The sequence below is a fragment of the Cryptomeria japonica genome, chromosome 11 (assembly GCF_030272615.1).
Source record: "Cryptomeria japonica chromosome 11, Sugi_1.0, whole genome shotgun sequence".
In the NCBI taxonomy this organism is placed as follows: Eukaryota; Viridiplantae; Streptophyta; class Pinopsida; order Cupressales; family Cupressaceae; genus Cryptomeria; species Cryptomeria japonica.
The window spans coordinates 551,732,853-551,877,031 of record NC_081415.1 but is presented as its reverse complement, the minus strand read 5'-3'; the positions used below and the strand labels follow the sequence as shown (position 1 = coordinate 551,877,031).

The window sequence follows — 144,179 nt, the reverse complement described above, 5'->3', positions numbered from 1 at the left end:
ATCATTTCAATATTGAATCTTCATAATGCATCCATAGTACAAAAAGCTGCTGAGAGCTACACTAATTTGGAACTTGGAGAGGAGAGGAACAAGGGAGAAGGAGCTAAGAGCATGGTAGAAGGCATTTGGAGATGCCTTGTTGTATTTTCTTCCATAGTTAAATATTTCATCATGTTTTTAGTGTCTCTTTTGGTATGCTTGCTTAGACTAGTTTTTGGTTGATTAACTCTAACATTTATCTTTGTTTGAATATAACAAAACAAAAATTAATAACTTTTTGATTGTTTAGCTTGACACATAGGTCGTTCTTCGACGCTTTTGTTCGCACTTTAGCGCTATTGCCATTTAGTGGTCTAGCGCTTTTGTTTCTACAACAGCGCTATTGTCCAGAGTTTAGCACTTATGTCTATAGTCTAGCGCTTTTGTCTTTTTATTAGAACTTTTGTTTCTATATTAGCGTGTTTGTCCTTATGCATTAATATCCTTCTTTAGCGCTTTTGTCTATATTTTAGCGCATTTGTGTTAAGTAGCACTTCTATTTTTATACAAAGTAGCGCTATTGTAACAGAACATTGTAAAAAAGCCCTTGTAACCGATAAAATCATTTTTCTTAGGCTTGTGGAAGCCCACCATATATTCGTATTTTACTAACTTTTCATTTCGTGTGCAGGTTTTAAACTAACTCTTTTTGTTGCTTAAGATCAAAATTTTCATTTGGTGCTTTAAAACTTACAAAACAAATTTTTGTTTTTCATGCAAGATAGGCAACTGGAAAAAAATTTATTTGGTGCTTAAAAATAAAAAACACTTCATTTTGGTGCTCTAAAACTCACAAACAAATTTGCTTTCATTGCAAGTTAGGATTCACTTATATTTGGTGCTTAAAACAAAACAAAACAAATCTCATTTCTTGCATCAAACTTAAGGAAAAACTCACAATCAACACTTCAATTTTTGGGCAAATAAAACGAACAATCAACTTGTCTCATTTTGCAAAACGATTTATTTTAAGCAAACATTCTTTTCATTAAGTTGACCAGGATTTCATTTGTTTTCCTAGTTTACTCAACACATTGCATTTGAAGTTAAAAAGAACACCATGGTTGTTGGAGCAACATCTCCAAATAGATAGATCATCATTGCAATGACAAGTTAAAAAGAACAAGTGTATTTTGTGTTTGGCAAACTTGTGCAAAAGAGTTTGTCGAGTGGTCCTACTTCTAACACATACTATCCTCTCCCTTGGCTTTCATGGTCCTAGGTGCAAGGGAAAAGTGTTAGTAACACTCAAGTTTCATCTTTTTTAGAGAGGCCTACCAAGAGATCGATCACTCTTGGGAATGACCTCGCACGGTAAATCCTTTGAGCTGCTATAGAAATCAGGTGAGAGTGAAAGTTGTAGCCTTGGGTATAGTTGTTCCTATAGTGTAACTTGCTGAAAGGACAAATGGGCCCCACCACAAGTTACAAGGCTCTTAAGTGAGTCACTGCAGAATGAACTTATGTCCAAAAACATCAAAAATTACTAAACACCTTTATGTAGTAGCCCACCCATTCTATTGATTGAGGATATTTGTGATAAATTCAGTGCAAGAGCATAGAAGATTTTTCTCCCAAGATACTCACCATACATATTTCCTTGAGTATAAACATAGCTTTTTGAAAGGTTACTTGTAACCTGATAAAAGTGGTGACTCCCCCATCATAGGGATTATCTATTTGTTATGCTCGTGCAAGACTTAGTATATCACATCCTTACCTACCACAGTGGAATTCATAAGGTATGTAGTACCAAAGTTGAAGAAATATCAAGATGTGGGCTGAAATTATCGCAACTAGCCATTTGACTTTAGGGATAAAGTGTGTTTGAAGTGTTTTTCATTTTGAGTCAAGACCAGTGCAAATTGAGCCGACTTCAGGCTTTGGAAACACCTAAAATACATTTGAAGGGAAGGTTCATAAAAAGTTCAAAAGATTGGGTTGATCTAGACCCATACTTACTCGTGCCTTTTGAGGCAACATTCTTGTGTTTGTGTGCTTCCTTTGTTTTCTTGTCAAAGAAACATCATAAATCCTATTCCAAAACAAGTATTAATCCAACACAAACATTTTAAAAAACAAGAGATCAAAAACAAGTGCAAATAACAAAAGTATCAAACTATATGACCATTCTTCACATCTTAAGAAAGAAGAATCTTCATCAACATATCAACTTGAAAAGAAGACCATTGAGCTCAAAGGCTTTTATCAAAAGGAGGAAATTATTCTATCTTAATAGACAAATCTTTGTCTCTCATAGAGATTTCTTACGTCACATGCATTTATATCTTCAAGGAAAATCAAATGAATTTGATCAAGAGTCTCTAAACCGCAGAGCTTTTACTCAATATAGAGCTTTGAGTTATCACAAGAACAAAGGAGGCAAAATCAATCATGACTTCTTTCCAGACAATTGCATCACATATAACGTAGCTCGAGAAGAACCACCAACTCCCAAAAGAGAAGAGGAAGACTTTGTCTCCTATGTAACACAAAGTTTTTATTGAAGTTAGCATCTCATCCATTCCCACATTCACACATCATCAATCCATTCCAACTCTCAAAACATTAAGAGGTTCTTGTCCTAAGTTTTATTTTGATATTGCTTGAACCAAACACAAACACATCACTTTTAGAGTGTCTCTACATCTAGGATAAACTCATCCTAAGAGGCATTTCTACGCAGGTTAAAACTGGTCTATGAGTGAATCCTCTCATTACTAGGTAGTTGGGTCTGTAACACATCTCAGATCTCTCTAAACCTTGTCATATCAAACTTTGTCAATCAAACAGAACAAGCAATTCAAGAAAGAACTTTGGTAACATCTATCTTTAGTGCTAGAGATCCGTATGCAAAACACTCCACCAAACATCAATCTTTCATTCCATCACCAACTCATTATCATTTTCATCAAACTTCAACAAAAACTTGTAAACAAAATGGCTCATACCAGATCATGGTCTAGACAACAAGAAATTAAGGAAGAAGAGGAGGAAAATATCAATGACTTCCAAGAAGCCCTTGGAAGAAATGCAAATGACAAAAATCCAAGTACTCCCACTTCGGTAGCAATAGAAAGGGCACAAAACAACCCTCTCTTTAATAGAATTTTTGATGAAATAATCAGGAGCAATGCTGATGCTCACTTTTTAAGACTTGCTCAAGAGGGAGCCAAACTACCCTCTGACTTTGATGTTGCACAACTAAGGCAAGCATCCGAATGAAAAAGTCGTAATGATGATGAAAGAGGTCGAGATCACATTAGATGCAACCTTCATCAAGGTAATCCCCCACCTCCTCCTCCTCCTCCTCCAAATGACATAGACATGTTGCGGCAACAAGTCAAGGATCTCGCGCAACAGCTTCCTAGTGGTTTGAAAACTAACCTGTTTTCACTTAATAATATTTGTCCCTATCCCTTTGATAGGAATCTACATATGCCACCTTTTCCACGAGGGTTTGAAACACCCAAGTTCAAAAAGTATAGAGGAAAAGGAGATCCTCATGATCATGTTAGAGAATTCCATTCAACTTGCCTCAAAGTGGCATACAAGGATACATACCTAATGCGACTTTTTCCCCAAAGCTTGGGAGGAACAACCACATCATGGTTTTCCCGATTACCAGGTGGCATTACGACATTTGAAGAACTTGTCCAGAATTTCCTGGCACACTACTCACACAATATTGAATGTGATATCACAATGGCTGATCTATGTAACACTAAACAAAAACTAGGTGAGCTATTTTCAGTCTTTCTGCAATGATGGCATCAAATGTCTAGCAGATGTTCTCTTCAGTTACCTAGATGTAAAAGACATAGACTCTTTCAATGACATGATCACCAAAGGCTTAAAATGTGAGTTGGCTCTGATAAAAAAAGGGCTTATCAAGATATATAATGAGCCAAAAGATGGCCCTCGCCCACGCTTCAATAGTGACAAGCCTAACTTCTGGAACAAAAACAAAAATTTTGTCAACAACGGGGTTGTGGATGCAAGAAATATCAAAAGTGCACAACCTGTGGTCCGATTTGCAGGACAAAGCCCCCCACCCAAGAATAACATAGTTGCTCCTCCAAATCAAGGATGCAATGTCCCTCAAGAGGAACCCAAACATCGTCAACAAAATTTTAAACCAAAATGAACATACACTCCCTTAGGGGAACCTATTGAAATGGTGTTACGTCAGTTGGTTTCTCAAAATCTGGTGACCTTACCCAAAACATCAAATTATGAACCTCAAGTCAAACCTTCATGGTGGAGGGATACCAAACATTGCGATTTCCATCAAGGGAAAGGGCATAAGACAAGCAATTGTCACAAATTGAAAGATCTTATTCAAGATCTTATTGACCGAGGTGAAATCGAAATTGAAGGACATGACCCAAAGACAACAAACAATGATCATCTCATGTTTAAAAATCTACTTCCATCACAAGATCAATGGGGTTCTTCCACTTCAAGGAGAAACATAGACACCACTGATTATGCGCAAGCCACATATAATTACACTGTGAATCACCTATATGATGCCAGTGAAAAAACTGCAACTATTACCATCAAAAATCCCAGTTCCAACTATAATATTGTTACACGTCGTGGCAAGATTACCATAAAAGTAGCTTCACAAGGCACCACATCTAGCCCAAAGCAATATAACCTTGTGGACCAATTAGATTAAATGCTCGCACTGATATCTATCTTAGAGCTATTGCGCCTATCTCCACCTCATAAAACAATCCTAGATCAAGCTCTCCAAGAGGCATTAGTCCCTGCAAACCTAAATACAGATTAGTTCCAAGCCATGGTTGGAAATCTAAGGTCATCACCTTGTCTCACTTTCTCTGAAAGTGACAACACATCCTTCCATCAACCTCATAATGTCTCACTCCACATTGAAGGGATTATCAATGAACATAGGATCAAGCGAGTATTGATCAACAACGGAGCAGGATGAATATTTGTACACTACAATTGGTCACAACATTGGGATATGCAATTGAATCAGTGGATCCCCGTAAGAAGATAACAATAAAAGCCTATGATGATGCAGAGCGTTCATCCAAAGGAGCTAGTTTGCTACCAATCCGAGTAGGCCCAGTGGTGAAACACATCATCTATCAAGTTCTAGACCTTCCTCTACCATACAATTTATTGTTAGGAAGATCTTGGATACATGCCATGCAAGACGTTCCATCTACTTACCATCAGTGTATCAAGTTCCCGCATAATAGTGTAGAAATCACAATCCTAGGTGATGCAAACCCCTTTGCATATTGTCACAATATCAATCATCAACCAGAGATTAATGTTCCCAACAACAAAGAAGCCATATCATCCACATCATACGTAAGTCCAGCCTCTCTTTCCAGTTCAAACACCACTATACCCAAGCAAGAGAAGATCAAGATGAAAATAGCAGAGGAAGGTCCTGGGGAGTACAATTTGAGTCAACTCTTTTGTGTTGGACAAATGTCTACTTCTACTAGAACTCATGGTAAACCTCAACGGTTACTTCAAAAACTAGTGATCAAGCCAGCATATACTTTGACGTCGTTCATCCTTGGAAAGAGTCAAGAGGAAGAGACCAGAGATGAGGACTTAGCAGAATGGATCTATAAAGATCCTATCACCACGGAAATCCCACAAGTTAAGCTTCCCACAGATCACTATGGAAAAGGCCTTCTCATTATGCAAAGAATGGGATATGATGGTCAAAGTGCTTTGGGACCTTGTAAGCAAGGACGACATGAACCACTATAGCCAGAATTAAAACCTAAGGATAATACATGATTAGGCTTTCAAAAGGAGATTCTTCCCAAGCTCAGATTCAAAGGGAAACCCAACAAACCTCTATATCAACCTACTACAAAGAGGCCACCTTTGATTATAAAAGCAACATCAAAAATCATAGCAACTACCCCATTGAGGCTAAAAATCCCAGTAAAACCATCTGCAACACCAGTCATCCCACCAATCAAACCAGCAACCCTATCTGCAACAACAATAACATCAATAGCACCCTTAGCAGTAGCAACTATATCAGAATTCCCAACAGTATTGACAACACTGACAATTCCAACAAAAGCAGCAGATTCAACACTACCGATACTCCTTGTATCAGATTCATTGATCCCCATAATTCTTCCTGCAACACCATTCATTTCATCTACAAAGGTACATCGACTGATCACACCTGCAGTGTTTAACTCAAAGGATATCCCAGTATGGTATAATAATCAGATACTAGAAAGTGACTTAGAGACTGACTCGCATGAGTGGGAATTTGATTCAGTACATCTCAATACTTCAAATGAGGAAAACACATCACCCCCTCCACCTCACAAAGAAATCCCTATTTACAGAGAAGCATAGATAAAGACCTCTTGGGTTCCTAAACTGGACACATTTTCCATAGACCCTACGTCACATCCTACGCCTAATTCTGACAAGGAGAGTACCATCAACGACCTTCACCACAATGTCTTAACCCTCACTGACACATATAATGAACTTAACCTAATTGATGAGGTAATGCCCATTATCCATCCTGAACTCATCAAATGGAACCAACCTAATCCCCCATGCCTTGACCACTTCCAAAATGATGAGGTGATCATTGAATGTTTGGAACTACGGGATAAAATACCAAGTAGGGATCACAAAGCTAGATTCACTATTAAACTCAATAGCGTAGCATACTTCGGGGCTGATGCCAAACCTTTTAGTTGCAAAAATATAACAATAAAACATAGATCTTCCAGTGAAAAACACACTATGGCACTGTTTGCTCCCACATAAGTAAAAAGAAAGAATGTATCCAATGGTGAGAACCTCTTTGAGGTGCCTGAGGATGAAAGGTTTGACATTCTCCCTTCTAGTACACAACAGGAATGGTCAACAATCCTTATTGAAGAAACACAATAATACAACGTGGGGACTCCTAAAAATCCTCACCACATACATCTAGTATCCCTTTTAAATCCAGAGGAACAACCTAAGTTTATTGAATTCTTCCAGAAGCACCAGATTAACTTTGCATGGTCATATGTAGACATGTCTGGTCTTGATCTGGATTTATTTATGCATCACCTCACCATCACAGAAGGAGCCAAACCTGTCAAGAAAAAACTTCGCAAGATGCATCCCCAGATTGCGATACTAGTAAAAGCCGAACTTAAGAAACTCCTGGATGTTGGTTTCATTAGACCAATTGATTATGCAGATTGGATATCTAATATTGTGTCTGTCAGCAAACCCAATGGGGGCATTCATATCTGCACTGATTTCAGAGATCTAAACAAGGCATGTCCTAAAGATGATTCTCCCTACCCAACATCGACATAATAGTGGACCTAACAGCAGGACATGCCATGCTTTCACTAGTGGATGGCTTTTCAGGATACAACAGATAAAGATCACACTAGAGGATCAACATACGACAACCTTCACATGTCCATGGGGCACATACTATTGGAATGTAATGCCTTTTGGTCCAAAGAATGCAAGAGCGACCTACCAACGAGCAATGACCACCATCTTCCATGACATGATGCATACCATAATGGAAGATTATGTCGATGACTTATTGGCAAAATCACTAACAAGAAAAGGTCATTGGGAAATATTAGATAAAATCTTTGATAGACTGGAACAATATCATGTTCGACTCAACCCAAAGAAATGTGTCTTTGGAGTAACCTCAGGGAAGCTTCTAGGATACATTGTCTCAAGCAAAGGCATTGAGGTCGATCCAGCAAAGGTCAAAGCAATCATGGACATGCCACCTCTGAAGAACATCAGTCAGCTAAGGACATTACAAGGGCGGCTACAATCCATCCAAAGATTCAATGCACAACTAGCAGATAAGTGTCACCCCTTTACACACCTGCTACACAAAAATATCCACTTTCAATGGGATACCAGATGCCAGCAAGTATTCCAGATGCTTAAAGACTATCTCATGAATACACCATTGTTGATCCCACCAGATCCAAGTAGATCTCTATTACTCTATATTTTAGCAACAAGTACAACATTGGGTGTAATATTGGCACAACACAATGCAAAAGGGAAAGAGTGTGTTGTTTACTACATCTCTTGTAAATTGGTTGGCTATGAACTCAATTACACACCTATTAAGTGAGCTTGCCTAGCAGTAATCTTGGCAGCCACTAAACTGAGGCACTATCTGTTAACACACAAAGTACAAATCATTGCCAAAATCGATCCACTAAAGTACTTACTCAGCAAAGCAGCATTTGCATGCCGCTTGGCCAAATGGGTGATGATTCTTAGTGAATTTGACATCAAGTATGTGGACCGTAAGTCTATCAAGGGGCAAGTTATTGCAGATCAGTTGGTCGATGCACCACTCATAGGCGATCATCCTCTTATTTCTAATTTTCCAGATGAAGAGATATTCATGATCATAGCAGCACAACACTGGAAACTATACTTTGATGGTTCATACACTAGGCATGGCTCAGGGGTAGACATTCTATTCATCACACCTCAAGGTGACATCATCCCAAAGTCTTACAGGCTCACATTTCCATGCACAAACAACATAGCTGAGTATGAGGCCATGATCATAGGACTCTGACTAGCCATCCAATGGAAATTAAAATAACTAGAGATATATGGCGACTCCCAATTGGTCATCCAACAAGTAACAAATGAATATCAAACCAAGGATGACAAACTCATGCTGTATAAGAAAATGGTAGACAATCTAAAGGTATCATTTATTACTATCACCTTTGAGCAGATACCCAGAGATCATAATCAAGCTGCTGACGCTATGGCTACCATTGCATCTCTCCTAGATCTTCCACAGAATTCAACACGCTATGAGTTCTTGGTAGAACAACTTTGGATTCCCGCTTATGATCTCCTCAAATCTGAGATGCTATGTTGCCTTGTTGGTTTTGAATCCTCATGGTATGGTGAGTTCTACACCTACCTCCACAATCATACACTTCCTCCTAACCAATTGAATAACCAACATAAAACCTTCATTCGCCAAACCGCTTGATATACCATTATTGCTGAAACCCTATACCGACGCAATCTTGATGGTACTCTCCTTCGATGTCTGGAACATGATGAGATAACAAAGGCCTTGGAAGAGGTACATGAAGGAATTTGTGGAACTCATGCAAGTGGTCCGTCACTAGCCAAGAAACTCATGCGCACTGGATACTATTGGCCATCCATGGAAAAAGACTCCTACTACTTTGTCAGAAAATGCAAGAAATGCCAAGTTCATGGAGACCTGATACATGCACCAGCACAGGAATTACAACCAATCACAACACCATGGCCCTTTTGTCAATGGGGACTTGACCTTGTGGGTAAAATTCATCCATCTTCATCCAACGGCCACAAGTTCATCATTACCGCCACCGAATACTTCACAAAGTGGATCGAAGCTATTCCACTTACCCAAGTCATCGGCAAGCAGATCACCTCATTCATCCTCAATTACATCATCTGTCGGTATGATGTACCCATGTCCATCATCATAGATAACAAGCTTCCTTTCAAAAATTAGGATGTTCGTGAGCTTTGTGAGAAGTTTTACATCCAACATTGCTTTTCCACTCCCTATTACCCACAAGGAAATGGTTAGGTTGAAGCATCAAACAAGAACATATTAAAAATCCTCAAGAAAATAGTCAATGATGTCGACCGTGATTGGCATGTTCAACTAAATCCAGCACTATGGGCATACCAAACTAGTATTCAAACCCCTACAGGCACAACTCCCTAGTCACCGGTCTATGGTGCAGAAGCTGTCTTACCTATTGAGGTTGAGATACCATCACTATGGGTTTCCCTGCATAATCTCATTGATGGTGAAGCATGCAAAGTATCACATCTTCAAGACTTGGAACTACTGGACAAGAAAAGACAAGCTGCATACAATCACCTCAAAGCCTATCAGTACTGCATGAGCAGAAGCTATAATCATCGAGTTAACCTCGCACATTTGAGGTAGGTGATCTTGTTCTTTGAGATAATCCTCATAACCAACCAAACATAGAACATCAAGGAAAGTTTGAATTAAACTGGCTGAGTCCATATGTTATCACTGCTGTATTTGGGTCCGGGGCATATCAGTTGGCTACTTCAGAAGGAGAACTGCTAGCAGATCCGATCAACAACATGCACCTCAAAAGGTTTTATACATAAGCTGCACAGAGCATTAGTCTCCCATACATACCATAAAAACACCAAAAACATTCAGATAAAATGTCCCAAAGAAATACAAAAAAAATAAAAAATAGTAAAGAAAAATCATGCATCCAAACGGTGAACAACCACTTCGATGGCACCTTGGGTAAGTGCGATGGTGAAAACCTGGCAAACAAGCACCATTCGTAAAGGCTATGGCTCTATTGTCTTTCAGACTTGTTGTGATCACATTCATTTGCATCCAGTCATCCATCAATCCAAAACCATGGCTTGTTATTGATCTGCAATCAAGGATAGTACTTCACGCATCTTGCATCCCACTTTTTCATAGTCATATCTAAACTGGGGGCAATGCCCTTAATCTAGTTGATGGAAGTGGATTCTACATTATTTTATGATTCATTGAGTTCTTCATTCAAAACTATCTCACAAAATCCAAAAACATTCAGAAAATTGTCTCACAAAAACTCCAAAAACATTCAAAACAATCATCAAAATACCAAAAACATTGGAAAACTATCTCACAAAATCCACAAACATCAAAAAACATCAAAAATAAATCAAAAACAGGGCAACACCTTGTACATACGAATCCAAGCAGACACCAAACAAACATTGTGAAATACTCAAATGATGACCACTTATCACATCAACCAAACAATCAACGTCAAACATGCAAACTGAATAAAACAAGGATGCATCCTTCCTTACCAAAACAAAGATAAGATGACATTTTCTTTGACAAGAAAATTATGTTTAAAGCTAACAAGTACTTGGTTGGTTTGTAGGTTATTTATTCATTTATATCAGGTTCCTACGCTACTCCGGGATATCCACAAGTGATTAGAGTGGCCAGGATGGTTCCTAAGCATTGTTTGTATGTCTTCTGTGAATTATTCTGATGAAATTCTAGGGCATGTACTAATGGTGTCTACATGGGAAGTTCACTAAAGCTACATGATCATATGCAAAATACAGTCATGGATCACTATGGCTTGCTGACTACATCGTATACCTCGACCATATGAGCATGAACCATTATTGAGGGTCCATATTCTGTATTCTTTATTTATGTTGCTTGTTTGCAGGTACAATGTTCCATCCTTGGTTCCTACTACCTCATCCAAGATTGATACTACCAATGCTCAATGATGAAAATAAAAGCACTATGGATCATCATTCCATATCATCTGTTTATATTGCATTCCACCCATCCATACATTCATAAATAGCTACATATCATGCATACATAGTCATAACAATGCATACTCTATTTCGCTCTTCTTCCATAGGAATAGGTCCTCCATTTTCTTCTATCTAACATCGAATCCCCACCTCACCCTCCCTATCTTGATCATCAACATCATCATAATCCCTTCATCATGTCCCAATCAACTCAATCAAGCCACGTTCATCACCATCCATCTCTAAATAGGAGAGATCATGTTTCCCATCCTAAGTCATCCTCTAAATCAAGCAAGTTACTCTATCTGCATAGGTACATCAACTCACACACACCTAGACTATCAACAGATACTCTGATCAAGTATCTTCGAGTCTCAACAGGTAATCGATCATGGCAATCCTAGACTACAATAGACATTTATCATAATGACCTAGTCTCAACAAGGCTACTACAATTAACCACAACCATCCATCACACACACACACTATCAATTGATCAACCAATTAAACACAATCTAATAGACAATTACATCAATTTTCTAAGTCTCAACGAGTATTTTGCTTCCTATACCTTGACTTCATTGATGTGGTGTTGTTTCATGCTTTAACTGATAATTATCAGATATGATTTGTGGTTTCAGTTGAGTGTGTTTTTGTGCAAACTAATTCACCCCCACCCTCCCCCTCAATTTTTTGCATTGTTGCCAATTTTTGGAATCAAGAGAACACTGAGAGTGATCTTTCAACCACTTAATGCAAATGAAGAAAAGTAAAGTGCAGAAACACAAAGCCAAGATCAACAACACCATAACACCAAGTCTTTTATGTGGAAACTCAGTTAAGGGAAAAATGATGGTGGAATTAAAACCCACAATATTAATATACTCCGGGTTAGAAGTATAAAAATATTACATAAGGGGAATGCACATGCGTTCAGGCACACTGCCTAGAGCTCACTGCTCAGTTACAAGTAAGGGCTACAACTTGGAAGGCTCGCTACCTTAAAAAATGTTTACAAATGATTACAAGAAGGTTTGAAATATTTAATAGCATCAACAAATTCCTAAGTATAGTTTTGGTTAAGCACAGAACATATGATCGCACTCTGCTCTGCTATTGTGCTCTATTCTGATATTCTGCATTATACTAGAGCACCAATCTTTCGACCATGTATGTGAAACTATGCACAATCATTAATAAACACTTCACACATAACCATAGATCTCCCAAATGATCAAATCAATCAGTCTAATATATCTGTAACATCAAATTAGATCAATTCCATGTCAGCCCAAAAACTGCATAGTATACAAATGAAACGTGTTACCCAAGTTGGCTCAAACCAATCCAAAAACAACTAAGCAAACCAAAACAAGATGTCCACAAACTTCCCATATGTCATCTTAACAACCTTGAACATGCAAACAACTGCCAAAATTACTTTGCATGATCCGCACAATGAATCTTCACATGTTACTGCCAGAGAACACTATTCTACCAGAAAATTGTCTACCGATCTTCCAACTTACTCAATTCACAGCACCGGAGACCATAAACCTGAAATAAGTCATATTACACAACCATAATGCATCTCTAAGATTTGTGACACCAAATACTCAACACAACTAATCTACCAACCAAAACATTGTACACTCTATCGGATAACATGTTCTTCTCACTGGACCTCACCGAACCTCAATCAATCTTCCACTATGAATGAATCATGAACTGCGGATTGGATATCTGAAACAAGTTGCCATCAATGACAATATCTTATCATCAATATAGTGTCTCTTTCCAACAATCTCCCCCTTTGGCATTGATGGAAATACTTAGTGAAGAATTACTAAGTGTCGAACCAAAAGCAAAATATATACACTACAACCAAAAATATAACTACCAGACTCCAAAGAATCAAAGAATCAAATATCTCCCCCTAAGATAAACATTTTTCACTCATCTATCCTCCCCCTTTGACATTAATGACAAAGGTAGAATTCTAGAAATCAAAACTTGAAGCCAAAAATGCTATTTACATATGTACACACTGACTTAACTCACAAAAATTTGAAGATATCAGCATAAGAATTCTTCAATGAGTCAAACTGGTTGTCCCAGCTTTTTTTCAGATTTTCCAACATGGTTATGAACCCACTAAGAAAATTTCTTGTGCCTCTATTGTCTTTACATCTTCCAGATCATGGCTAGCTAGATCATCTTGAGTATCTTTGAGAGCACTCAACATAGTGTTCATCTTAGGAGTAATGAGACTCTTAACTTCACCAACTCTCCTAATTATTCTCTCTTGGTCATGGTTCAAGACTCTAATTTTCTCAAGTAGAGATATTACCTGATTCTCATGACTACTCAATGATACTGATAGGGGATTAACTGATTGAGATATACACTCCAACTCATCCTCATGTGCCTTGGACTTCTTCTCAATGTTCTGGGGAACTTAGACTAAGATAAGCATGATTTGTACAAGTTTCGACCTTGGGACAATGCAACTTACATGTTCTTCACACAAACATCTAAAGTGACTCTATCTTTGGCAATCATCCTTTTCATATTTCGAAGTCTCTTTGCATTAAATTCATTTTGGACTTTTTCTTCAGCAGACTTTTCAAAAGAACCAAAATGTTTATTGACAGAAGTAATCAAACTCCTTAATTGCTCAGATGGAGTATCTGAAGTATCCTTTTAAAATGAGGGCATCAACTTTTCAAAAAAACTGGTTGCTAGGGTTAGCAACATACTATCCTCAGTATGAGATTTCAAAAGATCCTCACTAGCCTTGGATTATGCAAATGATGCAAGTTGAAGCTTTTGAATTGGGGACAAAGAAGCAAGGTTAATCATACCTTGAATGAATTGCAGACCATCAATGATTTTCTTTCCCTTTACTATCTCTGCCTCATACTTGACTTCAACCTTGACCTCCACTTTTTCTCTTTTTGCATTCTTCTCAGGAATTGGAGGGTCCACATCAACAACCAAAGGATTATCAACCTTTTCATTTCCATCATTTGTTTTCCATGTATCCTCTTCTCTAACTTCTTTCACACTGACCTCTACCTGTTCATCAATCTAGACTTCTGGAATAGAAGTATCATCCACTGTCTACTCGGCTTTCAGATTGACTTGTGATGTCTTTTCCTATTCTTCTGGATGAGGTTCTTCTTGCCCTTTAGCCTCATTTACCTCTTACTGATTATCTAACAAAACTTTTGTCAAAATATTTTTATTCTCCTTTGGAACCTCATCTATCTTTCCTAACATGATTTTATTTACCCTATGCTTACTCCTGAATTCATTCTTTGTTAATTTGAGAAATCTATCTATCTCTTCTATAGAAATAACTAAACATAAGCTGACTAATACATACTCCTTCAGTATCTCATCTTCCTTATTTGTCATCTACCTTCTAGCATCCAAAATTTCATACAAGCTCTTGGGTATTACTGTTATTAGTTTGATTAGAGCTTTACTGTACACATTTAGGTATTGTACACTAGCCTCTTCTAGTCTTCTCTTCCCAAATTCATAAAAATTGGCATACCACTCAAATAGTGGCTTCAAGTTACAGTTATTAACTACTTCATTGACAATCTCATCTAATGTTACATACCACAAATTCTATAAATCAATCTTGAAATAAATTGAGCTCCTCCTAAATCTCCACAAAAATGATTATGAATACTAGGGCATAAATTTATAAATAAATGGGTGAAGAAACCCGATTAAAAACAAACTCTATAAATCAATAAATGCAAACTCGAGTTTCATAATGGTGTAAATCAGACCTAATGACAAAAATGGTGTAAATCAGACTTATAGGTCTAACTGACACCAAAGTTGATCAACATGGTGTAGAGTCGGATTTAAAACCCAACTTGACACCAAAATAGGGGACTTAACTTTAAAGTTAAACTATTGAAATTTTAACAAATTGGATGGAATTCCAACCTCAAATACCAAGTATTCAAAGACAAATGAGATGATAAAAATGCCTCATTACTCATCTTAAGAGAAAAGAGTATGAATTCGAGAAAAAATCGTAGGGGTTATCCTATTTTCACAAAAAATGAAAACAACGATAATATATATAACTACACACACACACACACACACACACACACACACACACACACACACACACACATCTATATATGTATTAGAGAAACTGAAATCCAAGTGAAATATATTTGATAAATTTAAATCCAAGGTTTCACTTGTTTGTAGTTCTCTCGCTCGCATAGTCTCTGACCTTTTCTCCAAGGTTCGTAAGCACTAGCTTCCTCTGATTTTAAAATATATGTTGTCGAATACAAATATTACAATTGAATACTAATAATATTTAAATGGACATAAAAAATACTATCAAATATGCATTAGAAAATAAGAGGAACCATTAAAGATATAGACAACTCAAGATGAGGTAGATATAGGCCTTAGGGCTTTTCATATTGCAACCTCAAAATAAAAGGATGATACTCACAATTACCAACTTAGTAGGCTAGAAATAAAAGTGAACACCAAAAAATAAAAAATATTTTTAAATTAAAGAGAAAAGGAAGAGGAATTGGAAAGTATCAAAATCAAATGAAGAGTTAATGCAATCCACAAGCTCTAATGAAATCGGTAAGGCCCTATAACGACATCATTGGAAATTCATGTATGGAAGAATATAATTTTTCTTTCCTATCCTAAAGTTCATCAAGATGACTTGATGCTTGAAACCATGTTACAAAAAGAAATAGACATGGGTGAATCTTCCCTCTGACTAAAGTTACAATTTAAAACTAAAAATACTGAAAAAAAAAAAAAAAAAAAAAAAAATTTAATATTACATATACATTTAAAGATTTGTTTCAATTTCCTATTATGATTTGAATAAATTATTTGTAATATTCATATCAACTATATGCATATCGACATGAAAATATTCATACATTTTCATTCGTACAAAACAATCATTTTTTATTTGCAATATACACCCTATGTTGAAATACAATAAACCCTATCTTTACATAAAGTTATACAGATTATTTGAAAATAAACTACTAGAAGAAAGAAGATTGCTCATTACAATGTAGCTTTAAATAGCATCTATATGCATGAAGGCATAAATAGTATAACTTGAAACCTCAAAAACAATATAACCTAGCTCCATAACCATATACCTTAAAACCCCATTAAAAATAACTACAATAGACATACATGAAGGCATAAACTATTGGCAATTGACACTCATCTAGTTTAGTTGTGTTGTCATTGATGGAAACACACATCATTTTGGTTTGGACACTTAACCGGTACTCACTGGTATTCATGATTCAGCAACCGGCATTCAAGTCATCCAGCAGACAAGGGAAACTACCAAACTAGGAACCGATATATGAGGCCGACATAGGAGATTGATCTGACAGGTTTACATGGCAACAATCAGCAGCATCGGTTGTTGGCATTGCACGAAGATTGCATTGAAGAAGATATTAGGAAGTATTGTCATTGATGTCAATAGCAATCGGTAATGAAGCAGTATAGCAACTGGTAATGAAGTAGTAAAGTAATCAGTAATGAAGCAATGAAGATCAACTGGTAACCCTATCCAGTTGAGAAGAAGAACCCTAACCGATAAAGCTTGAAGATCAGTTGTGATGATCTATGACCGAGTGATGATCGATGATAAAGATTCCATGTAAGCATGTTGCACGTGATGAGTTTCAAAATGGTTTTGGTGCGTAAAGATAACAGATTATCTTGGGAATGATCAAATGCATAGTATGAAGTGACAAACACGTGATGTGTTACTGGATTCAAAGTGCAATGATGCAGGAGTTGTTTTAGATGCCTAGAAGAATGTAAAGTTGATTGCATGTAATCTAACGGGCAAGATTGAGCCGATGTGTTTGTAATCTCTATGAGAATTTTAGGGTTTGTGTTTTGTTACCGGCCTAATGTATTTGTTTATAAGGTCGATGAATTGTTTGAATGAGTCATTGGCAAATTTGATTAAGTGTAAAAGTGATTGTTGTTGAACTAGGAGGTGTGTCTGCAAAATGATGTGAAGGGAGATAGGTGTGGTAAAAGGAACTGATTCAACAAGGAAGTGTTATTACCAGATCGGTCAAGAACCTATTGTTCTCTAACCATTACAGCAGTTTGAAATCCCCTAACGAGGTAAGCTCTAACAGGCTTGTTGTTGAAATCTTCTAACTAGGTGATCCATTAGCTTTGATTTGAAATCCTCCACCGAGGTTACCTTTAACAAGGTATTTGTAGTCAATCCCTTAACCAGGTGGTCCTTAACCAGATTTGTTCCTAACAGTTAATTCTTGTATAAGCTTCTAACAAGGCTTGGCTCCTAACAGGGTAAACTTCAGAAGAGTTAAAAATACGTGTGGGTATTCATCCCCATCATGGTTTTTCCCATTTGGGTTTTCACGTGAAAAATCATTGTGTCCAGTGGTTAATGATTTTGTGGATGTGTTTTTGGTATGGTTGATATGAATGATTGGTAAGTATGCATAGATATATCTAAATGATTGGAAATGATCTGAAATATGTTATTATTGGTATTAGTGAAGTGGTTTAAGGTTTTGGTCAAGGGATATTTAAGTTTTAGATCTATTGCATTATATCACTGAAGTATTAGAGCAACCAATAAGGTTTAACAGTGCAGCTACAGATTTGTTAAAGTGACTAAACCGGTAAACTTTGTGAGTTGATTTTAAGTTGAGAATAAGTTTGGAGAAAAGTTAGTTTACTCTTCAACTACTGATTCACCCCCCCCCCTCTAAGTAGTTGAACGGATCTTTAGAGTTTCATCATATTATTACTTGGTATCAAAGCATTTCAGGTCCTCTTGAGTATAAGCCTAATAGCTTTGAGGAAAAGATCCAGGAGAAAATGATGAAGAGAGAGGGTCTGAAGTTCAATAGAGATAACTATAGAATTTGGAATGATAGGATGAATATTTACATCAAGAGCTTGGGAAGTCAATATTGGGATCATGTTGTTACTAAGTATAACGTGCCTAGTGGAATTCTAACAGATGATCAAAAGAAGCAGCAATAGGAGAACAATCAAGCATTGGAAGCCATCATCAGGACCTTGTCAGATTTAGAATATGTTGATGTTCATGGATTGGAGATTGCATATGAAGTGTGGAATAAACTGGAAGATATCTATGGCGATGATCAGCATGTAAAGATACCCAAGGGAGAGAGTCTTAGAGGAAAATTTGATGATATGAGAATGGTTGAAGGTGAGAACATTCAATAGTATGGTTAGAGAATCAATGAGATAGTTGGAGAAATCAAAAGTGCTAGAGGTATAGTGGAGGATGCCATTGTGGTTAGCAAGGTATTCAGAACCCTTCTACCAATCTACGCTATCAAAGTTGCAACCATTCAAGAACTCAAATCTATTGACAAGATAAAGGTAACTCTTGACTCCTTCATTGGTAAATTGACTGCATTCGAATTAAATGGTTTTGATGGAAGTGTTCAAAGGTCAGAATCTACATTTAAAGCCTCAGTCTCAACCCCACTAGTAAGGAAAAGCATAGAAGTAAGTTACAGTCATGGATCTGGATCCAGCAGAGAGGTAGATGATGATGATAGCTTGATGGAACTCAAAGCATTATTGTCCAAGCAGTTACCCAGAGGTACCAGTAAGTATAGAGGTAAATTACCACTAAAATGTTTTGCATGTAACCAGATAGGACATATTGCTGCTAACTGTCCTAATGGAGATAATGAGGAAAAATGAGAGAAATATAGGAAGTTTAAAGGTAAAGGAAAAATAAATTGTCTCATTGAAGTGGATGAAGGTATTACAGATGAAGAATCCAAGGAAGATACAAATGGGGACTGTTGGCATTATAACAAACAAAGGGAGATTGTTGGTATTCCAATTATAATGAGAGATTGTTGGCATTTCAATAAGGATATTGAGAAGGTTGTTGATGACTATGGATATAACTGATTAAGGATGTTCACTGTCTTAATATTATTATTTTGTCATTGATGTCAAGAAATTGATTTTCTGATTCAGCATGATGTTACCATATCTTAAGAAGTATGTTTTGAAAAGAGTTAAGATGTCGGTAAAAGACACAGAAAGAATGTAACGAATAAGGGGAGGAATAATTTATTCAATGGGCAACTATTACCGAGTTAGACAATGATGAGATCATGATGTTTAGATTGTTTTGATATCCTACATATGCTATTGTTTGTAAGGTTAATACTATACTATGTTACCGAGCAAAGAACCTAGTTGGTAAACCCTAAGGAACCTAGTCGGTAAACCCTAAGGTTATCACTATCGGTTAATGAAGGCAGAATGTCTACCGAGTGAAGTTTAGTATTTACCGAGTTGTAACCGAGTAATAACAGAATGCATTGAATGTATAAAAGCATTATTTAATGAAGGAAGCTGATGAGTTGGAGTTGATTAAATGATTGGTAAGTCGTGCATGAAGTTTGTTAAGAATCTATGGCAATGGAAGATCGGCAAGAAGATCTACAGCTCAGATTGAACCGCAATACCTTAGCACAAGTTCCATGAAATGTATACAAGTTCCAAGGCGAGGTAAAACATTTTTAGATCAAAGGATACATTGAACCTAGTCAAGTTTGAAGATCTGATGGCTATGATTGATCATGGGAAATGTGATCAAGGAGATTAAGCAGTTGGCAAAATTGTTTATAAATAAGGAACTGTTGATAAACAATGTATGCGGGCAAGTGTAAGCACAGGAATGCTACATAGTGATTACCGAGCACGGAAGCTTGAAGATCTGTTTTGATAACATAGTATAGAGCTCAGCAGAGGGACAAGATAAGTCCTATGACTAGATTGTATTGAGAAAATAAGAATCTGCTTTAGCATTTGTAGATGTGAAGTTGCAGATATATTTTATTACTATTATTTTATGAAGTGGCAAAAAATCTCTTAACCGAGTGGACTTAACAGTCTTATTTGTAAAACCCTCTAGCAAGGTGACATTCAGATTGAGTGTTTGAAATCCTTTAACAAGGTCACCTCTAACAAGGTGAAGATCCTAAAAAATCTGAGGTAAATCCCTTAACTGGGTCACATCTAGCAATGTGTTTGTAATCTTTAACAGGATTTTCTTTTAACCTAGCATACTGTAGAAGAGTATATTTCTTAGTGGGTCTGAAATCCCATAGTGGTTTTTCCCTATTTGGGTTTCCACATTAAATCTGGTGTTATATGTTTTGTGATCTTATCTATTTATGAGTCTGCGTGCTTTACAGTTTTTCTGATAAGTTTACCGAGGTTGAATCTATTGTTTTTATGGAAGATTAAGTTTGTATGATTCACCCCCCCTCTCATCTTGTTAGCTTGGAATCTGTACTAAACATTTAGTATCATAACTATCAGGGACATTGTCTTTGTTGCTATCAAAGAAGACATATCAGATCAAAAAGCATTGGTCTCTCACTTGGATAATTCAAATGACTAGATTATTGACAATGTTTGTTCGCACCACATGACTAGTGACCGGAGCAAGTTCCTAGCATTGAACGAATTTGATGGAGGTGTTGTCATATTTGGGAACAACTCTCCCTACATGATGAAAGGCAAAGGATCCATTTCCCTAAATGGTAAGAGTAGTGTTGATGATGTCTACTGGGTTGAAGGTCTGAAACACAATCTTTTGAGTGTTGCTCAACTCAATGACAAAGGTTACCCATTAGAATTCAAGAATGGTGTTTGCAAGATCTTTGGAAGTAAAGGTGAACTAATTGCAATTGGAAAACAAACCAAAGGTAACCTATTTCACTTAAACTCTAAAGTTAATAGTTGTTTGATTGCAAAAGTAGAAGATAGTTGGCTTTGGCATTGGAGGTTTTGTCATGTGAATTTTGATAACATTGTAAGGGTCGGCAAGTCAAAATCAGTAAGAGGATTGCCACAATTGGAAAAACTAGTGAATGCTTTGTGCAAGGAATGTCAGTTAGGGAAAATGACAACCTCAACCTTCAAGAGAAAATCTTTCTCAGTTGAACATTTTTTAGATTTGGTTCATACTGACCTATGTGGGCCAATGAGGACTAGGAGTATTCAAGGTGATCGGTACTTCATGATATTTACCGATGACTGCTCATGAATAATGTGGGTCACATTCTTGAAAGACAAGACAGAAGCATTTAGCAAATTTAAAGCATTCAGAGCCTTGGTTAAAAATGAAAGTGGAAGGAAGCTGAAATATTTAAGGACTGGTCAAGGTGGTGAATTTACTTCAGAGGAATTCACTATATACTATGAAGTCAATGGGATCAAGAGGCATCTATCTGCACTAAGGATACCACAATAGAATGGTATTACAAAAAGGAACAACTGGTCATTGGTTGAAGCTCCTAAGACTATGTTAATTCAAGGAGGTGTGGCTAAGACATTTTGGAGAGAAGCTATCAACACATTTGTTTATACAATGAACTGGATACTGGTCAAAAGAGGAAAATACAAAACACGCTATGAATACTAGTATGGTAGATCACTGAATGTCAGTTACTTCAAAAAATTTGGTAGCAGATGTTTTATTAAAAGAAATGACTATATTGGAAAGTTTGATGCCAAAAGTGATGAAGGCATATTTCTTGGTTACTCCACCAAGAGAAAATCTTACAAGTGCTACAACAACCGAACTAAGAAGATCATTGAAAGTGTCAATGTCTAAGTAGATGAATTCCTTGAAAAATCTAAAGAAACTAGTAAGGAGAAGGAAGAAGAAGAACCAAAAACACTATTTTTGGAACTGGAACCGATGAAGCCAAAAGTTGGAGAACTGAACATAGAAACCCCAGTTCAACCAGAACAGAAAGGTCCAGCTGAAGATGAAGAAAGTGAAGAAGGAAAAGAATCTAAAAACCTAGATCATGTTAGTCCAAGGTATGTCAGACTCAATCACAGCCCCAATCAGATTATTGGAGACAAGAATGCAGGTGTGTTAACTAGAAGAAGGTTAAGAGAAAACTCTTGTATGATCTCCACCATTGAGCCTAGAATAGAAAAAGAAGCCTTTACAGATGAAGACTAGATCAAGGCAATGGAAGAAGAACTTGATCAGATAGAGAAGAATAATACATGGTCATTGGTACCCAAACCAGAAAATAAAAATGTAATAGGTATAAATTGGGTATTCAAAAACAAATTGAATGAAGATGGAGCAATGGTCAAGAATAAAGCCAGACTGGTATGCAAAGGATATGCACAAGAGGAAGGTGAAGATTATGGTGAGACATTTGCACTAGTAGCAAGATTGGAAGGAGCAAGGACTCTACTTGCATTTTTTGCATACAGAGGATTTAAGGTATATCGGATGGATGTTAAATCATCATTCTTAAATGGAATATTAGAAAAACAAGTCTACATAGAACAGCCAAATGGTTATGCATTAACTGAAGAAAAGGATATGGTGTGCAAGCTACATAAGGCACTATATGGATTGAAACAAGCACCAAGAGCATGGTATGAAAAATTGCACTCTCACTTAGTAAAGATAGGTTTTCAAAGAACTAGTGAAGATAGTGTAGTGTCATAAAATTGTGACCCTATCAATTTTCAACTACATTAGGGTCCTCACCAATGCAAACTTGAATCCTCTAGCCGGATTGGAGAATGGAGAGTGCTCGGCTTGCGAAAACACTTTCTTCCTTGGCCTTCGCATCACTTTGTCCACACTCTGCCCTGGAGACAAGGGTAGGATAGGGGGATGGTGTCCTTGTTCTCCCAGGATAGGGGTGTGGCACCTCTGTCCCTGCCCTATTTTGGGGCAGGACCTTTCTAGTGCAAGCATTGTGGGTTGTGCAGTGAATGGGAAATCTCCCCAATGTCGGCCCGTGATGAAATTCAAATCCTTCGAACATGTATTTAAGGGGCATTCGTCCTCTCATTTGCATAAGTTGAATTTGGATAAGATTGGGGAAATTCACAAGCGATCAAGCATTCAAGAGCATTCAAGCATTCTTTTCTAGCATTGAGCATTCTCATGTCTCCCTTCAAGACTACATGTTGCATTCAAGTCAAGGATTCAACCATTGAAGAGGAGATTGATTTCAACATAGAATTCCATATAAACATTTCTATCAACATTGCTACTACAACCTCCCTTGAGGTGATTTACAATTTAGTCTTTCATTTACATCTACTTGCAAGTACTTTCTTTCATTGCTTGGTTAATTCCAAAACTAGGGTTTGACCTAAATGCAAACTCCTAATCCCAACAAATTTCCCTCTCTTTTATGTGTGTAGGTTGCAAGTGCGCAGCTATACTTTTGGATTCAGGCTTCATTTACAGAGGCGAAAAAACCCTTTTCATTTCATAGATTGTTTGGAGGACAGTGTACATTTTCGCCACGGTCCGAACAACTTTTCGTCAAATTTGCAGGGTGACTTCATCTCGACATTTCACTGCCAGATCCAGGTGCACAGCTTCATCCCATATTCAGATCTCAAGTTATAATCAATCCTTTGTCAATTTTGCACTACATAATTCAATCAATTTCCTTTCTATTTCAAACAAAGGAATAAGGGGATCATCATAGCCTCCTTAATTCATTCAGAATTCAATCAATCATCTTTGTGTGGAGATTGGATCTAGTGAATCACCCCTTATCTTCCTAATGTAATGGTGAAAAGTGCTTGAAGGATAATCAATAGTGAAACTCTCATCTCTCAATGAGGGAAAGGGTTATTTTTCCTCTTGATCTATCACTCATCATTTTTCCACCAATACATTTTGGTGAACCCGATGTCTTCCATGCTATCCTTTGAACAACATTGCATAATTTTCATTTACATGTTTCAATTTTCTGCAAACTTAGTGGTTAAATCATTAAAAATCCTAGTTTTTAAATTTAAAATTGAACTTTTGATATGTAAAAATTGCTTGTAGTTGTCTTAGATATGAAAATTTATTTGTTTATCAAATTCAATTTCCTCATTGTCTTGTTCAATTTGCAATTAAAATTTACGAAATTGAGAGGTTACTTGTTAAAAACCTAATTTTCAAAAATTATATTGAACTTGTGCAAATAATTGGATTTCCATTTAATTTTCAAATAACTTATTGTTTCCATATTTGTTTTCAGTTCTACGATTCAAATTTTCAATTTCCCTCCTTTTTCCCAAAATTTAAATTTCAAAATTAAGTGGTTAGGTCATAAAAACCTAATTTTTACAATTAATTGGATTTTGTGTTAATTTCAAATCAATTTCAGTTAGCTTCAGATTTCTAAACATTTTCCAAAGTGTCCCTATCCATTAGATTTGACCCTTTTCAAAATTGCAATTCAATTCCTCTTTTTTCTTCAAAACCCTAATAGGGTCCTATTTTCACCTTTGTGTCTTTATTTCACCCATCTAGAAATTGTAAAATTCACCATTTTGGGGGACTTAACTTTAAAATCATCGTAATATTCATCCTTGAAAATTTCAAAAAAAGTTGGTCAGACCATGTCCGTTCCCACCACGATCCTCGTCTTTTTTTCCTGAAATTTTGACAAACTATTATGATTGTATTTATTAACCTAAATTCAGAAGATTGGTTGATTTTATCAATCTTTGAACCCTCTAGAATTGGAAATACCTTCAAATTTCAACATTTCAACTTTCAAGAAAAATTTTAAAATTAAGGGGTTAATTATAGTCTGCCCTGATTTTAAAAATTTTGATTTTAAAATTAAGTGGTCTTCACTTGGCCCTAATTTTAAAATTCCACTTTCTTTTCATTTTTGGAAATTGTGTCATCCTCTTCCCCCAATAAAGTTCAAATTGTGTAATCATAATCCTCTTAAATTTTGCATTACTCAATTTTGTAAGCTTTATTTGACAATTCAAAATTCAAATTTTCCCTCTAGTGCATGAGTTTTACCACTATTAGTCCTACCTATCCTATCCCCATTAGACGAAGCATTAGAATTAAGGTTTCCCAAGGTTTAATTACCGAGGAGATGGAGCCTAATTTGGGTCTTATTTAATGAGGATCATGCTAATTCTTCTCATCCTAATCATGAGCCTATTGATGGATCTCGTGATGAAGAAGAAGCTTTAACTAGGGTTTATTTAGATCAACTTTCTACATTGGACAATCAATTTGATAGCTTTTAACATTGGATGTCCCAAGAATACCCTAATAGTGAAGATCTTCCATTAATTGAAGGTCTTAAGAACATGCTTAAAAGTAATAATATTGGAATTGATATATTGTGTGGCATTGCACATATTGTTGATTCTAATGTCATGCCTATCAAGAGTTATGTCGAAACCCTAGGTTACTCACAACCTTCAACACAAGTCAATTCCTCTATTCCTTTGACCAATCCTATGACTAGTATTCCTACTTTCACATCCAACATCATGGCTACTTCAACTCAAAATGTCATTCCTAAAACCATAGGTCATGGGGGCAATCCCTCTTCTTCATTTAATCCTCCATCGTTACCTATGTCTTCCATGATTATTGTGACACAAGGGGGTAATTCCTTCAGCAACTTTATTCCTCCTTTAAGTGTCCCTTTTCCTACCCAATGATCACCAATGCCTACTTATAATAGTGTCCCACCACATTATTCTCAGTCTATGCCTTCTTTCAACAACATCACACCACCATCTCAATCACCTATGTCTAACATAAATTCTTCCATTGAAATGACAATCAACAATCTTGCCCAAACTGTGTCTTCGTTACAACAACAAATTTCTTCCATGAGTAAATCCAAGTTTAGTGTGCCCACCTTTGATGTTGTGATCCCACTTTCTCTTTATATTGTTAAAGTCGTGCCACCTAAACATGTTGAGATCCCTCAATTGGAACTCTATAATGGAAAAGGTGATCCTCTTACGCCTGTCAAAACATTTCAAACCTTGTGTACTGATTTCGCTTATGATCAATGATTGCTTGCAAAATTGTTTACAATAACACTAAGAGATAAGGCCTTACAATGGTATTTCTCTCTTCCTTCTTATTCTATCACTTCCTTTCAACAACTAGCAAATGGTTTCATCCAGCAATTTCAAAACAACATTGGTCCTAAAATCATGTTGACTAATTTAATGCATTGTAAACAGGGTGTTAAAGAAAAAGTGACTGATTTCCTTGATAGATATAAGAATTTGTGTGCTCAAATTTCTTTTCATGCGCTTGATAATGATATTCAAAGAATTTTCATTTCTAATTTGCAAAAGATATCAGGGAAAAGCTTCTTTTGTCTGAGTTTACTTCCTTTCTGCAATTGTGCGCAATACTCCACAATTATCAACTGGAGCAATCCACTCCTATGGCTCCGAGTGATAAGGGGGAGAGTGTTCAAAAACTATTTGCAAAGTTCAAACCAACAAAAAGCTTCATCAAGTTCAGTGATCCAATCAACAATAACCATGTGAATGCTACAACAGGTGTGCCTCCTATTTCTAAATTTTTCCAAAGAGAAAGAGATATTACTCCTTTGAATGAATCTCTGCATAGTATTATGTTTCAGTTATTGCATAGAAATATTATCAAACTTCCTCGTATAAAAAAAGTTGATCCTTCCTATAGCATCGGAATTAGGAATCATCAAAGCAAGTATAAAAACATAATAGCTCAATCACAAATACACACATTGTAGTGATCTAATCCTAAGCACACTCAATAGAGACATAAAGACAAAACATGTAAAAATATTATGCAAACCAGATGTTCCCTTTATGCGGCTCCATTGTTCTTCTTTCCTCTTCAATGGATTTGTGGATCTCACCTACAAGTGCACATACAATTGAAAGCAAGATTGACTTTGATGAAAAGCTCAAGAGTACTAGAAGCATAAATTCGATATTCTGATAGGGATTCGGGATTTGATTCAAGAAAATCATCCAATTTATAGAGAAATTGGAGAAATGAACAAATTAGCATGATAGTGATTCGAATGGAAATTCAAATCAAGAATAGCAAAATTATGACATATCTATGACAAATTGCTATGCAAGGATTATGACAATTCATGACAAATTTCTATGTCAAGAATTTATGACATTTTATGACATTTTATGACAAATTTCTATGTCAAGAATTTATGACAATTTATGACAAATTCTATGACAAATTTCTATGTCATTGCCATAAATTTAGGAGAGAAATAGGAGGAAATTGAATTTAAGAATTAAGAAATTAGGAAATTAGAAATTAGTGAATTAATCAATAATTTTTCATTTATTAATTAATTCACTCACAAAGAGGAATAATTAGCCAATTAAATGAATATTTAATTGTAATGAGAAAACTTTGGATAAATAAGTAATTTATTAATCCTAAAGGAAGAAAATGATAAGCAAGGTTAAATGACTAAATCATGAAACCCTAGAAGGTGAATTAGCAATGCGAGGATGACAATTAGGTCCTGATTGAAGATAATTAATGTCGATCATGATTTTGAATTGATAAATGACCAATGTGATAAAATGATTTGATTGAGAAATGCACCAATTGACAAGGAACAATGACAAATTGATCCAAATTGACATAATTGAGACAAACAATGATCGATAGCGAAATGATCGCAAAATGACAAAATTGACAAAAGGACAAGAATCGATGATAAAATAGATTGCAAGATGACAAGATTGGAAATGACTACGATCAATGACAAATCGATCGCAAAATGACTAGATCGAACATGACAACGATCGATGACAAATCGATCGCGTGATGACAAGATTGAAAAGAGGACAAAACCCTAATTAGGATTGACGATGTCCTAAATGATAAGATTGATGATACGATTGATAAGAGAGCCACGATTGATGACAAATCGATCGCCAGATTGACAGGAGGACAAAACCCTAATCAGGATTGACGATGTCCAAAATGATGACAAATTAGTACGCACATTGATGCAACAAGATAAAATCGATCAAAATCATGATTGGATAATGTTATCGACAAGACCAAATTTGAAGGAGAGATGAATGAAGAATGCAAAAGAATGACTTGATGTTCGCAAATGATAAAGATCAAGTGCGAATCATAGGAGAAATGTTAATGCGATGCAAAAACCTAAAATGAGGCAATGCGTAAATGTTAAAGTATGACCTCGCAAGCGTTGACCATTTTTGGGTGTCTACATAGTATTATGTTTCAGTTATTGCATAGAAATATTATCAAACTTCCTCGTATAAAAAAAGTTGATCCTTCCAAACTTGCATCTCCTCATTTGGATAACAATTCCTTTTGCCAATTTCATCGTCAACCTGGTCATGATACTGAGAAATGTTTTGTATTTAAACATAATGTTCAAGACTCGATTGATAATAATACTATATGTGTGGCAGGTGTGAATGATAAAGGGAATAAACCAAATTCTCCTCCTAAACAAAATCTTAAGTTTTTCATTGATCCCTTACCATCTCTTACCTCTAACGTTATTGAGATTGTGCCTAATTCTCTCTCTTTTGAAACACTCATTTGTCTGGCTCCAAACTTGGTTAATATGGTAGAAAAACAAGATATGCCTAAGCATCCCTGTATTACATTTGACCCTAGTAAGACCATTAGAGAACCTGATGGCCCTTTATTCATAGTTCCAAAGGTTAAGGAAATCCCTTGTCGTGGTGCCCTGATTGATCCCTCTTCTATGGTTAATGTTATAACTGAAGAGTATCTTTTCACTTTACGATTGCATAAACCATTATATGATGCTTCTAATGTAGTTGTGAAGTTATTTGATTGTTTCTCTTGTCCTACCATTGGTTCTATAACCCTTCCTATTGAGGTTCATGCTAAATTCATGGATGTTGGCTTTGTTATCATACCTTCTTCTAAGAAATTTTGTGTGAAGTTGGGTTATCCTTGGCTATCTTCCATGAAGGCTATTGCCTCATAATAGAGAAATCATGACCGTAAACCATAGCTTATTTCATCCATCTGAAAGAAGCCCCAGTGTTCCTATTGATCTATTTTGGCCTAAATAATATCAATATCTTCCATCAAGGAGAGATGCTCTTTTTCAATCTTATCAAAAATGGAAGAACGATATGATCTTATCCTTAAGTCAACCTAGATCGCCAACACTTGGCATTCCTATTATTCTTCAAGATGAGGTTCTTCCCCTCTTGGATAGAACTAATCTCCCTCCTAAGGAAAACTTTCCACCTACTCCTATGGATGTGACTTTACCTTCTCTTAAGGAGAACACCAATATTCTTTCTAAGGCTAGACCTATACCTCCTCCTCGTGATGGACTTGGTCTTCTTCCTTCACCTAATATTCCTTCTTTCTATAGTGCAGTTCCACCTCCTTCCTCTTATTGACAGAAGAGGCCTGCTCCTCCCATTGTTCAACCAAAAAGACCTCAACCTAAACCTTCCATTATAAAGGAGACAACCATTCCTCCTTCAAATGTTCCTCATTCTCATCCTTCCACTAAGACTCAACGAAATCATTATGTAAGAGAACGTCGATGAAGATGATGTGTTCAAGCTCATAAAGTTATCACCCAAACTACTCAGTCTCCTCAGACTCTAACATTTGACATGATTCCCTTTTCTCCTAGGCAAGATGTTCAACCTACATCTCCAAATCAAGTTGCATAAAACATGTGATGGTTTTACTCCTATTCATGTTCTTTCTCCTCTTGCTTTAAACTTTGATGAAGAAATGGGTGAAAATTTTATTCATAATGGCAATACAACTCCTAATGGTTTTGACAGTGAGCATGAATATATTGATGTGGACAAACATTTATCGGATGAGTTTTCACAAACCCTAATCCTAGCTCCTAGAATCAAACAAAGTGACTTACAACATGAGCATAGTCCTTGTTTGGATCTTGTGATATCTCCATTTGTTGTGCTCGATATCGTTCCTTTGGCGTGTTGCTCGCCTTCCCAAAATAATGATCAGCAAGATCGAGAGGCGGATGTCTTGCTATATTAGCAATATTAGTACTGCAGATCTTTCTCTCTCCTTTCTTTATCTTGTGTCGCCATTCTTCTATATGCATCCCTATTCTTCTATTGTTCCCTTAATGTCTACATGGGTTCGATGCAAAGCATTGAGATCTTTTTTTGGTCTCTTTCATGTTGACTCAAAAGACATCCTCTCTTCCCTTTCTTCCAAGGTAGTGTCTGATGGACTTGAAAAGCACTGAGAGGGGGGGGTGAATTAGTGACACCAAAAATGATACTACTTCAGCTAGTAACCGGTAGATGAACTTAACAATTTTATTGAACATAATGCATGCAATCCAAAATGATATAACAACATTCACAATAAGTAAAACATCCACCATAACACAAATATTTATACGTGGAAAACCCAAATAGGTAAAAACCACGGTGAGATGGAACTCACAAGTTAACTATCTGAAGTAATAGATAATTGACCGGTTAGGGTCTACAAAGTGCTATGCTAGGAGCGAATCTTGTTAGAGATCCCAAAGCTTGATTAGAAGCTTATACCCTATAAAAGGTAGTACCCTGTTAGGAGTAACCTTGGTGGAGGATTTCTGAATCCAAACTAATGAATCACCCTGTTAGAGGATTTGTACATTGAATCTTGTTATAGCTTACCCAGTTAGGGGATTTGAATTATGTTGTGATTGTTAGAAAACAACAGGATTGGTTTGATCTGTCTGAATAGCCCAATACTTGCTTGATCAGATCCTTCTAAACATATTCAACACTTCTCTTTTGCATACTCTGCAACTTAACTCTTTGTCTTCGTGCACAACATATCACTTTCGCTCATATAAAATAATTCATTGTGATGTCAATATATAGACATTTAGATTTCATGTCAGCCTTAAGAAATCATAACACAATTTCCTAGGTGTAGTGTATATGGTCAAGTGATCATAACTCATCACAAAAATACCGGCAAAAATTGTCAGTGGGATAACTTATCACAATTTGTGATAACTCATCACACAATCAACGAATAGTGGTTGGAACAATCAATACCACTGGTTGGAGTTAAATATATAAACCGTTATCCTTGAATCTCTTGACATAATCTCCGCTTGATCTTCATCTTGATGCCAACTAAGTATATCCACTAGTTGTCTCATGCATATACTGGTTGTCACAAAGTACCGGTTATAAATAAACCTCTTAGTATAACGGTTGTAGTGTAAACAACTTGAAGTTACACCGGTAGAAATTATAAACATATGTGTGTGTATGTGTTTCATCAATGACAACATATGATGAATATATTACAATCATCATCAAGCCAACAATGTCCTTCTTTGGGGAATGAAGATTATTATATGCACATACATATATGATATACATGAGTTATCATACAACATACTGACCTTGAGGGAAGTGACACTAACTCATCTTTTGTCTTCATTATCCTTGGGTTTATACCTCGATTGGGGGGATAAATCCTTGCAATAACATGCTCCCTCCCTTCTCTTTCTTTTGGGTGTATCGTATCTTAAAGAAATCACTCCCAACAAGGCACGTGTGATCGCTTTAACGTGGGGGCATACACCCCGCTCATACTTTCCTTATTGTGATACTTAGAATCACTTAGTGAAATTTGCTTTTCTTTGTAATCTTTTGTATCCTTGCTTTCATTACTCATAGTGAAGGGAACTTTTCTACTTGCAATCATGGTTTTCCCCTTCTCAATATTCTCTTTTCCATTGTCAATCGAAGTCGTAAGATCCTAAGTCCACTGGGGGCTTGGTGCATCTTGCCTCCTTGACATGGTGAAAGTCTTTCGATCTTGTTTCCTTGTACTTTACCGGCAATATCGGCATAGGCTCATACTCCTCCTAAAGTGGGGGCTAAATGTAGTGTCATAAAATTGTGACCCTAGCAAATTTTTACTACATTAGGGTCCTTACGCATGCGAACTCGAATCCTCTAGCCTGATTGGAGACCAGAGAGTGCTCATCTTGCGAAAACACCTTCTTCCTTGGCCTCTGCATCACTCTATCCACACTCTGCCCTAGAGAACAAGGATAGGACAGGAGTGTGGCACCCCTTTCCTAGCCCTATTTTGGGGCAATTCCTTTCTAGTGCAAGCATTGTGGGTTGTGCAATGACAGGAAATCTCCCCGATGTCATCCCGTGACAAAATTCAAGTTTCATGGGGAAATTCACAAGCGATCAAGCATTCAAGCATTCTTTTCCAACATTGAGCATTCTCAAGTCTCCCTTTAAGGCTAGGTGTTGCATTCAAGTCAATGATTCAACCATTGAAGAGGAGATCAATTTCAACATACAATTTCATACAAACATTTCTATCAACATTGCTACTACAACAACCTCCCTTGAGGTGATTTACAATTCAGTCTTTCATTTACATCTGCTTGCAAGTACTTTCTTTCATTACTTGGTTAATTCCAAAAGTGGGGTTTGACCTAAAGACAAACCCCCAATCCCAACACATTTCCCTCTCTTTTCTGTGTGTAGGTTGTAGGTGTGCAGTTGTACTTTTGGATTCGGACTTCATTTACAGAGGCAGAAAACCCTTTTCGTTTCACAGATTTTTTGGAGGACCGTGTACATTCTTGCCATGGTCCGGACAAATTTTCATCAAATTTGCAGGGCGACTTCATCTTGACATTTCACTGTCAGATCCAGGTGCACAACTTCATCCCATATTCAGATTTGAAGTTATAATCGATTCTTTGTCACTTTTTCACTACATAATTCAATCAATTTCCGTTCTTTTTCAAACAAAGGAAAAAGGTGATCATCATAACCTCCTTAATTCATTCATAATTCAATCTATCATCTTTGTGTGGAGTTTGGATCTAGTGAATTACCCCTTATCTTCCTAATGTAATGGTGAAAAGTGCTTGAAGGATAATCAATAGTGAAACTCTCATCTCTCTTTGAGGGAAAGGGTTAGTTTTCCTCTTGATATATCACTCATCATTTTCCCACCAATATAGATTGTAATGTATATCTCAAGATAGAAGGTGATAAAATACTGGTAAGTGAGGTATTTGTTGATGATATCATTTTTGGAGGTAATGATGATATGTGTCATGATTTTGCTAATGAAACGAAGAATGAATTTCAGATGTCACTAGTAGGTGAGATAAAAAAAAATTCATAGGTTTTCAAATCCAACAAATGAAGGAATTTTTATCACACAATCCAAGTATGTGAAGGAAGTGTTGAAAACTTTTGGAATGGGAGATTGTAAACTAGTTGGAACACCAATGGTTACAAGCTCTAAATTGTCAAAGGAAGATGATTATGTACCAGTTGATGAAAAGGAATACAGATCCATGATAGTTAAGCTACATTATATTGTCCACAGCAGACCGGACATTGCTCATGCAGTAGGATTGGTTGTTAGATTTCAGAAAAATCCCCAAGAGTCACACATGATTCCAACCAAGAGAATTTTTAGATACTTGAAAGGCACAATAGATTATGGATTATGGTATCCATATGCAGGAAACTTTGACTTAAAGGTCTATACTAATGCAAATTGGGCAGGAAATGTTGATGACAAGAAAAGTATAACCAGAGGAGCATTTTTTATTGGAGGCAGACTAGTGTCTTGGAGCAGCAAGAAACAGAGTTGTATCTCTCAATCAATAGCAAAAGTTGAGTATGTTGTAGCTTACATGAATTGTACACAAGCAATTTGGATGAAACACATATTGGAAGGTTTCAAGCTGAAGATATCAAAACCGGTAAAAATTTTATGTGATAACACTAGTGCTATAAACATTTCTAAGAACCCAGTGTTGCATGCTAGGACTAAACATATAGAGTTTAAGTATCATTTCCTGAGAGAGAAATTTCAAAGAAAAGATGTATCACTGGAGTATGTTTCCACTAAAGAATAGCTAGCAGATATTTTAACTAAACCTCTACCTAAGGCTACATTTGAATATCTTAGAGGTAAGTTAGGGGTTGTACCCCTACATGAAGTCAATTAAGAAGATATGGAAGACATTAATCCTGGAGCCTATTGAAAATCTTGAAGAAGGATTGGTGAAGAATGCAGCTACTCCATAGGGGAGTAGCTAATTGCAAATCGGTGAAGCATGGATAAGAAACAAAATAGTTTCCCTTCACTTTGGCATTGATGTCAAAGGGGGAGAAAAGTATATGATTGAGGGAAAAAAAGAAAAGGGGGAGAAAAGTATATGATTGATATCCTTATATGTTAAGGAGAGGAGACAAATTGCATACCAGTTACCAGCTGAAGATATGAAGATGCAGTTGAAGGATAGTTTATGTTAAAAATGTAAACCATGATTCCTATACAAAATGTAAACTAGAATGCCTATACAAAATGTAAACCAGGATTCATATACCTGAATCATTTGAAGGATAGTATATGCTTTACTCTCAATCATGACAATCAATTGGTATTGATATTTGTATTGTCATCAATGCCAAAGGGGGAGAATGTTGGCATTGCACGAAGATTGCATTGAAGAAGATATTAGGAAGTGTTGTCATTGATGTCATTAGCAATCAATAATGAAGCAGTATAGCAACTGGTAATGAAGTTGTAAAGCAATCGGTAATGAAGCAATGAAGATCAACTGGTAACCCTATCTAGTTAAGAAGCAAAACCCAAACCGATGAAGGTTAGAGATCGATTGTGATGATCTATGACCGAATGATGATCGGTGATGAAGATGCCACGTAAGCATGTTGTACGTGATGATTTTCAAAATGGTTTTGGTGCATAAAGATAACCGTTTATCTTGGGAATGATCAAATGCATGATGTGTTACAGGATTCAAAGTGCGATGATCCAGGAGCGGTTGTCGATGCCTAGAAGAATGTAAATTTGATTGCATGTAATCTAATGGTCAAGATTGAGCCAATGTGTTTGTAATCTCTATGAGAATTTTAGGGTTTGTGTTTTGTTACCGACCTAATGTATTTGTTTATAAGGTCGATGAATTGATTGAATGTGTCATTGTAAATTTTGATTAAGTGTGAATGTGATTGTTGCTAAACTAGGAGGCATGTTTGTAAAATGATGTGAAGGCAGATAGGAGTGGTAAAGGATTTGATTCAGCAAGGAAGTGTTATTTCTAGATTGGTCAAGAACTTGTTGTTCTCTAACCATTACAGTAGTTTGAAATCCCTTAACAAGGTAAGCTCTAGCAGGTTTCTTGTTGAAATCCTCTAACCAAGTGATCCATTAGCTTGGATTTGAAATCCTCCACCGGGGTTACCTTAAACAGGGTATTACCTTTAGCGGGGTATTTGTAGTCAATCCCTTAATCGGGTGGTCCTTAACCGAATCTGTTGCTAATGGAACATTCTTGTATAAGCTTCTAACAAGGCTTGGCTCCTAACAGGGCTAACTTTAGAAGTTTTCAAAATACTTGTGGGTATTCATCCCCACCGTGGTTTTTCTCATTTGGGTTTCCACGTGAAAAAACATTGTGTCAAGTCATGAATGATTTTATGGATGTGTTTTTGGTATGGTTGATATGAATGATTGGTAAATCTACATAGATATATCTAAATGATTGGAAATGATTTTAAATATTTTATTATTGGTATTAATGAAGTGGTTTAAGGTTTTGGTCAAAGGATATTTAAGTTTTAGATCTGTTGTATTATATCACTGCAGTATTAGGTCAACCGGTAAGGTTTAACAGTGCAGCTGCAAATTTGTTAAAGTGACTAAATCGGTAAACTTTGTGAGTTGATTCTAAGTTTACTCTTCAACTACAGATTTAGAAAAGTTAGTTTACTCTTCAACTATTGATTCACCCCCCCCCCCCCCTCTCTAATTAGTTGACTGGATCTTTATAGTTTTATCATATTATCATCGGTCACGAAGTTTAATGTATTTATTTTTGTCTAGGTCGACATGTAAATAAATTGTAATATCATTGTAAGCCGACATAAGGCATTCATGTTTATATTTGGGAAGGGTATTTAATTCAGTCTAGTTAGGTTATTTTGGATATACATATAGAGAGAATGAATATATAGTGGTGTGATATTGTGCGAGCAATTTTGATCAACTAAATGCAAATATAATATTTTGTAGTTGGTCTTGGTTATTGGTTTAGAGGTTTGGGATGCGAAGTAAGTTACAGGTAAAGGAGGACATGGTGAAAACTAGTACATATGGTACTTAAATCAGAACTCATCTAGCATAGCAGATGCATTCTCTGAGTTCATAATTTTGTTTGTAAACCAGTATTTAGTGTTTGTAGTCAGTGAGGCTCCTTTTGTGATGAGAAGTGCGTTCTAGGTTGTTGGCCTTCCTGCATGTGTAGGCCCCTATTGTAATATTTATTCATTTGGCCAGTGGATGGATATTGTGGGTCACCAATCCCACCATGGTTTTTCCTCTTTGAGGTTTTCCACGTATAAATCTTTGGGTTATGGTGTATGTTCTTGTGGTGGCATCATTTCTACTTACTGTTATATTATTTTATGGTTACCGATTACTGAATTACTTTATTAATAAGGATAAAATTGATATCACCAGTAGAGATCTGATTCACCTCCTCCCTCCCAGTATTCTGGGATTCCAACAATTGGTATTAGAGCCCGGTACCTTAGAGTAAGTCTAACAGTTTAAGAAAGATCATGAATTTAAAATCCATGGAGATTATGGAGAAACAACTTGAAGTAGCACTTGAAGATTATGATGTTAAAAGGATGAAGAACTTGAAGTTGCAACATGAGTTGAACTCTGCAAATGAATTCATTCTTATCCTACAGGAGAAGTTGTCATTTGCTCAAGTTAGAAGGAAGGAACTTTTACAAAATCAGGACGACGAAGAAAGGAATTCCCTTAATGAACAATGTCAAAAGCTGAGTTAGGAGAATATTGTCATGAAGAATGAAATGCAAGCCCTAACTATGAGGATGTCCAAGGAGATTGAAGATCAGAATAAGAATGCAGAAAATATTGGCAAATCTCTGAAAGACAGATCTGAGGAATGCATTAGGCTAGCACATGAGAATGATATTTTGAGAACTGAGCTAGGGCAAACCCAAAATAATGAGCAGGAGTTGGAAAGATTGATAACAATCTTAAGGGGAGATCTGGATATTGCAAATGAATACAATGAAAAGTTTAAGGATAGTTCTTCAAATCTTGATGAGTTATTGAAGGATCAAAGGTGCAAGGGAGACACTAGAGGTCTTGGATTTGAGCATGGAGAAAGCTTTGGTACTGCAAATGAAGTTGAAGCAACTGATCAAAAGGAGAACCCACCTGTCAATCAAAACTAGAAATCATCAGTAAGACAACCCAATGCACATAAATTCAATGGTAGATGTTTTGTTCACAATAAATTTGGTCATATGGCAAGATATTGCAGATATAGAGCAAATTACGACAATAATGCAATTCCCGGTCAGTGTTCAAATTATAAGAAGTATGGTCATAGGATAAAAGAATGTAGAATGAATGTGAAATGTCATGCATGTGGAAAGTTTGGACATTTGGCTAATCAATGTAGGTCAAGGAATGATCAAGGATACAGTAAAGCAATTCAGAAAAAATAATGTCACTTATTATGCATGCAACAAAATAGGACATATTGCTAAATTTTGCAGAACCAAGAACAATCTGGTAGGAAATGATGAGAAAGGAAAACAAAAGGTTGATGATATCTAGAAGGAGCATGAGAGGAAATGGGTTAGGAAATTTGAAGATCAACCGGTAGAGACAAACAACCCAATTACTCAACCAGCAAAGCAGCATGTTCCTGCACCGGCAGGAAACTCATCTAGTAACTAAGGCATTAGGCTTAGGGGGAGGCAAATAATGATAGATCTTGCATTACCCCTGGTAGTGGTCTGAAAACTTGTTTTAGATCTTGGAGAAGTTAGTCTAAAGGTTTTTCGGTACTGAGATTATGGATTTTGAATCTGGTATGATAAGTCGGTACGCATTTATGTTAATGTGAAATTAGGGTTTTCACAAAATAAGAGGGAAAGGTTGGTTCATTTCTGATCACACAGCATTCAAAGCGAAGAAGAGAAAAGAGAGCAAGTTTAAGGCAATTCAAGGCGATCAAGAGCATTTTCAAGCAAATTTAAGTGCATTTAGAGAAGATTTTCAAGAGCTTTCACCGACGAAGGTTGTGAGGTATTTTATCAATTTTCGTGTTATCTTTTATTTGCAATGGCTTCTAGATCATCTCCCCCTCTGATAAGTTTGGATACTCCTATTGTTGTTGACATCAAAGATCGTCCATGCCCAATTTTCAAGCAATGCCCTCAAATTGCAAAGGTCGATGATTCAGTCGGCGTGTTTTCTAGGGTTCCAGATGGATTTCTGTCTATTGAAGATGTTCGTGCATATATCCACTGCACTTCGAAGGATCTAGGTTCTACTAAAATCAAAACAATGTACATGACAAATCTTCTAGATAGGAAGGGATCGATGAAACTGAAATTCCAAATTCTGAAGGATCAAGGTTTCATAGACATTTTGGAGATGCCAAAATTTGAAGATGAAATGGTCTAGTATGTGCTGAGTCATGTCCACGGGGAATTCATGTGGCTAGACCAACCTTACAAAATCACCAAGGAGGCTATTCGTGCAACCACTAGTTTTCCCCAGACTGGTCAGACTCCCGGAAAGAAGAAAATATGTAACAATGAGGTGGAGAAGTTAACTGGTGTAAATTTTGACAATGGGTCAATGAGGATAAGCACTATCAGAGACAAAGTTGTTCAATTTGCAAGTATGATCATCAGTTACAAGGTAACCCAATCAAACTAATTGAACTCTATTTCCAGTACATGCATTTACTATGCTCATAAGATGGTCAAATAAGATGATAGGTATGATCTCTATTAATGGATGTGTGAAGAACTTATTTTAAACCTAGGGAAGATTAAGGGTAAGAAGAAAGGTGTTTTCCGGTATGGCAACCTTGTTGTTTGCTTGATGCTTTTCTTTCTGAATGAGTTACCAGGATCTGGTAAAACACAATGGGAATTTGATATTCTGGTAGGGAAACAAATAAAAGATTCTATAAGAGGCTTGGGATAGAACAAAGAAAGAGACTCCATTTTATGGGGTTATTTCAAATCTTTTAAGAAGATAATGAAGAAAAGAGAGAGAGTGCCTAAGCATATTGTTGAAAATTACTCTACATAAATCTACTTTATGGTTAAGAGGGATGAAACATTGATGGAGGCAGAGAAACCACAAAAGATTTGGATCACTGAGATGGGCTATGAGGTTGATGTTGAGATCTTATACTTATACGCCAAGACTCTTATTGATGCCCCGGTTGATGAAGCTGAGAAAACCTTTAGGATGGCAAAGCAAAAGGAATCTGAAGTTCAGATAGGTTTTAGCAAGAATAAGAGGGAAGGAAAAATCGAGAAGGTTGGGGAAGTTGTGGAGAAAATGTTCTCTGAAATCAAACAGATCATTAGACTAGCAAAAGGGTCATCTTCGGCAACAGTTCAAACTCCACCGATAGCAATAGCCAGCAAGAGTGTATTAAAGAGGAAGAAACTGGAAACTTATATTGCCCCTGTTGAATCCGGTTCTGATACTAAAGTTGTGCCCTCAAAGATTCTCAAAACTTACATCATGATACAGAGGAATAAGCCTGAGGAAGGAAAGAAATAGAAAGTAAAGGTCACTCCTTCAGCAGCCGAAAGAAAATTTTGAAGGAGAGGAAACCCACAGAGAAGAGGAAACTGGTTAAAGAGTCTACTTCTACCCCTAGCAAGAAGAAGAAATCAGATATAGATATGGCTCTCAAATCCGGTAAGAGTATTGAAGTCATTCCTCCTCTCTCAGATACTAAATTGATCAAATAACTAAAGATGGAATTTCCAGTAATATCCAGCATTACTATATACATATGGATGATAAGGAACAAATGGAGATTAAGGAAGCAATTTTGTTATACTTAGATATATATAAGAAAGTATTACTTGAGATTGAATATAAAAAACCGGGAGATTTGTACAATAAGATAGATGCTAGGAGATTGTCTGCAGTTGAAGAGGATAAATATATTAAGATGCAGGAGTTATTGACTATTTGTGGTGCAATAACTAATGAATATTTGCAGCAGTGTCTGGAATATGCAAATAAAATAATTTTCCAGAGGAGACATCGACATGTGAGTCCAATGGTAGGTAGAGTAAATGAAATAGTTAAGGAGACCCATGAGGCATGGGTAAAATTCTTTGTAGATAAGCTTGATTTCTTTACTCCACCAGTATTCCCTCCTAAGTCTAGTATTCAAGATATCTCAATTTATGGTAAGGGAAAAGGCATATTAGGTTTGGATTCACCATTTTTGGAACAAAAACTAACAAAGGATATTCCTCTGGTAGTATCACCTATACATAATGTAAAAAACTAGTAGATAACATTGAAGTTGTGCAAGATAAGCATGATACACCGAAACAGAACATTCCAGATGTAGAGGTCATTGATGTAGTTATAGAAAATAAACAGCTTGAGGATATTGAACCTCCGGCAAAAAATGTACATATAGAAGAGGTTAAGGTTGAGCTGGTTACTGCACCAAGTGGAAAAGCCATTGGTGCCATTCAGCAGGTTGGAGAGTCTAGTAATTCATTGTTGGCACTTGGCTCATCTGGTCAAGTTGATTTTGGATAGAGGAATATTCAGAAATTGGGTAGTTTTGAATTGATGTATGTTGCAGCTCAGAAGTTAAGGAAGGAATAGAAGACAAGCAAGTCATTGAGCAGACCATTCTAGTTCTGCAACAGCTAGTTCCAGGATACACTAGTCTCGTAGCTAGCGCCTCTGGTAAGCTTAAGATTTTGACTGAACACATTGCAAAAGAGTTTCAAACTCTTCAACAGATATCAAACTGGCAGTTAATAGAGAGATACAATGTAGCTAGGAAGGTCACCTGTGACAATATGATCATATCAGACATGGTGAAGATGACAAAGAAACTAACAAAGATTGATGAGGCTCTTAATCAGTGCAGATGTATATAAAGGTCTTGTACTAACACCGGCAAACTTATAGCTGGCCTGGAGGTAAAACTAAAAGCGAAAAAGGCTCAGTTGGAACATCTAGCTAATAATTTTGATGGTACTCAATCATTGACCAGCGCTATTGATGGTCCAATTTTAGTTACAAAATCAGAGATATCAGCCTTGAAGAAAGATATGGACAAGTTAATTTGGCAATCTAGGGAATTGAGAGGATTGGTAAGTCCCCGGTTGAACACTTTGTTACTTCATAAGCGGGAAAGCTTAGAATTGATGAATAAACCCACACTGGAAAACCTGACTGAAGAAGAACTTCATGTATACATTATTAATGGGTTTGTATCTATTTTTGGAACATTGAAAACCGGTTGGGATACTTAGGATTTTTGAAGGATGCTTACTCGGATATATTCAAGTACACCTAGATCCAGTAAACACATTTTTTATTTCATTCTTTCATTCATTTGCCCAAACTTTGTCATTGATGTCAAAGGGGGAGTGGTTGTTGTGAAAAATGTTAAGGGACATAAGAAGTAATGTATAGCTCAGGGGGAGCAAGGTCAGTTTTGAGAGGAACCAGGACAGCACTTCAGCGATCCATTTTTTTACATGAATATTGCCATCAATGCCAAAGGGGGAGATTGTTGGAAATTGACACTCATCTAGTTTAGTTGTGTTTTCATTGATGGCAACACACATCATTTTTGGGTTGGACACTTAACCGGTACTCACCGGTATTCATGATTCAGCAACCGGCATTCAGGTCATCCAGTAGACAAGGGAAACTGGCAAACTAGGAACCGGTATATGAGGTCGACATAGGAGATTGATCCAACAGGTTTACATGGCAACAATCAGCGACATCAGTCATGAAGTTTAATGTATTTATTTTTGTCTAGGATGACATGTAAATAAATTGTAATATCATTGTAAGCCGACATAAGGCATTCATGTTTATGTTTGTGAAGGGTATTTAACACAGTCCGGATAGGTTATTTTGGATATACATACAAAGAGAAGGAATATATAGTGGTGTGATATTGTGAAAGAAATGTTGATCGAGTAAATGTGAATATAATATTTTGTAGTCGGTCTTGGTTATTGGTTTAGAGGTTTGGGATGCGAAGTAAGTTACCAGTAAAGGAGGACGCACTGAAAACCAGTACAGACAGTGCTTAACCCAGAAATCATCCAGCATAGTAGATGCATTCTCTGAGTTCAAAATTGTGTTTGTAAACCAGTATTTGGTGTTCGTAATCAGTGAGGCTCCTTTTGTGATGAGTAGTGCACTCTAGGTTGTTGGCCTTCCTGCATGTGCAGGCCCCTATTGTAATATTTATTCATTTGGCCAGTGGATAGATATTGTGGGCCACCAATCCCACCATTGTTTTTCCTCTTTGAGGTTTTCCACATATAAATCTTTGTGTTATGGTGTATGTTCTTGTGGTGGCATCATTTTTACTTACTGTTATATTCTTTTATGGTTACCGGTTACTAAATTACTAATAAGGTTAAATTTGGTATCACTAGTAGAATATTGATTCACACCCCCCCCCCCTCTCAGTGTTCTTGGATTCCAATATAAACAGTATAACTCAAAACCCCAAAAACTCAAAAACCTAGCCCCATAACCATATAACTGAAAACCCCATAAAACATAACAACCTTGACCACCTAGACACAAACACAAACACACACACACACACACACACACACACGTACATATGTATATGTATATGTATATGTATATGTATATGTATATGTATATGTATATGTATATGTATATGTATATGTATATATATATATATGTATATGTATGTGTATGTGTATGTGTATGTGTATGTGTATGTGTATGTGTATGTGTATGTGTATGTGTATGTGTATGTGTATGTATATGTATATGTATATATACACATAAACCTACATACACACACACACACACATATATATATGTATGTATGTATTGTTGGACATTGTTACTGCTAGGACATGTTTTTGTCATTGATGTCAACATATTCCTATGATCTATTGTTCCGGTGGTTTCAGATTGGTTTATTGGGATCATGGTTCACTATATGGAGTATTTCTAGTATCATTATATCTCTTTGTATTGGTTTCGGGGATCTGGGACCTTAATTGGTCATGTCATATGGTCCAGTTTACAATTTGGTTCTTCTTCAATATTTTGCAGAGTTCGATATTTTCTCCAGTATATTCTAGTGACATCAGATCTGGAGTTGAGATTTTGGGAAATTGTTTGGGATGTTCATGTGTATCTAAATTTCATATGGATCATGATTTGGTGCTCTGCAAGTTATCCTTCCTCGTGACAATTGATGTTGTTTGAGTGTTCTTGATTTTCAGATGTTGTTAGATGAAGATTTGATAAGTAGTCTTGGTGCAGTTGTTATAGATGATTCTAACATGCTTGTTGGTGTTTTCTAATTCTGTCCTATTTGTTTTGATGATCTATAAAGAACTAGGAACTTCAATATGCTTAGCTACACTTATCTCATATCAGGAATAAATGTCTGATGGCCAAGTTATAATTAAATTTGATGTTTTGTTTATCTGATGGTGTTCTTCATGATATGAGACCTATTTGGTGGTGTAGCATGTTGTGGTTGATCTTGGAGTTGATTCTGATGGTGTTGCGTGTTTGAGAATTTGGTTTAGGTCCATGTTATGTCATGTATATCATTATATTGGTCTTGTGGTCGATCTTTGTATTGTGTGATGTAATTTTGTAATTGAGAGTTGAGGGTTTGGCCGACCTTGTTGTCAAGGTTGATGATCGGTATATATAGGTGGTATAGTCATGTAAATTAGGTATCAATGAAGTGTCTGCATTATCAAGGAATGGTAAAGGTGTGAACAAATGAATACATCCTTTAGCATTGTGATTGAGCAGAGATTGAAGTGTTGTAGAGTAGACAAATGTGCTTAACCAAAAATGTCATCAGGCATTTGTAGATGCTATTCTTTTAGTTCATTTAATTTCAAATTGTTATCTAAATATTTTGTAGGTCAGTGAGACTTCCTTGTAAGGTAGTGAACCTTCCCTGAGGTTTGTAGCCTTCCATTTTATTATACTTTGAACAATGAGCTCTAAGCATTGAGCCTGAATGCAAGTGCATTCCCCATTGTAATTATTGTCACATACTACTATAGAGGATCATCTAATTATGGGTAGGTTCCCACCATTTTTTTTTTTCCTTAACTGATTTTTCCATGTCAAAATATTGGTGTTGTGTGTTGTGCTATCAATTTACTTATCTTTGTCATAGCTGCAATTAATCAGATTTGCATTTGAGGTTAAGTTTGCTAATCTGGTGAAAACTAATTCACCCCCCCTCCCTCTCTCATTTTTCCATCATTATTTTTTCCAACAATTGGTATCAAAGCTACATCCTCCGGAAGAAGCTTGACCACTTGAGGAGATCCGAGATGGCAACTGGAGGTGTTATTTTTAAGAAGGAAAGTTCAAGATTCAATGGAAGTAATTATTTTATATGAAAGAACTGGATAGAGGTGCATTTGATATGTCTTCGAGAGGATTACTGGAAGATTACAAAGGATGCCTATTATGTTCCTCATAATGGACCAGTTATTGTTGCTGAGATCAAGGATGCTGAAAATAAAATTAGAGCTAAGGAAGCATTGCTGAGTTCCCTAATTGATTCAGAGATGACTAATATGGTGGGACTTTAGACTGCACATGATATCTGGGAGAAGCTTGAGACCTTATATGAAGGAGATAAATAATTAAAAGTTGCAGAGTTGCAGAGTTTGAAAGGGAAGTATGAGATGTTGAAGATGGGAGATGATGAGAACATATCAACCTTCATGTCTAGGGTGAATGACCTTGTCCTAGGTATCAGATTTGTCGGTGGAACCATTGAAGAAGATGAAATTGTTGCTAAGGTGTTGAGATTATCGCCTCCTACTTACAAACATAAGGTGGTTGCTATTGATGAGATCAGGAGTGTGACTATTGTGACGAGATATGTTGGTTGGAAAGATTGTTGCATTTGAACTGAGCAAGTTTGGTGAATCACATGGAAAGTTTGAGACAGCATTTAGAGCATTTGTATATGGAAAGCAGAAGTACGATTCTGAAGAATGTAAAATATCCAGATATGATAGAGAGAGAAGAGAGACGGAAGAGAAAGAAATAGAATTGGATGAGCTTGAAGCATTGATTTCTTGGAGATTGCCTAAAGGAGCTAGTAAGTATGATGGAAAATTGCCTCTTAAATGTTTCTCTTGCAATAAGATAGGACATTTTACTTCTAGGTGCCCAGAGAGAATGTCTAAATATGAGAGGCATGATAAATTTTATAAGCATGATAGGAATGATAGATATGAGAAGAATGAGAAGTATGATAAACCTTACAAGCCTAACCGAAACTATAAACATTAGAAGAACTGTTATTATGTTGTTGATGAAGGTGTTATAGATGAAGAATCAGAAGGAGATGAAATTGTGTTTATTGTTATTAAAGAAGATGGACCGGTGCCTTTTGATTCCACAACCTGCAGTATTGAGGAGAAAGCTTTAGCTGCTAAAGTTGAAGAGAAAGATGAATGGGAGATTGACAGTGGTTGTTCACATCATATGATCGGTGATAAAAGAAAATTTGTGAATATGGAGAAGTATGATGGTGGAATAGTAAGATTTGGAGATGACAAAGCCTGTGTGGTCCATGGTAGAGGTTCTATTTCCTTTGATGGTAAGCATAACACTGATGATGTCTTGTATGTTGAAGGTTTGAAGCATAATCTTTTAAGTGTTGGACAGATGGTTGAAAAAAGTTATGATTTGCAATTCAAGAATGGAAAATGCAAGATCCTAAATGCCTTTGGTATAGAGATTGCATTAGGAACTAAGACTGAAGGTGTTATCTTTCATTTGAATGTCGGTGAGAAAAGTTGCTTGATTTCTCAGATTGATGAAAGTTGGTTATGGCATAGGAGAATGTGTCATGTTAATTTTGACTCAATGATTAAGATCAGTTCCACTCAAGTTGTTAGAGATTTGCCTAAAATTGTTAAGCCTGTTAATCCGGTATGCAAGGAATGTCAAATGGGAAAGCAAACAAGAATTTCTTTCAAGAGTAAGCAATATACATCTAATGGATTGTTGGATCTTGTGCATACTGACCTATGTAGACCTACAAGTGTAAGAAGTGTGCAGGGTGACAGATATTTCATGTTACTGATTGATGATTATTCCAGGATGATGTGGGTTGCCTTTTTGAGGGAAAAGTCAAAAGCATTGGAAAAATTCAAGATATTCAAAGCAAAGGTTCAGACTGAGACGGGATTGAAGCTAAAATGTTTAAGATCTGACAGAGGAGGAGAATTTTTCTCCGGTGAGTTTGACTCATTCTGTGAGAAGCATGGAATTTTAAGACAATTATCTACTCCTAGAACCCCACAGCACAATGGAGTTGTTGAAAGGAAGAATAGAACTATCTTGGATGCTACAAGGACTATGTTGATTGAAGGGAATGTTCTGAAGATCTATTGGAGAGAAGTTGTTAGCACTGTTGTTTACACATTCAACCGAGTGCATATAAAAGGTGATTCTGGTAAGACTCCTTATGAGATATGGTTTGGTCATGTTCCTACTGTGAGATATTTCAGAATTTTTGGAAGCAAGTGTTATATCTAGAGGGATGAGGATATAGGAAAGTTTGATGCAAGAAGTGATGAAGAAAATTTCTTGGGATATTCTACAAAGAGCAAAGCCTACCGATGCTACAATAAGAGACTGACAAAGATAGTAGAAAGTGCAAATGTGAAGGTTGATGAGAACTGTGGAAAAGAAATCAAAGCATGCAGATATGATGATCAGAATGTTATTTTAGTGCAAACTCAGACAGAAGAAATGAAACAGAATGATCCGGTAGAGATAGTTAATCCAGATATTGTTGTCATCGATGAAGAGGTGCAGGAACCTAAAAAATCATAATAATCAAAAGACTCTGAGGTATGTAAGATTGAATCATTCTGAAAATCAAATCATTGGTGATAAAAATAAAGGTGTGATGACTACAAGAAGGCTAGTTGCTGAAGAGGTATGTTTAATTTCTAAAATTGAACCTAAAGATGTTGTTGAAGCCTATAAAGATGAAAATTGGATGAAGGCTATGGAAGAAGAATTGAATCAGATTGAAAAGAATAACACATGGGAACTTGTGCCTAGACCTATAGACAAGAATGTGATTGGTACTAAATGGGTATTCAGGAACAAATTGAATGAAGTCGATGAAGTTGTCAGAAATAAAGCAAGGTTGGTATGTAAAGGATATTCACAAAAGGAAGGGATTGATTATGAGGAGACTTTTTCTCTGGTAGTTGGACTTGAAGTTGTTAGACTACTGTTTGCATATGTTGCTTATAAGGATTTCAAGGTATATCAAATGGATGTCAAGTCGGCCTTTTTGAATGGTGATCTTGAGGAAGAAGTCTACATTGAACAACCTGATGGATTTTCATTATCAGATGCTGGAGACATGGTATGCAAACTGAAAAAATCCCTTTATGGATTGAAACAAGCCCCTAGAGCCTGGTATGCTAGATTGGATAACTATTTGCTAAAATTAGGATTTAATAAAGGTATTGTTGATAGTAATCTATATTTCAAAATTGAGAATGATAATATTTTGATTGTTTAAGTTTTTGTTGATGACATTATCCTTAGAGGAGATGATGACTTGAGTATGAAGTTTGTCGGTGATATGCAAAAAGAATTTGAGATGTCTATGATAGGAGAAATGAAATTTTTCTTAGGTTTGCAGATTTCACAGATTGGAAAAGGTATTTTTATATCTCAAGCTAAACATGTGAAATAATTACAAAACAAGTTTGGGTTAGAATATTCTAAACTAGTTGGAACTCCTATGGTGACTAGCTGCAAATTGTCTAAGAATGATGAATCTCTGAAAGCTAATAGACCTTCTACAGATCTATGCTTTATGGACTATTATACCTGACTCAGACTAGACCTGACATTATGCATGTCATATGCATGGCTTCTAGATATCAAGCTGATCCGAAAGAGAGTCATATCACTGTTGTAAAGAGGATATTCAAATACTTGAAAGGGACTATGGATTATGGTTTATGGTATCCAAGGAATGAAGATTTCATGTTATGTGCTTACACTGATGCTCACTGGGTTGGTGATGTCGATGACCAGAAGAGTACCTTCGATGGTGCATTTTTTTTGGGTAAGAAATTGTTTTCATGGGCAAGTAAGAAACAAGACTCAGTTTCCTATCTATTGTTGAAGTTGAATGCATTGTTGCTACTAGTAATTGCACTCAGGTAGTTTGGATGAAACAAATGTTGAAGGATATCAAAGTTATCATTGATGAGCCTAGTATTATCATATATTATGATAATTCCAGTGCTATTAATATGTCAAAGAACCTGATGCAACATTCAAAGACTAAACATGTATCAATCAAGTATCATTTCTTGAGAGAAAAAGTCAGTGAAGAGGAAGTGAAGCTAGAATATGTGTCTACAAAGGAACAAATTGTTGATATTTTCACCAAGTATTTGCCTGCATATACATTTGGATATTTGAGAGACAGGTTAGGGGTATATATCCCTTCTGATGGGATCTAGATGCATTGAGTTGCATCAATCCGGTGGACTTCACAATCTTATCCTTTTTTACCAAATTGATGAGTTTATGTTGCTCCTTTGATGGAGTAGTCTATAATCATGATTTATTTATCTAAGGGGGAGAGTCTGGTTTTCTATTTTGAGAACCTTTGTCATTAATGTCAAAGGGGGAGAGAAACCATGTGAAAAATTATCTTATCTATTGTTGGTGAGCTTAATCTTAGGGGGAGTTTGTTGGAGATGTTTTATTTCTTTGCATTGATTGTTTTTCACATCCATATGTTGTCATCAATGCCAAAGGGGGAAATTGTTGGACATCGTTGCTGCTAGGACATGTTGTTGTCATTGATGTCAACATATTCCTGTGATTTATTGCTCTGCTTGTTGCAGATTGGTTTATTGGGAGCATGGTTTGGTATATGGAGTATTTCTAGTATCATTATATCCCTTTGCATTGGTTTCATTGATCTAGGAGCTTAATTGGTCATATCATATGATCTAATTTATAGTTTGGTTCTTCTTATCAATATTTTACAGAGTTCAGTATTTCCTCTAGTATATTCTAATGAGATCAGATCTAGAGTTGAGATTTTGGAAAATTGTTTGGGATGTTCATGTGTATCTTCATTTTATATGGATCGTGATTTGGTGCTCCGCAAGTTATCTTTCCTCGTGACAATTGTTGTTGTTTGAGTGTTCTTGAGTTTCAGATGTTGATCGATGAATATTTGATAAGTGGTGTTGGTGCAGTTGTTATAGATGATTCTAAGGTGCAGTTGTTATAGATGATTCTAACGTGCTTGTTTCATGATATGAGACCTATTTGGTGGTGTAGCATGTTGCGGTTGATCTTGGAGTTGATTCTGGTGGTTTTGCGTGTTTGAGCATTTGGTTTAGGTCCATGTTATGTCATGTATATCATTATATTGGTCTGGTGGCCGATCTTTGTATCGTGTGATATAATTTTGTAATTGAGAGTTTAGGGTTTGGTCGACCTTGTTGTCAAGGTTGATGGTCGGTATATATATAGGTGGTATAGTCATGTAAATTAGGTATCAATGAAGTGTCTGTATTATCAGGGAATGGTAAAGTTGCAAACAAGTGAATACATCCTTCGGCATTGTGATTGAGAAGAGATTGAAGTGTTGTAGAGTAGACAAATGTGCTTAACTGGAACTTTCATCAAGCATTAGCAGATGCTATTCTTTCAATTCATTTGATTCTAGATTGTTGTCCGAATATTTTGTAAGTCAGTGAGACTTCCTTGTAAGGTAGTGAACCTTCCCTGAGGGTTGTAGCCTTTTGGGTTATTATAGTTTGAGTAGTGAGCTCTAGGCAGTGAGCCTAAATGCATGTGCATTCCCCATTGTAAATATTTTCACATACTACTACAGAGTATCATCCAATTGTGGGTAGGTTCCCACCGTGGTTTTTCCCTTAACCGGGTTTTCCACATCAAAATCTTGGTGTTGTGTGTTGTGCTATCAATTTTCTTATCTTTGTCATAGCTACAATTAATTAGATTTGCATTTGAGGTTAAGTTTGTTAATCTAGTGAAAACTGATACACCCCCCCCCCCTCTCAGTGTCCATCATTATTGTTGCCAACATGTATGCATGTATGTATGTATGTATGTATGTATGTATGTATGTATGTATGTATGTATGTATGTATGTGTATATGTGTGTGTATACACACATATACATATACATATTTTGATATAACAACATGATAAGACATAGACCATACAAAATTGAACGCTTGCCTTAAAACATAATGAAAACTGGAAACCCATTTGATAATATAACAACCATAACCATGTAGACCTTACAAACTGGATGCCTACCTTTAAAAGTCACAAAAAATAGAAACCCATTTGACAACACCCCAACGCACATTGTTTCCCTTAATTTTGGTGTGTTTACGAACACATTCTTTATCAATGATCATAAACACCATGGATGCAAATAAGAGAACTGGCAAATGAAGGAAACCAAAGTCGAAGCACCTTTGCGAAAAAGTTAGAGACTACAAAACGAAATGAACAAACCAAAAAAAATACAGATGCAAATTTCAACGATAGCCTTAGTGAGGAGTAATTACTCACCTAGGTCAAATGGCACCAAAACCTACAAGCAACCCCCCTGTTAGATGCAAAAAATTGCAAACAACCACCAAATGGAAGTAACCTACATCAAGCATGAAATAGAAAAATGGAGAAATGTCAAACAAAACAACCTACCATCAGTTACCTTAAATGACTACTATAAAACAAGATCATCGATAACAATGGCATGGTGAAAAGGTGTCACAAAATACATTAAGGTCTCCATGTGCGCGAGCACCTTGGCACATAAAAATGATGGTTTTCAATCCTCAAGAAAAACACTTTTGGTTGCTAAAGTGATGAACAATCTAGAACAAGTGTGAAAGGAGGGAAAGTGGATGTGTTTAACAATGAAATAAACCATTTAGTGGTTCTTGCATTGGATATTAGGTGGTAAATGGGTCTGTGAAATACAAGGTGATATGTAGTAAATGCCCCTTGCTAGATGGAATTTAGAAGATGGTGTGGTATTAATATTGTTGGTATTTTGGATATGTTGATATGGTTTTGTCATTGATGTCAACACTTGTCAACACTTATCAGCACTTGGAGATTTGGTTATGTTCACCGGCAAGTTAGTGACTTATGCACAATCACCGGTATTTGGTTCACCGGCAGGTTATATTGTTCACCGGCACTTGGAAAGACTTGGAGACTACTTGGTTATGTCAAAGACATTGTTTGGACACTTTGTTTTGGTGTTTTGTTCATTAGTTTGATCGGGTTTGCATATTTGTTGTTACCGGCAAATAGGTCTAGGTTATGCACCGGCAGGCATATCTATTCCAGATCAGCACGGCACATCAAGAAGATAATTGGTTATTATTGTAAATGCATTGAGCCGACATCATGCATCGGATATTGTTTCATTTGTAATTGATTTTATTGTAATATCTTTTAGTAAGCCGGCCTACTCAATTGGTCTTAGGTTATGATATAAATGTAAGATCTCATTTGTGAGACTGATATAGGTTTTGGGAAAAAGGATTGTAATTCAGTATATGTGATTATAAGCAGAGCTATACACGCAGACATCATTCAAGATTGAAGGAAGGTTTGAAGAAGGCATATCAAAGCTAAACCGGTACTGAATCCAGCATATGAAGATGTTATTTTGAGCAGTACATTATCATTGGATTTAATCATCCAATTGTAGTCAGTGTGACTCCCATTTTGTGATTGAGCAGTGAGCTCTAGGCAGTTGGTCTTTCTGCATGTGCAGACTCCATATTGTACACACATAATATCTGTAGTAGTATCATATGATTGTGGGTAAGGTTTCCCACCGTGGTTTTTCCCTTACAGGGTTTCCACGTACAAATATTTGTGTTATGTGTTGTGGACGTTATTGCCTTTTTGTTTCATGCATTAATCTTTACCGGTACTGCAATTAACTAATAAACTATCTACTGGCATAAAGTTTGGTCTACCAGTATTAAGCATTAAGTTTTGGTTAAGTTGTTTTTGGTTTAAATTTATTGGACAATTGATTCACCCCCCCCCCCCCCTCTCAGTTGTCTCTGGGACCTAACAAATGCAACTCGTCCTTTGCAAAGAGTGGTGGACTGCTTGCATGCCACATAGACAATACAACTTAGATGCATGCCTTGACATGCCACTTCTCTCGATTGATGTGCACATGTCATGTTGACTCAAAATTGGGTCCCTTTTGACACCTTGAACCAATCACACTATTACATGTGGCAAATCCTATTTAAGCTAGCTAGAAAGTATTTTTCCAAGTTTGCAACTAGTTTGACTATGTGAGAGAGTAGCTGGATGCCAACATATGCATATGTGATAGTCTACGTAGTGACCCGAACATATATAGGATACCCGCTTTTTTCCCTCTCCCCTATTATTGTAATTCATGCTTAAGATTGAAACAATACCAAAAAATATGGAAGGGACGTGAAACAACAATCTTCTCCTTGTTGTGTGACCAATGAATGAGAAGGTTTGGCAGGCAGAACTCATAATTAATTGTCATGTTTGGTCTGTCATATTCCATTCTTGGTATAGATAAGGTTCTATGTAGAACACTCATGAACGACTTTCTACTTAAAATTTAGGCACGACTAAAACAAAATGGTGATACTTATTCAATTTCACTATGATATTAAAATATTTAAAAAGAATAGATCACAAATTCCAGATGAAATATACATTACATAAAATGGGCACCCACTTAACTACTATTATTTTTGCAAGATGTATAGAGCCAGTCAAAATAAGATGAATTAATAGTCTCTCCAAAGCGCACATGAGCCCAATGCAAGATGAAACTTGCCTTGTCATTTCCCTATTCGTTCACCTACTCTATCTAGACATTTATCAAGGTGATAACTTCTCTCAAGCATGCAACAAAAGGAAGAACAACATTGACGCAATATGGTTCACAAGTGTTGTAAAATTGTTTGTCCAACTTAAAGCTAGATGGGTAACCATTGAAACCTGCAAGAGAGAAATCAAGCATGAGATAATAATAATTATATTGGATGCTATATAAGAACCAAAGAAAAATGAATAAATAAATAACACATTTGCAACTTAGCTGTAATATCTTCTCTCTCGAGGTCTCTAAGGTCGACTCTTCTCGCCTAGAACAATTTGAACTTTTTGCCCATTGTGCCCTCTGTTGTTCTGGTGGGTGTGGGTTTGTCTTCTTCCGTCATGCCCCCATCCTCTCCTATGTAAGTGGATGCCCCCTTTGTGTCTGTTGTGGGGGTCAATGATGGTTGTCCTCCACTGGGTGATGTTGGTACTATGGTTGCCTTGTCTGGTGATGTTGTTGTTGCTCCCTTTAGTGATGGTGGCCCTGTTTGAGTTACTATAGGTGCTAAGGTCCCTCCTAGACCTGCTAGTGGGTGAAGTTTTGCATGTGTGGTAAGATCTTTTGCTCCTCCCAAAGAGAAATTTTGACCTCTTTCTTGTGCCAAAACCTCCCTAGCGGTGGTTTGTGGCCAAGATGTGGTTGAAAATGTTGGCTTTTATGAACGTTGTGGATTAGTGTGCAGATTTGTTGGTTTTTGGCATTCTCTTCCTGACCTTCATTGTTGGGTAAGTGATTCCTAGAAGCCTTTAGTTGCTGGTAGCATTGAGCTTTACCCTTGTGCTAAAGGTTTTTTCATTGCTTCATTTGCTTCTTCTCATGATGGTGACTTAATAATTGGCAAGTTGTGGGGTTGGGGAGTTAACTCTCTCTCTGTCAAACCTTGGACAACTTCTTTTAACCCCCTTATCGAACAACTAAATGTGCATCCGATTTCGGTTCACCTTCCTAACCTCCCCCTTCATTTCTAGGAGCATTCTTGTTATGAGGCTATTGGTAACTCTATTGATCATTTCTTGAAAGTGGATGATGCCACGGCTTCCATGGGTCATTCTACCTTTGCCCGTTGTGATGGGTGAAAATTAGGGTTTCACCATAGAATGTAATAAAACCGCTATTTTTTCTTAATTACCATCACATTAGGGAGAGATAGGAATTTGATAGATCTAAGCTTGATAGATCAAGGTTCTAATTAGATCAAAGCCTCCTAAATTGGGATCTTCTTTCCCTAAGATTGAATTGTATTTTTAAATTGTAAAAGATTAGGATAAAATAGTGAATTGTTGAAGAGATTGGGCATAAATAATGAGCTATAGTCATCGTATGGAGCCACAAACCTAGATCTGGTCGAAGGAATATGATTTGGATCTGCTCCCTGAAATTCGACTTGAATTGTCGGGACTGTGGTGGTATATTTAAAATTTAAAATTCATCATCCAAAGGTGAACCTATTCGTCTAAAGCTCTGTATTTGTTCCTACACATAGTGAAAAGGGGGAAATGGTTGGGAATAGGGGTTTTCCTAAGTCAAACCCCGGTTTAGGAATTAACCTTGAATGAATAGATGCAAATACTGAAATAAATACTAGAAAGATATACCTCAAATTTATAATTGTTGATAATGACGCTTTTCTTCTTTGAATGTAATCACATATGTTGTATGAAATGGCATGAACCTGACAAAACCCTAATCACATGTACATGCTTGCATATGAATGTAGTTTTTCTCCACAATGGTTGAATGATGAATATGCAGCCTTGAAGATCTTTGAAAATGCTTGATAATGAATGCTTCATGGATACAAGGATGATAGATTACTTATAGTCTTAGAATGGATAGAGTGGGTAGATAAAATTAGGTTGAAAAAATATCTTTATATAGGCTTGTCTAGGTAAATTACCAATTAGGCCGACCTCCAACGGTCATGCGAAGCCATGGAGATAAATTTCGTTGGAGAGATATGGCTTTGACCCTAATTTAAATTTGAGCCCCATTAAGAGAGATCATGGCATTGGGTGCCATTGCCTAGGACCAGGGCAGTAGGAGGCTCGGTCCTTCTCCAAAAGGGACCAAAATAAGCCTCAAGGGAGAGGGTTACCTCACCAAGGAATCCATCAATGGGTGTTAATTACATCAGAATTGGATAATATGCACAAAATGGACCTAGTCAGGTGATCCGAATAAGACACGCTAAAGTAGGGGCACAAATATGAGGTGTAAATTGGCTTGGTGACAATTTACAATGCTACACCTGTATTTTAATCGACATTGACATCTCCATGCCCAGGTCCCTGGGGATGTGGTTCTTATGGTTGGGGATAGGCCTTGGACTCAATCATTGGATTAAGAGGGTCTCCCCTTTCGCTATCGGAGATACTTTTCTACATGCCACTTAGCTTCAGATTGTTATCTCTCACCACAAAGGTGCTACTACTTGGTGGAAAGAAGCTACGGTTGATCACTTGATTGTCAAGGCTTCTGATTCGGATGATTTTGATGACTCCTAACAAGAGGATGATGACTACTCCCAAGTTGAGTTTGTGCCTCTTACTGGTATTGAGGCCCATGTTGGCCCTATGGTTGTTACCAATGTTGCCTGCTCTGGCCCCATGGCTCCATTTGTTGCTCTTGTTCTATAGTAGAGAATTTCTCTTGATGATTCTACTCTTGCTATGGTTCTACAGCAACGATCTGCTCTTGGTGAATCTACTCGTGTTGTGGTTCTATAGCAATCTGGTCCTAGTGAATATACTCCTGCTATGGCTATGCATCTACAATAAGCTCTTGTGGCAGACAGTAACTCTACAGGGATTCCCTCGCTTGATCCTTCTCGTGATATTTCTAATAACAATATTGTTCAGATAGTTGTTTATCACAGGCGAAAGGGTAAGATCTCACCCCCAAACTCCTTTGGGTCAAGTTTTGGTTTTCTCTTCCCACTCTTTAGTCAAGGTTTTGGGTTGTTGGTGGTTTGACGGGCTTTTAGTAGTGGTCTTTTCATTTGCTATTAAAGGATTGTTAGACCATATGGTTTGTTAAGGGTTTGCACCCTAGTTTTGATTCCTTTCTTTTTTGCCACCTATTGGTTGTTTGTATAAAGGGTTGGCACCCTTGTTTTGCTACTTATTTTAATCAAAAACATCAATAGAAGTCCAAATTGGGTAGTAGTTGGATGAACTTGATGGACACACTAATTAATATTTGAAATAAGGTTATTTTTTTGTATTGAAAGAATGTATTAAATATTACATAAGAAAGACAGTCAAAAGACTATTAAAGATAAAATAGAGCCCAAGAAGGAAACTATAAGAGAAAATAAGACTTGCATGTTTACAAGCAAGAAACTTCAGAAGAATAGCAACAACAAGACATAGGAAAAAAAAAAGAGAATAAATTTTATGGCATAGGTGAAACAAATTTACTTTGTTGACTCACTAGCAAGGACATAAGCAAGACCAAGAAGAACACTACGAGCAATGATATAAATAAAAGAGACAACAAAGCAATACAAATCTTATTGTTAATCTGCGAGCAATGGCATTAGCAAGACTAGAAGACACAAGAAATCTTCAAAAGAAGATTTTAGGTTCTTTGCCATTACAACTTTCTTTTGTTGAGTAGAAGCTTAACCTATAGTTTGATTTGTTGAATCTAGAAGTTAAACTTTAAATTCTTCTTATCTCTACCTATAATTGAGAGAAAAGTGATATATGAGTAAAGCTAGAAATACAAACTTGTTGGTGAGCATTAAGGTTATAAAAAATAGCTTTAAGTTAATTTGTGTTCAAAGATAGTTGACAAGTCATTAAAAATGAAGTTTCGCTATTTTTTTACAAATTGACATCCCCAAACGATATACTTTATGTTTTCTTACGTTTAACAAAAAGAAAAATTAACTGATTGGATCATTATACATTTGTTAAGTAGGTTTATTAGCAATTACCTTTAAGGTCTCGATTGAATTCCAAATCGAATTGCAGGTTCAACTATCAGTGTAATAATTACTATTAAAAAGAAACACAAGTCTAATGTTGGTTTCTTTCAAACAAAAATAAACTCAACTCAAAGAAATGTACATACATTTATAATTTTGCAAAGTAAACTACTCATATATATCTGAGACTTCAATGAAAAATAAATAAACGAAAATATAGGAAAAAAAATTAAAATTAAAATGAGCTCTTATAGCTAAAGAGAAGAAATTAAAAAAAAATCATAACAAAATTGGCGGCCAAATAATCTAAGGAGTGGCCACTTTTTTTGCATGATGCACCCAGTGAACACTCCTCTTGAAGTAAAATAAAATAAATATTTAAAATAATTTATTAAAAAAAATCGCGATATTGTAAAATATTTTTTTTTTAAATAGATAAGTTTGGGGTTTAAGTTAAATTTAATAAAAAGAAGAAATCACATAATATAAAATATTCAAAATAGAATGCTTATTTTGTAAAAGTAAATTCTAATGTTGTAATTACAAAGATGATTTTCTCAAGATTTGGTGAGATAAAAAATAACATAATAAAAAATAGAATATTTTTTTAAGATAATTCCATGAGATAGTAAATAACATTAAAAGAAGAAAAAAAAATTATATTTAGTAAAAATAAATTAAGTAATTACAAAGATGATTGTAATTATAATTAAATGTTAGTATAAGCAAAAGGATACATTTTCAAAAGTAAATATCAAAATTATAAAGGCAATGTTATAAATATAGTAATAAATGCCTCCATAAATAAAATGGATCAATCATCAAGTGTAAATAATCATAGAGACATATTAACATTTAATAATAAATGCTATTATAAGTAAAATAATAATATCATCAAATTTAAATGATCTAAATTTAAAGGTAATATTATAATAAAGATAATAAAAGAATTTCTAGTAATACTATGTATTAAACTATAACAGCCTCAAATTCAAATTATGAAATTAAATAGAGGTTCAACCGAACCAAGGTTGGGTAAAGATTAATTTTGACGGTGCCTCAAGGGGAAATCATGGAGTTTTCGGTGTTGGGTGTATTGCTTGGGATGATGCAGGTAGGATCCTTGTCAAAGGTGCTCAAAGGTTATCAAATGGCACAAACAATGAAGCTGAAATTTGAGTTGTGTCGATGGCAGTCGAGCTAGCTTGTAATCTCAAAATCCCAAAACTACATCTTGAAGGGGATTCCAATAGAGTTACGGATGCAATTTCGAGTGGATCTTCTCAATGTTGGCAAATAAATAAATTTGTCTCTATTATTTGTTCAAAATTGGATCTTTTCAAGATTTTAAAAATTCACATATCCGACAGGAAGGCAATGGGAAGGTTGCTGATTTGTCCAACCTGGGATGTGAATTGGACCCCCAAGGTATTCGATGGTGGGATAGCTTAGGAGAAGATGCGGCATGGGATATACTTGAGCAGTACTCGATAATGATTTCACTAGCCATTGGAATGTACTGTGCATTAATTTCACCTTGTTTTTGCTCTGTGTTAATCTTACTTCTTCATCATTAAGTTTGAGTCTTCACCTAGAATTATTACCATGACAAGTTTTTTTGTGATTGGATGTATGCGGGGTGGCACGTTTTTTGTCGCGCGGATGAGTTGATTTAGTCATGAAATCGAACGATTCTAGATTTGGCAGTCATTTGTTTCCCTTTATGTGTGGCTTTTCCTGGTTTTTGGAGAGGGAGTGAGGTGTGGAGGTGGAATTGCTAATCTCAGCCTCTTTGTTTAGAGATGGAGGCCAACTTCACTCTTCATTCCACCAAGCAACAGCTAGCATTTTAGGGGGCATCTCTAATAAGCAGTTGGGTGGCATTTTTCTCTGTGATGAGGAGGAAATTCTGAACATTATCAAGAGACTGTTGGGTCGTGAGTATTTGATGTCTGAGTCTCAGTACAGAACAAATATGGACATTGTTTCCATGTTGGTAGCTTGGGGTCTCTCTTTTGGGACCAAAGTAGAGGTTGAGTGGGTGGCCAAAGCTTGTTTTTTGTCTCTCTCATGTGGTTTGGTTTCTCTGTTGGGGAGAGCAGTTCTATGGCAAGGTTTGAGACTTTCATTTGGGGAAGGAGTAGTGCTCGATCATGTGAATGTGGAATACAAGTCGATTATGCTTTGGCGGGATGGTGTTGACCGTGTGACAAGAATTGATGAGGCTCGGGAGGCGTGGGAGGATTTGTTGGTATATATTCACTTGGCTAAAATTGAAAGGGACAAGGCTCGTGAGGCAAAGAAGATGTAGAATCGTGGCAAGAAGGTGGTGACTAGGTTGCAGAGGTTCGGGGTTCTGATTTCGACCAAAATTTGAATACCAAGTAGGAAATCTTTTTGTCCTATGTCCAATTTTCACAAATTAGTTTAGACCAGGTTGTAATGTTTTGAAAGTTTAAGTTGGGCTAGGGTAGATGGATGAAGTGGTTGTCTGCGTACAGCTTTTAATGTCGAATATGCAGTCTATTATTTTTTGCTCTCGAACTCTAGGTTTATCCTTTGTTTATGGACCAATTAGATATGTATGCAGTATTTTCATATTAATATAAAAAACTCTATATTATCGATCAAAAAAAAACTACCCCATGCTTTTAAGCTATCACTCGAATGGATCTTTAAAGGTTGAAGTTTTTTTTACCCTTAAATTAATCTAGCAAAGAGGAACCTCCTAATGTTTAACCTACCCTCTACTTACATTTAGAGGAAATAAATTTATCTTTCATTTAATATAATCAAAATTGTGTTAGCCATAGAGGTCACTCTAACAAAAATTAGCCTTGATAATATCCCACATGGTTACCATAAATAACCTATTAAGGTATGGCTAATGTGGACACATTAGAATATCTTGGGGCATTTAGCTATAAATTCTCTTATATAAACTTAAGTATGGTTAGTCTGGTCCCAAGTCCTAGGGCCTTAGCCCTTGAGGATCAACCACCTTCTTGTAGAAGTCCTAAAACACCCTAGATAATTACCTATTAGGTGTCACGAATATGAGTTGCATTATGAGTTTTTTTTGGACTGAATTATGACCTTTTCATGTTTCGCTTCCATGCAAGTTAGGAGAATGGTGTTGCATTGGTGAGCTTGTTGTTATCTTGTCAAGTGAGCTTATGATAAATGTTTGTCCATTCCTGATTTTAAAATCAAGTTTTCATATGAAAAAATTGAGCACGACATTATCATTATTTTGGACTAACTATCAACAAATTGTTGACCTTGTATTAGAAATGTATAGCAATAAAGGCTTATCATAAACAAGCATGAGAATTGGTGGATTAGCCAAATATTGTTTGGTATCATCAAAATAATATGGTCATTCTTCATTCCATTGAAACTTGGTATCTTTCTTTACTAACCGGTAAAGCATAAGTAAAATTAGTTAACTATGAACTAAAATGTAAGTGGCTTAGGTTTTTCCTTGGAGATTTATGAAGTTGTCACTTTTGATGTGGAGGCATATTAACAATAGTATCTATCTTCTTGGTATAAACCTCAATGCCTCCCCTGGATACAATGAAACCCAATAAGAGGCATGACAACACAATAAAATATATCTTGTAAAAAATAAAACATCTTAATTTGATCTTGGAGGTTATAATATTTTAATTGTAGCCTAAAAATCCATCCATAAATGCTACCATCTCAAGTCTTCGAATAAAATCAACAATCATATCAATATTATGCAATGGAAAATCATCTTAAGAGAATGTCTTAGATCTAGAAATAATGCATTTGCATATATGCTTGTCAAGTTTGGCTACAAGAACTATATTTAAAATCCAACAAGAATAATTGGCAGGTCTAATGAAGTCCACTTTCAATATTTTCATCTTTCTCCTTCACCATTAGTCTTTGGCTTGCATCTTTGTAATTTGTTATTTGGCAACTTTGGCATCCAGGTCAAGAACAATATTTTGCATGACAATGTAACTAAAGATACCAGATATATCATGATAAAACATGAGAATATGTCACCATAATCCTAAAGGAGGGTGGATCTATTATGCCACTAAAAAAGGTTTTTAACATTAACCAATTTTCAACAGTCTTTAATGACTTTCAATTTCAACCTCAAATCATCACTAAAATGTTTAGTGGTTAAATCAACAAACATTTTCAAAGAAATGTCTAGTGAAGAAAAGGTTTCCCCAAAAAAAGAATGAACCTCGAGAGCATATGGAAAACCTCTATCAAAATGAAATTTACGCAAATCCTCAGACACCCATGATTAAAATAAGATATTTATTATTGGCAAAAATGTCTAAAGGGGAAGTGCAATGTGTTATGTATAATAAATTAACTCAAGATGCACTAATTGTAGAGTTGTGTCATGATTAACAACACAAGCTAATCAAAAGATTGTTGTGTTTCTTTGTGTTCTTAACCTTGGTAGTAGAAAAAACCAAATCAATAATATTACACTTTTGTGAGGGTTGTTCAAACAAACCTTTTCTATATACCCATTTTTCTAAAGAATAGAAAATCATTTATTGTATTGGTGGAGTAACTATGAATAAGCAAGATTAACACTAAACTCATATCCATGAGAAAGAACATTTATAATATCATTATGAAAAATTGAATGTGGTCGACCATTAATGATGGGAGCCATACATGGAGGGATAGTGTAATAGCTATCACTCACTTCATGTTCTTTTTCGCATAGAGGCATGAAATCAAGATAATCCCGCTCATCCTCAAGATTAGAATGACGTGTAAATGAAGGAGAAAAGATTTTTGGTAGTATGGTAGGTGTAGTCAATCAATTATAAAGTACTAGAAATTATATTTCGAGGATGGTCATCAAATGTCATGAATATTCAAAGTTTAATGAAGTGTAGAAGATGCAATGCGCATGGCATGAATCCAAGGACAACCCCGGAGAATATTATGCACTGAAGAATAAGCCATTCTTGGAACATAATATCAAAAGTAACAAGTTCTTAATCTAAATATCCCCATATTTATCCATAATACATCGCAATCAATGCTCCTAAATGATATGGGGAGGAAACTCAAGGCACAAATGAAATCTTGACTTATTATAACAGATAGGCTCAAGAATAATGCCCTTAATAGGAGTGGCATCGAATGGAGCAATGATTTAGTTAGATCTCTCAAATGAGTGTATTAGTCCAAAAGAGTGTTTAAAGTGGAATACCCTCTTATTGATCAAGTCATTATCTCTCAACCATTTTTTATATGTATGTCCAATCATATGAACTCTAAAGTAGACAAAAACATGAAAAGTAGGTATGTCCCTAAACAAAGAAGACTCGGTATGAAAGGCAAGACATAATGATGCACAGACCATATGGATAATTAAAGGGTGGCCAAGCATTGAATGATCAATCATGGGAAGGCTTAACTAATTGCATCGTATTCTTAAGCACTTTTGGATAGAAAAAGTGGACGACAAAAGTATGTCAAATTGAAAGGTAGAATAAACAAGATGAATCAAGCCATTGTAAAACATTACCACTCAAATGAAGTCTAACTCACTAATCAAGAAGATATTATCATCTATGTATTCATAATTTACAAGTAAATATGACTATGTAAAGATGATTCAATAGACTTGTCAAAATAATGTAATAAATTCTCACCAAGGACAATAGTGCCATTATATAATAATAAAAAAGAGCTAACGAATAGTCAGTAACATCTTCATGAGACTAATGAACTAGTATCCTTATCCTAACTATATCTTACTGCATATTTGTAAAGATCAAATGATTGTCATTTCTCATTCTGTGTAATGGTGCTTCTCCTCGATAAAGCAATACACAATTTTGTGATAAAATATACAGTCCCATATTTGCAACCAATAAATCATCAATGTCATTACGCAACTAAATACTGTTGTAATACAAAAAAACATTGCAGAATAACAATACCTTATTTTCATAATCAAAGCACATATTTAAGACAAGGTTCATGAATGGACAAATCTTATCTTTGCATAGGACCTCCAACAAATAATTGTCAAGTTTCTGGTCAGACGAGCTAAGCTCTTCTGAGTTACAAAACTGTTCCATCTTTACTCAACATTTAACATCTGAAAATTTCCTTTTTATCTGCTGTTGACCAGAAGTTTTTCAAAATTTGCATTTGCCTCCTCAATGATGTTCATTTCAGCCATTAATTTATTTAACTTGGCCAGGTTTTCTTCTTGAATATGGGCTGGTACTTTTTCGTTATAGCCAGGAATGTTCATTTTCTTTGAGAGTGCTTCCTGTTGCCTGCTACCAGGAACAAAATTCATCAGATCAAGAAATAGACATGAATACCCCTATGGTATGGTTTATGTAACCTAGTCTAACTTACCTGGAAATATCGTCCTTCTTTTTGCTAAGTTTTGAAAGTTCAACCTCTGCATCTACTTGGCCTCGAAGTAATAGGTAAGCAGAAATCTGCTCATTTACAATATTTACCGCACACCCAATCGGAGGCGCATCACTTTCCCTTAGCACCTAGTAAGATACACATCAAGTACATAAGTTAGTTGGTGTTATGTACGCAGCTATTAATTCAAAAATAAAATGTATACTATAGTAAATTAACGGCTGTGAAACAAAAGACAGACTGAAAAATGAAGGCATGTAAATGCCAAAGATGATAGTGAATTCCAGATAACATCATTTAACTCTAACTACATGATGTTTCTAATGCATTTTGGGGGTTTAATCCAACAAAACTTGAATTTTGGTTTGGAATTTGGCTTAGAACAGAACTTAATTAAAATGACTCACCCTCAGAAAACACAATTTGAATAAATTAAATATTTTTGTAACATGCATATGTTACTCATCAATATGATGACGTAAGTGGCAAATCTATATGACATAAAAATTCAAGATATTAAGCACATACGAGAAGTTTAAAATGATAAACCATAATACAGACTACCCATGGAATCCATATTGAGATGACATAAAAGCACAGAGGTCAAATCACATCAAAAGAAAATTAAACTAGGAACATTGAAGATTTTAATGCAACACGAGAATGAAGAGAGCAACTCTGCTGGCCAGATTGGTGATTGCCTCCACTTCTGTTTTTTAATTCAACACAAGAATAAAGACAGCAACTCCGACAGCAACTCCGATGGCCAGATCGGTGATTGCGTCCACTTCTGTTACTAGATAGTAGATGCTAATTAATTCAATGACAAAAACCGCAAATCTGTGTCTTTAACATTAAATTTAAAATATTGAGCACACAATGGGAAAAGTATAAAATGCTTAACAATAATACAATTACAGACTACTCTTGAAGGTCATCTTGATATGGCTTAAAACACAGGTGAAATCACACAAAAAATTTAAAAAAATAAATTCTAAATGAATGAAGAGTCAAAGACTTAAATAGTAACCACAAGAAAAAGAAAGGATCTCCACTGGCTACAAGAATAAATAATAAGCACATATGATGGAGAGTATAAAATGCTTAAAATGTGGACTAATCGTGGAGATCAGCTTGAGATGAATTAAAATCACAAAAGGTTACATCACAAAAAAATTAAAAATTAAATAATCCTAATTAAAAATGACCAAAGAATCTATAATTTCAATACTGGCTAACAATAATACAATTACAGACTACTCTTGAAGGTCATCTTGATATGGCTTAAAACACAGGTGAAATCACACAAAAAGTTTAAAAAAATAAATTCTAAATGAATGAAGAGTCAAAGACTTAAATAGTAACCACGAGAAAAAGAAAGGATCTCCACTGGCTACAAGAATAAATAATAAGCACATATGATGGAGAGTATAAAATGCTTAAAATGTGGACTAATCGTGGAGATCAGCTTGAGATGAATTAAAATCACAAAAGGTTACATCACAAAAAAATTAAAAATTAAATAATCCTAATTAAAAATGACCAAAGAATCTATAATTTCAATACTGACCACAAGAATAAACTATAAAGACAGCATCTTCAATGGCAACATTTGTCTACCCAATGGAAAGTTCATAAACACTAAAGGGTAGTCTGTAGACTCTTCCGATAAACTAGGAAGACCTGATACATGCAGGTATCAACCATTAGGGTGTTCGGTATTGGACTCGACAAAAGCTCAGAAAGCTCTTTTTTGACTTGGACCAAAATTCAGCAAAAACTACACAATTAGAAAAATAAAGTCTGTGAAATAATATTCTTAATGGTTTTTATTTAAAATTTCAAAATCATTGTCTGTTTTATGAGATTCACAAGCCACCTGAACTTGGCCATGTCTCTAAATTGAGGTTACAGACTCACTGAGCCTGGATCAGAGTCAAATCCACAAGTCCTTGCTGAGTCTCAGACTCTCAACACAGTACTAACCATGACCCAAGTCCTTTTCTTTTGCAACTTATATATTCAGAGCTTATCTTGCCCCACCGGAAGGTTATTGAAAGCTTTATAATGATTTCCCCGTGTAAATTATTGGGGTTAAATATTGCTGTCATATGCAGCCTTTGATTTATGGTTGGCCTTGACATCCATTGTCTTTCCAAAAATGCTTTTCAGTCAGATAGCATTTACCCAGTCAAGACTAACAATCCCTGTGCATATATGCTTATTATAGATGACAATACATTTAGTCTTAGGAACTTCCAAAAGAGAAACTTAGAGAAATTGGAAAAGGATTAACCAAGCTTACCTTCATTATGTTCTGTCATGCCCCGCCTAGTTTAATACAAAACACAGCACAAAAGTGAATGGCCTAAACAATAAGAAGCTTACCTGGGGTTTAAATGTAAACAATCAAATATTATCACTAGATAACTATGGGCCGACTCGGGTATTATGAAATATACAATGACAAAAAATGTAAATTCTAGGCTAGCCAACCTCACTATTGTTGAAAATGGTCATTGATGTCAAATAGACTGTCATTGATATGCAGTTCGGTCTAGGAAGATAATGAACATCATGATATACACACCAAGAAGGCTTAAGTAAAGAAGACAATCATTGTCCAAGAATGGTCGATATTGATATTACAAGACAGGCAGTGAGCTACGACAAGACAAACACACAATAGTTAGAATCTATGCTAATATGAACAGCAATGTCAAATATGAATGGCAATATATGATCGACTTCGCAGCAATAAAGATCATTATGAAGTGATCCAAGACAAAGACAGACAAAGCATTGACTAACAAGAAGATTACCAAAGTCAGTGTGGAAGAGACATACGGTTTAGTTCACTATTTACAAAGAGATCGATCATGTTAAGCATGGATTTAACTAAGGCATTAACTAACAGCATATTATCAAGTGAAACAGTGTGTATGATATACACTCCTAACAAGTGTGATATCATTACATGAAAGGACACAATTAATTGGTAATGTATGTTTATTAAACAAGCATTATTATATTGAAGGTTTATTCTCTATGGCAGCGATCAGAAAAAGAAAAAGACATGTCTCTTCTAAAGAGGTATCTTTTCCAAAGGGTATGACTTGTAGAAGAAAAAGATATAAATTGAGATAGAGAATAGGACTAAGAGAGGGTGTGTGTGGTATGTGAATAAGAAGAGAACAAAACAGATACATACACCAGATTGAACAAAAGAAGAAGGGCAATCGATCAAGAGGAAGCAAGTAGCTTCAGATTTAATAATATTAACTAGTAGATTCGTATATTTACTACTACTGGGTATGATGCATAATGAATCAACCATGATCTACTGTTTTGTCTTCAATGTAGGAATGTATGTAATTAACATATTATTGTTAATATATATTTATATATTTCTATCATTGCTATTATGATGTTGGGCATAATAAATTATATAGTAGATTACTTAACACTTCATCCGACCAACCATCTCATTATGGAAGGTAGAATAGAATACATATAAGGGATGCAAATAGCACAAGGTTCCATTCAAGTAGAGCAACCCCGGGTGGGGCCAGGAGGCTGAATGGTGGGTGTCATTCCGTGCTCTTGGGCTTGATGAAAAAGAATAAGCTTGATGCACCTTATATGATGTTCCAGGGAACTCCATAATGGGCATAGGTTTAGGGGAAGTGTTAATGAATAACACATGCACATTATGTGATGATTAGGTCTCTCTTTACAATATTGCTCGTTATATGTTTCTTCATCTTTCATAATGATAAATAACCTGGTTGCAGGGTCTAAGTAGAGACATAAAGGGGTAAGTTGCACTTCCTTAGTATAATTCATACCTCAATTGGGCAAAATATAGGAATATCCGAATAGGGGGCATTACATTTTCCATGTTCTCAAGATAGAAAAAATTGCACTCCAAAAGCAGTATTCGGCAAGTTCCAAGGGTTACCTAGGGACTAGGGATGCAGGGTCAAATTCAATGTGGCCAATTCATGAACATTCCACAACATTTTCTAACTAATCTTAAGGATGTGACATCCATTCCTAACCAAAGATGATGCACAGACCCCAAGAACATGCAGGTATTATTTTTATCCTTCTTTCATCTGCCCTACGTACCTATTTTGGTTCTTTCTTTGTTCATTTAATATAGCATTTTGCATTCCAATCATCTACCTAGTCAACCATCTTTACTAGGGTTGCCTAAACTCATATTTTCTTTCATAATATCCTCCCACTCTAAAATATATTGTGGGGAAAGCCAAGGCCAGATAGACTTTGGTCTAATGGTCTCCAAGTTTTATTTTACATTCATCTTTCTCACCTAGCTTTTTCTGTTGCCTTAAATTAAAGATAATGGACTTAACATATCATACAACTGGGAAAAAAACTCGATCAACACATTAAAGCTTTTCAAATAATGCAATGCTTTTCTACATCCCCACAGCATTTCTAAATATAGTTTCTACATTCTGATAATGATTTAGTATTAATGAGTCCACATTACACAACTGACCCTGACTCATTAGAGAAAAATCCAAATATTGACAATGAGATACCTACATAAAAATTGTATTACTCGGGATTCTTATCCCAGAGCAAGATTACAAAATAAAACAAACTACTATCACTACCTTCACTGATGCTAAGGTTGCAAGCGTGCAAATCTCTGCAGCACATTTTTCCAGTACTACAGCCACATCATCAGTTTTGCATAGAAGGAAAGCCTCTGGCCTAGAAACACATTTTTTTTGTTAGAAGATTTTCTCTAATAATGCCTGTACTTATACTGAGCATAATCATGTAATCAAAAAATGGGTAGTGTTTGGTACAGAATTTCATGCCCTACCTTTGCTTTGGTTGTAATAGATAAGTCATACGAAGAGACCTTATTGACCTTACTGTAAGCTCAATAAGAGCCATCTGTGACTCAATATCATCATTTGTCCATTCCTGCATTGTAAGAAAATGACTATAACTTCCAATCAAACTATACATCAGAATCGATATCAAGACAACAATCGACAGAGACAATAGTTGATCACAACTAAAAGTGTCTATAATGACAAACATGGTAAAGCAGGTAAGGGAAAGCAAATAAACCATTAATGCAGCAACAAAAAAATTTACATTACACACCTCCACAGCCGCAGGATAATCAGAAATCATGATTGACTCTTTTCTTGAAGCATCGCCTGGCATTTGAGGAAGTCGTTGCCACAACTCTTCAGTAACAAAGGGCATGAATGGATGTAATAACCGCAATCCAGTATCCAAGCATATCCATAATGTATCCCTAGTAGACTGTTTTATTTCAGCAGATGTTGAGTTGTCATCTGCTGACATGGCAGGCTTAATTATCTCAATGAAAACATCACACAACTGGTATTGCCACCACGAATAAACTGCACTTGTTGCATCAGAAAACTCGTATGCCTCCATGGCTGTGACAGTTTTTGAAATGGCTTTATTTAGAGCAGTGAGTATCCACTTGCACCCAAATGGCAGAGATCCAACATTCAAATCTTTACAAGGCACAAAATCTTTTCCCAGGTTAAGCATTGCAAAGCGTATGGCATTCCATAGCTTATTGCACCAGTGTCGATACCCAACCACCCTTTGGATATCCAAGTTTATCTTATCTGACTGTACATTCAAGTTAAAGCATGCAGAACAAGTTAAAAACTACAAATTATAAGATTTTTTTTTCTGGAACCCAAGATTAAGCATTATACCTGAGCAGTATAAGCAACAAGAGCAAAACGAAGAGCATCTGTCCCACACTCTGTTATACCATTTGGGAAGTCTTTTACTTGCCCCGCTTTTGCAATCTCAAGTTCATTGCGATCTAGATTTCCTTGCTCCAGCCTTTTATGAAGGCCCTCCAGTGTTATACCATTTATAACTTCCAAAGGATCAATAACATTGCCTAATGACTTGGACATTTTACGGCCATGTGCATCGCGTACCATGGGATGCAAATATACCTGTATCAGATTTTTTTTAAAAAGGGAATAAATACAAATGTGTACATAGAAATCTAAACTGCAAAAAAACCTAGCTACAATGAGTGTGTGCAAATATATACCTCAAGAATCACATATATTATATATACAATCATTGAGACTCGTTATTTGTTTCACCCTACTCTGTCAAAGCTTGAAAACTAGTGCTTTGGACCTCAGAAATCTTTGTACTGTGATCTAAAATTCCTAATGATAAATGGAATTATCAATAAATAATCACTCATATAAGTGCCGAGAAAGCTACAAACATTTGAAAAAGCGTCTGGTAGCCATTACACTGCTCTACTACACTTATGATAGATCTTAAGATCTCAAAGAAACTCCCAATCTAAAGAATACAGCTACATACTGTGTGGTGGAATAGAAACATAAAACTTTGAAAGAAACACAGAGCTTTGGAAGAGAAAAAACTAACTGTACAAAACGATATAAGAAGAAAAGTGCTAACAGAGAGAAGAAGCAGTCGACACACTTGCATAATTTGGCTAATATTTGGAGCCCAAATACTACTACTATGAAGCCCTATCTGGGTCAGTGTCCAGGATTAAAGAGTGAAATCTCCAAACAAACATAAGGCAGTCAGTCACTCAGGATAGAGATAATGTCAAATTTTGACCTAACCAAAGTAAGACTGTGGACTTTAGGAAAATATGTTTTCTCTACTGATATTGATGCAAAAGAAGATGTAAATGCACTAGCTGATGGAAACTGAACAAATGCAAATCCTGAAAAAAGGCATATCACAGTAAACGTTATATGGACCCATTGTTCCTGAGTAGCCAACCCAAAGATGGAAGAGGATTCTACTCATGGCAGTTAATCTAGTTCAATAAAACCTTGAACAAGGTCAAGTGTCGGTGATGGGAGTAGCAATGACCCCAACAAAAGGAGAAAAAAATAACAACACTCCTAATGGCTCTCAAAAGAAAGATCAAGCTCCAAATTTAAATGGGGTGAAGAGCAAGGATGGTTAAGATAATGCAATGATAAAGTGGGAAACATGAGCCCACCATTCTCAGGTGACTTGCAACAAAGGTGAATACAAGAAGAAAGTAGAGTCATGAAGAAGGGGATGAAAAAGAAAGCAGGGGAATAGATATATAGTAGTGACAGTAAATTGGCTTCCAATTATGACACTGATCAGAAAATAGCTTTAGCAGCAGACAGAGTCTTCCAGGACTCAAGTAGTACAACAAGAGCCTCATCCACATCAGCAGATTTGCCAGCCAATAGACTAAAAAAAGATATAACAAGATAGCCAGAATGGGCACTAATAAAAAATCAAATGTATTTGCTTCAGGAAAATCCAGGCTTGATGTTAACGAAAAGAAATCTGAAATTACTTGTGCAGATCCAGATGGAGAACAGAGAACCACACAGCCTATACCATCAGCTTTGATATTTTTACTGGCATGATCTTAAAATACCGAGGTTATTGCATATGATTATATGATGCAGACGGAAAATAAACCTCCAAAAAAAGTACTGATCAGAAAATAGCTTTACCAGCAGGAGCAATGTTGGTTTCTACGAGACGGAATTTTCCAGGATTCCAATATTACAACAAGATCCTCACCCACATTAGTGGATTTTCTAACTGATAGACTACAAAAGAAGGGTAAGGAGATAACAAGAATGAGCACTAATAAAGAATTGAATGTCCTTTGCTTTAGAAAACCCCACACTTTATGTTATCAAAAAGAAATCTGAAATTACACATGCAAAGTCTGATGGGGAACAGCAAACCATTTACTGAGATGCAAGTTAAAAAGAGATCCCTCATGTGTTATAACTTATATTGCATATGAATCTAAAGAAAACATGCAAAGAATAAAAGACCATTTATGCTCAATATGAACATCTTAAACAGTTGCAAGGTTGCACGGGTACGGGGGTACTTGGAGACCTCGGAGACTGGTGCTGGTACTGGTATGGCTATTTTTTCAAAATAGGAGACGTGGGTACTTGGAGACGCCAATTTATTTTAAATATAATTTAATTTTTATAGAAATTCCAAAAATATAATGACATTTAACATTAAATATAATGACATTAAATATAATATAATAATTTAGTAATGGCTGTTGCAACGTTATAAGAAATACTTGTGACCTGCATTTGTTTTGAGCATTGTTTTTTTCCGTTTGTACTAAATTTGGATTATTTTGTTGCCTGTGTTTGTTTTTTTAACATGTTAAGGTTTCCTTTTTTTTTTATTTGGCTTGGAGACGGTGGGAGACGGGCGGATATGTTAGCGGGAAGTCTCCTCTCTATGGAGATGTTTCCAACCAAGTTTCCAGTGCGGGATACGCATCCGAGTCTCCGGTACGAGTACCCATGCAACCTTGAACATTTGTTATCATTGGTACATGAGTCTTATCAATATGCAACATAGGTGTTGGAAGATGTTTGTTACTTGCAGAGCCTTATGAGTTCATATACATAAAGTGATACCAGCTTAGGTGTCTTGGAAACTTCTTGGATGCTGTATCAAATTTTGGCTTCTTACAAAGATGACAATGGTTTGTTAAAAAGGAGAACATGCAGAGCTATATGAACGAAATGAAATGAGATGTGCTCTTAGAAATAGAGCAGCAAATAGATTCAAAAGATTGTACTGCAGCTAGTATGGACACAAAAGGTGAGTCTGTTGGTAAACTAGTATAGATATCTTAAATACATCTATCTAAAGAAATGCCAAGAGATATCAATTGAAACTATTGTATTTACCTTAAAATTATTTTATTTTAATTTAAATTATCTTTACTACAAACAAGAACAATTAATTTTTTTTCTTAATATTTTTTGTTAATTTTTAAACTTCTTTATTAATAATTATTATTTTAAAAAATCATTAAAAATAAAAATTTATCATATATAGTTTTTTTTATTGAATTAGTTATTCTCTAATAATAATTTTAAAAAGAATATTTGCTACATATTGTAATTATAAAATGGTAGAATTTTTTTTTAAATCTAATTTTTTATTTTTTGTTTATATATCTATCTAAAATTTATAATTTTGATAAGGGTATATTTTATTTTATATAAAATTAATATTAATATTTTGACATGTGAATGGCTGTCAAATTAAGGTAAAAGATTAAAGTTAACATTAACATGCTCACACCATTGCACTCCACCCCTTGTTGCCATTGTATAAGGCCTCTCGGCATTAATGATACTTCACTACTGAGCAGAGAAGGGAAGCTCTTTCGAACCCCAAGTAGGGTTTAACTCCATTTACACTGAAGACCCCAGGACATTCAGTGGAAGCCGCAAATTAATCCTAAATTTGAGGGTGGTAACTGAAGAATAATCAGGGATTTGGCATAAGCATAAGTTATGTTTAAGGAAGTTGAACATGTTTTAAAGCAATTATTTCTAAACCACACCGCCAATACCCTCAGCTCTGATGTTGATACTGGCTTGACTTTAAATAAAAGGGGCCATTAAGAGTTTCAATGGAAGAAAACTAGAATTACAGTGGGCATGTCCAAGTATGACAAGCTACTGCCGGGACATGAAACTAGAAATATCAGTATCATATCCTTCGACTTGAAGATGAAGTAACTGGATGTTGACAAGTGGACCAACCTAGCTCTACAAGGTGACAAGGAAACTGAAGCCAAAGTTAAGTCATGTGCAGACGTAGTTAGAATTAATGGCAAGACAGACAAAAGAAGTGCATGAAATTGAAGATGAAGAATCTGATATAAAAAAATGCAACCATCAATTTAAAATCAACTGTATAACTTTTGTATAACAGACAAAAGATTGATTAAATTTAAAGTTTTTGTCAGATGTACCATTTTAAGTGCTAGTTAATGTCAAAAGAATTCCAAGGTTCAAGTATCAAAAGTGCAGCCAGAATATCTTTCAAGAGTGCCTAAAGCAAGAAGCTTCATGCCTTCAACAACCAGAAAAATTTCCTCAGGTAGAGCAGAACTAAGACTATAGAATAGCTGTTTACCAGTAGAAAGGCAAGAAGACAGCATACAAAGTTGAAATATTCTCAATGTCCCCTGGAAAAACGATACTCCTTATTTAGGTACAGTCCACACAATGAACATGGGCATATGTTTATGAAAACAAATTTTTGAGGTGCAACATAGATCTTTTGTTTATACTATTTGACATTTCATTAAACTATAAGGCCACCCTCATACCATTTCATAAGTGACAACTTCAGGGCAGCTTACACATTCCAGACAAGATGAATATGTGACCTCAAATTACAAGCCAAACAAACACCAGAGGGGAAAAGACAGAAGCATGAAACATTTTTAGGTTTTAAGGCTCAACCAAATTGTATGTTATGAACTTTAATGCTGCCTACCACAGTTCCACTTGAAGTTGCAATCTGCCCACTTGAATGACATGAAAAGAAGGGATAATGTTGAATGCAAATTACTCCAAGAGATGACATCCAGGGCCAAAAGAATGTCCATGCATATAATCCAGACAGTCAAGGAAAAAGTTTTAAGAAACTTTTAAAGATATGGTATTTCTAGGATACTACTGAGGATTGGGTTCTTGCAGCATTTCTTACTCTCTCCTCAAGCTTCACTAATTCCTCTTGCAAGAATCTGATGCTGAAACTTACACACTGACATTTGCTAACCAGGCATTGAAAGCTGGAGTGGACATATACTTATATATTCCATTGTTTATTAATTATTTTTTTGCACATAGACAAACTTCTTGCATTATTTGATTCCATAAACTCATTTACTTATACTCAAATATTGTTACTATGAAATTCAAACAGTTGGGACATGCCAAGGATTCCAGAATAATCTCAAGCCTACCATCTTCCACAGCTTCACAGGCTTCCCTACCCAAGTCACTTAAGTTGACAAAGCACTCTGGCTTAATCATGAGTTCCACAACATCATCGCTCCATGAACATGTCCCAAGGCACATCTCATTATCTACAGAGCTTCTGTGAAGACCCTGTATTCATTAAATAAGAAAGTTCCAACATCAAATGTATTTATAACCTTTGTGTTCCAACAGATAGTTATTACTATATATTTATTATTTATTATTTAATATATAAAATTTTATATGTTTATTATTTAATATACAAGATTTCATATATTTATTATTTACATTGCAAAAATATATAAATTAAATATTAGATTTATAATAATAATATATTTATTATTTAATGTAAAAAATTTAATATATTTCTTGTTTATATATTAAAAATATTTCAATTAAATTTTTAAACATATTTATATTATAATGTTCTAAATTTATTATACTGTATTCAAATTTAATATAACATTTTTTTTATTTTTGTGAATTTATTACTTATATTTTATAGATAAACAAATTTATATAAAGCAAATTTAATCACAAATTTTTTTCCACATTTTTTCCTCTTGCCGAACTTTATCCAAATTTTCTTGTCGCTTAAACACGAACTTGAACCTTGTGGCATAGATCAAACCAGTACTACAAGCTTAACATCAATTGTCGTGAGTTGACAAACACGAAACATCTCATATGAGAATCTCTACAGCTAAATATAAAAATTAATTATTAAAAAATTCCATGCAGAATATAGCAGCGAACATTGCTTGTAAGAATGAGGGTATAACTAACAGAAATCATGTCAAATACCATAACTAAAATTCATATAGAGCACATGATGACTTCAATTTAAATTTGACCTAATTTAGCTTGTCAGAACAGAAACAAATATCAAACATGCAATAATATTCTAAGAACCCTGTGAAGATCCCTGCACCTTAGAGAACGAAAAGCTATTCCATGCACTACCTGGTTAGATGAACCTTCAATAAACAAGTACAGAAAAATCATTTACTAGTTACTGTTAGTCTATTCCCCATATTCCACAAGATAAAGGAAAATTCCCATTTGAACTGACCTGTTTAAAGGGAACACTTCCTGTAATCTTCATTCCTAGCATTACCATACGAGCTACCCAGAAGAAAAGAATATCATGTCCAGTTTCAAGCAGCGATGTCGGATAAAATGTCTTCATATCAGCAGTATTTTCAGGCCAACCCATCACTGAAAAAGGGAAGAGCCCAGAAGAGAACCAAGTGTCTAGCACATCTGGGTCTTGTTCTATATGATAAACTTTTCCAGGAAATTTTGCATTTGCTTCATCCACAGCTTCTTGTTCATTTCTTCCCACTACCCAATGATCATTGTAGAACCCAAACTCTTTGTACGAATCATCCTCCAAACTGACATACCATGCTGGGACACGATGACCCCACCAGAGTTGTCTTGATATACACCAATCTCGAATGTTCCTTAACCATCTGCATGACAAACACCGCTAATAAATGAGCATAATGGAAACATATGTCTTGAAAACACAAGGTTTTGCAATAAACCAAAGGCTCAAATAAACATGATAGTAAAAGAAACCTGAACCATTCAGCTTCATACTGTTTTGGAATGATCTCAAGCCTACCATCTTCCACAGCTTCACAGGCTTCCCTACCCATGTCACTGCAGTTGACAAACCACTGTGGCTTAATCATTGGTTCCACAACATCATCACTCCGTGAACATGTGCCAAGGCGCATCTCATTATCTACAGAGCCTCTGTAAAGACCCTGTATTCATTAAATGGGAAAGTTTCAACGTGAAATGAATTTATAACCTTTGTGTTCCAACAGATACTTATAAAATGCTTTGTAAAACAATGTCTCACATTATAGTCAAGCTAATGGAAATGCAAGAAATATATGTAAGTATTAAAAAGCTTTGAATTATAGAAATTCTAAACTGTCGAGATTTTAGTTAAAAGAAATTTAAAAGGATAAAAAAATGAATGCTATTTTGTTAGTGGCAATTAAAGAAATGCATAACTCCAGTCTTAATCCAAAAAGCCTTTCCCATAAATGAGTTAATATAAGAGGATTCAGTTGTTGCACAGCATGAAAAATAAAACTTCTGTACTGCAGACAAATATCTTAGAATTTACTTTTGGATAAAATGTACACACGGAGCACCGTGGTTTTCCAATGTAACATACGCTTGTCCAAAGAAAAATGGAATGATTCAGAACCAAATTCTTGCCAATGCGTGTAATTGAGAAGCCTCATGAGATGTCCACAGGTTCTCCATTAAGTACTTGGTATAATCCAGATGATTTCATGCATCCCCTTTCACAGCTTGCACCCACAAAAACAAGAACCATCTAGGTAACAGAGGGAATCTCCTCTAAAAAAAGCTACTGAAGCAGTATTCAGAACATCAAAACCAAAATAAGATACAGATCCTCCTATGATTTTGATTATTAAGCATCCCTAATAAATCCTCATATAGCTCATAACAGAGGTTACCACAGGCTACAGCTAAAAATAGTATGAAAGATAAATCAAGATTCAAAACCTATTTAGCCTCTTCTTTCCTCTTAAGTTGAGATGAATCACACTTGAGCACCAGTCACCATCACTTTGAAACAGAATTCCTAATTTCTTAACCACTGTTAGCATTCATTTTGAAGGATGTGTGATTTTCTGTTAAGACCTTTTACTGATTTTTGTCCTCAAACCAAAGCAATGCTGACAATAGGACCAAGTGCATGTCTTATGTGTATGCTCTCAATCCAATAGACACCGCATGACTCCACCTGCAAATGTCTTTTTACTGTTCATTTCTGGGTTCTTTCCTATGCACAATATGAACTTCTGGTAGCCCTCTCTGCTCTTTCAACATCACATGAAGCAAACAAAAAGCAATAAACTCACTTTTCTTGTAGAGCATCTACCACATGCATATGCTGATGTCAAGGATATTAAATTGAGTGTTTTAAGACATCATGACTTCTAAAAATCAAAATAAGCGATGAATAATGACCCCTCCAAGAAGGTTTTGATATTGGATTTCGATGAACATATATATCATTTTTTTCAGAGAAATAAACAGTATGAATATTCAGAATTCTTCAGAATGTCTAGAGTTTTCTTCAGAATGTCTAGAGTTTATCTTTCAAGCTCTAGGGATTGCTTTCACAATTTATCATCTCGTTTTGCCTCTTCATATATCGTGGTATCAAACAACTTGCAAGTTGTCACACACAAAGGTTTCAGGTCTCACTCAGTGAATGTAAAATGACAAGGTATCACATTCTATTAATAAATAAAAATGCAACTGTTCCAGCAATTAAGCACTCTTCCTTGTGCAATTATTTTGATGTCAACAGCGAGATATGTGTTGTACCTCATCAATTACTTTGACGGGAGTGAAATTAAATTTATTGTCATGCATGCCCCAACAATTTTGAGATGAATGTTATTTAAAAATAAAAATTGACCTGTTACTTGCATAGACTCAAGTTTGAAACACATTGGCAATTGTTCTCTTGTCATCAGAGGCACATGACCTGCAGATTGAGATTTACTATCTGAGAGGACGGGACCTGCAGGCCATAAATTTGAAGAAGGTAATTGAGTACCCAATTTATAGTGAGTCCAGAGAGATGCTAGTGCTTATTTAGGGATTATCATTAGAAGGAAGGACTAAAGTAGGAGGGACACTTTCAACTTTCAAGATTTTCAAAAATTTGTATATAACATAATTGGATCTGTTTTTCAGGGATAGTTATCTTCAATCACAGGTCTAGTGATCTGCTCCCGATGGCTCTTATGAAAAACCATTGCTAGCAAAAAGAGAATTAAACATTACATGTCAATCAAGAGATGCATATGGGCAAAAGTAGCCGTACTTGACATTTTTCATTCCCCAGAATACTCAGGACTCAGAAAAGACCCTTTGAGAGGGAAGTGGATTATTTGCCACCCACTCTCTATTTTACATGCATGCTTGTGTAACACCAATTATTTAGCATCCAACAGCATCCTGTCATCATTGGATTTTAGATGTTAACGTCAGGCATTTCTCCATTTCTGGAGAAGATGCCACTTTGCCTTTGAGGACTGCCTTATTGCATTATATTACTCCAGGCTCCTCACTAGATAGCATTCTCAAAGAATTCTTCACGATCATGTGGTGATTGTTGATGCCAACAATATTACTGATATTGACAACAGAAAAGGGTTTTTTCCTTTCCTTTTGTTCCAGTATATAATTTTAATTCCCACGTTTTGTAATTTGAATCTTTATCTCCTATTGTATCTGTTTTTTATTGAAGGGAGAAATTCCTTCACATTTATTTGCTGGTACAATTTGGCGCTGTGTTTTGAAACCCATTGACCTACTCTTCTCAATTGGAAGTACAAATTAGTTATTTGTTGATTTTTCTTTCCACGATGCACTTACTATGTTTGGACAATTTTGTCAGATAGTATTGTACAGGACTTCGATAGCATTTTCAAGGACATCATTTGTGACTCTGGTGATCATTGATGCCGGTGATAATATCAATATTGAGGAAGCCACAATAAGGGATACTTTTTCTTCCCGTTCCAATTATATTTATTATTTAGTATGATCTGATGTTTCTTTACATTTGTCTCCTATTGTATTTGGTTTAATTTTCCAAGGTTATAACTATCACATTCTTTGCTGTTATAACTTGACAGTGCATTTCTGTCACCAGAGATAATGAATGTAATTTTTCCATTCATCTTTCCTTTTATTGTTACATCCTTTTGACCATGTATTTTCAATCCTTTTGACCAATTTTGGTCTCTAGGAATTTAATTTTCTTCTTATCATGCACTTCTTGTATTTGGACAACTACATCAGAGAGCATTAGAGAGCACTTGAGGAACTTCACAGTTGATAATATGACATTCTCAAGGACATCCTTCATGAATATGTGGTGGTTATAATCATAGTTTACAAAATAGCCGAGTCTCACTTAAATTTTGGCTGGACAAGTTTTTGCCATGCAGACAAGTTCCAAACCAGTTTTGGCACTTAACTCACACAAGCAATCAGTCAATCTGATGCCAAAACTCGCTGGATGAAGGATTCATAGGGAAATAAAGGAAAAAAACTGGATATGATGAAAAAAATTATTTATAAACCTCCCATTCCCACGCATCTTCCCCACAGCATTATGCACCCTTTGAGCATTCAAACTTCAATTTAAATTTCAAACTGATTCCTTTATTTTCAAATTTTTCAAGTGTTCATTTTTATTGTATGTTTGTAATTTTAATTTGTTTGTACTTGTAAATGCTGGAATCTTTGGTGATGATTTTGTGCTTGGTGGATGGTGAGCAAAATCCAATGGAATACATTTATGAGGTCATAAATATAGGGGTAAAAAGCCATCCAAAACTTTTGCAATGCAAATATAGATAGATTCGATCCCATTTGGGAGATCATTGATCATATGTGGAGCAATCAACTCCAATAGCTTCACAAATCTTAATGGGGAGTTAATGGAGGGTCCCTGAACATGCATTGTGAAGATGACACCTAAGGTTGAGGTGAGAAGACTCATTATTTCAAAGTCATAGAATTACAACCATACTAAAGGGAATCTCTTTTCTTCAGCACTAGCTTTTTGAAAGATCCATCCAAAACACCAAGCAACAAAAATTGAAATCCTAACTTAAATATTAAAAGTTACAAATTACTATATTGATATTGATTAGAAATTTTCGAGTATCTTATTTGCAAATTCTTGATGGCAAGATTGGGGTAAAAATAACCCAAGCCTTCAAAAACTAGTCCTCTGAATTTCATCTCAACCTTCAAGTAATTTTAGATATGAGCACAATTGTAATTTCTTTTAGTCCATTCACACGAAGAAACACAATAAGTTAACAATGCCACAATGACCTAGATTTTGTGCAATAAGCACACAAGAAATGTGGAAACATCTACACAAGAGCTTATCAACTTGAATTATATTTATGCTTATAGTGACTAAACTAAGTGGGATGAGATGACCCCTATGTTCACAAATGACGATATTGTTGATTTCAAGAGACAAGCTATGGAGGGTGTACATGTGATAAAAAAAAGAGAGTTTGGATTGGAGGACATCATTGTAGATGATGTCCAACATGAGGCAAAGGAGTCACTATCATCTAGTACCAAAGTGAAGTTGCAAACGCAGCCTTCTAGGTTGAGTGAGGAGCTGCAACCAAGTGCAAGGATAAGACCCTTTCCCAAATTTTTCACTAAAACGGGAAAAACAAAAAATTGTAACATCTTGCTATTTGTAACTTGCCTAGATATGCAATTGATGATAATTTATGAAAATAATCATGATTAATTCATAATATTTATTAGTTAGTTGTTTATTTACATGATGATGCAATTTCGTACTTTGTATTCAAATCTAATAGAAAACACTTCCCCAACATTTTATAGATTTATTTGAGTCCAGTTAACAATCCAAGTCGAGTCCGCATTTGCAAGTCATTGTTGTAATCATAGGAGCAGAAATTGCGAAAAAAATTGAGATTGATCACAAAAATCACGAATCACTAGGTTTAGCAATTTTTCCCTCAAAAAAACTGTGATCAAAGTAAATCATGTTTTACTGGTTTTCCCCCAAAAAAATTAAAAACATGCAATTTTTACCATTTTTTATCAAATTTATCTTTTTTTGTCAAATTGTAAATCATCAAATTTCAGCTGTTTAAAATATCACAGTTCTACAGAAATCGCCACTAGCTGCCAGCACAAAAAAATGCCCAAGAATTTTGTTTTAAACCCTACTCAACAAAATACTCATTTTAAATTTTCGTATGCATCTATGCTTTTAACTAGGGTAACCGGAGGACAATGAATAGGCTCAAGGTTGATAGTGTGACCACAAGAAGGATTCCCTCCTCTTTTGTTTCCAAAGCTAGGGCTACGACTACAGGAAAGATGGACAACAAAAAATGCTTCTACAAGCCTTTGCCAATGCCGCTTAGTAGAATATTTGTAAATTATTAATAATTGCATTATTAAATTTTGCGATAAAAATAATAATGCATTATTAAATTTTGTGATAAATTTAATAATTGTAAAGATCTTATTATAAATTTAGTAGCTAATTTAAAATTTAATCATATTTATTTTTATTAGTATTTAGGTTTTTTATTTAAATTATTGAAATTTTATATTTTTAAAATTTAAAATGAATTTGTTTATTGAATTTTATAATTAAATTGAAATTGTTAATATTTAATATTTTTTTTTTTATTTTTTTGAAAAAGAGGGTTAAAAATTTATTAATCAAGAAGAAACATTACAGAAATCAAAGGGCGCCAATCCAATAGGAAGAACAAAGCCAAGAAACCACAAACCAAAAAAGGCTCCCACCTATCCAATCACGTCTTGCATAATAATCGTGTCCAACATAATAGAGCAATCCAACAACAATTGACCCCATTCACCAATATTCCACCCATCCAATCGCTTTGAAGCCCATTTAGCCAAACAATCAGCCACTTTGTTCCATTCCAAAAGAATGTGACATATTCCACCCATCCAATCGCTTTGAAGCCCATTTAGCCAAACAATCAGCCACTTTGTTCCATTCTCCAGGAATGTGACAAAAAGAGACTGAATCCAAAGAATCCTTCAGACTAAGGATCTGTTTGACCACCAGTGCCAATTGCCAATTAACATCATCTAACCTCTACTTATTCAGCAAATCCATAATCACCTAAGAACCTCCATTAAAATATTAGTTTGCTAGCATTTATACGCCAAGAAAAGGAAAACAACAACCCCAGAGCTATCCCTACCAATGCCAACAATGCCTACATGCCCATGATTTCCCCTAGACGAACCATTCATATTAATCTTTAGAATTTCCAGGGACAAGGGAGACCACTGACCATCTCATTGAATCTTCCTCTTAGCATGCCTACTCTTCCTTAACAGGGATCACCTAGTCCCATATCCCAAAAGATTCAAATTCTGGACAATATACATATCACCAGGATCCACAATAACAAAAAGGTCACATTTTGCCAACATCTTTTGTATCATGCCAACAATTTCCGCCAAACTTGAAGCACAACAAACTTCTTGTCTTGAAAAATCCTATGATTTTCTTTCTAACCACAATTGCCATAGAATGAAAGAAGGGCCAATATCCCAAACTATATGCAAAAAGGAAGTCTTAACTAGAGGTCTTCCTAGATTGCTCCAAAATTCAATCAAGGAATTGGCATGAACACAAGCATGCTTCCAAACTCCCCACCACAAATGCTAAATTTCCTTAGCAAACAAGCATTGAAAAAAGATATGTGAAGAGAATTAATCACTATTATTGCAAAGAACAGGTATAGAAGGCTGCCCTTGACATCCCCTTTTTCTAAGTTTCTCCCAAGTGAGGCACTTGTTTTGCACAACCAGACATACGAAAAAATTCAACTTAGGCCAAACAAACCTATTCCACACCTACTTACACCAAGGAGCATCAATCTTCCCATATTTTTGTCTAACCAACTCCATATATCATAAAGCCACTATAAACTTGCCCTTTGAATCTTGTCTCAAAGCAAAAAATCCTTTCCTTTCAAAGAATTACACACTCTCCTAACAAGGATTCTTGCAAGATCCTCTTGGTATTCCACTGACCCTCCAAGAGGCCATTCAAAGGTCCTTTCCATCTAGACACCTCTACCTAGCTTATAGATTCAAGGAAGTTTTAAAATCCTCAACTCTACTCCAACCAACTTCCAAAAAGCTATTACATAAAGATTGCAAATGAGGAAATTGAGAAACAATGGGAGGATCACCATCCCAAGAGTCATACAAAAAAGGGCTTTTGGACCCCTGTTACAGATCCAAAAAAGCCCTTGCTTAATTAACTGAGCAACCTTCTTAAGAGTGTTCCAAATCATTGAGCCTTTTCCCTCTAGATTGAAATGAGAAACATCCTTACTATCCACATCTCCAAAGTACTTACCAGTAAGGAATTTCGCCAAAGCCTGATCCTGATTAGTGCACCATCTCCAAAAAAGCTTAGCAGCCAACACTTGACCATTCAAACCCACCTATCGCAATCCAAGGCCATCATCCTGCTTTGGCCTTCAAACAAAATCCCATTTGACCAAACTCCACTTTAAAGAAAGCAAGGTTACCTGCGTATAAGAAATGTCGAGAAAGAGCATTGAATTCTTTAATGAAACTCCCTAGTGCAGTCAGCACAAAGCATATATAAATGGGAAGAGCCTAAACCACAAACTTCAGAAGAGTCGCTCTCCCAACCGTCAAGAGTTATTTGCAAGTCCAATGATTGATCCTTCTACCAAGCTTATTCATATCTTGCCAAAACCCTCTAGTCAAAGGACTCGTCACAAGGGGGACTCCAAGATAAATAAAGGGGAAAAAACCAATCTGAAATCACAAAATCTTTGCAATCCTAATTTGAATAAGCTTGGCAGTATTGAAGAAAAAAATATAAAATTCATCTTCATTAATCTTTTACCCTAAAGCAACCAAATAAATATCCAAAGCCTTCCTGAAATTAATAGCCTCATTGATTCTAGTAGCACCCATCAAATTCGTGTCATCCACAAATTGTAGATGAAAGTGGGGAGGCAGTCCATAACCCAATTCCAACCCTGAATTAAACCTTACCTTACCAGAGACTTAATAAATCTTCCCAACCCTTCAACCATTAAAATAAACAAATAAGGTGATAAAGGATTACCTTGTTGAAGACCTCTAGAAGCACCAAACAACTTCGAAGGCTTGCCATTGATAAGAATGGCAAAGGAAGAGGAAGTGACACAGCCCAAAACCCAATTGATCCATTCACTACCAAAGCCAAAAGCTATAAGAACCTAATGTAGGGAAGACCATTTGACAAAATCATAGGCTTTGGCCATGTCCAACTTAATGAACATACTTTATTCCCTTGAAGCTGCCATAGAATGAATAGCTTACATGGCAATGACAATCCCATCCAGAATTTGCCTACCAACAACAAAACCTCCTTCTTGCTCTAAGATTAGTAAGCTGAGCCAAGGCTTGATTCTTTCAGCAATCAACTTCGTGATTATTTTATAAATCACATTACAAAGAGCTATAGGTCTAAAAGCATCCAGAGTATTAGCTCCTTCCCTTTTAGGAATCAGGAAACGTAACATTTATGGCCCTTAACATTTGTTTATTGCTATGAGACACATACACCACCTCTAAAACGTCCATCTTGATAATCTCCCAAAACTCCTGATAAAAATCTATAGAAAACCATCTAGACCAAGAGCTTTTCGTTTCTTCATCTAGAACACCTCTTCTAATTCAGAGACAAAGATGGGTCTCATAAGATCTACATTCATTTCATCAAAAAAAGAACCGAGAAGCCTACTTCAAAAACTGAGTGAAAGAAGAAAGTTGAATTCCCTCTGAAGACAACCTTACCATCTATCCTTCACAGAGTTGTGGAGGAAACTTGTGTTCTAGTCACCTCCTTGATGACAATCAATGCAAGACTTTTGCTTCCAATATATCTCTTCGTGTAACTCTCATTCTTCCAGCTCTTTCACAGCTACAAATTCCTCTCTATACAACTCCCTAGATAAACCCTAGTCCCTAACCTGGCAAGTTATGCCATCCAAAGAAGATTGCGCTTTCAAGTTGGTTGAGATTCCACCTTTTGATCTTATATTCAACAAACTGCTGCCTTTTAACAAAGGAGTGCATTGCTATACCAAAAGCGGGCTTCCCTTCACAGCACCACAACAACACGATCCTTGAGTGAAGGGTCCCAAAGCCACATAAGCTGAAATTCAAACTAACAATTTTTAGAAGCTTTAAATTGAGAAGCAATGAGTTTGATTGGCCAATGATCAAACCCTCTCCAATCTAAAATCTCTAAGCTAGTAGCCCAACTACCATCCATCCAAAAGCAAGATACCAAAAATATATCTAACCTCTCAGCTACAGCCAAAGGGACCTTCCCTTTATTAGCCTTAGGAGTAGGAAATTGAGGGACATTAGCTAAGATAGAAGCATGATTGAACCTAGGGCACTTCCTTTGCAAATGACCATACTGATGACAAATACAGCTTCGAAAAGGAAGGGCTTCATAATCAAGTTGTTAAATCCAGGAGGAGGATCCAAGACAAATTTCCAACAAATCTGGCAAAGGGTTATTTAAATCAATATCAACACAGATACAAGCATAGGAAATTACCTTTTTTCCAATGTTTGTTGCGATGGGGCCTCCGGCTTTCCTAGCAAAAGACCAATCAAATGCAAAATATCATTCCTCCAAAACTCTAATGGATGTCTTGGGAGATGTACCCAAACAGGAACCCTTGAAGGGAGCTCTATTGAAGAGTTGAAACCTGCATACCACGAGAACCCTTGAAGGGAGCTCTTATAAAGAGTTGAAACTGCATGCCACAGTTTAATGAACAAGCCTACTTAATTGCGAAAATAAGGCCCTGTTCCTATCTAACATATGCAAGAATACAACCACAAAGTAATTATTGGCTGCTAACATAATCTCGATATCTCCTTCCAAGTTCCAAGTCTGTCTCACCCATGTATCCAAAAACATCAAAGAGGCCCGAAATCCCATAAATTTGCAATTTAAAACATGGTTGCATAAGCAACTAAGATTCTCGGAATCTGGCTGAATCACCAAGACCAGTCAATCTGCACTTCTCTCCAAACACCCAATTGTTTTCTTGGCACAAGAGACATCCTGCAAAGAAGGGTTCTCACTAGATGCAAACTTCTTGTGATGTTCCATAGCTTGAACATGAACATTTGAAAAGGATGTGCCTTCTTCATATTCTCACAAATTACTAATTTCAAGGAGCTGCCAACCTCCCCAATTAAAAACCCCAGAAATACAAGGCAAACGAAAGCCCAAACCCCATACCCACCACCAAAGAAATCACACCCTCCCCAAAGAAGAAGCCAAAAAACAATACCCACAAACTCCAAACGCAAAACCCCCAAACTGCCCAGAAAACTTGCCAAAAAATCACCCAAATACACCTCAGAAAGAAAACTGCACGCCGCCAACACACCCCACGCTGCAATGTTAGAGAGAAAAAACGAGCTGAACATAAGACAAAAAGGCTAGGGCCTCAGACTCCCTCCTCGCAGCAACAGTTTGCTCCATCTTTGCATATTTCCAATGTTATTATAATATTTAATATTAATTAGTGTTTAGGTTTTATTAGATTTCCATACGAGTTATTGATAAATTTAATTTTTTTAAAGATCTACAGTAAATTTTATAATCAATTTAAAAGTATTAATATTTAACTTAAATTAGTGTTTTAAGTTCTTAAATTTCTATTATATTTTAATGAGTTATTAAATATTAAAAAATATAAATATAATATTCATATGTAATCACATTTTTTTACTCAGTTCTATCACTCAACGACTATTCCAAAAAAACTCTTCATCGAACACAAGTATGAAATCCAATCTTGTGGCATAGGTCGCATGTTATCACGATTTTTTACCATTTTTAGTTAATTTTGACTTCAACAAGTATGTTTTTTTCCAGATAGGATTTAAGCTTTTTACCTATATTACACGTATCTACAAAAACAATAGATGAATTGGATGGAGTTTTGTTTTGTGTTTAATAGGACAAAGTCAAACTTTCATTTTAGTTTACTTTCAATATCTCTAAGCTATGAAAATGCCTTCTAATTCAAACAAGAAGAAGATTTTCTCTTTTTTTTGGCATGTTTATAAATCCCAATATTTTTTAAAAATCTTAGAATTTTAATTTGCCGATTTTTGCTCCTATGGTTGTAACATTGATGACAAACATGTATTGAAATTGCAGCTTCTACAAATAGAGCAAGATACAACATCTAGAGAAGATGTGGCTAAAGGGATCCTAGACAAAACGAAAATGGCTGGTCTTGATCCATATCATACAAATGATGGCAATCCCAACAACCACCATGAAAGAGCTAAACTAGATTTGATGGTGACCATACAAGAATGATTCGGCTAATTGAACCTAGATGAGCAATCATGGTGGTGCAAAGAATGTCCATGGATCACAAACAAAAGCCAATAAGCAAAAGGTAACACAAACATAAAGCTGATTTATCCTTGAAAAAATATTTACACAATAATTAGATATATTTTTCAATCTTAATTTTGAATTTGACCAATTGGGTCAGACGGCTTAATCAAACAGCAGCCTTTCTACTTTAATAGAGAACATCCAATAAGTAAATTTAAGTCTCCTGCCATCTACAGCATCCCTTTTTATTAGACTGACATGGAAACCTCCCTTCTCCCTTGTCATTAGGACTCTGATGGCTTATACATCATGGCAGTCCTCATCCTTGCGTAGCTAATAAAAGCATTTAGCAAGCTTTATGTAAATTTCAAACGTGTAAGATAAAAATAACATTGACACTTGAGGTAACCCAAAGTAGAGCAAATGATACAAACTGAACCATGAAAATGCTGAAGAAAATTCCATGAAATGCAGGGACAGGGAAGGTAGAAATATTCACAAAGTTTACACCCATTTATATTCCCATTAACTAGACCACTTTTGCATCAGGACTTGTAACTCTTAGCCATTAATTTTATAGTAAATTGTAGCAATTACCTTATTTTTCAAAGCTTCAATTACTGCCACTCGGGCATCAAACCGCTTCATTCCTTCAAATTCCTTGCCCCCATTGCTATTTATCAAGCCATCATCAGTGAATATATTTATAAAATCTAGATTGTGACGCTTACCTACAGCAAAATCATTTGGATCATGTGCTGGAGTTATCTGTAGGAGACATGAAAGACAAAAAAATTACAATAATATTGCACCACACCGAGCTTGGTATGAAATGAAATCTAAATTATCTAAATCCAAATTATAGAAATGATATTTAATGAATTCTTAGTTGTGATTCAACCAACATCTGCTAAGGAAAGATGAATTAAGTAAGAGAAAAGATTTATATTCTACCAAACAAATCTCAATTGTATCATGAGATACAATCATATAACATTACCTTAACAGCACCAGTTCCAAACTCTGGATTAACAAGCTCTGAATCACAGATGATAGGAAGTTTTCTTCCATCAAAAGGGTGGATGGCAAACTTTTTGTGCAAATGCATGTATCTCTGATCAGTAGGATGCACTGCAATGGCAGTGTCACCTAGCATGGTTTCAGGTCTTGTTGTTGCCACAACTATCTCTCCCAATCCTTCCTCCAAAGGATAAGCAAACGATGTCAAAACTCCAAACTCAACTGGATTTTTGTACCCTGGGACTTTCCGTAGTGTCCGTTTATTGATGTCAATGTAGTCTACCTTTACAAAATGTTAATTGAACATACAACAAATTATTAGAACTAGCTCCTCCAAATACAAAAGATGAGAAATCAAATACCCAAATAGTACCTCAAACAATTTCTAAAGATCAACTAGGAAAGACAGAAAAATTATAATATAAGAGAAATGTCAATACAAATAAGCATACCTCAATATCAGAAATTGCTGTTCTTAGAACACAATCCCAATTAACAAGTCGATGATCTCTGTTTAATGAACATTTTATTAGAACGTGCTCTTAGAAGATGCAGCCCATGAAGAGAATAAATTTAAAATTTCACATCTAGTAGGATATGCATATTAGAGGAAAATGCCTAAGAAATATAGAATAACATACTCAGCAGCCTCTAAAGGAAATCCTTGTAAACACAGAAGAAAATACCAGCAAGCTTGAATACAGTCAGAAAATATGAATACGATATTACAAAGTCTCTCCCAAGACTGCTTAAATATTGTTTGATATATATTGAACATAAGTCATTCACTGTTCAGCTAAGAAAAAGATTCAGAAACATGCCCAGGATAACTGATGCTGTAATGCCATAAGCATACGAGCAATATCAGTTGGTGCATCTCCACAATCGAGATGACATTCTAGAAAGTATCATGGAAGTTGTCTGGCAAGCAAACTATGAATCGCTCATACCAAATTTAGGAGCTCTTCCACAAGTTCTTCAATGCACAAAAATCCCATATGACAGAATCCATACAACTACGCAAATATAAATAAGATAGCATACATCAGGTGTCATTTACATGGGTTGATCTCACATACGTTGATAGTAATACATTTACAGATCCACAAACTGTACCTGCTCAAGATATGGCAGACTTTTAGAAATGCCTGGATAAAATCCTGATGGGATATTACATATACAATTCCTGTGGAATATATATCCTACCTAAATTACCGGTTTTGAATCCTGATGAGATATGACACATATATGCTACCTAAGTTGCCTAAATCCAGGTCCAATCCACACCTACTTCAGGATCTAGTTCAATCTAGTTGGGGAGTCATTCAGGTTGGCTATTCCAATGTGGGTTCATCCCAAATGAACTTGGGTGACCCACATCAAACCCACAAGAATCTGCAATGATGCAAGAACAAGCCTACATCAATTTGCACTTTCTTTTTGCTTTTCTTTCTTCCTTTAAAATCATTTGTCTTTGACTATGATGGATAAAAATTAATCCCTTACCCTAAAAGTGACTTCTACAGCATTTGAAAGTCTAAAACAAACTAGTTTTACCTCATTGTGTATGCAAAACACAAAGACCAATATACTTGCTTACGATTGCATGAATAGAGTTAATTATTGATCAACGAAGGTTCCAAAGTGATTGGTTTGCTATTCCTACACATGTACAAGAGGCCATTCACTCCCAAGAAGATTGAAATTCAAAGGCATTGTTAATATCAAACTTTAAATCAACAAAAACATCATGCTCTTTGACAAGAAACAAAATTGTGTGGCAAAGCCTAAACTATCCCATAGACACTATCTTGGTAGGGTAGTCATTAGACATAAACCAAGTGAAGAAGCTGGTGAGTCAAACTCTAGACAAAGACAACTAGATAAACTGGTAACAGAAACCAATGGCTTTGCACTCTACACCAATTTTCTAACCATTTGCCTTACTAGACTCTTAGCTTCTACGACAATCAAAGAAAGGACTTGTTTACCAAAACACACACTTGCAAATGGCACCTTCCTCAACAACCCTACGACCAAAAACATGAAAATGCAATTGGGCAACATGAATGCTCTCATACAACAAAGAGTGCCTAAGCTTTGCAAGTTATAATCTCAATCCACCTCTCTATGCCTTCACCACTCCCAAATATAATAGCACACTATCATTCATTAGGCTGGACCAAGATGGCAATCTGACAATATATACATGGGATATCACATATGGGCGGTTTCAGCGACAAGAAGTATATGATTGCAAGCCACCCAGGAAGTGCAGCTTCCTTAGGCTATGTCAAGACAATAGTTGTGCGCCCTGCCCTTAGCCTGAAGAACTCGTGGTTTGAAGATATCCATACTCTCCTCTGAAGCTTCCTAAGTACAATGCCACCAACAATGCTTTTCTTGACCTTTTTTTTAGTCATTGGGGCAAAGCACTTCTCCAACAAATATGTGATAGGGATTGGCAAGGGAAAAGTGGCAAAATGCAAGTAAAGATGTTTGAGTGATTGAAAATTGTGATATTCTTCTATGAGAGGAACTGTCTACATGCTTACACAAAGCATGGAGACTCTACAACAACACACGCCATGACGTTGTTAAGTACACAAAATAAGTTTGATCGAGTACATACCTTCGAAATATAAAATAGAATAACAATCGTGGTTGTCATTGAAGAGGTAGATTAGGGGAATATATCTCATTCAAACCCACGCATGCAAGCTTCCCCAAGTTGTCTCTTTAAATGTTGGCACAATGCCATTGATGGCTTGAACATTTTGTATCTCATGTTGCACCCTCCATTTATCATGGCCACACCTTTTTGCATCATTAGTCATACTCTTTAATATCTTGCGTTGTATTGTTCCCTCTTATTGAGTCACACCATTGTATCAGGGTTGTATGATTTTTTATTAATCGCAAATCTTCGGATCTTTTGCCCTAATTGTTGCACATTAAAGATAAATCTATTGTAGAAATCGAAAAAAGGATTGACCATGTTACCAAGAGGTCTCTAAGAGACCTAGGATTTTATTATATTAATATTCATATTGAGAGCATTCAACTTTGATGTCAAGATACTAAAGATGGACCTAGACTCCTAATCCAAGTAACAAGAAAAATTCATGGAATTCTTGTTAAAAAAAGTCATTGCACTTTGTTAATTTACAATGATAATCAATGCCTATCAAGATTGATCTCGAGTAGATTGATGGTTGATTCAATATATTGTTATTTTGAAGACCTTTTGAGATATTTGTCTATCTTCTTCATGCTCTTCATTAAGGGAATTTGATAAATAAGAAAATTCTCACCATAGTTTGTAGATTGTTGTGATATTCAATTGTTATTGCTTTTCATGAAGCATAGTGTGGCATAAAGCGAACCTAGTTGCTATCTTCTATTACAACCTTACATTTATCTATGTTAGTTGCAATTAAATACAAAGATTTTCTTAACAAAATCATTTAACAAGAGAAAGAGGCAATTGGAGGGAATTTCATGAGCTTGTTAGGAAAAACGATTAGCATGAAAATCCACTTGGATATCATCTATAAAAAATGATTAGCATTCCTAAATACCATGTAAACATTGTTTAAGTCTGGCCCTAATCGGGCGTCACATGTAACTTGTAATTAAGCAAGACCTATATGTAACTTGTAATTATATTGGACAAGACCTATATAAATGTAACTTGTAATTTATAGGTCTGATCCTATTCTTGGCACCAAAACAATAAGGCTGACCTAAGGTCTATTAGGAGGCATTGAGGCATATATATACAAGTTCATTTGTAATCATTCAATACTAATTCACATACAGCGAACTATCTCTGTCTACTAATCAGCGATTTACCTTTGTCAAGCGAGTTAGTGTTTCAGTCCAGTGAATTCATCCTGATTACTTTCTTGGCTGAGCAAACATCATACTTGGCTGGGCGAACATCATTCTTGGCTGAGCGAACATCATACAAGGCTGGTGAACTTCCTTTCAAGGCTGCCGAATCCATTCACAGTAACAGTGAACTTCATCTAGGGCAGTGAAGAATTCAAGGACATAGCCTTCAGCATATTGTATCGCCTACAGCAAGATAAGTTGCCCTAATGTGTGCCCTAATTTGAAGTATGCTTCATGTGTGAAGCAAGATCGTAAATCTGCTACTGAGTTTAATTAATATAATCTGAGATCTTTAGTTGCTGGGTTTTTCACCTCCAAGAGGGAGGTTTTCTCAGGGTACTGTTGTGTTATGTGTCTTGCATTTGTTATTTTCTGCTTTCTGTTATCAGTCTGATCCTAAAATCAACAATGTATTAGAGCAAGGTTTGAAGCAATCGTGATCAGACTGTCTGACAGCAGCAAAGCACTCTCTCCTACTTCACCTTCATCAAGCAATTTCCTACATTGAAGATGGTGACTGGTTTAATGGTTTAAGATAGACTTGACGGAACTTTGAACTTCACCTCATGGAAGGTTAGAGTTCTTATTGCACTTGAAGAGAATGATCTACTTCAGTTTGTAGAAGGAAAAGATCAGCCTGAACCTGAAGATCAAGAAGAAAAACTCCAATTCAAGAAGAATGTTGTCAAAACAAAGAAGATCCTAATTGACTCCGTGAAGGACCACCTTGTGCCTATCATTTCCAAGATGTCTTCAGCCAAAGATATGTTCAAGACATTGGAAGGGATGTATGAGATCAACAACACAAGTCGTGCCCTAGCCTTAAAGCAACAGTTTCATCACATCAAGATGGCAAAAGGAGAAACTGTTATTGCTTACTTCATGAGGATCTCTGAGTTGAGAGATCAGCTCTCTTCTATTGGTCATGTTATTGACAGCAAGGACTTGACCATGTTGGCTCTTAATGGTCTTCCTGCATCCTGGAAGTCTTACATTCAAGGAATTAGTGCAAGATCGAAACTTCCCAAGTTTGATCGTCTTCGTGCAGATTGCATTCAAGAAGAGTCAAGATTGATAGCAAGAGGAATTGAGTGTGATCATTATGATGTGGAAAATCAAGTCCTTGCGACACGTATGGAAAGAGGCAAAAGAAGGAAGTGGGATAGAGACAGAGAATCAGATCCTGTCTCTGAATCAAAAAGGAAGGACTTATCTCACATTCAATGTTTTAGGTGTGATAAGTATGGTCACTATGCTCGAGAGTGCAAATTCAGGTCTACTCCTCTAGCTTCTTCTGCGGAAGTTTTCATAGGGACACCTCAGAAGGAGTCAAGGTAAAATGTCAACTCGGAAGATTTCTTATTCTAAAGGAGGAAATATCAATTCATCTTCAGAGGGAGCCTGACATTTCAGCTTCAGAGGGAGCCTAACATTTCAACTTCAGATTAAGCCTCATCTTTTGGTTAATGCATTCTTCTCTATGAGAGAAGTTTGAGGTGAAAGCCCTCGTTCCACCCTCTGCGAGTAGGTATGGTGTATCTACCCTCTACGAGCAGGCATGGTGGATGTCATGGAAGAAATTCCATGATGTAGCACTTGTGTTTATCCACCCTCTGCAAGTAGGTATGGTGGATCCACCCTCTGCGAGTAGGCATGGTGGATGTCATTCCATGACTTAGCACTTGTGTTTGTTCGCCCTCTGGGAGAAGCTATGGTGAAGGTCATCATGTTTAATTGGTTTCCATCCATGGGAGTAGCCATGGTGGACCCACCCTCTAGGAGTAGCCATGGTGGTTGTGTTCATTTGTAATTCCATTCATGGGAGTAGCCATGATGAACCCACCCTCTGGGAGTAGCCATGATTGTGTTCGTTTGCATTTTTCATGGGAGTAGCCATGATGGTTGTTACTATGTGACTCGGTTATTGAGAAGGAATCCTCCCTAGCTAAGAGGGAGTGTTGATGTGTAGCTAGGTCGGATCCTTCTAGGGCCGACCTAGTACACTTGATGGCTAAGTGGCCTTTGCCATTTTGATGGTTCAATTTGATATGTAAACATTATTTAAGTCTGGCCCTAATCGGGCGTCACATGTAACTTGTAATTAAGCAAGACCTATATGTAACTTGTAATTGTATTGCACAAGACCTATATAAATGTAACTTGTAATTTATAGGTCTGATCCTATTCTTGGCGCCAAAACAATAAGGCCGACCTAAGGTCTATTAGGAGGCATTGAGGCATATATATACAAGTTCATTTGTAATCATTCAATACCAATTCACATACAGCGAACTATCTCTGTCTACTGATCAGCGATCTACCTTTGGCAAGCGAATTAGTGTTTCAGTCCAGCGAATTCATCCTGATTACTTTCTTGGCTGAGCGAACATCATACTTGGCTGGGCGAACATCATACTTGGCTGGCGAACTTCCTTGCAAGGCTGCCAAATCCATTCACAGTAACAGTGAACTTCATCTAGGGCAGCCAATAATTCAAGGACATAGCCTTCAGCATATCGTATCGCCTACAGCAAGATAAGTTGCCCTAATGTGTGCCCTAATTTGAAGTATGCTTCATGTGTGAAGCAAGACTGTAAATCTGCTACTGAGCTTAATTAATATAGTCAGAGATCTTTTGTTGTTGGGTTTTTCACCTCCAAGAGGGAGGTTTTCCCAGGGTACTGCTGTGTTATGTGTCTTGCATTTGTTATTTTCTGCTTTCTGTTATCAGTCTGATCCTAAAATCAACATTCTACACTGTGCCATGCAATAAACAAAGTCAACTGCAAGAATCTTAGTCAACAAATCATGATAGGCAACTAAGGCTGCGAAGAACCTGTGGATAGATTCCAGGACATTTGAGGTAATGTCCAACTGGATCCCAAGGCACATACACACTTGTTTTCTTGTTTTAGGGGTTCTTTGTTATAACTACTTGTTTTGCCTATATGTAATGTAACTAGTATGAATGCAATCCTATATGCAAAATTTTTACTAAAAAATTTACCAGCAAAAGTAATATATTTAAATGCAGGAAAGAGGGGAGCAATCACTCAGCAAAATTTAATACCCTTTTATACTCTCTGCACATTGAGTGTCATGCCCCCCTAAGCTTGTGGAATTTGCAAAAGAGATTAGGCTCCTACTGGTTGTGAGGTGTTGGATTGTTATGTCTGTTTCTGTATTGTCTTTGTTGATAACAAGAGAGGCTAATGGCATTAATATCAATGTTCTGTTGTCAGGGGTTTTGTGGTTTGCAAACGTTATCCCTGTTCTTGCAATCTAATTCTTCAAACATACAAAGAAGTTTATATTTCCATCCACAAACTGGCAAACTCAGGGGGGATTTAGCTATAATAATATCCCTTGCCAAGAGCTCGTCATCATATGGTATGCAAGGTTTTATGGGCTGGTTGCAGAAAGGAGGTGGAAGGTCTACCAATTGACAGAATTCCGGTAACAGGGATAGAACTGTCATATATTCATGCAGTTGTTGTGGTTGGATGGTTTGTGACTTGACCTATTCTTCGTTTTGTCATTTAAGGTTGGCAAATGTTTCTTAAGATGTAAAGTTGTTCATAATATTCTTTGCACGTGGAGACTGATTCCAATAATGAGTATGGAGTGAATACTTGGGAAGAATTTCACAAAACGGACCAGATGTGTAACTCATTGAAGGCAAGGCGTATAGGATTATCATTCATAGGTTGACCAAAACTGTTGTCCAAAAGTTCTTCCAAGTATAATCTTCGGATGCTGTACATGCTTTTACAGTATTAACTCATTCATTGCTAATATACATGACAAGCAACTTAATAATCTTGACTCTCTATAAATTTTCATACCACACCCCTATTCTGTTGTTTATAACTAGGTAAGAAGGGTTCGGATTGCCTTAAGGCAACATCCAAACCCATATAGGACTGGGTCCTATCCTAAAAGGGTAACGTACCCCCAAGATAGGACCAGCCCCATACCTCCACGCCACATTAAAATATGTACCACGCCACAATAAATCAAATCGGTGCCAAAATGCATTAAGGCCGACTTGAAATTATATGGGTTAAAAGCTCATATAAATAAAGTTCAAATGCAAACTCAAATCACTCATTCAATTTCACATGCAATCAGCGAAATAGCTCTGCAATTAAAGGTGCGAAATATAGAAGAGGATTGTGCAAATTAGTTCAAGAAGATAGAAGGCATTTGGTATTCCTTGTGGCAGACTTGGTGTAATTAGAAGGGCAGCTCTGATTTGTTAAAAGGGAGCAGATCTGAAGAGTCAAGCTAAGTATTGTATTGATGCAATTAAGATTAAATACATAATCTGACCTGTGGGTCTTTAGTGCTGGGTTTTTCCTCCTTGGAGGTTTTCCCAGGGTATTTGTGTTGGTCTCTTGCTCTCTTGTTTTCATCCTTGCATTTACTTGATTATGGTTTACTTAATGTTAGCGAATAATTAAATGCTACAAATCTGATTACTGAACTAGGTCACAAATTTAACATGGTATCAGAGCTAAGGTGTTACTAACTTCAGATTTTAGTAAATCATTTGTTGCATATAGTTGCTATTTGTTTTCAGATTAAAATGTCAAGTTTGAGGGCTGAAGATAGACTTGATGGAGCCCTTGATTTTGCTGCTTGGAAAGTCCGTATTCTATTGATCCTTGAAGAGAATGATCTGCTAAAATTCATAGAAGAAGAAAGGCTGTCCCCTCCTGAAGATGCTGAAGAACTGAAGTAGTTCAAGAAAGACTCCCTCAAGGCTAGGAAGATCATAATTGAATCTGTCAAGAATCATCGTCACTGTCATATCAAAATTTGCGTCTGCCAAGGAGATGATCAAACACTTGGAAGGGATGTATGAAGTCAACAACCTCAGCAGGGCTCTTGCTCTAAGGCAGCAGCTTCTTCACATGAAAATGAAAGAAGAAGACTCAATCATGGCCTACTTCATGAAGATCAATGAACTAAAGGACAAGCTAAGTACTCTTGATTGCCAAATTTCGGATAAAGATCTTGTCATGATTGCATTAAATGGTCTACCTGATGAATGGAAACCATTCATTCGTAGCATTGGTGCAAGAGCTGATCATCCCAACTTTGAGCGTCTTCAATCTGATTGCATTGAAGAGGAATCTCGAATTGAGGTAAGAGAAAAACTCAAGAACTCTCACAAAGATGATAATCATGTTCTCTTAGCTAAATCTAGGAAAGGTGGACATTGGAAGAAAGAAAAGAGAAGCAAAAGTTTTAGATCCTCCTCCTATGATCCAAGGAAGAAGTCAAGAGATTCCTCCCACATTCGTTGCTTCAAATGTGATAAGTATGGTCACTATGCCAGAGATTGTCGGAATGATCCCAAGGAAAGGGAAGTCAATTTAAATGAAGTTGCTGAACAAAATGAGGACTGTCTTCTTATCTCTGCTCTATCAAGCAATGTTCCTACGGACAGTGATACTTGGATAATTGACAGTGGTGCCTCCAGACACATCTCAGGTTTTCGTGAGCATCTTTCAAATCTGATAGAAAAGGATACCAACCTTCATGTGGTAATCGGTGATGATGCTCGATACTCAGTAAAAGGTTCTGGTACTACCTCTTTAAAACTAGATTCTGGTATTTCTTTACAACTCTGTGATATCCTTTTTGTACCTAGTATTAAAAGAAATCTTATTTCCATTTCTGCCTTAGAAGATAAGGGTTTGCAAATAGCATTTTCTGAAGGGAAAGTACTTGCTTGGTCTAAGAAATCTAATTTCAAAACTGCTCGTGTTATTGGAAATAGATGTGATAGTTTATATAAGCTTGCAGCTAATCCAATTCAAGCTCTCATCCATGACGCCCTTGAATCATGCGAGCTATGGCATTGAAGACTTGGACATCTACACTTTCAAGCTCTTCCCACTCTCGGTAAAATGGTTAAAGGTATGCCTAAACTTAGTTTATCTCATGATGACGATTGTAAAGGTTGTGCAATGGGTAAGAATGTAAAGAACCCTTTTCATTAAAGTGATAGTAGGGCTAAAGAAAAGTTAGAGCTCATTCATTCAGACTTATGTGGTCCCATGTCTGTAGCATCTCCTAGCGGCTTCCTTTATTACGTTATCTTCATAGATGATTTCTCTAGGAAAACGTGGATTTACTTTCTTAAATCTAATGAGTCTGAAGAAGTCCTAAACAGATTTAAAGAATTCAAAGCCTTGGTTGAAAACACTACTGGAAATCGAATTAAATGTTTAAGGTCTGACAATGGAGGTGAGTACACCTCAGGTAGTTTTTATGATTTCTGTATTAAGGCAAGAATTAAGAGGGAGTTATGTGTTCCCTACAATCCTCAGCAAAATGGAGTCGTTGAAAGAAAGAACAGGGCCATTGTTGAAGCTGCAAGAGCCATGATTCATGATCAAGACCAGCAACCCTTTCTATGGGCGGAGGCATCCAAAACAGCAGTTTACATTTAGAATAGATGTCCTCATCGTGCTCTAAAGAATGTAACCCCTGAAGAAGCCTTTATAGGAATCAAACCTGACATCAGCCACCTAAGGATATTCGGGAGCCTTGTGTATATTCATGTGCCTAAAGAAAAATGAACCAAGTTGATCGCTCTGGAAAGAAAGGCATCTTAGTGGGATACAGTGAATCTTCCAAAGCCTTCAGGATCTACATTTCAGGTCAAAGGTATGTTGAGGTAAGTAGAGATGTAACTTTTGAAGAAGATATTGCTTTCAAAAGATCTAAAGGTTCATTATCTGATAATAATGATATGGTGATTGAAAATCAAGATTCAAAAGTTGATGCTAACCCTGAGATACAGAAGGAGTCCACTGACTTCCAAGATCAGGAAGTTCAGGATGACCCAACAGAACCCGTGGACCCCACAGATATACCTAAGGATATTGTGGTCTGCAAGAAAAGGCCACTTTGGGTTAGAAACACTATTCAAGATGCTGAAGGATTTGCTGCTCCCAGAGGAACCTTTAGAGATAGCAAGAGACTCCAAAATCACGCCAACTACATTTCTATGATGTGTAATATCATTGAGTCTGAACCTCACAATGTCGAAGAAGCTATGTCCCATCATGCTTGGAAATCAGCCATGGATGAAGAGTATGGATCTATCATCAAGAATGATGTCTGGGACATTGTACCCAGACCCAAAGGTAAGTCTGTTGTTTCTTCTAAATGGTTGTTTAAAATTAAGCATAATGTTGATGGTAGTATTGAAAAATATAAAGCTAGATTTGTAGCATGTGGTTTTTCTCAAAAGGAAGGAATAGATTATGAGGAAACTTTTCCTATTAGATCTATAATAGCTATTGCTGCAGCCAAAGGTTGGGAGCTGCATCAAATGGACGTTAAGACAGCTTTCCTCAATGGTGTCATTGAGGAAGAAGTCTATATTGAGCAACCAGAAGGTTATGTAATCCATAAAAGAGATACTCATGTTTGCAGGTTGAAGAAAGCCTTATATGGGCTCAAACAGGCCCCTCGTGCTTGGTATGAAAGAATTGATAAGTACTTACTAAGCTTAGGATTTCGTAAGAATGATGTTGATGCTAACATTTACTTGAAGATATATAATGATGATATGCTTATTCTGGTTTTGTATGTGGATGATTTATTTCTCACTGGTGAAAATAAATTAATTATAAGATGTAAAAAAGAATTAGCCTCAGAATTTGAAATGAAGGATTTAGGTCTAATGCATTACTTCCTAGGGTTAGAAGTATGGCAAAAGCCAAATGAAATTTTTCTAAGTCAAGAAAAGTACACTATTGATATTTTGAAAAGATTTAGAATGATGGACTGTAAACCCATGTCTACTCCTATGGAATCTAACTTAAAGAAATTAAGTGTTTCTGCAGCTAACTCTGATTTTGCAAACCCATCTGAGTACAAGCAGTTGATTGGATCCTTGATGTATCTAGTCAATACTAGACCAGACATCTGTTATGTTGTGAATGCCCTCGGTCAATTCATGTGCTTGCCTAAACTTGTTCACCCGGTTGTTGCCAAACACATTCTAAGATACCTGCGTGGCACTATTGGTTATGGGCTGAAGTATTCACTTAATACCTCAATCTTCTTGGAAGGCTATTCAGATTCAGATTGGGCAGGAAGTGTCAAGGACCGGAAAAGTACTTCGGGTATCTGTTTCAATTTGGGCTCTGCAGTAATCTCTTGGGCATGTAGGAAGCAATCTTCGATAGCATTAAGCACTGCAGAAGTTGAGTACATTGTAGCATCCGTTGCATCTAGGGAAGCAGTGTGGCTTCGCAAACTTCTGGTTGGATTATTTGGTCAATCTAGTGGTCCTACCACCATTCATTGTGATAATCAAAGTTGTATAAAGATGTCAGTAAATCCTGTGTTCCATGATCGGTCCAAACATGTGGAAACGCACTATCACTTCATTCGAGATATGGTGCAAAGAGGCACCATTCAGCTAAAGTATATTAGCACAGATGAACAGGTTGCAGATATTCTTACCAAACCCTTATCCAGAGTGAAGTTCGAATACTTCAGAGACAGACTTGGTATTGTGGAAAATGAAACCCTAGTTGAGAGGGAGTTCTAATCTCAGTGACTCTATCTGCAGCATTTTAATCATTCTTGCTTGTGTGCAAGAATGAAAAGTATCCAATCTATGCTTGTGTGCTAAATGGAAAATTGTAATTATGTAAAGACCCACTTGTGTATTACACTTTCTATGCTTGTGTGCTAGAACCATCCTATGCTCGTGTGCTAGGTGGAAGACGTAATTCTATGCTTGTGTGCTAGATCCATTCTATGCTTGTGTGCTAGATGGAACTCTAAAGGTTCAGATTATGTATTCTCTTCTTCCCTAGTTAAGAGGGAGTGTTGTTTATAACTAGGTAAGAAGGGTTCGGATTGCCTTAAGGCAACATCCAAACCCATATAGGACTGGGTCCTATCCTAAAAGGGTAACGTGCCCCCAAGATAGGACCAGCCCCATACCTCCACGCCACATTAAAATATGTACCACACCACAATAAATCAAATTGGCGCCAAAATGCATTAAGGCCGACTTGAAATTATATGGGTTAAAAGCTCATATAAATAAAGTTCAAATGCAAACTCAAATCACTCATTCAATTTCACATGCAATCAGCAAAATAGCTCTGCAATTAAAGGTGCGAAATATAATAGAGGATTGTGCGAATTAGTTCAAGAAGATAGAAGGCATTTGGTATTCCTTGTGGCAGACTTGGTGTAATTAGACGGGCAGATCTGATATGTTAAAAGGGAGCAGATCTGAAGAGTCAAGCTGAGTATTGTATTGATGCAATTAAGATTAAATACATAATCTGACATGTGGGTCTTTAGTGCTGGGTTTTTCCTCCTTGGAGGTTTTCCCAGGGTATTTGTGTTGGTCTCTTGCTCTCTTGTTTTCATTCTTGCATTTACTTGATTATGGTTTACTTAATGTTAGCAAATAATTAAATGCTACAAATCTGATTACTGAACTAGGTCACAAATTTAACATATTCTAGGGTATATATTCTCTCCATTCACAGTATTTTGGGGGAAAACCTCCAATAGCCTCTGAAACTCAAAATAGATGCGCCATAAAGATCTTTACTGTGAGCTAGGGTTAATTGGTTTGATCCAACAGAACCATTAAGGGAAGCGCTAACAAAATAAGATAGATTGAGACTGCCGCGATATCCATCCAACATAAAGGCCACGTAATATCCATCCAACATAAAGGCCGCATCACAAATGAAATTTCCTATCAAAAAAATGCATAGATAAATAGATGATCACAAGAAAATACCTGTAAATAAGACCCTGTTTATAAAGCCGAACAAAAGCCTCTGTTACTGCATTTGATCTTTTCTCATCCATGGTGAAACACTGTATAAAAGCATGAATAAGAAATTGTTATAGCATCTGCAGAGTATCATTTGGCAAAATGTGACAAAATACTTCTTTGTGATTGAAATCCAGGGTGCAACATAGAGGTACTCAACAATCTACAGAAAAGCATAATTTCTGACCTCCCGTGACCAATCAAGTGTGGCTCCAAGACGACGCTCTTGATTCAAAATTGTTCCTCCATATTCTTCTTTCCACTTCCAGACCTACAAATAGATCATAGAATTAGTTGCAAAAAACTCAAATAGGCTGCGATAAAAAAAAAAAGTGTCCATCTAAGAACAACTCTCAAAACATGTTTTGAAGGTTTACCAGACTTAGCAGCTACCTATTTACTGGTCCTGTATGATCAATCACTAAATCCACTAAAATGTAATAATTATTCTCACCTCTGCCACAAATTTCTCACGTCCAAGATCATGCCTTGTTAGCCCTCTATCACGCATTATCTTCTTTTCCACCACCACCTATAAAGTGCAAAACACATTAGCTTTCAACATTCACAAGGCTACTGTCTATTAAAACATGTCCATGAATATCAGAACAAACTGACAACAGGAAATATAATGTGCAGTGCCAAAGCAATAAACATTTAAACCTGTGTTGCTATTCCAGCATGGTCCATCCCAGGCACCCAAAGAGTATTATAACCACTCATCCTTCGCCACCTAATGATGGTATCCTGGAAGCAAAGAGAGCTGCTATGATAAAATAGTACAAAGAAAACAAATTGATATCCAAAGGAAAAAGCAAGAAACATAATCAGAATCCAATAAAAACAAAGTATAGTTACAGTTGTACCTCAATAGCAGACATAAGACCATGTCCTATGTGTAGAGCACCTGTAACATTTGGTGGAGGCAACACCTGGAATAAATAACCAAAAAATTAATAAAAGCAAATGTCTTTGAATGTCCAAAGAAGAGTACAGGATTATATTTATACAGAAACGTGCATGTAATGAAACAGCAAACATTAGATGTTTCTCCTCTTTTATTTATCTTAAATTTTTCAATCAAGGCATTACAACTTAAGATATAAGGTATATCTCATTCTCAAACAAAACTTAATAAATGCAGATGTCTTTGAATGTCCAAAGCAGAGTACAAGATTCTATTTGTACAAAAATGTGCCTGTAATGAAACAGTAAACATTAGATTTTCTCCACTTTACTATTTTAAATTTTTCATTCAAGACGTTACAACTTAAGATTAGGTATATCACATTCTCACACAATTTCAGATCTATCAAAATCTCAAATTTAAGACTCATAATCATTAATAACAGGTTTTTCCTTAAATTCCACAATTTTTTTATGACGGAACAAAAACAATTTATACTAAGCAATATCTTCATCAAAAATACTTTTCTTTTTCCTTTTAGTACCTTCATTTTCATTACAAAGATCCTCATCTAAAATCTCTTTAGGAATCTTTTTAAATTCATAGATACTAGAGAATCTGGAAGTCCTTTTGAAATCATTAAAAAAAATCGCTCAAAGCAAAGCCCATTCCGTAGGGAAGAACACTAAGAAGCAATCCACATTTCATACCTGTGGTTTGAAGGGAAATATTCATCAAATAATTACTGTATCTTTCTATTAAGAGACACTAGGGCAGTGGTTCAAAACATATTCCAATGAATCTTTCGAATAGATATTGTCATTCACATATGATGGATCCCATAAATATTTCCTTTCACTGATGCTAATGCTTGTTACTTTGAGTCCAATGGACCTGATTTGGTCATTTTACGAGTTCAATATAATTTCATTTCACCTCCATTCCCTGCGTCCCCTAAGTCATTACAAAATTCACTGAGTATCTTGCTTAAACCTTTGTGCTCCAAGTTTTGCAAAGATTTAATAAATTTTAGATACCACAGTGACTTGCCTGTTCTTTGCTTGTGAACATTTATGAACCACATATAGGACACCATCTTTCCATGAAAGTTTCGAAATTTGTAAACCTGCCAAAAATCTCAACTTTGTTGTTGATCCATTTGTCATTCTTTTGTAACAAACCAAAGCCCATACAAATAGGATCTTAAATCCTCTCTACTGCACAAGATGGTGAATCAGTGGGGTTTTACCGTTTGCTTCCCCAAAACTGATCAAAGAATGTCTCATGCAAGAAATAATGTGGAGCTTGAAGAGTACACCGCAGCAAGTTCAGACCTTTCAAGACGTGAATGGAATACAGATACACCACTTCCAAGTCAAAAATGAACTCCCCTGTAATGTACTTTTCCAGCCAAACACATGGCCTAAAACAACTTCCCACTATTTCATTTAATATTTAATATACACTCTATTCATAATGCTCATGCTCTAGAAAATGACATGGTTTTCCATATTCATTATCATCATATTTTTCTACATTTCTTATGTGGTTTTCTCGAGTATGTCCCCTAAAAGTGTAACTATAACTAATGGTGACAAAACCCACCGGCACACTTACTAGTGCATGTAATATGATCAAACAGCCATCTTACTCAGGAGACAAAAATCTTCAAAACACGTGCTCTAGCTTTAAAAGTCATTCCCAATCATACATGTGCTGTCTGAAGCATTGTATGCTTCCATCCTCACCTATTTGAGGAAAGATAAGTGTGTCCATTGTTATGGGAAATCCAAATGTCAAGTATCAGTTCAAACATTAAACTAACATCTCAATCACTTAAGTGATTCTGACTTCTTGAACTTCAAGGAAATTTAAATTGGCATGCATCGGTTGATATGTAAGCATCACTCCAGAGAATTGCTGACTATGCTAAACTGAAACACAGCATTGATATTCTCCATCTAGATTGGCCGATTTATTAGTTATGAGTTTCAAAATTGTTCTTTTGGCATTTCCATTATAACTAACAAGATGCAAAAGTGAACTGACCTGAGAAAGTAATATAGGTTGATTGTAGATCATATAAAATTGAAAATCCAGAAGTATTGTTCCATGTGAGCAATTTGAATTATATGGATTGATGTGTACCCAAAACTATTCTCCATTATGTTTATGAACAAAACAGAACTGCTCCTATTGATAGAATAATGAATTTTTTATCAAAATCTGGAATATATGTTTAGTACCCATGTTCTTGACTTCATCAGAATCATGAAACACAACATATAACAAGTATCTGCTGATGATCTCAGGTCTTTCATCATATAACCAACCTAAAATAATATATGTTGTACCTAAAAGCAATATCCAAAAACAATATGTAGCTGTGTAAGTGTTTAAGATAGGCCAATATCACCAATGGAAATTAAGGAGTTACAGCCAAGATAGTTTATTAAGCAAAAATAGTAATATTAGATTATTATGTATGTTCAATCATTAGAAACCTTAAAGACCGACTCTTTCTCAAAAAGGCACTATAATGTCTTGAAACCCAGGCTGCTCAGCTCTGATATTTCATCAACTCTAATATTCAAATTTAAAACCTTCTCCCATGATAATAGTTATCTTAATCTTTCCTAAACCAGAAAGAGAAGATCACATACAATTACAAATGGACGCTTTTTGCTGTTTGCATCAGCCACAAAAAAACGAGACTTCTCCCACCATTGATACCATCTGAGAAAGAAAAGTTTAAATTAGCTTAAAAAAAATGGTTGTGAATCAAGATAAAACATATTATAATCCTTGCAGACTTCAACAAAACATACTAATCAGTACCATCTACAACCTTCTAACACCTTAAGAATCATAAAAAACATTACTTACGCAGTTTCCACAGTACTTGGATTATATGCTTTGGCCATTTCTGGAGCAAGCCTTTTCTTCTCACCAAGAGGAGTTGGAGGATCTTGATATTCCTCTTGATTTTCATCTGACACAGACTTCTTTGCTGCTTTTTGCTCAGCTTTCTTGGATGGCTGTGATCCCTTTTCAGCCTGTTTACAAACTTGAGAATATGAGAACAAGAAAAATAACTGCCCACTTCTAACCTAACAATATAAATTGGAAACATTAAACAATGTACTTCTTGGTAGCACATATTAAAACACATAAAAGTCCCTATTAAACTTAAAGATTTCACCATCACCATTGCAGAAAGATGTAAAGTATAAATAGCCCAACCTGAGCTTTCGCAGCTTCAGCTTTCTGTGCTGCTTTAAGTTTCTTCAACTCCTTTTCCCTTGCCTGAATAGTTTTCAAACTTATGAACATCAGTGACACATACATTGACAACTCTCACATTGATTAATACACCACAGCCATGACGAATCCAAGCTCCAAAGAATCTTCCTATTTATAGAACATGCTAGTCTCGAAAATAGTAACAGATTTTGGACAGATATACAACTTTTCATGCAGGAAACTTCAATATCAATTAATAAATGAAGAAATAAGCAAACAATAATGGCTCTGGGGAAAAAAAGTCTAAGATTTGACTAGGGAAATATACACACACTAAACTGTTCACCAATGTCAGCTAAATTTTTCCTTTAGTTGAACAAATAGATAAAATGGTATCAACCCTCATTCCATTGTAACACACAAGAGAAGTGCACTATAAGCTTAGAAACTGTTTCCAATAGGTATCTATTCATACAAAATTCAAACACGACTTGCACCCAACTTGTCCATTTATAGACAATTTTATACTGCCACTTTAACATGCAGAGTACCCCCAAGTCACGACAATAATGGCTCTGGGGGAAAAAAGTCTAAAATTTGACTGGGGAAATATACACATACTAAACTGATCACCACTGTCAGCTAAATTTTTCCTTTAGTTGAACAAAAAGATAAAATGGTATCAACCCTCATTCCATTGTAACACACAAGAGAAGTGCACTATAAGTTTAGAAACTGTTTTCAATAGGTATCTATTCATACAAAATTCAAACACGACTTGCACCCAACTTGTCCATTTATAGACAATTTTATACTGCCACTTTAACATGCAGAGTACACCCAAGTCACGGGCTGGCTGCCTGGGAATTGCCTTGACCTCTACTACCCACAAACACCACCTGCCTACTACGACAATCTAAATCCCTGATTTAGTCAACATATAATATGCTTTATTTCCTGATTTCCTCAACAAAACCTATACCAGAAAGCATATTAAAAAGATAAACACATGCAATAAGGTTCCACTCAAAAACTTTGAAACTATTTAATTTGTCAACCACATTCCACTCGAACAACAGAAACAATGAAATTTAATAGATTGATCTCAATCATGTAAATTAGACAGATTGATCAGAAGGACAACAGAGCTTACAGCTGTCTGTGCTATAGCAGCAAAAATCTTTTGAAGAAAAAAACAGCAGACCAAAAGCTGTCTGTACAATAGCAGCAAAAATCTTTTGGAGAAAACAACAGCAGACCAAAAGATCAAGATTTTTTCAAAAAATCAGGATTTAATTGAGAAAATCAGATGTTCAAAAAATGTAGAAATATGTTAAAAAAAAATACAGAAGACAAAAACTATTGCTTTTTTAAATTTGAGGGCATTTTATTAGCAACGAAATATTGAGAGCAAATAAAATTGAGAGCACGGCTTAGGGAATGGCAACCCCTAGCGGCTTTGAGAAGCAGCACTCCTAGCATACTCTTTGTCACAATACAGGACAAGGTCGAGGGGTCCAGCCCCCACCACAAAGCCCAAATTAAAGCCTTCAAAATCACACAGACCTTTATAGCACATGCCATTTTTACAATTTTATCACTTTTAACAAAGCTACAAGATTCCTCAAAACCTTTCAAAAATTGCTTTATTTTCAAGCTTTTAGAATTGAGTGTTTTCAATTTTTTATCATTTTTCTGATTAATAGTTATATAATATTAATACAATAAAATGGAATAAATGTAAATTAAGAACATTAAAATAAGATTGATAAAAATTTATAATTTATTATCATATAAAGAAAAACTGAATATGAGGATCCTCTTCTATTTGATAGTGGGATAATTTTGCTCGGGAGGTGATAATGATTATTCAAATGGATATAAGGGGGTATTCACCCATTAAGGAGAAGGAACGGCGATGGAAGATGTCATAATAATAATGAATGGCAAGTGCAAAGTGATTATACTTTAGCATTATCCAAGTGACATATTTTGTCAGGATGCTTCAAGAGGGCTCAGTGTTACTTGTCAAGGTGTTGATTGTTTGCATAGATTGTGCAAAGGCTCAGTGTCATGGCATCTTCTACTGACTTGCAATGTGAAGGTGGTAGAATGAGGGTTAGTAAGCAAAGGAAGATGGTTACAGAGAAAAAACTTCAAAACAACGCCAGCATTCATTCTCTGGCAAAGAATTATTGATCAATTTCATGAACTCGGTAGACAAGGAGATTAAAGAGCTTGACCTTTGGCTCTAGATAGTAAGGATATGGGAGTGGTCGGGGAAAAAGTATGGGCATGTTCCCTAGTGTCTGTATCCACTCAGCAGTGGCGAAATTGTTGTTGGACCCTAATTAAACTCGCAATAGTTAAAACATGTTTGACCAGCTCAATCTCTTTGTCATGCTTCTATGTTGTCTATGGCTGCCAGTTCCTTTTATGTTACATGACAATATCAATGATGTGCTGCATCAAGCAAAGGCTTATTTTGACTATTTTCCACAGCATTTTCATGCTAACAAAAATCCCCAACTTTGTTCCCATCTTTTACAGACTCATGTGATAAATTTTGTTGGGTTCGGGTTTTGTTCTGGGTAGAACCGTAGATGTGTTACAATGACTTCAATCTGGTGGGATGGGTAAAAATTGAAAACTAAATATCTAGCTCTATTTGTTAAAGTAAGACTTCTCTGCCTTGGTCTAACCCCTCACAAAAACCTAGCCTTTTTGGTTCCTTGTCCTAAACCAAGTTTTTTTATCAAAAAATATATATAATTATATTAAAATATTATAATTTTATTAATATTAAATATTCAACTTATTAAATTTTAATACTAATAACTTATGTTACCCCGAGTTTCACGGCTATATAAAAATAGGGAAAATCAAAATATATAGGGAGATTTACAATATTCATACAAAAACATGGATAAAGCATGCACATATACATTATAGAACCTTAACATATAAGAACTAGTAGAGTTCTTATGCCAAATTTGTGTTAAATTGAGAGTCAAAGTCAAATTGCTTATAGAATTCATTGTCAAAATTCACTGTCAATATGCAGAATTTATGGGGACGTCCCCTGGGAGTCCCCTGTCCATGGGACGGGGACGCCTGAAAAAAAATCCGGGGACGCGTCCCTGGGAAACATAGCTAATAACAAAAAACTAAATACATGTAAAGCAAATTTGTTAGGTCTTGCCTTCTAGGAAGGAGCCATTTTTTCTCTCCAACCAAACAAAATCTAAGATTTTCTACAAGCAATGGCTAACAAAATCGCACTAGCAATAGGGCACACAAACAATAACACTTGTTCATAGTAGAATGAGATGATAATGCCAAATTGACAAAACCAAAAATAAATTTAAATCCCATAATTATAGCTTTAACATGAAGTTTATTCAGCAGGGACCATAAACTCCACGTGGCTAACAATTAACCTGAAAAATGAATATCAAATACATGAAGCATAAACTATACTGTGACTACAAAAGCTGGGACACAAATCGTGACTAAAATTCACTACCTTTCCTCTTGTATTTCCTTCGATTCCCTTCCTCTGAAAATCACATTTTTTCCTTGGACAGAAACTAGTATTTTATAATATTAAACAGAATTAATATTTTCTTCACACCTCTGCAAAAATGCAACCACAACTGCATTTACCACTGGATTCTGCCCATGACTGCTGAGAAATGAAATCAGAATCCTTCTAACCACCAATGTAAAAGAGTTTGCAAAACCAACAGGACTGTAAATACATCCCTCACAACTGTGGATGCTTTTAACATCATGTAAGACCATAGATGGATAAAAAAATCAAAACTCAAAGTCGAAATTAGAAGGAAACTGTCAAATAACGTTAGAACCCAGAATTAAAGGAAAATAATTGATAAGACAACGTTGATTACAATTTTGGAAGGGGGCTTTCACAAAACCTGGGAGTTCGCAACTTCTATGATTAATCACAAATTTTTCACGATTCCTGCTTAAGTGGTCTTAACCACCAATAAAGGGCCTGAAGCTTAAGACATTGTTGCCTCATTCTGATGATTTAAATCTTTTTGAGTTGATTTTGATTAAAAATTCTTCTATATTACTCATCATAGTGAGGTATAAGGTAAGGTCAAATTTTAGATCATAGTCTGGCCAGCATACCTACTGGACATATGAGATTTCCCTTGTTGACACAATAGGATTTTTTCACATTACCCTTATAAATATTATTCAAATTTTTACGCCTTGGGTCTCAACATCATGACCAACCAAACCGTCAATGCCACATTGTTGCTTGTGCCTATTTCTTTCAGGGGAGAATCTTCTCGAGGCACATTAGATTACTTAGTCTGGACTGTTTGACTTCCAAAAGTAGAATTGTCTGTGTAACGAAAAATAAGCTGGGCTTGGAGATTGTTTCAAGATTTACGCACTAAATACAATAGGCACATTGTAAACAAACAGGATTTATGGTTTCTATCTCTGAAACAGCTCGACGCCAACCAAAACTCACCCAGATTGAACAGATTGATGGGCAATAAACAATAAAGTGGCTACAATCTCATTCAAAAATACAGCTAATAGACCTATTCTAATGCCTCCAAGTGGACATTAAGTTTTCAGAAAACTGACAATTTGAAGAAAACCATCTTGGATCTGTGATTTTTGTTTCAAGATTAACGTACTAAAACAAAAGATTTTTTATAAACAATTAGGATTTATGAGTTCCATCCCTGCAAACAGCCCGAGGGAAACCATAACCCAACAACGATCGAATGCACTAATAAGCAATAAGCAATGAAGTGGGCACAATCTCATCCAAACATACGGCAACTAACCTATGATGACGTCCCCGGATGGACATTAGGTTTTGAGAAAAGTGTCAATTTGTAAAAACCATTATGGATTTTGGAAACACGTGTATATATCAGGCCAAGAGATATGCACAAATCCAGTCTGAAATATCAAAAGATGCAGGGGGGCAGAATTTTGGTTACCTTTTCCTCCTTCTTCTTCTTTTTCTCGGGATCTTCTTCTTTCTCTCCATCTGCCTGTGGCATTTCCTTCACCTGCTATTAATGAAGATTAATTTAGGAAAGAGAAAAAGAAAGACCTCTGTTTAGAAAGAAGACTAACGAAATTTTCTAACCGGCGCCATATGGGTGATCGAAGCTACTGAAAGTCTGTTCAGATCAGTCACCCTGAATATAGGAGAGTTGGACAAACAGGAAAAGAGGGTGCTGCCTCCTCTCAGTGTCAATCTTAGGCTTAGGCTTGCTTGTTTCATGCACTCATCCCTGCCTTGTTCTTTTGATGCAACACACTTTTATATCATACGAGGATTTTAGGATTTATGGAAGCAAAAACAAGTAATGGTCTTTATTCTTAAAACCCTACTGAAACGGTGAGCATCTTTACCATAAGGTCTGGCTAGATACAGCGTGATTCCGAATTTTAGCTTTTTCCCCAGGTTATTGTTTGTGTTAAGATTTGAATTTGGGGTTAAAGGCATTCAAAGAAATCAACCTTGCCCATACCCAGATGACAACAAACCAATTTAAAATCCAATATGAATGTAAATAACAGATCGACCTATCCACAAAGGAAAGAGGAGGGCGTGGTCAATGCTGGATTTAGGAAGTAAAAATCTGCACTTTCCAGCCAAGTTAATATACATATCAAACAAATTAATAAAACCTATCAATTCGATTTACATTCAAAAACTGCATAAAGAAATAAGGATGAGAAGGGGCGATAAAAACTAAAAGCCATTTCAAGTTAGCTTGTTTTGTAAGTTATTAAACTAGTATATTTATATTTAAAAAATATATGTAAAATATGTGGAAAGATGTCTTATAATAAAAAAAAATTATATGTAAAATAATTGTTTTTCTAAAATATTAAACATCAAGAATACAAATCCATTGAAATCTTGCATGCAAAAAATTGTGAATCTAGTTGCAGACAAGTGGTGAGGGTTCTATTTTATTTGGAGTAATAAAATAACACCTCCACAAACGCTGAAACATGGCATATTTCATGCATTTACCTGTCATTTGTATGTCATTTTTTTTAAAATGGATTTTTGTTTACGGACACTTTGATGTCATTGTAGATGCCCCTCGGCATTATTAGCAATTTCATTTTGGTGTGCAATGGGTATGTAGAAGACGTGTGGAAAGTCAATTAGAAAAGAATTTGGTCTATTAGATGCATACATTTGTGTAGTACATCAGGTCGATTGGTAGGCCAACTAGATAATGATGTTGTTTGTGCAACAAAGGTAATAATAACCTTTAGCATGATTAGTGAAGTCTTTCCCTTTGTGCCCCGACTCTTATACATTGGTGATGTTATCTTGTGTGTCTTTGTGCTTATCGTGATACCTTGTGTGCACATTGGTATGTAATGCAACATGTGAATGACACTTATAATGTGAAAAAATTGTTGAAGTATATTAAGTTTTCACTTTGTCTCATAAGTGTCATGATCTTTTGGCTTGAGTGCATAAAGTTTGGAAGTCTATTAGAATTTTACTTTTTTCAATGGAATATTCCACTTATCAACTGAACCATCTATGAGAAATTATCAATGCAGAAGTGATATTTTTAAATCAACTATGCATTCACTTACAAGGACTGAAATACGAATGGAACAAAACCTCTAAATCAAGAAGATAATCAGGCACCACTACCCACAAGTTCATGTTGTGTTTGCAATTAGGAAAGAGGGAGAGATAGGAGGGATAGAGAGAGGGGGGCGCAAGGGAGCGGGGGGTAAGGAGATAGATATGGAGAGGAAGATAGAGATAGATATGGAGAAGGAGATGGAGATGGAAAAGGTGTGTGTGTGCGTGTGTGTGTGTGTGTGTAGAGAGAGAGAGAGAGAGAGAGAGAGAGAGAGAGAGAGAGAGAGAGAGAGAGAGAGGGAAGAAAATAGATGCAGAGAGGCATTGGGAGAGATAAAGATAGAGATATGTAGGGAGATAGAGAGGGAGAGATAGTGAGAAAGAGATAGAGAGATATAGAGGAAGGGGGGGGAGAAGAGATACTGAGAGATAAATATAGATGGTGAGGTGGAGAGATAGAGAGATAAAGGATATCTAGAGAGGGGGGAGAAAAGCAGAAAAACATAGAGATAGATAGAGAGATATACAAACAATGAGAAGTAGAGATAGATAAATAGAGATGAAAAGAGGGAGATATATACAGAGAGAGGGGGGACAACAATATATAGAGTGGAAGATATATATATATATATGAGGTAGAGTGATGAAGAGCTAGAGATAAAAGGAGATGTAGAGAGGGGGAGAGAAAGAGAGGAACATACAAAAAATAGAAAAAAGTAGAGATAGACAAATAGAGATTGGGAGATATACAGGGAGACAAAGAGAGGGAGACAGAAAGAGGGAGAGATAGTGATATATGGGAAGAGAAAGAGAGAGAGAGAGAGAGAGATGAGAATAGAAAGGGCGGAAGGGTTATAAATTGACATATAGACAAGGGATAGGGATAGACAGAGGGGGTGAGAGACGGGGAGAGATAAAGAGTGGGGGGAGAGAAAGGGGTAGAGATATGTAGAGGAGGGAGATAAAGAATAGGGGAGAGGGGGAGAGATGACCCAATATAGAGAGAGAGGAAGGGGGAAGGTGATAGAGAGGGGTATGTAAGGAGATAGAGATAGAGAAAGATATGGATAGGAAGAGATAGAGAGGAAGGGGAGTGTAATGCCCCGCCAGGAAACCCAAAGGAAAACCATTCAACTAAGCAACTAAGGGTGAAATAAAAAAATTTAAAAGTATAAATCACATTAAGTGCTTTAATTACTACATTGCATAATAATAACACAAGCGGAAGACTAACACAAGAATTACTAAAGGGTTACCAATGAAGAATTAAACAAAAGGTTAAATTCCATAATTAAGATTAATCCAATTAACCATCATTTGCTCATTGAACACAATAAACCATAAACGTATAACAGATTACACCATTTCAGATTGAAAGTATTACAATATAATTTTCTCTTTAGTTAAGCCTTTGCACAAAGTATAAGGATAACTGATAAATAATGTCCAAAACATAAGATTACATTGTTCATCAAATACTTGACTCCCAATAATACATGTAAGACTTACATCATTACCAATTACAAGGTTACATAAATCCACAGATACAAATGACCACATAGGTCTCAAAAGGGCAATAATCTCCAACATGAGATGATGCACGAATCACGAACCACAAGAACACCTACGAAGCTAATCCTTGCATGAAGGCACAAACAAGAACATCTGATGGGAAGTGGCACTACCACCTGACCATGTGATCCCAAAACAAAATCACCCAACTGTGTTAGGAGATAGTAGAAGACCCTCAAGCAAGCATAAGCAAGACATGGACGACAGTACAATACGACTCCACGATACTCTTGGTGAAGTCGACATCACAACACACTAGTGACCCTAAAGAGAGAGTGTCAACATATAGCTTATGATGGTTACCCTAGGTAAGACTCCATAGGTCCCAACCCCCATCATACGTTATCCTGGTAACCTTTCCCGAACCCCCAATTCCATCTAAGTCTCATGCGGACCTCACCAACCCTTCGTGAAGAAAAGGTGGTCGATTTGCCATTCCAGGCCTTCCCAGTACATCTTGAGCCTATACGAGCACTCAACCATGCTCAGGGTACAATATCTTCATTAATATTAAAAACTACCCACCCCCTAATCAATTATTAGGTTATCACTTATTATCTAACTTTTGAGGGGTTATCCTGCCAACCACTTCGGGCGTGGCCCCCACTCGAAAGCCACTCTCTCAAAGGACACTAAATAAACATGGTCACTCTATGAGGACCCTATGGCGAAACAAACACCCATAACACCACTACAGCCATACAGGTGACCAAAAAAAATACTTACTAACCCTTGGTTAACCATAAGAAATAAGAACAATATGGATAAAAAAGTTCTTATTGATTCAAAATGGAAATTCGTTAATCTAAAGTGCTTGCAGATAAAAAGGTTATTTTTCTATCAACGCTAGAGCATTCAAAAAAATCTCCCTCCTCTAAGGCTATCTCTCCCCATCTCTCCCTTTGTTTCTCCCTCCTCATCCTATCTATCTTTCTATCTTTACCACTCTCTCCCTTTTTCTTCCTATATATCTCTATATCTTTCCCTCTCTTTACCTCGCTCTATATACCTTTACCTCTACTATTTATTTTTCTCTCTTTTTCTTTTTGTCTCTATGTTTTTTTATCTCTTTATCTCTCTATCTCTCCCCCTCTCTATATCTCTTTATCTCTCTATCTCTCCCCCTCTCTATATCTCATTATATCTGTATTTCTCTATGATTCTATCTCATGATTTATATCTCTCCCTCCCCCTTTTGTTCTATATCTATTCCTCTCGCCTCTCCCTCTTTATTTCCCTATCTCTCCATCTTTATCTCTATATCTCTCTACCTCTCCATCTCTGTCTTCAAATTGACATCATCTACAACACAAATGTATACAAAAAAATAGACCAAAATTTCCCCTTGACCTTTCACAACTCTTCGGTGTACCCATTGCACACTAGGAGCAATTGCTAGTAGGATTTGTAGAAGCAAAAACAAGTAATGGTCTTTATTCTTAAAACCCTATTGAAATGGGGAGCATCTCTACCACAACGTCTGGGTAGATACAGCGTACTTCCGAATTTTAGCTTTTTCCCCAGGTTATTATTTGTGTTAAGATTTGAATTTGGGGTTCAAGTTAGCTTGTTTTGTAAGTTATTAAACTAGTATATTTATATTTAAAAAATATATGTAAAATATGTGGAAAGATATCTTATAATAAAAAAAAATTATCTGTAAATTAAATGTTTTTCTAAAATATTAAACATCAAGAATACAAATCCATTGAAATCTTGCATGCGAAAAATTGTGAATCTAGTCGGAGACAAGTGGCGAGGGTTCTATTTTATTTGGAGTAATAAAATAACACCTCCACAAAAGCTGAAACATGGCATATTTCATGCATTTACCTGTCATTTGTATGTCATTTTTTTCAAAAGTGGATTTTTGTTTACGGACACTTTGATGTCATTGTAGATGCCTCTCGACATAATTAGCAATTTCATTTTGGTGTGCAATGGGTATGTAGAAGAGGCATGGAAAGTCAATTAGAAAAAGAATTTGGTCTATTAGATGCATACATTTGTGTAGTACATGAGGTCGATTGGTAGGCCAATTAGATAATGATGTTGTTTGTGCAACAAAGGTAATAATAACCTTTAGCATGATTAGTGAAGTCTTTCCTTTTGTGCCCCCACTCTTATACATTGGTGATATTATCTTGTGTGTCTTTGTGCTTATCATGATACCTTGTGTGCACATTGGTATGTAATGCAACATGTGAATGACACTTATAATGTGAAAAAATTGTTGAAGTATATTAAGTTTTCACTTTGTCTCATTAGTGTCGTGATCTTTTGGCTTGAGTGCATAAAGTTTGGAAGTCTATTAGAATTTTACTTTTTTCAATGGAATATTCCACTTATCAACCGAACCATCTATGAGAAATTATCAATGGAGAAGTGATATTTTTAAATCAACTATGCGTTCACTTACAAGGATTGAAATATGAATGGAACAAAACCTCTCAATCAAGAAGATAATCAGGCACCACTGCCCACAAGTTCATGTTGTGTTTGCAATTGGGAAAGAGGGAGAGATGGGAGGGATAGAGAGAGGGGGGCGCAAGGGAGCGGGGGGTAAGGAGGTAGATATGGAGAGGAAGATAGAGATAGATATGGAGAGGGAGATGGAGATGGAAAAGGTGTGTGTGTGTGTGTGTGTGTCTAGAGAGAGAGAGAGAGAGAGGGGGGGGGGGACATGTCTAGAGATATAGGGAGAGGTAAAGATAGAAGAAGAAATGAACAAAGAGTGAGAGGAAGAGGGACAAAAATCGATGCAAAGAGGCATTGGGAGAGATAAAGATAGAGATATGCAGGGAGATAGAGAGGGAGAGATAGTGAGAAAGAGATAGAGAGATGTAGAGGAAGGAGGGGGAGAAGAGATACTGAGAGATAGAGAGATGAAGGATATCTAGAGAGGGGGGAGAAAAGCAGAAAAACATAGAGATAGATAGAGAGAGAGAGGGGGGGGGGGAACAATATATAAAGTGGAAGATGAAGATATATATATATATATATATATATATATATATATATATATATATGGTGAGGTAGAGTGAGGAAGAGCTAGAGATAAAAGGAGATGTAGAGAGAGAGAGACAGAGAGAGGGAGAGAGTCAAAGAGAGAGAGAGAGAGAGAGAGAGAGAGAGAGAGAGAGAGAGAGAGAGAGAGAGAGAGAGAGAGGGGGGGGGGGGGGGGGACATGCCTAGAGATATAGGGAGAGGTAAAGATAGAAGAAGAAATGAACAAAGAGTGAGAGGAAGAGGGACAAAAATAGATTCAGAGAGGCATTGGGAGAGATAAAGATAGAGATATGTAGGGAGATAGAGAGGGAGAGATAGTGAGAAATAGATAGAGAGATATAGAGGAAGGAGTGGGAGAAGAGATACTGAGAGATAAATATAGATGGTGAGCTGGAGAGATAGAGAGATAAAGGATATCTAGAGAGGGGGGAGAAAAGCAGAAAAACATAGAGATAGACAGAGAGATATACAAACAATGAGAAGTAGAGATAGATAAATAGAGATGAAAAGAGGGAGATATATAAAGAGAGAGAGTGGGGGGGGAAACAATATATAGAGTGCAAGATGAAGATATATATATATATATATATATATATATATATATATGGTGAGGTAGAGTGAGGAAGAGCTAGAGATAAAAGGAGATGTAGAGAGGGGGAGAGAAAGAGAGAAACATACAAAAAAAAGAAAAAGGTAGAGATAGACAAATAGAGATAGGGAGATATACAGGGAGACAGAGAGAGGGAGACAGAAAGAGGGAGAGATAGTGATATATGGGAAGAGAAAGAGAGAGAGAGAGAGATAGATGAGAAGAGAAAGGGCGAGAGGCTTATAAATTGACATATAGACAAGGGATAGGGATAGACAGAGGGGGTGAGAGACGGGGAGAGATAAAGAGTGGGGGGAGAGAAAGGGACAGAGATATGTAGAGGAGGGAGATAAAGAATAGGGGAGAGGGTGAAAGATGACCGAATATATAGAGAGAGGAAGAGGGAAGGTGATAGTGGGGGGTATGTAAGGAGATAGAGATAGAGAAATATATGGATAGGAAGAGATAGAGAGGAAGGGGAGTGTAATGCCCCACCAGGAAACCCAAAGGAAAATCATACAACTAAGTAACTAAGTGTGAAATAAAAAAATTTAAAAGTATAAATCACATTAAGTGCTTTAATTACTACATTGCACAATAATAACACAAGCGGAAGACTAACACAAGAATTCCTAAAGGGTTACCAATGAAGAATTAAACGAAAGGTTAAATTCCATAATTAAGATTAATCCAATTAACCATCATTTGCTCATTGAACACAATAAACCATAAACGTATAACATATTACACCATTCAAAGATTGAAAGTATTACAATATAATTTTCTCTTCAGTAAACCCTTTGCACAAAGTATAAGGATAACTGACAAATAACATCCAACACATAAGATTACATTGTTCATCAAATACATGACTCCCAATAATACATGTAAGGCTTACATCATTACCAATTACAAGGTTACATAAATCCACAGATACAAATGACCACATAGGTCTCAAAAGGGCAATAATCTCCAACATGAGATGACGCACGAATCACGAACCACAAGAACACCTACGAAGCTAATCCTTGCATGAAGGCACAAACAAGAACATCTGATGGGAAGTGGCACTACCACCTGACCATGTGATCCCAAAACAAAATCACCCCACTATGCTAGGATATAGTAGAAGACCCTCAAGCAAGCATAAGAAAGACATGGACGACAGTACAATACGACTCCACGATACTCTCGGTGAACTCGACATCACAACACACTAGTGACCCTAAAGAAAGAGTGTCATCATATAGCTTATGATGGTTACCCTAGGTAGGACTCCATAGGTCCCGACCCCCATCATACGTTATCTTGGTAACCTTTCCCGAACCCCCAGTTCCATGTAAGTCTCATGCGGACCTCACCAACCCTTCGTGAAGACAAGGTGGTCGATTTGCCATTCCAGGCCTTCCCAGTACATCTTGAACCTATACGAGCACTCAACCATGTTCGGGGTACAATATCTTAATTAATATTAAAAACTACCCACCCCCTAATCAATTATTAGGTTATCACTTATTATCTGACTTTCGAGGGGTTATCCTGCCAACCACTTCGGGCATGACCCCCACTCGAAAGCCACTCTCTCAAAGGACACTAAATAAACATGGTCACTCTATGAGGACCCTATGGCGAAACAAACACCCATAACACCACTACAACCATACAAGTGACCAAAACAAATACTTACTAACCCTTGGTTAACCATAAGGAATAAGAACAATATGATTAAAATAACAAAGTCATAAAGACAACACCTGATCAAGAGGTACAAAATACACCACAATATGATGACTGGACATAGGAAAGAAATTGCAACAAAATAAACCCCTTGCAAGAAATGCTAAATTCACTAAGACCGAATTCAGACAATCTTTGAGAATAACATCATCATATACACTTGCAAATTCATCGATTAAAATTTAATAAAACATCACCATAATGATCAAGAGAAATTCAAGTCATTACTGAACTAATAAGACTAGAAATCTAGCTAACCATAAAAAAAACAATTTACCTCTTTTAATCTGAACAAGCAACAATCATAATCATTTTAATGAATAAAACACCCCACATTTATAATACATCATCCTAAAGACGTCATTCAATTTTTTTATTTCCAATACAATAATCCAAATAAAATAATAAAAATTCATATTAAATATATCTAAAAGTATAACATATGAATTATATTAAAATATTTAATCTACTTCCAGAATAAATCTAATTTACTAAATAGATCACATAAAACTAATGCCTTGATTAGACAACTATGTATATATATATCAACACGATGTTATAAAACAATAATAAACAATAATAAAATAATATAACAAACGAAAACATAAAAAATTTCAACACGTTGTTATAAAACAACGAACAGTTTTCATTTCAAAACAACGATTTTAATTATCTCGTGATGAGGGGAAAAAAAAGGTATTAAGCGGGCTGCTACCTTTGGGTAGTCTTGCTACCAAATGGTAGTAGGCGCTCAATTTGAAGAAAACCATCTTGGATTTGTGATTTTTGTTTCAAGATTAACGTACTAAAACAAAAGATTTTTTATAAACAATTAGGATTTATGAGTTCCATCCCTGCAAACAGCCTGAGGACAACCATAACCCAACAACGATCGAATGCACTAATAATTGAATGGTTTTTTGTAAATACACTTCTATAGAATGGGCCATTTTGTTTAGTTATAATTTTATTTATAAATTTTTAATTAAATTATATTTTATTTATCTTAATATGTATTTTTAAATCTAAAGATGTGTATATTAAATATGTTTTATTGATGAACTAGTTATATTTAAAAAATTTAAATAATAACAAAGATTAAATTTTATCATTTATCATTTAAATTATTTACTATTTGTCAAATGATCTTAAATTGTTGTTTAACTTAAATATATCTATTTATTATTAAATATCATATTTGATTAATATAATATAAATTATTATGATTCATTTTTCACTAATCCACTTAAATAATATATCTTTAATAATTGCAATGAATCGATATTTTGATCAATGTGAATATTTTAATATAATATTAAAAATATTTTTTTCAATCAAATGATTAATTATAGAAAATGTGACCCTTAAAAATCACTTCAAAAAAATTTACTTAAAAAAGTTAAAACCCAACTAATTTTAACTTTATTTATTAGTAGTGATAGTGAGTTTACCTTTCATTTAATGTTTAATTGTTGGATATTAACTAGCATACATATCTTTAATAAATATATACAAATTACCATGAGAGAGATCATTATCAAGACTTCTATTTAATTTTCCCACCAATCCACTTAAATAATACATTTTTAATAATTGTAATGAACTCTTTGACCATGAATACATTATTTTATGAATGTGAACATTTTAATATAATATTTTTAAAAATTACATTGTATAGTATTTTAAAATTAGAAATCTTTTTTAATTCAATGATTAACTATAGAATGCTTCACTTCACCACTTAACTATTACTCATATTATAAATTTTCAAATGGGTATCTCATGATTAACATGTCTTCTTAAATAACAATGCACTAAAAGGAGGGGTGGTGAATTCTCCTTGCATAAACATATTGACAATTAAATTATTCAAGGCTTGTCTAAAATGGATGGCATCTCAATTCACGTACTTTCTTAGATCTGTAGACGATGTTACTTCTTGACCACTAATAGGACTTGGATCAACTTCTCCATAAGTAGCATAAATATCAAAATTATAGGTGCCCCCACTAACTCCATAGTAGTCTCTCTTTCTATTATCAAATCCTACATAAATGAAAGCAAAACCATGATTAGCAATAAAATCTAGTAAAACATCATCAAAACACACGCATTGATAGGTATGCAAATATGACATACCATATTGACTCGGGTTCAATAGGACCTTTTTGAACTATTATAATTTGCACACATAATTGATATGTTGGTATGTGATTGAGCTTGTTTGATCACTCTTGTAACACATTCAAGTTGATCTCTATCTTCAATGGAGTCTAAATGCATTTCCATTGGTAGGCAACCTATGAGAGGCATTTCTTCTTCTAACATATGTATAGCTCCTCCTTGAATTAATGTCTACAATTTTTTTGTTGGATAACTATTGAAAGACTACAGACCAATCAATAGGAGGGTTCTCGATTTAAAGGATAAAAAAGTTCTTATTGATTCAAAATGGAAATTCGTTAATCTAAAGTGCTTGCAGATAAAAAGGTTGTTTTTCTATCAACGCTAGAGCATTCAAAAAAATCTCCCTCCTCTAAGGCTATCTCTCCCCATCTCTCCCTTTGTTTCTCCCTCCTCATCCTATCTATCTTTCTATCTTTACCACTCTCTCCCTTTTTCTTCCTATATATCTCTAGATCTTTCCCTCTCTTTACCTCCCCCTATATACCTTTACCTCTACTATTTATTTTTCTCTCTTTTTGTTTCTTTCTCTATGTTTTTTTATCTCTTTGTCTCTCTACCTCTCCCCCTCTCTATATCTCATTATATCTGTATTTCTCTATGATTCTATCTCATGATTTATATCTCTCCCTCCCCCTTTTGTTCTATATCTATTCCTCTCGCCTCTCCCTCTTTATTTCCCTATCTCTCCATCTTTATCTCTATATCTCTCTACCTCTCCATCTCTATCTTCAAGTTGACCTCATCTACGACACAAATGTATACAAAAAAAAAGACCAAAATTTCCCCTTGACCTTTCACAACTCTTCGGTGTACCCATTGCACACTAAGGTGCAATTGCTAGTAGGATTTACGAAAGCAAAAACAAGTAATGGTCTTTATTCTTAAAACCCTACTGAAACGGGGAGCATCTTTACCATAAGGTCTGGGTAGATACAACGTGCTTCCGAATTTTAGCTTTTTCCCGAGGTTATTATTTGTGTTAAGATTTGAATTTGTAGTTCAAGTTAGCTTGTTTTGTAAGTTATTAAACTAGTATATTTATATTTAAAAAATATATGTAAAATATGTGGAAAGATATCTTATAATAAAAAAAAATTATCTATAAAATAAATGTTTTTCTAAAATATTAAACATCAAGAATACAAATCCATTGAAATCTTGCATGCGAAAAATTGTGAATCTAGTTGGAGACAAGTGGCGAGGGTTCTATTTTATTTGGAGTAATAAAATAACACCTCCACAAAAGCTGAAACATGACATATTTCATGCATTTACTTGTCATTTGTATGTCATTTTTTTGAAAAATGGATTTTTGTTTACGGACACTTTGATGTCATTGTAGATGCCTCATGACATAATTAGCAATTTCATTTTGGTGTGCAATGGGTATGTACAAGAGGCGTGGAAAGACAATTAGAAAAGAATTCGGTCTATTAGATGCATACATTTGTGTAGTACATGAGGTCGATTGGTAGGCCAATTAGATAATGATGTTGTTTGTGCAACAAAGGTAATAATAACCTTTAGCATGATTAGTGAAGTCTTTCCCTTTGTGCCCCCACTCTTGTACATTGGTGTGTGTGTATGTGTGTGTGTGTGTGTGTGTATGTGTGTGTGTGTGTGTGTGTGTGTGTGTGTGTGTGTGTGTGTGTGTGTGTGTGTGTGTGTGTGTGTGTGTGTGTGTGTGTGTGTGTGTGTGTGTGGGCGTGCGCGCGTGTGTGTGTAGAGAGAGAGAGAGAGAGAAAGGGAGAGCGGGGGGGGGGGGGGGGGCAATGTCTAGAGATATAGGGAGAGGTAAAGATAGAAGAAGAAATGAACAAAGAGTGAGAGGAAGAGGGAAAAAAATAGATGCAGAGAGGCATTGGGAGAGATAAAGATAGAGATATGCAGGGAGATAGAGAGGGAGAGATAGTGAGAAATAGATAGAGAGATATACAAACAATGAGAAGTAGAGATAAATAAATAGAGATGAAAAGAGGGAGATATATATAGAGAGAGGGGGGGGGGGAACAATATATAGAGTGCAAGATGAAGATATATATATATATATATATATATATATATATATATATGGTGATGTAGAGTGAGGAAGAGCTAGAGATAAAACGAGATGTAGAGAGGGGGAGAGAAAGATAGAAACATACAAAAAATAGAAAAAAGTAGAGATAGACAAATAGAGATTGGGAGATATACAGGGAGACAGAGAGAGGGAGAGAGAAAGAGGGAGAGATAGTGATATATGGGAAGAGAAAGAGAGAGAGAGAGAGAGAGAGAGATGAGAATAGAAAGGGCGGGAGGCTTATAAATTGACATATAGACAAGGGATAGCGATAGACAGAGGGGGTGAGAGATGGGGAGAGATAAAGAGTGGGGGGAGAGAAAGGGATACAGATACGTAGAGGAGGGAGATAAAGAATAAGGGAGAGGGGGAAAGATGACCCAATATATAGAGAGAGGAAGAGGGAACGTGATAGAGGGGGTTATGTAAGGAGATAGAGATAGAGAAAGATATGGATAGGAAGAGATAGAGAGGAAGGGGAGTGTAATGCCCCGCCAGGAAACCCAAAGGAAAACCATACAACTAAGCAACTAAGGGTGAAATAAAAAAATTTAAAAGTATAAATCACATTCAGTGCTTTAATTACTACATTGCACAGTAATAACACAAGCGGAAGACTAACACAAGAATTCCTAAAGGGTTACCAATGAAGAATTAAACGAATGGTTAAATTCCATAATTAAGATTAATCCAATTAACCACCATTTGCTCATTAAACACAATAAACCATAAACGTATAACAGATTACACCATTTAAAGATTGAAAGTATTACAATATAATTTTCTCTTCAATAAACCCTTTGCACAAAGTATAAGGATAACTGATAAATAACATCCAAAACATAAGATTACATTGTTCATCAAATACATGACTCCCAATAATACATGTAAGACTTACATCATTACCAATTACAAGGTTACATAAATCCATAGATACAAATGACCACATAGGTCTCAAAAGGGCAATAATCTCCAACATGAGATGATGCACGAATCACGAACCACAAGAACACCTACGAAGCTAATCCTTGCCTGAAGGCACGAACAAGAACATCTTATGGGAAGTGGCACTACCACCTAACCATGTGATCCCAAAACAAAATCACCCCACTGGGCTAGGAGATAGTAGAAGACCCTCAAGCAAGCATAAGCAAGACATGGACGACAGTACAATACGACTCCATGATACTCTTGGTGAACTCGACTTCACAACACACTAGTGACCCCAAAGAGAGAGTGTCATCATATAGCTTATGATGGTTACCCTAGGTAGGACTCCATAGGTCCCAACCCCCATCATACGTTATCTTGGTAACCTTTCCCGAACCCCCAATTCCATCTAAGTCTCATGCGAACCTCACCAACCCTTCATGAAGACAAGGTGGTTTATTTGCCAATCCAGGCCTTCCTAGTACATCTTGAGCCTATACAAGCACTCAACCATGCTCGGGGTACAATATCTTAATTAATATTAAAAACTACCCACCCCCTAATCAATTATTAGGTTATCACTTATTATCTAACTTTCGAGGGGTTATCCTGCCAATCACTTCGGGCATGGCCCCCACTCGAAAGCCACTCTCTCAAAGGACACTAAATAAACATGGTCACTCTATGAGGACTCTATGGTGAAACAAACACCCATAACACCACTACAACCATACAGGTGACCAAAACAAATACTTACTAACCCTTGGTTAACCATAAGGAATAAGAATAATATGGTTAAAACAACAAATTCATAAATACAACACCTAATCAAGAGGTACAAAATACACCACAATAGGATGACTGAACATAGGAAAGAAATTGCAACAAAATAAACCCCTTGCAAGAAATGCTAAATTCACTAAGACCAAATTCAAACAATCTTTGAGAATAACATCATCATATACACTTGCAAATTCATCGATTAAAATTTAATAAAACATCACCATAATGATTAAGAGAAATTCAAGTCATTATTGAACTAACAAGACTAGAAATCTTGCTAATCATCAAAAAAATTAATTTACCTCTTTCAATCTGAACAAGCAACAGTCATAATCATTTTAATGAATAAAACACCCCACATTTATAATACATCATCCTAAAGACGTCATTCAATTTTTTTATTTCCAATACAATAATCCAAATAAAATAATAAAAATTCATATTAAATATATCTAAAAATATAACATATGAATTATATTAAAATATTTAATCTACTTTTAGAATAAATCTAATTTACTAAATTGATCAGATAAAACTAATGCCCTGATTAGACAAGTGTATATATATATATATATATATATATATATATATATATATATATATATATATATATATATATATATATATATCAACACACTGTTATAAAACAATAATAAACAATAATAAAATAATATAACAAACAAAAACGTAAAATTTATCAACACGTTGTTATAAATCAGCGAACACTTTTCATTTCAAAACAATGATTTTAATTATCTCGTGATGAGGGGAAAAAATAGGTATTAAGCGGGCTGCTACCTTTGGGTAGTGTTGCTACCGAATGGTAGTAGGTGCTCAATTTGAAGAAAACCATCTTGGATTTGTGATTTTTGTTTCAAGATTAACGTACTAAAACAAAAGATTTTTTATAAACAATTAGGATTTATGAGTTCCATCCCTGCAAACAGCCCGGGGCCAACCATAACCCAACAACAATCGAATGCTCTAATAAGCAATAAGCAATGAAGTGGGCACAATATCATCCAAACATACGGTAACTAGACCTATGATGACGTCCCCGGATGGACATTAGGTTTTGAGAAAAGTGTCAATTTGTAAAAACCATTATAGATTTTGGAAACACGTGTATATATCAGGACAAGAGATATGCACAAATCCAGTCTGAAATATCAAGAGATGCAACGGGGCGGAATTTTGGTTACCTTTTCCTCCTTCTTCTTCTTTTTCTCAGGATCTTCTTCTTTCTCTCCATCTGCCTGTGGCATTTCCTTCACCTGCTATTAATGAAGATTAATTTAGGAAAGAGAAAAAGAAAGACCTCTGTTTAGAAAGAAGACTAACGAAATTTTCTAATCGACGCCATATGGGTGATCGAAGCTACTGAAAGTCTGTTCAGATCAGTCACCCTGAATATAGGAGAGTTGGACAAATAGGAAAAGAGGGTGGTGCCTCCTCCCAGTCTCAATCTTAGGCTTAGGCTTGCTTGTTTCATGCACTCATCCCTGCCTTGTTCTTTTGTTGCAACACACTTTTATATCATACGGGGATTTTTGGATGGGTAGATACAGCGTGCTTCTGAATTTTAGCTTTTTCCCCAGGTTATTATTTGTGTTAAGGTTTGAATTTGGGGTTCAAGTTAGCTTGTTTTGTATGTTATTAAACTAGTATATTTATATTTAAAAAATATATGTAAAATATGTGGAAAGATATCTTATCATAATAAAAAATTATCTGTAAAATAAATGCTTTTCTAAAATATTAAACATCAAGAATACAAATCCATTGAAATCTTGTGTGCGAAAAATTGTGAATCTAGTTGGAGACAAGTGGCGAGGGTTCTATTTTATTTGGAGTAATAAAATAACACATCCACAAAAGCTGAAACATGGCATATTTCATGCATTTACCTGTCATTTGTATGTCATTTTTTTCAAAAATGGATTTTTGTTTACGGAGACTTTGATGTCATTGTAGATACCCCTCGGCATAATTAGCAATTTCATTTTGGTGTGCAATGGGTATGTAGAAGAGGCATGGAAAGTCAATTAGAAAAGGATTTGGTCTATTAGATGCATACATTTGTGTAGTACATGAGGTCGATTGGTAGGCCAATTAGATAATGATGTTGTTTGTGCAACAAAGGTAATAATAACCTTTAGCATGATTAGTGAAGTCTTTCCCTTTTTGCCCCCACTCTTATACATTGGTGATATTATCTTGTGCGTCTTTGTGCTTATCATGATACCTTGTGTGCACATTGGTATGTAATGCAACATGTCAATGACACTTATAATGTGAAAAAATTGTTGAAGTATATCAAGTTTTCACTTTGTCTCATTAGTGTCATGATCTTTTGGCTTGAGTGCATAAAGTTTGGAAGTCTATTAGAAATTTACTTTTTTCAATGGAATATTCCACTTATCAACTGAACCATCTATGAGAAATTATCAATGGAGAAGTGATATCTTTAAATCAACTATGCATTCACTTACAAGGATTGAAATATGAATGGAACAAAACCTCTAAATGAAGAAGATAATTAGGAACCACTACCCACAAGTTCATGTTGTGTTTACAATTGGGAAAGAGGGAGAGATAGGAGGGATAGAGAGAGGGGGACACAAGGGAGTGGAGGGTAAGGAGATAGATATGGAGAGGAAGATAGAGATAGATATGGAGAAGGAAATGGAGATGGAAAAGGTGTGTGTGTGCGTGTGCGTGCGCGCGCGCGCGTATGTTTGTGTGCGCGCGCGTGCGCGCGCGTGCGTGTAGAGAGAGAGAGAGAGAGAGAGAGAGAGAGAGAGAGAGAGAGAGAGAGAGAGAGAGAGAGAGAGAGAGAGAGAGAGAGAGAGAGAGAGAGAAGAAGAAGAAGAAATGAACAAAGAGTGAGAGGAAGAGGGACAAAAATAGATTCAGAGAGGCATTGGGAGAGATAAAGATGGAGATATGTAGGGAGATAGAGAGGGAGAGAGTGAGAAATAGATAGAGAGATATAGAGGACGAATGGGGAGAAGAGATACTGAGAGATAAATATAGATGGTGAGGTGGAGAGATAGAGAGATAAAGGATATCTAGAGAGGGGGGAGAAAAGCAAAAAAATATAGAGATAGATAGGGAGATATACAAACAATGAGAATTAGAGATAGATAAATAGAGATGAAAAGAGGGAGAGAGAAAGAGGGAGAGATAGTGATATATGGGAAGAGAAAGAGAGAGAGAGAGATGAGAATAGAAAGGGCGGGAGGGTTATAAATTGACATATAGACAAGGAATAGGGATAGACAGAGGGGGTGAGAGACGGGGAGAGATAAAGAGTGGGGGGAGAGAAAGGGATAGAGATATGTGGAGGAGGGAGATAAAGAATAGGGGAGTGGGGAAAAGATGAGCCAATATATAGAGAGTGGAAGAGGGAAGGTGATAGAGGGGGGTATGTAAGGAGATAGAGATAGAGAAAGATATGGATAGGAAGATATAGAGAGGAAGGGGAGTGTAATGCCCCACCAGGAAACCCAAAGGAAAACCATACAAAACCTCTAAATCAAGAAGATAATCAGGCACCACCACCCACAAGTTCATGTTGTGTTTGCAATTAGGAAAGAGGGAGAGATAGGAGGGATAGAGAGAGGGGGGCGCAAGAGAGCGGGGGGTAAGGAGATAAATATGGAGAGGAAGATAGAGATAGATATGGAGAAGGAGATGGAGATGGAAAAGGTGTGTGTGTGTGTGTGTAGAAAGAGAGAGAGAGAGAGAGAGAGAGAGAGAGAGAGAGAGAGAGAGAGAGAGAGAGAGAGAGAGAGAGAGAGAGAGAGAGAGAGAGAGAGAGAGAGAGAGAGAGAGAGAGAGAGAGAAGAAAATAGATGCAGAGAGGCATTGGGAGAGATAAAGATAGAGATATGTAGGGAGATAGAGGGGGAGAGATAGTGAGAAAGAGATAGAGAGATATAGAGGAAGGAGGGGGAGAAGAGATACTGAGAGATAAATATAGATGGTGAGGTGGAGAGATAGAGAGATAAAGGATATCTAGAGAGGGGGGAGAAAAGCAGAAAAACATATAGATAGATAGAGAGATATACAAACAATGAGAAGTAGAGATAGATAAATAGAGATGAAAAGAGGGAGATATATATAGAGAGAGGGGGGGACAACAATATATAGAGTGGAAGATATATATATATATATGGTTAGGTAGAGTGATGAAGAGCTAGAGATAAAAGGAGATGTAGAGAGGGGGAGAGAAAGAGATGAACATACAAAAAATAGAAAAAAGTAGAGATAGACAAATAGAGATTGGGAGATATACAGGGAGACAAAGAGAGGGAGAGAGAAAGAGGGAGAGATAGTGATATATGGGAAGAGAAAGAGAGAGAGAGAGAGAGAGAGAGAGAGAGAGAGAGAGAGAGAGAGAGAGAGAGAGGGCGGAAGGGTTATAAATTGACATAGAGACAATGGATAGGGATAGACAGAGGGGGTGAGAGATGGGGAGAGATAAAGAGTGGGGGGAGAGAAAGGGATAGAGATATGTAGAGGAGGGAGATAAAGAATAGGGGAGAGGGGGAAAGATTACCCAATATATAGAGAGAGGAAGGGGGGAGGTGATAGAGGGGGGTATGTAAGGAGATAGAGATAGAGAAAGATATGGATAGGAAGAGATAGAGAGGAAGGGGAGTGTAATGCCCCGCCAGGAAACCCAAAGGAAAACCATACAACTAAGCAACTAAGGGTGAAATAATTTTTTTTTAAAGTATAAATCACATTAAGTGCTTTAATTACTACATTGCACAATAATAACACAAGCGGAAGACTAACACAAGAATTCCTAAAGGGTTACCAATGAAGAATTAAACGAAAGGTTAAATTCCATAATTAAGATTAATCCAATTAACCATCATTTGCTCATTGAACACAATAAACCATAAACGTATAACAGATTACACCATTTAAGATTGAAAGTATTACAATATAATTTTCTCTTCAGTTAAGCCTTTGCACAAAGTATAAGGATAACTGATAAAAAACATCCAAAACATAAGATTACATCGTTCATCAAATACTTGACTCCCAATAATACATGTAAGACTTACATCATTACCAATTACAAGGTTACATAAATCCATAGATACAAATGACCACATAGGTCTCAAAAGGGAAATAATCTCCAACATGAGATGATGCACGAATCACAAACCACAAGAACACCTACGAAGCTAATCCTTGCATGAAGGCACAAACAAGAACATCTGATGGGAAGTGGCACTACCACCTGACCATGTGATCCCAAAACAAAATCACCCTACTGTGCTAGGAGATAGTAGAAGACCCTCAAGCAAGCATAAGCAAGACATGGACGACAGTACAATACGACTCCACGATACTCTTGGTGAAGTCGACATAACGACACACTAGTGACCCTAAAGAGAGAGTGTCATCATATAGCTTATGATGGTTACCCTAGGTAGGACTCCATAGGTCCCGACCCCCATCATACGTTATCCTGGTAACCTTTCCGGAACCCCTAGTTCCATCTAAGTCTCATGCGGACCTCACCAACACTTCGTGAAGACAAGGTGGTCAATTTGCCATTCAGGGCCTTCCCAGTACATCTTGAGCCTATACGAGCACTCAACCATGCTCGGGGTACAATATCTTAATTAACATTAAAAACTACCCACCCCCTAATCAATTATTAGGTTATCACTTATTATCTGACTTTCGAGGGGTTATCCTGCCAACCACTTCGGGCGCGGCCCCCACTCGAAAGCCACTCTCTCAAAGGACACTAAATAAACATGGTCACTCTATGAGGACCCTATGGCGAAACAAACACCCATAACACCACTACAACCATACAAGTGACCAAAAAAAAAACTTACTAACACTTGGTTAACCATAAGGAATAAGAACAATATGGTTAAAACAACAAAGTCATAAATACAAAACCTGATCAAGAGGTACAAAATACACCACAATAGGATGAATGAACATAGGAAAGAAATTGCAACAAAATAAACCCCTTACAAGAAATGCTAAATTCACTAAGACCGAATTCAGACAATCTTTGAGAATAACATCATCATATACACTTGCAAATTCATCGATTAAAATTTAATAAAACATCACCATAATAATCAAGAGAAATTCAAGTCATTATTGAACTAATAAGACTAGAAATCTAGCTAATCATAAAAAAAATCAATTTACCTCTTTCAATATGAACAAGCAATAGTCATAATCATTTTAATGAATAAAACACCCCACATTTATAATACATCATCCTAAAGACGTCATTCAATTTTTTTATTTCCAATACAATAATCCAAATAAAATAATAAAAATTCATATTAAATATATCTAAAAATATAACATATGAATTATATTAAAATATTTAATCTACTTCGAGAATAAATATAATTTACTAAATTGATCACATAAAACTAATGCCTTGATTAGACAACTATGTATATATATATCAACACGTTGTTATAAAACAATAATAAACAATAATAAAATAATATAACAAATGAAAACATAAAATTTATCAACACGTTGTTATAAAACAGTGAATAGTTTTCATTTCAAAACAACGATTTTAATTATCTCGTGATGAGGGGAAAAAAAAAGGTATTAAGCGGGCTTCTACCTTTGGGTAGTGTTGCTAGCGAATGGTAGTAGGCACTCAATTTGAAGAAAACCATCTTGGATTTGTGATTTTTGTTTCAAGATTAACGTAGTAAAACAAAAGATTTTTTATAAACAATTAGGATTTATGAGTTCCATCCCTGCAAACAGCCCGAGGCCAACCATAACCCAACAACGATCGAATGGACTAATAAGTAATAAGCAATGAAGTGGGCACAATCTCATCCAAACATACGACAACTAGACCTATGATGACGTCCCCGGATGGACATTAGGTTTTGAGAAAAGTGTCAATTTGTAAAAACCATTATGGATTTTGGAAACACGTGTATATGTCAGGCCAAGAGAAATGCACAAATCCATTCTGGAATATCAAAAGATGCAAGGGGGCGGAATTTTGGTTACCTTTTCCTCCTTCTTCTTCTTTTTCTCGGGATCTTCTTCTTTCTCTCCATCTGCCTGTGGCATTTCCTTCACCTGCTATTAATGAAGATTAATTTAGGAAAGAGAAAAAGAAAGACCTCTGTTTAGAAAGAAGACTAACGAAATTTTCTAACCGGCGCCATATGGGTGATCGAGGCTACTGAAAGTCTATCCAGATCAGTCACCCTAAATATAGGAGAGTTGGACAAATAGGAAAAGAGGGTGCTGCCTCCTCTCAGTCTCAATCTTAGGCTTGGGCTTGCTTGTTTCATGCACTCATGCCTGCCTTGTTCTTTTGTTGCAACACACTTTTATATCATATGAGGATTTTTACACCGAAGGTGTTCCTTATGACAAAGAAAACCTTCACTTGTAAATCCGATGGTCTTAAACTCTTTAGAAGTGTGCAAGACAATAGAGAAGATCATGTTCGTTCATCACTTTTTGTCATTTTTCGTCGATCGATTTTCTGCTTCATTTTTCCCTCTCCATTTGATCTTTGTTTATGGATTCTCACTTTTCACGCAGGCTAATTAATGCCTTACGATGTTTGAGTAAATTGTATTAATAACGATGAAGGTGTTTTCAGGTTTTTTAACATTTTGTAAGTGGAATTTACATTGGTGTGCATGTGCTAAATCTTACCGTGTATTTATTTTCGTAAAATAAAATGTATTTAGTATTGTCTTACATGGATAATAGACCTCTTTTCTGTTATGGTAGTTTATATTTTCCATTTACTATTTTTATATATGTTTATTAGTTTTTATTTGTTTTAGATTTATTTATTTTTTAAAATAATTGAATGTTTTTTTGTAAATGCACTTCTATACAATGGGCCATTTTGTTTAGTTATAATTTTATTTATAAAATTTTAATTAAATTATATTTTATTTATCTTAATATGTATTTTTAAATCTAAAGATGTGTATATTAAATATGTTTTATTGATGAACTAGTTATATTTAAAAAATTTAAATAATAACAAAGATTAAATTTTATCATTTATCATTTAAATTATTTACTATTTGTCAAATGATCTTAAATTGTTGTTTAACTTAAATATATCTATTTATTATTAAATATCATATTTGATTAATATAATATAAATTATTATGATTCATTTTTCACTAATCCACTTAAATAATATATCTTTAATAATTGTAATGAATCTTTGATCATGATTACATTATTTTGATCAATGTGAATATTTTAATATAACATTAAAAATATTTTTTTCAATCAAATGTTTAATTATAGAAAATGTGACCCTTAAAATTCACTTAAAAAAAAATTACTTAAAAAAGTTAAAACCCAACTAATTTTAAGTTTATTTATTAGTAGTGATAGTGAGTTTACCTTTCATTTAATGTTTAATTGTTGGATATTAAGTAGCATACATATCTTTAATAAATATATACAAATCACCATGAGAGAGATCATTATCAAGACTTCTATTTAATTTTCCCACCAATCCACTTAAATAATACATTTTTAATAATTGTAATGAACTCTTTGACCATGAATACATTATTTTATGAATGTGAACATTTTAATATAATATTTTTAAAAATTACATTGTATAGTATTTTAAAATTAGAAATCTTTTTTAATTCAATGATTAACTATAGAATGCTTCACTTCACCACTTAACTATTACTCATATTATAAATTTTCAAATGGGTATCTCATGATTAACATGTCTTCTTAAATAACAATGCACTAAAAGGAGGGGTGGTGAATTCTCCTTGCATAAACATATTGACAATTAAATTATTCAAGGCTTGTCTAAAATGTATGGCATCTCAATTCACGTACTTTCTTAGATCTGTAGACGATGTTACTTCTTGACCACTAATAGGACTTGGATCAACTTCTCCATAAGTAGCATAAATATCAGAATTATAGGTGCCCCCACTAACTCCATAGTAGACTCTCTTTCTATTATCAAATCCTACATAAATGAAAGCAAAACCATGATTAGCAATAAAATCTAGTAAAACATCATCAAAACACATGCATTGATAGGTATGCAAATATGACATACCATATTGACTCGGGTTCAATAGGACCTTTTTGAACTATTATAATTTGCACACATAATTGATATGTTGGTATGTGATTGAGCTTGTTTGATCACTCTTGTAACACATTCAAGTTGATCTCTATCTTCAATGGAGTCTAAATGCATTTCCATTGGTAGGCAACCTATGAGAGGCATTTCTTCTTCTAACATATGTATAGCTCCTCCTTGAATTAATGTCTACAATTTTTTTGTTGGATAACTATTGAAAGACTACAGACCAATCAGTAGGAGGGTTCTCGATTTAAAGGATAAAAAAGTTCTTATTGATTCAAAATGGAAATTCGTTCCATCTAAGTCTCATGCGGACCTCACCAACCCTTCGTGAAGTCAAGGTGGTCGATTTGCCATTCCAGGCCTTCCCAGTACATCTTGAGCCTGTACGAGCACTCAACCATGCTCGGGGTACAATATCTTAATTAATATTAACAACTACCCACCCCCTAATCAATTATTAGGTTATCACTTATTATCTGACTTTCGAGGGGTTATCCTGCCAACCACTTCGGGCGCGGCCCCCACTCGAAAGCCACTCTCTCAAAGGACACTAAATAAACATGGTCACTCTATGAGGACCCTATGGCGAAACAAACACCCATAACACCACTACAGCCATACAGGTGACCAAAACAAATACTTACTAACCCTTGGTTAACCATAAGGAATAAGAACAATATGGTTAAAACAACAAAGTCATAAATACAATACCTGATCAAGAGGTACAAAATACACCACAATAGGATGACTGAACATAGGAAAGAAATTGCAACAAAATAAACCCCTTGCAAGAAATGCTAAATTCATTAAGACCGAATTCAGACAATCTTTGAGAATAACATCATCATATACACTTGCAAATTCATCGATTAAAATTTAATAAAACATCACCATAATGATTAAGAGAAATTCAAGTCATTATTGAACTAATAAGACTAGAAATCTTGCTAATCATCCAAAAAATTAATTTACCTCTTTCAATCTGAACAAGCAACAGTCATAATCATTTTAATGAATAAAACACCCCACATTTATAATACATCATCCTAAAGACGTCATTCAATTTTTTTATTTCCAATACAATAATCCAACTAAAATAATAAAAATTCATATTAAATATATCTAAAAATATAACATATGAATTATATTAAAATATTTAATCTACTTCCAGAATAAATCTAATTTACTAAATTGATCACATAAAACTAATGCCTTGATTAGACAAGTGTGTATATATATATATATATATATATATATATATATATATATATATATATATAATATATATATATATATTATATATATATATATATATATATATATATATATATATATATATATATATATATATCTACACACTGTTATAAAACAATAATGAACAATAATAAAATAATATAACAAACAAAAACATAAAATTTAACAACACGTATTTATAAATCAGCGAACACTTTTAATTTCAAAACAATGATTTTAATTATCTCGTGATGAGGGGAAAAAAAAAGGTATTAAGCGGGCTGCTACCTTTGGGTAGTGTTGCTACCGAATGGTAGTAGGTGCTCAATTTGAAGAAAACCATCTTGGATTTGTGATTTTTGTTTCAAGATTAACGTACTAAAACAAAAGATTTTTTATAAACAATTAGGATTTATGAGTTCCATCCCTGCAAACAGCCCGAGGCCAACCATAACCCAACAACAATCGAATGCTCTAATAAGCAATAAGCAATGAAGTGGGCACAATCTCATCCAAACATACGGTAACTAGACCTATGATGACGTCCCCAGATGGACATTAGGTTTTGAGAAAAGTGTCAATTTGTAAAAACCATTATAGATTTTGGAAACACGTGTATATATCAGGACAAGAGATATGCACAAATCCAGTCTGAAATATCAAGAGATGCAACGGGGTGGAATTTTGGTTACCTTTTCCTCCTTCTTCTTCTTTTTCTCGGGATCTTCTTCTTTCTCTGCATCTGCCTGTGGCATTTCCTTCACTTGCTATTAATGAAGATTAATTTAGGAAAGAGAAAAAGAAAGACCTTTGTTTAGAAAGAAGACTAACGAAATTTTCTAATCGATGCCATATGGGTGATTGAAGCTACTGAAAGTTTGTTCAGATCAGTCACCCTGAATATAGGAGAGTTGGACAAATAGGAAAAGAGGGTGGTGCCTCCTCTCAGTCTCAATCTTAGGCTTAGGCTTGCTTGTTTCATGCACTCATCCCTGCCTTGTTCTTTTGTTGCAACACACTTTTATATCATACAAGGATTTTTGGATTTATGGAAGCAAAAACAAGTAATGGTCTTTATTCTTAAAACCCTACTGAAATGGGGAGCATCTTAACCATAAGGTCTGGGTAGATACAACGTGCTTCTGAATTTTAGCTTTTTCCCCAGGTTATTATTTGTATATTTATATTTAAAAAATATATGTAAAATATGTGGAAAGATATCTTATAATAAAAAAAAATTATCTGTAAAATAAATGCTTTTCTAAAATATTAAACATCAAGAATACAAATCCATTGAAATCTTGTGTGCGAAAAATTGTGAATCTAGTTGGAGACAAGTGGCGAGGGTTCTATTTTATTTGGAGTAATAAAATAACACATCCACAAAAGCTGAAACATGGCATATTTCATGCATTTACCTGTCATTTGTATGTCATTTTTTTCAAAAATGGATTTTTGTTTACGGAGACTTTGATATCAATATAGATACCCCTCGGCATAATTAGCAATTTCATTTTGGTGTGCAATGGGTATGTAGAAGAGGTGTGGAAAGTCAATTAGAAAAGAATTTGGTCTATTAGATGCATACATTTGTGTAGTACATGAGGTCGATTGGTAGGCCAATTAGATAATGATGTTGTTTGTGCAACAAAGGTAATAATAACCTTTAGCATGATTAGTGAAGTCTTTCCCTTTTTGCTCCCACTCTTATACATTGGTGATATTATCTTGTGCGTCTTTGTGCTTATCATGATACCTTGTGTGCACATTGGTATGTAATGCAACATGTGAATGACACTTATAATGTGAAAAAATTGTTGAAGTATATCAAGTTTTCACTTTGTCTCATTAGTGTCATGATCTTTTGGCTTGAGTGCATAAAGTTTGGAAGTCTATTAGAATTTTACTTTTTTCAATGGAATATTCCACTTATCAACTGAACCATCTATGAGAAATTATCAATGGAGAAGTGATATATTTAAATCAACTATGCATTCACTTACAAGGATTGAAAAATGAATGGAACAAAACCTCTAAATCAAGAAGATAATTAGGAACCACTACCCACAAGTTCATGTTGTGTTTGCAATTGGGAAAGAGGGAGAGATAGGAGGGATAGAGAGAGGGGGACACAAGGGAGTGGAGGGTAAGGAGATAGATATGGAGAGGAAGATAGAGATAGATATGGAGAAGGAAATGGAGATGGAAAAGGTGTGTGTGTGTTTGTGTGTGTGTGTGTGCGTGTGTGTGCGCGCATGCGCGTGTAGAGAGAGAGAGAGAGAGAGAGAGAGAGAGAGAGAGAGAGAGAGAGAGAGAGAGAGAGAGAGAGAGAGAGAGAGAGAGAGAGAGAGAGAGAGAGAGAGAGAGAGAGAGAGAGAGAGAGAGAGAGAGAGAGAGGTGGGGGGACATGTGTAGAGATATAGGGAGAGGTAAAGATAGAAGAAGAAATGAACAAAGAGTGAGAGGAAGAGGGACAAAAATAGATGCAGAGAGGCATTGGGAGAGATAAAGATAGAGATATGTAGGGAGATAGAGAGGGAGAGATAGTGAGAAATAGATAGAGAGATATAGAGGAAGAATGGGGAGAAGAGTTACTGAGAGATAAATATAGATGGTGAGGTGGAGAGATAGAGAGATAAAGGATATCTAGAGAGGGGGGAGAAAAGCAGAAAAATATAGAGATAGATAGGGAGATATACAAACAATGAGAATTAGAGATAGATAAATAGAGATGAAAAGAGGAAGAGAGAAAGAGGGAGTGATAGTGATATATGGGAAGAGAAAGAGAGAGAGAGAGAGATGAGAATAGAAAGGGCGGGAGGGTTATAAATTGACATATAGACAAGGGATAGGGATAGACAGAGGGGGTGAGAGACAGGGAGAGATAAAGAGTGGGGGGAGAGAAAGGGATAGAGATATGTAGAGGGGCCAGATAAAGAATAGGGGAGAGGGGAAAAGATGAGCCAATATATAGAGAGTGGAAGAGGGGGGTATGTAAGGAGATAGGGATAGAGAAAGATATGGATAGGAAGATATAGAGAGGAAGGGGAGTGTAATGCGCCACCAGGAAACCCAAAGGGAAACCATACAAAACCTCTAAATCAAGAAGATAATCAAGCACCACTACCCACAAGTTTATGTTGTGTTTGAAATTAGGAAAGAGGGAGAGATAGGAGGGATAGAGAGAGGGGGGGCGCAAGGGAGCGGGGGGTAAGGAGATAGATATGGAGAGGAAGATAGAGATAGATATGGAGAAGGAGATGGAGATGGAAAAGGTGTGTGTAGAGAGAGAGAGAGAGAGAGAGAGAGAGAGAGAGAGAGAGAGAGAGAGAGAGAGAGAGAGAGAGAGAGAGAGAGAGAGAGAGAGAGAGAAGAAAATAGATGCAGAGAGGCATTGGGAGAGATAAAGATAGAGATATGTAGGGAGATAGAGGGGGAGAGATAGTGAGAAAGAGATAGAGAGATATAGAGGAAGGAGGGGGAGAAGAGATATTGAGAAATAAATATAGATGGTGAGGTGGAGAGATAGAGAGATAAAGGATATCTAGAGAGGGGGTAGAAAAGCAGAAAAAACATAGCGATAGATAGAAAGATATACAAACAATGAGAAGTAGAGATAGATAAATAGAGATGAAAAGAGGGAGATATATACAGAGAGAGGGGGGACAACAATATATAGAGTGGAAGATATATATATATATATATATATATATATATATATATATATATATATATATATATATATATATATATATATGGTTAGGTAGAGTGATGAAGAGCTAGAGGTAAAAGGAGATGTAGAGAGGGGGAGAGAAAGAGAGGAACATAAAAAAAATAGAAAATAGTAGAGATAGACAAATAGAGATTTGGAGATATACAGGGAGACAAAGAGAGGGAGAGATAGTGATATATGGGAAGAGAAAGAGAGAGAGAGAGAGATGAGAATATAAAGGGCGGAAGGGTTATAAATTGACATATAGACAAGGGATAGGGATAGACAGAGGGGGTGAGAGACGGGGAGAGATAAAGAGTGGGGGGAGAGAAAGGGATAGAGATATGTAGAGGAGGGAGATAAAGAATAGGGGAGAGGGGGAAAGATGACCCAATATATAGAAAGAGGAAGGGGGAAGGTGATAGAGGGGGGTATGTAAGGAGATAGAGATAGAGAAAGATATGGATAGGAAGAGATAGAGAGGAAGGGCAGTGTAATGCCCCGCCAGGAAACCCAAAGGAAAACCATACAACTAAGCAACTAAGGGTGAAATAAAAAAAATTAAAAGTATAAATCACATTAAGTGCTTTAATTACTACATTGCACAATAATAACACAAGCGGAAGACTAACACAAGAATTCCTAAAGGGTTACCAATGAAGAATTAAACGAAAGGTTAAATTCCATAATTAAGATTAATCCAATTAACCATCATTTGCTCATTGAACACAATAAACCATAAACGTATAACAGATTACACCATTTAAGATTGAAAGTATTACAATATAATTTTCTCTTTAGTTAAGCCTTTGCACAAAGTATACGGATAACTGATAAATAACATCCAAAACATAAGATTACATTGTTCATCAAATACTTGACTCCCAATAATACATGTAAGACTTACATCATTACCAATTACAAGGTTACATAAATCCACAGATACAAATGACCACATAGATCTCAAAAGGGCAATAATCTCCAACATGAGATGATGCACGAATCACGAACCACAAGAACACCTACGAAGCTAATCCTTGCATGAAGGCACAAACAAGAACATCTGATGGGAAGTGGCACTACCACCTGACCATGTGATCCCAAAACAAAATCACCCTACTGTGCTAGGAGATAGTAGAAGACTCTCAAGCAAGCATAAGCAAGACATGGACGACAGTACAATACGACTCCACGATACTCTTGGTGAACTCGACATCACAACACACTAGTGACCCTAAAGAGAGAGTGTCATCATATAACTTATGATGGTTACCCTAGGTAGGACTCCATAGGTCCCGACCCCCATCATACGTTATCCTGGTAACCTTTCCCGAACCCCCAGTTGCATCTAAGTCTCATGCGGACCTCACCAACCCTTCGTGAAGACAAGGTGGTCGATTTGCCATTCCAGGCCTTCCCAGTACATCTTGAGCCTATACGAGCACTCAACCATGCTCGGGGTACAATATCTTAATTAATATTAAAAACTACCCACCCCCTAATCAATTATTAGGTTATCACTTATTATCTGACTTTCGAGGGGTTATCCTGCCAACCACTTCGGGCGCGGCCCCCACTCGAAAGCCACTCTCTCAAAGGACACTAAATAAACATGGTCACTCTATGAGGACCCTATGGCGAAACAAACACCCATAACACCACTACAGCCATACAGGTGACCAAAACAAATACTTACTAACCCTTGGTTAACCGTAAGGAATAAGAACAATATGGTTAAAACAACAAAGTCATAAATACAACACCTGATCAAGAGGTACAAAATACACCACAATAGGATGACTGAACATAGGAAAGAAATTGCAACAAAATAAACCCCTTGCAAGAAATGCTAAATTCACTAAGACCGAATTCAGACAATCTTTGAGAATAACATCATCATATACACTTGCAAATTCATCGATTAAAATTTAATAAAACATCACCATAATGATCAAGAGAAATTTAAGTCATTATTGAACTAATAAGACTAGAAATCTAGCTAATCATAAAAAAAATCAATTTACCTCTTTCAATATGAACAAGCAATAGTCATAATCATTTTAATGAATAAAACACCCCACATTTATAATATATCATCCTAAAGACGTCATTCAATTTTTTTATTTCCAATACAATAATCCAAATAAAATAATAAAAATTCATATTAAATATATCTAAAAATATAACATATGAATTATATTAAAATATTTAATCTACTTCGAGAATAAATATAATTTACTAAATTGATCACATAAAACTAATGCCTTGATTAGACAACTATGTATATATATATCAACACGTTGTTATAAAACAATAATAAACAATAATAAAATAATATAACAAATGAAAACATAAAATTTATCGACACGTTGTTATAAAACAGTGAACAGTTTTCATTTCAAAACAACGATTTTAATTATCTCGTGATGAGGGGAAAAAAAAAGGTATTAAGCGGGCTTCTACCTTTGGGTAGTGTTGCTAGCGAATGGTAGTAGGCGCTCAATTTGAAGAAAACCATCTTGGATTTGTGATTTTTGTTTCAAGATTAACGTAGTAAAACAAAAGATTTTTTATAAACAATTAGGATTTATGAGTTCCATCCCTGCAAACAGCCCGAGGCCAACCATAACCCAACAACGATTGAATGGACTAATAAGTAATAAGCAATGAAGTGGGCACAATCTCATCCAAACATACGGCAACTAGACCTATGATGACGTCCCCGGGATGGACATTAGGTTTTGAGAAAAGTGTCAATTTGTAAAAACCATTATGAATTTTGGAAACACGTGTATATATCAGGCCAAGAGATATGCACAAATCCAGTCTGAAATATCAAAAGATGCAAGGGGGCGGAATTTTGTAAGTGGAATTTACATTGGTGTGCATATGCTAAATCTTACCCTGTATTTATTTTCGTAAAATAAAATGTCTTTAGTATTGTCTTACATGGATAATAGACCTCTTTTCTGTTATGGCAGTTTATATTTTCCATTTACTATTTTTATATATGTTTATTAGTTTTTATTTGTTTTAGATTTATTTATTTTTTAAAATAATTGAATGGTTTTTTTTAAATACACTTCTATACAATGGGCCATTTTGTTTAGTTATAATTTTATTTATAAATTTTTAATTAAATTATATTTTATTTATCTTAATATGTATTTTTAAATCTAAAGATGTGTATATTAAATATGTTTTATTGACGAACTAGTTATATTTAAAAAATTTAAATAATAACAAAGATTAAATTTTATCATTTATCATTTAAATTATTTACTATTTGTCAAATGATTTTAAATTGTTGTTTAATTTAAATATATCTATTTATTATTAAATATCATATTTGATTAATATAATATAAATTATTATGATTCATTTTTCACTAATCCACTTAAATAATATATCTTTAATAATTGTAATGAATCTTTGATCATGATTACATTATTTTGATCAATGTGAATATTTTAATATAATATTAAAAATATTTTTTCAATCAAATGATTAATTATAGAAAATGTGACCCTTAAAAATCACTTCAAAAAAAATTACTTAAAAAAGTTAAAACCCAACTAATTTTAACTTTATTTACTAGTAGTGATAGTGAGTTTACCTTTCATTTAATGTTTAATTGTTGGATATTAAGTAGCATACATATCTTTAATAAATATATACAAATCACCATGAGAGAGATCATTATCAAGACTTCTATTTAATTTTCCCACCAATCCACTTAAATAATACATTTTTAATAATTGTAATGAACTCTTTGACCATGAATACATTATTTTATGAATGTGAACATTTTAATATAATATTTTTAAAAATTACATTGTATAGTATTTTAAAATTAGAAATCTTTTTTAATTCAATGATTAACTATAGAATGCTTCACTTCACCACTTAACTATTACTCATATTATAAATTTTCAAATGGGTATCTCACGATTAACATGTCTTCTTAAATAACAATGCACTAAAAGGA

At 35.6% G+C, this 144,179-nt stretch overlaps 1 protein-coding gene across 4 annotated transcripts; it reads right to left on the bottom strand.

Moving 5' to 3' along the window:
* Positions 1-63,267: 63,267 nt before the first annotated feature.
* Positions 63,268-112,337, bottom strand: LOC131050276 (valine--tRNA ligase, mitochondrial 1). Of its 4 annotated transcripts, none has more exons than XM_057984475.2 (21): positions 111,763-112,337; positions 111,611-111,685; positions 106,617-106,679; positions 106,260-106,429; positions 106,037-106,109; positions 103,333-103,398; positions 103,130-103,213; positions 102,921-102,998; positions 102,654-102,737; positions 102,431-102,510; positions 89,184-89,241; positions 88,712-89,014; positions 88,309-88,479; positions 76,245-76,435; positions 75,733-76,135; positions 69,543-69,794; positions 68,947-69,453; positions 68,657-68,760; positions 68,442-68,541; positions 63,778-63,923; positions 63,268-63,692 (listed from the first exon to the last, which is right to left on the bottom strand). In XM_057984475.2, the coding sequence occupies exons 1-21, from the start codon at positions 111,898-111,900 to the stop codon at positions 63,524-63,526; spliced, it is 3,315 nt and encodes a 1,104-aa protein (XP_057840458.2). In that variant the 5' UTR covers positions 111,901-112,337; the 3' UTR covers positions 63,268-63,523. The 4 variants fall into 4 exon arrangements, with proteins under 4 accessions (XP_057840458.2, XP_057840459.2, XP_057840460.2 ...); XM_057984476.2 differs by having other exon boundaries at positions 111,611-111,682; XM_057984477.2 differs by having other exon boundaries at positions 112,032-112,337.
* Positions 112,338-144,179: the final 31,842 nt, after the last annotated feature.

Excerpts from the sequence above, each read along its gene's own strand:
- LOC131050276 (XM_057984475.2), bottom strand. The coding sequence starts at position 111,900 with ATGAAACAAGCAAGCCTAAGCCTAAGATTGACACTGAGAGGAGGCAGC. Across the intron at positions 89,242-102,430 it reads AAACAGGGTCTTATTTACAG|AGATCATCGACTTGTTAATT; the intron begins GTATTTTCTTGT and ends TTCATTAAACAG. Across the intron at positions 89,015-89,183 it reads CAGCAATTTCTGATATTGAG|GTAGACTACATTGACATCAA; the intron begins GTATGCTTATTT and ends CATTTTGTAAAG.